The 144,179-nt window shown below is 37.3% G+C and overlaps 10 protein-coding genes and 3 long non-coding RNA genes across 17 annotated transcripts; 7 read left to right on the forward strand and 6 right to left on the reverse strand.

Moving 5' to 3' along the window:
- Positions 1-4,519: 4,519 nt before the first annotated feature.
- Positions 4,520-9,160, reverse strand: LOC119979807 (IAA-amino acid hydrolase ILR1-like 4). The gene is made up of 5 exons (XM_038822440.1): positions 8,659-9,160; positions 8,311-8,436; positions 6,588-6,902; positions 5,205-5,333; positions 4,520-5,103 (listed from the first exon to the last, which is right to left on the reverse strand). Exons 1-5 carry the CDS (start codon positions 9,025-9,027, stop codon positions 4,690-4,692), a joined length of 1,353 nt encoding a protein of 450 aa, XP_038678368.1. The 5' UTR covers positions 9,028-9,160; the 3' UTR covers positions 4,520-4,689.
- Positions 9,161-21,678: 12,518 nt separating this feature from the next.
- On the forward strand, positions 21,679-26,563 carry LOC119980607. The gene is made up of 4 exons (XR_005463920.1): positions 21,679-21,890; positions 23,316-23,399; positions 25,922-26,123; positions 26,248-26,563. It is a non-coding gene; the product is annotated as an uncharacterized LOC119980607 (long non-coding RNA).
- Positions 26,564-30,905: 4,342 nt separating this feature from the next.
- On the forward strand, positions 30,906-31,673 carry LOC120009605 (uncharacterized protein At4g02000-like). The gene has a single exon (XM_038860261.1). The coding sequence runs from the start codon at positions 30,906-30,908 to the stop codon at positions 31,671-31,673; it is 768 nt and encodes a 255-aa protein (XP_038716189.1).
- A 2,181-nt stretch (positions 31,674-33,854) lies between these two features.
- Positions 33,855-35,993, forward strand: LOC120009617. Its single transcript, XM_038860272.1, has 3 exons — positions 33,855-34,302; positions 34,402-34,905; positions 35,011-35,993. Exons 1-3 carry the CDS (start codon positions 33,855-33,857, stop codon positions 35,991-35,993), a joined length of 1,935 nt encoding a protein of 644 aa, XP_038716200.1.
- Positions 35,994-58,649: 22,656 nt separating this feature from the next.
- LOC120009627 lies at positions 58,650-64,363 on the reverse strand. Its single transcript, XM_038860283.1, has 6 exons — positions 64,218-64,363; positions 63,072-63,213; positions 62,401-62,416; positions 60,088-62,293; positions 59,796-60,009; positions 58,650-59,444 (listed from the first exon to the last, which is right to left on the reverse strand). Exons 1-6 carry the CDS (start codon positions 64,361-64,363, stop codon positions 58,650-58,652), a joined length of 3,519 nt encoding a protein of 1,172 aa, XP_038716211.1.
- Positions 64,364-90,694: 26,331 nt separating this feature from the next.
- On the forward strand, positions 90,695-94,541 carry LOC119980265. Its single transcript, XM_038822900.1, has 2 exons — positions 90,695-94,217; positions 94,302-94,541. The coding sequence occupies exon 1, from the start codon at positions 92,213-92,215 to the stop codon at positions 93,080-93,082; it is 870 nt and encodes a 289-aa protein (XP_038678828.1). The 5' UTR covers positions 90,695-92,212; the 3' UTR covers positions 93,083-94,217; positions 94,302-94,541.
- An 8,898-nt stretch (positions 94,542-103,439) lies between these two features.
- Positions 103,440-107,213, forward strand: LOC120009645. The gene is made up of 3 exons (XM_038860304.1): positions 103,440-103,863; positions 104,161-104,219; positions 104,675-107,213. The coding sequence occupies exon 3, from the start codon at positions 105,747-105,749 to the stop codon at positions 107,211-107,213; it is 1,467 nt and encodes a 488-aa protein (XP_038716232.1). The 5' UTR covers positions 103,440-103,863; positions 104,161-104,219; positions 104,675-105,746.
- Positions 104,422-105,501, forward strand: LOC120009637. The gene is made up of 2 exons (XM_038860293.1): positions 104,422-104,972; positions 105,069-105,501. Exons 1-2 carry the CDS (start codon positions 104,422-104,424, stop codon positions 105,499-105,501), a joined length of 984 nt encoding a protein of 327 aa, XP_038716221.1.
- Positions 107,214-107,336: 123 nt separating the features above from the next.
- LOC120009649 lies at positions 107,337-108,356 on the forward strand. Its single transcript, XM_038860311.1, has one exon. It carries the CDS (start codon positions 107,337-107,339, stop codon positions 108,354-108,356), a length of 1,020 nt encoding a protein of 339 aa, XP_038716239.1.
- Positions 108,357-112,807: 4,451 nt separating this feature from the next.
- Positions 112,808-120,791, reverse strand: LOC120016893 (protein ALP1-like). Of its 2 annotated transcripts, XR_005472061.1 has the most exons (4): positions 118,128-120,791; positions 114,816-117,355; positions 113,495-114,733; positions 112,808-113,246 (listed from the first exon to the last, which is right to left on the reverse strand). XR_005472061.1 is itself a non-coding variant. In XM_038869867.1 (3 exons), exons 1-2 carry the CDS (start codon positions 115,009-115,011, stop codon positions 114,267-114,269), a joined length of 663 nt encoding a protein of 220 aa, XP_038725795.1. In that variant the 5' UTR covers positions 115,012-118,119; the 3' UTR covers positions 112,808-113,246; positions 113,495-114,266. The 2 variants fall into 2 exon arrangements, 1 of the variants encoding a protein (XP_038725795.1); XM_038869867.1 differs by lacking the exon at positions 118,128-120,791 and having other exon boundaries at positions 114,816-118,119.
- Positions 120,792-124,485: 3,694 nt separating this feature from the next.
- Positions 124,486-125,667, reverse strand: LOC120009666. Its single transcript, XM_038860336.1, has one exon. The coding sequence runs from the start codon at positions 125,665-125,667 to the stop codon at positions 124,486-124,488; it is 1,182 nt and encodes a 393-aa protein (XP_038716264.1).
- A 6,337-nt stretch (positions 125,668-132,004) lies between these two features.
- On the reverse strand, positions 132,005-142,808 carry LOC120016906. Of its 4 annotated transcripts, XR_005472067.1 has the most exons (12): positions 142,317-142,806; positions 140,944-141,032; positions 140,795-140,869; positions 140,627-140,726; positions 140,040-140,124; positions 139,868-139,968; positions 139,701-139,796; positions 139,527-139,626; positions 139,186-139,291; positions 138,651-138,752; positions 138,440-138,525; positions 132,005-132,950 (listed from the first exon to the last, which is right to left on the reverse strand). It is a non-coding gene; the product is annotated as an uncharacterized LOC120016906 (long non-coding RNA). The 4 variants fall into 4 exon arrangements; XR_005472069.1 differs by lacking the exon at positions 138,651-138,752 and having other exon boundaries at positions 142,317-142,808; XR_005472066.1 differs by lacking the exon at positions 132,005-132,950 and having other exon boundaries at positions 137,488-138,525; positions 142,317-142,803.
- LOC120016918 lies at positions 135,156-136,259 on the reverse strand. Its single transcript, XR_005472070.1, has 2 exons — positions 135,744-136,259; positions 135,156-135,640 (listed from the first exon to the last, which is right to left on the reverse strand). It is a non-coding gene; the product is annotated as an uncharacterized LOC120016918 (long non-coding RNA).
- Positions 142,809-144,179: the final 1,371 nt, after the last annotated feature.

Consider the following 144,179-nt stretch of genomic DNA (forward strand, 5'->3'; position numbering starts at 1 on the left):
AAATCTGATCAGCACGTCTCCAAAAAAAAAATCTGTCTGTTGGCTATTTTAGCTCGAGCTACAGAATGTTGACTCGAGCCACAGAATGTTGACTTGAGCTAACATGCACTGATTCTACAACCTGCAAACAAAAATTGAACAAATTAAAACTAAGTATAGCACAAATAATTAATCGAATTGAATAACACGATCCCCGACAACGGCACCAAAAACTTGATAGTAATTTTCGATCGCTTAAAATAAGCAAACAAAAATCCCAAATTAAAATACTCGCAAGCCCGCAAGACCGTAGTAGAATAGGTTATGCAAGAACGAGGTCGAACCACAAGGATTGGATAAACAATACGATTAACTACTATACTAAACCTAGCAAAAGAAATAGTTATTGGGAGATGATTAATTTTAGATAGCAAGTAACGAAATTAAAACAACGAAGTAAAGAAAACACAACTTGTTGATTTTAGTTGAGAAAACAAATTTATGAAAGTACTAGGACAATGAATCCTTCTTAATAATTCTCTCTAGTTGTTGATTACCTCACCTTTAATCCACTCAATCGATGTTGTTGGCAAATCCACTAAGGCATGAATTACCTATGATATCTAGGCTAATTTCTTTATCTTAGCATGCAATTTGGTTATGGTATCTAACTCAAATATGAACATGCAGGATGTCCTTAAGTTCAAGAATCCATTAACATGCCATGTAATTATGTAAACCCTAGGAGTATGGTATCTACCCTAAGTGTCTCCAATTTCTAATCACTAGAAGCTGGTCCCAAATCCCGTATGGTATCTACGTGAATTTGCGATAGATTACTTATTTGAAAACCTAGTTGGTGATCAGTCATCTAAGCATTCAAACAGTATAACATGGTGATTAAAAATCCAACATCAAAAGATCAATCAAAGGTAAGAACAATAAACAAACTAGAGAATCATATTAAGATTTTATCACGCCCTAGCAAAAGCGTTTAGGTACACATAGTCATGAATGAAAACCATAAGAAAAGTTGGAGAACACCCTAGAAAAGTCGGCTGAATATCTAAGTGTTGAACCCCCCGAAAGTCCCTGAGAATCCTCTAAAGTCCTCCTTAAATAGCTCTCTCAAACCCTAGACTTCCTCTACAACAATTACTAAAACTCCAAGGAAATTTACCCTTGGTTTCCAAAACAATAAATCCAACAAAAAGGAAAGAGGTTGACTTCTTCTTTGATTAGGAAACTGGACAGCTGGATGTCTCGCACGTTTTTCCCATGTTTCTTCCTTCATAAAAATCTCTAAAAATATGTAAATTGAAGCTTGATGTCTTAGCTTTCCAGGGCTATCTCACACGTCTCTAGAAAAATTCTGTGGAATCTTCTAGACCCACTTCTTCGCAGATAGCGCAGTTCTGCCGAGATCATATTTCAGCTCAATTTGTCTTCAAAATCTGGGTCAATTGACTTCACCGAAAATTCTCAAAATATTCTCCAACATTCTTGAAGGTCTTAGCTTTATTCTTCAATTGACGGTTCTTCAAAATACTCAAAATCGACCGTTTTCCATCAAAAACCATCCAAGTGCTCAAGAAAACTGAAAATGAGGAAAACAAAGTAATAAGTCCTTTTTAAACCCAATCCTCTAACAAAAACCAAGTTTAGAGATTACTAAAATAAGATAATATATGAGCTTATCAATAGACTTGTATGCAGCAGACTCTTGAAAAAGTTTGACACCTCACGAAGGCCATCCTTAAAGACCCGAGTAGACTCTCTGTCTTTTTCTCGTCCTCCAAAGCTTGGATTGCCTCCTTCAGCTTGGCAATCTCTCTCTCTTCTTTGTACAAGAACAGTGAGCATGTAAAGTAGTGGCCTTGGCTTTGATCTTGGCCACCTCGGCCTCCAGCTTAGCCGTGGCAACAGCAGTAGCCTCGTCTTTCTCCAAAGCAATGGTCTCATTCTTTGCCATTGCAGCTAAATAGGTATGTGCCAAAACTAAGTAATAGCTCAGAATCTCTACTTCAGATCTGAGATACCTATCTCAGAGTCGAGAAGCCTACCTCAGCTTATCCAAGAGTAGGTAGACTCTGAAGTTTGTTAGGATTCTTAGAAGACGACTCCTAGGATTCTTAGAAGACGACTCCTAACCCGACTCGAAGAACAAAAGATGGATGTCTTCTAATTCAAATAGAAGACATGAATCCAACTCCGATATGAAACCATCCAGGTACTATATAAAGGCACCTCTAGTAAGGTAACAAAGGAATTCATAACTTTCTATACAGTTCACAGTTGCATACCCTCCTAAGCATAATGGTGTGGCAGAGCGGATGAATAAATCTCTATATGGCCTCAAGCAAGCGCCGAGATATTGGTACAAGAGATTTGATTCCTTCATTATAAGCCTTGGGTACGGCATACTCAATTCAGACCATTGTATGTATTACAAAAGGTTTGAAGGTGATAATGACTTGAATATCTTATTCTTGTACGTGGACAACAAAGATTGAATCCAAGAATTGAAGGCACAGTTAGCTAGGGAGTTTGATATGAAGGATCTGGGACCAACAAACAAGATTCTAGGGATGCAAATTCACCGAGATAGAAATAACAAGAATATTTGGCTTTCACAAAAGAACTACTTGAAGAAAATCTTGCGGCGGTTCAACATGCAAGATTGTAAGCCAATTTCTACCCCACTTATTGTTAATTTCAAGTTATCCTCATGGATGTGTCCTAGCAATGAAGTTGAGAGGAAGGAGATGTCTCGAGTATCGCATGCATCAGCAGTGGGAAGTCTTATGTTCACTATAATATGTACAAGACCAGACATTGCACAAGCAGTGGGAGCGGTTAGTCGTTTTATGCCGAATCCTGGTAAAGAGCATTGGAGTGCTATTAAGAAGATCCTAAGATATATCAAAGGAACCTCAGATGTTGCGTCATGTTATGGAGGATCAAAATTTATTGTTGGGGGCTATGTGGATTCATATTTTGCAGGTGATCTCAATAAAAGTAAATCCGCCACAGGTTATGTGTTCACACTTGTAGGAGGAGCAGTGAGATGAGTATCTAAGTTACAAAGTGTTCTAGCATTATCTATAACAGAAGCAGAATACATGACAGCTACACAAGCTTGCAAGGAAGCTATTTGGATGCAAATGATACTGGAGAAGCTCGGGAACAAACAGGAAAAGATTTCATTGTTTTGTGATAGTCAGAGCGCCTTGCATATCGCAAGGAATCCAACTTTCATTCAAGGACAAAGCACATAAGGATTCAATATCATTTTGTTTGAGAAGTGGTGGAAGATGGAAGTGTAGATATGCTTAAAATACACACAAATGAGAACCTAACAGATGTCATGACAAAGCCTATAATACTGACAAGTTTATATGGTGTGGATCCTCTTGTGGTCTAGCAAACAGTATGGAATTGTCAAGATGTGGAAGAGATTAAAGGTGTGAGTTTAAGTGGGAGAATGTGAGCTGTAAACTCACACTTGAGCGGCTACCATTGTCAAAAATGGTGGGCTTATTAATTATTGACTTGCTTTTGTCAATATTATTGACTTGCTTTTGTTACAAAATACTGCACGAAAGTTCTCCTAGTTTGAGGTTCATGAGGCGGTTATTCAATGAGAAGAAGTACAAGTGGTTTTTGCTTCTGATGTTGGTGGCTACGAAGTTAATTTTTGATGGATTGAAAACGTGGACAGCAATTACATACCTTAGCGTAATTCTAAGATTGGTAAAGACTTCATGAATTCTTGCTGCAGAAGATGACGAACAATATTTGCACCCCATTTTTTATTAAGTACACCTCATTAACCTTTTAAAAATACACTAGAGTAGAATGTATTTAGTAAAAAATTGGGTACAAATAATGTTCATCTTAAAAGATTGGTAAACCAACTTGTAGAGCCTATAAATAAGAGCTCAATGGTTTCATGAAAATGAGCCCACACACAATTGAGAGAGAACGAAGTGAGATTTCTTTGGTTGTATTCTCCTATATTTTAGAGAGAGTGTTATCATTGTATTCTTCCAAAATTAGAGAGATTGTAATTTCCATATTTTTCTCCTCGTAAAATCCTTCTACACTTGCCCGTGGACGTAACTTATATTGGATGAACCACGTAAAATACTTGTTCATTTTATCTTTCTCAATTTCGCTTTAGTTGAGAGTCTGCTTCAACCCATAATTTCCTAACATTTCAGGGCATAAGGTTATGGCAAAATGAGATGACCAGTAATTGTATAGGCTCTGACAAGTATAACAAGGATTTTCATGACAAGGGATTGGGGATCAAAAGGCCCATGTCAATCCTGTTCACTAGGATGGCTTCACTCCCCCCAAGTAAAACGTAAATTTAAATTACTTTCACCATTAGTAATAAAATATTATATGAGTTTTGATCTTCAATCCCTGATGCATCTAGCTGTATAAAGACATGGTAACACTGTATACAGTGACTTGCACAAGTTCAAAATTTCAAAATAATGCTCTTTCCATTCAACAAACAAGCAAAAGATTATTATCTAGCAAAAAACAAAACGGTGTTTTTTATTGAAACTTGAAACAAGGATTTGAAATTTGACTAACAAGTCAGTACACATCTGACAAATTGAAATCTAATCAAATTTGGTGGTGCTTATATGTGGAAATGGAGATCACACAGATTGTAAAGACATCCGACTAATCAGCTCATAATTCATCATGATCATGGTATATACCTTCCGGTGAAACAACTTTTGTTTGGTGTTCAAGAATATACCTTGCAGCTAGCGAGGCATGAAGCGCGGCACCATAAGGAAGTGCATCTTCATTAATCTCAAAGTATGGAGAGTGGACAGACTCGAGTTGTTTCTGCTTGTCATTTTGCATTCCTAGGAAGTAGAAATATCCGGGTATCACCTCTTGGTAGAATGAGAAATCCTCAGATCCCATCAATGGTGGCATTTCTTTAACTTTATCAAAGCCAAGCATGTCCCCTGCAACACTTTGGAAGTATTCATGCAAGCCTTCATGATTTATGGTTGGAGGGAATAACGGTTTTTCTTCAGTGAAAAAATTCACAGTTGCTTGGCATCTCTGCACAGCAGCTTGCCCTGTGATCACCTGCAAGTAAAACTTATCAGCTTGTATAACAGTGAAATAAAGGCCTTTAAGATGCCTAATCAAGATGCTTTGGATCAAATAAATACTTATAGCTGCAGTACCTCTTCAATGCGCCGCTTGAGCTGCATTAAGCCATCCTTTGAAAAAGCACGAAAGGTGCCACCAATTGTAACAGAATCAGGAATTACATTGAATGCTGAACCTCCTTGGAATTTTCCAATGGTCACTACCTGCAAGTGCAACATTGTATATCATGAGTGGATCTGCGATAAATTCCCAAGAAAACTTCAAAATAATTCTTGCTTTCTGTGAGGAAAGGTATCAGCAAATCATAAAATGAACTTAGATGACAGACAGCTGTAATTTACTCTTCGTCAAGTGACGGTACTGGTTAAGTGTTGTATGGTCAAACCCTATTTCCACCTTCAAGTTTAGGAATAAAACTCCCCACCCCCCCCCCCCTTCTTTTTATTGATATCCCCATACCATTTTCATCAATACCATTTCCATGGACAAGATCCTTCTATGAATTAATTAGTCTTTCCAGCAAAGAATAAAACCTGTTCCTTTATCATCCCTTCCCCATCTCCCCCCCCCCCCCAACACCCCAAAAAATCTTCTGCATATATGATACCCAAAATTTCAACAGTGAAACTATAGCCCTTGCATATATAGGGAACTAGTTGCATTACACCTTTCAGTCCTTTGTTATTGCTGAGGAAGTACCCCCAGTTACTTCTGTAGCAGATTTATCTAAAAAGCTTTAATTGTTTAGAACATAGGCGATGCCTTTTCTCTGTTGATCTGGTGCCATTGCCATTGATGAATTCAAGTGAGACAAAACACAAGAAATTCACAAAGTGCAAGTATTAAACTTCATCATAAAAAAAGAAATAGTGAAAGTTAAGAAATAACGGGGCATTTGGTTGAGTGTGAGTGTGAGACGAATGTGGGGTGTGAGTATCAGATGAGTGTGAGATGAACATTACTATGTTTGGTATGAAATGAAGAGTGAGCATGAGTGTTAGAATTTTAATTGTACAATTTCCATACTACCCAATTTTTTTGTACATAAAAATAAGAATAGATTAATTTAATGGTTGTGATTACTTCTTAATAAGGGGTATAATAGTCTTTTGAGTATCAAACTCATTCTCCCTTGTGGAAATTAACCAATCTCACCCTTTTAGTGAGCTTGGCTAATCTCCATAAGGAGGGAATGAGGGTGGGATGAGTTAGGGATTTCACCCTCCCAAACTCAATCAAACGAGGGAATGAGTGATTCTCACCCTCGACTCACCTCGCCTCATTCCCCCTCAAAATGCCAACCAAATGCCCCGTAAGAGTATACAGGATTGAAACATGATTTTTGGAAACCAGGAACATTTTAAGCAGAGATACCTCAAGAGATGGCTAAAGCATCTCCCAAATTACAAGGAGAAAAACAACGAAACAACTTAAGTAATTTTTGTATAATGATTTACCTGTGAATCCAGTGGATCTGCTTCACGTGATACAAGATGTTGCAAGCTAATGACCACATTGGATGCTGCCAATATTGGATCAATTGAATGATGTGGAAGGGCGGCATGACCTCCTTTTCCGCTTATTTCTGCTTCAAAGAAGCCACTCCCAGCCAAAAGAGGACCAGCTCTACCTGCCACTTCACCGATGGGTAACTGAGGTGCAACATGTATTCCAAAGATAGAACTAACATTCTCTAATGCTCCTGCATCAACTATTTGTTTTGCTCCAGCACCTCCTTCCTCTGCTGGTTGGAAAACAAGAATAATTGTACCCTAATAGAACATCAAATAGCATAACATCAGGCTTATTCAAAAGACAGAATCTGGAAGCTCAAAATCACATACTGTTTAACGGAGCATACTGCACATATGAAAAAATTTTATTGCCATGCATACAAAAATATTCTCTCTCGTTCGTCCTTTAAATTTTTAATGATTAAAAGGATTGACAAAGATTTTCAAACCAATTACCAGATTGCTTAGGGCTCGTATGTCTTTAGTCTATCAAGTATTCCACTAGTCGAAGTTCCTAGAATTTGGCTTTTGTCCTACTGAGTAAGAAATAATGCCACAATAAGCCTGAACTCTGAAAATTCAGCAGACAAAATCTTAATCACAAGGGACTTCAAATCAAGGAGAAGACTGCCTGGTATAGTTCAAAATTTCTTTCAAGCTCTTTGGCATATTGGACGCACTCATTCAAATATAGCTTACAGATAGAATTTTTAAGACTAGTAACTAATAACTTCTTTTTTTTCCTCCTTTTCTTTCGATTGCTAGCAACACCTAGATTTTTTACTTTGTCTATTTTACAGTTTCCCCTAGCCTGATGTAGCTTAAAGACAACCAAGTCCAAAGTACGGAGGAAAAAAAAGGTTTTCTGGAGCTTGCTACATTAATATGTTTTAGTTGTACATATTGACATTATCTTTTGTTTGAACATTATATTCTTCACATTATTAGAGGAATAACTGAAATAACTCCTCGCGTTCCACATATATGTACTAATTTCAATCACATCATTTAATTTTTCAAGGTCTCATGTCAGGAACATTCTGTTAGAATATATTATTATAATTTCGTTTTCAAGTTTATGTTGATCTTAGGTTCATATGTTGTTTCCTTATTTCTAAGTTTTCTTCATCTCTAGGTTTAACCATTTCCTTTATTCCCAATAGGATGACTCTCTTTGTACAACGCAATACATTGACTATCGAAACAATATTGTAAATCTTTTATTTTAACACATTCATCAGTCAAATTTACAGTTGATTATTCTTTTTTCAAGGGACTAAAAATATCATATGGTGTGGTGGCATAGATGACTCAGGATTATGGATATGTATTCTTTTGACACTGTAAGGGCACAAAGCAAGTTAACTGACAACACATGCATACGACTCAAATAACAACCATCCCTACATCACATAATATTTTGATTTAGCATTTGAACAGCCATTCACAATTCACATCAAGATATAAGGCAAGGAAATAATAATCCAATCCTCCAAAACCACATACATACTACATTGCTATCATCACTTCTACACATTATTTCATACTTTCATAGTGTTTCAAATCCAGATAGTGGCTTCACAAGCAAAGAACATTGTAGCAAGAGAATAGTTGTGAAGGGAATGACAAGCAAAATAATAATCACAAGAAAAAAAAGTAAAAAAACCTTCAAATCCTTGCGATGCGCCTGAAGGATCTTTGCAGCACCGAGAAGCATTGCTACATGGCCATCATGGCCGCAAGCATGCATCTGCCCAGGGATTTTACTCTTGTGCTCCCACTCCACCAATTCCTATCAATCTAAATCCCATCAGAAAATAATTATATAAAACTCAGTCCAAACAAAAGTTGCAGTAAAATACCAAAATATAGGATATAAAATCATCACGTCTGAATGATTAAGTAGAGATTTGATCGGACCACAATAAAAGGAATCCATTCAATAAACCAACTTAATTCCTCACACAAGAGTCCAAAAATGAAACAACAAATTAAGAGTAAAATTAATCCAAACCTGCATAGGAAGAGCATCCATATCAGCTCTTAGAGCAACAAAAGGCGGCTGACCAGTCCCGATGAAGCCAACAACACCAGTGACTGCAACCGGGTGTTTATAGGGAACACCTAGTTTATCTAATTCTGCTCTAATCAGTTCACTGGTCTTAAATTCCTGATAACCCAGTTCCGGATTCTCGTGTATTTTCCTTCTGATCCCAACCATCCAATCAAAAAACTCTTTCTGCTTACCAAAGCCGAGGAAATTAGCTGGGATTTCTTTGAACTCATTCGATGACAACGAAGAGCAATAGACTCGCAGAAAAGAAAGATTAAGTAACTGAACAATTAAAACCAAGAAAACCAACGTAGAAAAACTCAAAGCCATCGTTTAAACACGAGCAATTTTGAGTTTCGTCAGGAAAAATTGGGTTGCTGCAAGGAGCACACCACTACTACTTGGGTTTGCTCGTCTTGTTACGAAGAGTTGGGGGCAGATGAAAGATTCGCGTTGGGTTGTCTTCTTATGAGGAGTTCGGGGCAGATGAAAGATTCCAACGTGAGAAATGTCAAAACGATGGATCGGGTCGGGTCTGACGTCATGCCAATTCACGTGCGGAACTCCAATTCTACACGTTGCTTTGTAACTCCTCACCAATATTCCGTTGATTAGTTAATAGGGATCCCAACAAGTTATTCCAGTTGCGATACAATTTCATCTACCACGAATTCACATACATAATTGTTTGGTTCACTAATTCTGACAGGAGCGGACAGAGGAATTCTTATGTTTGGTTGAGTTTGATAAAATAAATATGTGGAAGAGTTATGGATGAAAAGTCCAGACTCGTTGTATCATAATATATATAGCAAGTGTACAACTAAATCCTCCACCTCTTTAGTGGAGTTGTTACAAGTGATAGAAGGATAATATATATAGCAAGTGTACAACTAAATCCTCCACCTCTTTAGTGGAGTTGTTACAAGTGATAGAAGGATAACAAGTATAGTTGTGTAACAAATACTAGTATAACAAGTTAAGGAAATCTATCTATTGCCAATATTATCTTTATCTCTAACATCCTCTTGCAAACTGTTGGGGAGTTCACAAATCAACAGTTTGTCCCGTAAGATAGCAAACCGAGAAGCAATATGACCTTTGGTGAAAATGTCTGCAAGTTGGTCATGTGTTGAAATATGTCGAACTAAAATATAACGATTAACTACTTTCTCCATAACAAAGTGATAATCAACCTCGATGTGCTTGGTCCTTGCATGAAACACTGGATAGAAGCCAAAGCTAAGGCACTGAGATTGTCACACCATAAAATAGGCGAAGATGATAAAGAAATTTGCAACTCATAAAACAGCATACAAAGCCAATAAAGTTTCGCAGTAGCTAATGCCATAGATCTGTATTCTGTTTCAGTACTAGACTTGGAGACCACAGATTGCTTCTTAGCAGACCAAGGAATTAAATTCTTGCCTAGGAACACACCATAACCACTTGTTGATCTACGATCATCTGGATCACCTGCCCAGTCAGAATTACAAAAGGCTTGAAGGGTTAAAGAACTAGAGTGATACATGAGACCATAATCAACTGTCTTCTTCAGATAACGCAACACCCGTTTTGCTACCGTCCAATGTACTGTAGTTGGTGAATGCAAATATTGACGTAGTTGGTTAACAGAATAAGCAATATCCGGTTGAGTCAAGGTAACATATTGTTGGCACCAAAAATATGTTGGCCCTAATGGGCTTAGAACATGTGCAAGGCCCATTGTGCTACCTATTATGATTTGGATTGTTATGGCTCATAAGCCCATATTATTGAGGAAGAGAAGCCCAATTGTAGTCACTGCCCAGATGGAGTTATGCTGGAAGTGGCCCATGTAAAGTGGAGAAGTTGTCGCAGTTACAACAAGATGGTCCAGGTGGTAGCACATGAGAGATTTAAGGGAAAACTGATATGAAAAAGGTGGTAATGACTTTAAACTAACAGAAAATGGCACAAATAAGGGAATAACTGCAGTAGGATCATGGTTTATGGAGGAGAATTTTGTGCAAGACAGGAGGTATAAAAGATGATAGATAGACAGATGGAAAAACACACAAACAATCAGTCAAACGGACAACAAAAACTCAAGCCCAAAGGCACTTTCAAGCTTCTTAGCATTCTAACATTCCAATTACTTTTCCAATCCTTGTCAATTTCGAGCAAATATTATGTTTATTCCAAATTCTCTTGTATTTATTCATTGTCAAGTTTCAATGTCAACCATCGTTGTGTAAATTGTTCTTGGTGTCTATTTATTCTTCTTCATTCCAATCTCAACAAAGCGCACTTCGGTGGAGTTGGGGAACCTAGAACTATTAAGGTCCCAAGATAGTTCGTTCAATTGCCTAGATAGAAGTCTTATTTACATTTGGTGCATTTCATTCAAATTAGTGTAGGAAACTATAAGCCTTGACACACCTGCAAATCATCATCATCACCTTGGGCCACTTTTTGGTGACAACAACTTTTTTGGCACACCTGATGGGACTGGAGAAGAAGCATATGAAAACTACCATGGCATCGCGCACTCGCTTGTCAGGAAAAGAACCAATTGTTGGGGAGAATCCGCAGGAGGAAAACCCACCGGTAGAAATGGAAGAGGTTGCCAATGATGGTAGCAATGAAGAAAAGCAAGAGCTCATTGAACGACCAGTTGGCTTATCTGATGAAGCCGTCATTTTGTTTGAACATTTGGTCAAAACCATCAAAAATCTGGAGGTACGTTCTAACCAAACAATTGAAGATGCCATGAAGCAGGTTGAGCGAAAGTTGGAGCAGAAGTTTGAAGATATGACTACCGGGGGGGGGGGGGCAATTCCCATCACAGAAAGGAACAAACTACTAGGCTGATGGTGGTTACAGCAAGTACCCTCCTCCTCCAATGCGCTCTCCATCTGGTAATGGTCAGAATTTCAGGCCTGTTGCATATGGAAATACTGCCTATGCGACCACTGAACCTGCTGGACCAGGAGGCAACATCGCTGCAAGGATGGGTGTTGTTCGTAGGGTTCAACCTATTATTCCACCACAAACACCACCTGTTGATTTGGAGACTCTTAAACAGTTAGTTCAAGATTTATATGGCCACGGCCTTAGACAGGTTGGTCGGCTAGAGTATCACAAACCCTATCCAGCTGTTGTGGATAGGAAGAATCGTTACCCAAGAGGATTTAAGGTACCTGATTTTACTTTATTCTCTGGAGAAGAAGGGTTTTCCACCGTGGAGCATATTGGTCGTTTCACTGTGCAATGTGGCAAATTGGCGAACTATGGCAACTTTGACAACCTTCGTCTCAGATTATTTCCAAACTCTTTGACAGAAGCTGCTTTTACTTGGTATTCCACATTACCAAGAAATTCCATCAACACATGGTGGGAGATGGAACGGTCATTTCATACTCAGTTCTTTAGAGCTAAACCAGAGGTGTTTGTGGCTGAGCTATCCAGATTGGTGCAAAAGGCAGGAGAAACCATCGATGCTTATATTGCTCATTTTAAAAGGCTGAGGAATAGATGTTGTATCTATCTACCTGAATCAGAATTTGTCAAAATGGCCCAGCGAGGATTGTATTTTAAATTGCGCAAAAAGTTCCAAGGTATGAAATTTTATGACTTTTATGAAATGGCAGCAAAGGTCACAAAGTATGAAGAATTGTTGAAAGAAGAAAGTAGGAGGAAGAAGTCTTCTATGGGAACTTACTACCAGAAGATGGAGATGGCTGCTACGGAGGTGACTTCAGAAAAGAAAGTGTGGGTTTGTCTCGCATTATCCAAACCGAAAGCAACTGATCCAGTAAAGAAACAACCCATGGGTGGTAATATCAATTACACTTTTGATGTGACCAAAACGGAGGAGATTTTTGATTTTTTATGGTAGGAAAAGTTTGTTACATTTCCAGCTGGACACAAAATACCATCTCAGGAGGATATGAAAAGGAAGGAGTATTGCAAATACCATGACCTATGGTCTCATACCACCAACAACTGCCGGACTCTGAAGAACATGATTCAGGAGAAAATAAACAAGGGTGTCCTGCGATTCCCTGATAAGGAGTCGATGCTGGTAGATGAAGATCCATTCCCTCTAGTGGCGACCACTATGCATGCAATTGATGTAGATCTTCGTGACTACCTGGAGCTTAAAAGGAAACTAAGGAGAAATCTCAAGTATGGGAACCAAAAGCTCATAATTCTCAAAATTCTCAAGTCCACAAGGAGAAGAAGGGATGGAAACCGCGCTATGTGCAACCACCAGCCAGCACCATTACCAACAGATGGCAGTTGGTGAAACATAAGAAGTTTTCAGCACCTCTAACCAGAACTTAGTTGAGGAGCAGAGGTAGTATGCTGCCTATATGAGGAGTTACTACAAACCTCCAGTGATTCAACGCAGAAGCTGGACATGGGTTCTCAAAGAAAAGAAGCAAGAGGATAACCATCAAGTGAAAAAGGATCAACCACTTATAAAGGAGTTCATGGTGGGAGCAATCCAGGTACCATATGAATGTTCTGCTACTACTTTAGTTTTGCCAGCTGCTTGGCAGGCTAAGAAACACATAAAAGAAAATCAAATGCCAAAGCTTGACCGACTAGGAAAAGGTGATCAACCTTTCAGTTCAGTGACGGTACAGATAGTGGATGAAGAAACCCCCAAAAGGGTTATCTTCGAGAAACCTTCAATCCAAATGTCACAGCACATCAAGTCACTGTATGTCAGAGCACAGATGAATGGCAAACCGATTGACAGAGTCTTGGTGGACAATGGATCTGCGGTCAATACCATTCCACGATCAATTCTCAGGCTACTGGGTAAGAAATAAGATGATTTAATTCCAACTGATGTGACTATGACAGACTTTACAGGTGAAGTTACTAAGGCAGTTGGTATACTGCCGGTGGAGCTGACTGTCGGGCAAAAATCTTCCATGATTGCTTTCTTTGTCATTGACAGTCAGGCCAAATATCAAGCTTTATTGGGAAGAGATTGGATTCATTCCAATTGGTGCATTCCATCCTCACTGTATCAGCTCTTGGTGTGCTGGAGAGGAAATGATGTAGAAATCATTTGGGCAGACAATCAGCCATTCAAGACTACATTAGATTAGGTGGAAGCTCGCTACTACCATGCCCAATGTGGACCAATTCAATTCACAAACAAGAAGGAAGAGATGTAGAAAATTGCAAGACAATTACTGCAACCACCGACCATTGTTCCTTATAGGCCGAGAAGATCAGAGCCAATTATTGAAGAAGTTCCATGAGGTGGTCGAAGGAAGAAGAGAAGATAGTGGCGGCTGCAATAAATAAGATTGTAGTACAAGTTTCCATTGACAGAATTGTAACAGAAGAAATTAGTGAAAAAGAAATGATAGTAGAAGATGATGGCTGTTTAGCCACTAATAAAGAAGAGGAGTTAAATTGGAATAATTTGAAGATAGCACCGACCAAATTAGATGATTTGAAGGCCGAAACCCAAGATCCTTTGGAAGAAGTGAACTTCGGAGGACAAGAAGAGTCTAAAGTCACCTATATTAGTTCTACCTTGGATCCATCTATCAACGTAAAAGTAATAGCCTTACTTCACGAATTTCGTGATTGTTTTGCTTGGGATTACCAAGAAATGCCAGGATTGAATAGAAAGGTGGTAGAACACAGACTGCCTATCAAGCCATGATACAAACCATACCAGCAACCATCTAGAAGAATGTCTTCAGAAGTGGAGTTGCGTGTCAATGAAGAAATACAGAAGTTGGTTAAGGGCGGCTTCATACGGCCAACCAGGAATGCTGAATGGTTATCCAATATTGTACTGGTAGTTAAGAAAAATGGCAAAATTCGTATCTGTGTTGATTTTCGTGATTTAAACATTGCTACACCTAAAGATGTGTATGTTATGCCAATTGCTGATACGTTGATAGATAGTGTGTCTCAAAATGAGTTGTTATCTATGATGGATGGTTATTCTGGATACAACCAGATATTTATTGCAGTAGAAGATGTTTCAAAAATGACATTTAGATGTCCAGGAGCATTAGGTACCTATGAATGGGTAATGATGCCCTTTGGCCTAAAAAATGCCGGAGCCACCTACCAACGGGCAATGAATGCTATCTTCCATGATATGATAGGTAGGAAATTAGAAGTTTATATTGATGATATCATTGTCAAGTCAGCCTAGGCCAATGACCATATGACCAACCTCAAACTTGCATTTGAAAGGATGAGGCGGTACCAACTAAAGCTCAATCCTTTGAAATGTGCATTTGGAGTTAAAGCTGGAAACTTCCTGGGATTTTTGGTCCATAAGCGAGGTATGGAGGTCAACCAAAACAAAGCTAAAGCCATATGCCAAGCTCAACCACCGAAGAACAAACAACAGCTCCAAAGCTTCCTTGGTCAGGTAAATTACCTTAGAAGATTTATTTCTAATCTTGCAGGTAAAACCAAGGTATTCTCAGAATTATTGAAGTTAAAGAAGGAGGATGCATTCAGATGGGAGCCAAAATACGAAGAGGCTTTTCAAACCATCAAGGCCTACCTAAGCAAACCTCAAGTTCTCATGCCACCTACCAGGCATATTGATGACTGCAAAATTACATTGATTTTATACCTCTCTTTCTTAACTTATTGCTTTGTTTTCAAGTTAAACTTGGGTGTTTTACGTTATTTTTGTTTGCATTTCAGTTAATCGAATCCTAGACGATGAATTATGTCAATGGCAATTTTGACAATGTTATTGGACATGTACATGCGAGTCTTGGTAATTTCAGCAAAATCTACCACTGTTCAGTCCAACCCACTTGTGAAGGTCACCATAGATATTAGAGAGGAACATCACTACGAGAGAAGAAAGCAACAAGGTTCTTAAAAGGGGAATCCTCTTCACCAAGCTTACTTTGTAAAGGGTGTTCTTTTTCTTAAGTTTTTGATGTTGTTCTTTCTTGAATTGTTGATGTTTCTATATATTATGTGTGGCTAAACTCTTTTACTAGGGATTCGATGTAGCCTAGCATGACTATTCTATGTCTTAATTAATTCGTTGCCAATTCTATGTCTTAATTTATACCTCTCTTTCTTAACTTATTACTTTGTTTTCAAGTTAAACTTGGATGTTTTACGTTATTTTTGTTTGCATTTCAGTTAATCGAATCCTAGACGATGAATTATGTCAATGGCAATTTTGACAATGTTATTGGACATGTACATGCGAGTCTTGGTAATTTCAGCAAAATCTACCACTGTTCAGTCCAGCCCACTTGTGAAGGTCACCATAAATCCTTTGAGAAGATCTGGGTTTTGTGTCATATACTGTTGAAAAGATATGGAAGTCTAGTTTCTGAAAAATTTTACAGTTTGTGATTCTGAGTTTTGTGGACAGAGTTATGACGTTTGAATACGGACTGCGCAGGCCAAAAAATCAGGAATCCGGGCTCATACTTAACAATATTGGTTTGAGACTTCTTGAAAGCCCAAGGACGTTTCCAGCCTTTGAAGGAAGCTAATAGAGCATCAATTTATGATTTGAATGAATCTTTGACTATTATGATTCAATATTTCAGCTGAAGGAAATCTTTATGCAAGAGGAAACTAAATGATTCTAATTGTACTAGGATTATCTTGTTTCCTTTCATACGGATGACTTTAACCTAACCAAGGATGATATAAAAGGGGTTGGCATATACAGCAAGAGACGGCAGACCTAAGGGAGAGACTCAAAAATCACATAAGGTGAGGATATTGGAGAGGAACATCACTACGAGAGAAGAAAGCAACAAGGTTCTTAAAAGGGGAATCCTCTTCACCAAGCTTACTTTGTAAAGGGTGTTCTTTTTCTTAAGTTTTTGATGTTGTTCTTTCTTGAATTGTTGATGTTTCTATATATTATGTGTGGCTAAACTCTTTTACTAGGGATTCGATGTAGCCTAGCATGACTATTCTATGTCTTAATTAATTCGTTGCCAATTCAAGTTTCTAGTTTTATTCATTGTGCTTCATATATCATGTGTTGATTTAATGACTGATCACCATTAGTTAGATACATGTTTGAGACAAGATTACATCACGATCAATGGGTAAACTTGATATAGCTCTTGTGAATGAATGGGATGTTGTTGAAGCATGATCCATGCATAAACACTCTTGGTTCTTGATGTTCTTCTTGCACTCAATGCATTCTTGTTTGTAATCTTGACCACAATCAATGGCTAGATAACAATTTAAGAATAGTCGATCTTGACCACAATCAATGGCGTTTCATATTTTAGATAAGAACGAACCTTAGAAACGAGAATTGAATCTTAACCAAATAAGACATAGAATAGGATTGCTATGGTGAAATCGAAGTCCTAGTTTGCATTCTCTTGATTGAAAACACCCTAAATCTTTCTAATATTCTTGCACTTTCTCGATTTTCAAATTCACACAACTTCTCTTTAATTTTCAGAAATAATTTAGTTTTATCTCGAGACATTCGAATTGAGTAGAAATTGGAATTACTTGACAAATCTCCGTGGGATCGACCTCGCTATTGTATACCTATGCTATAATTGTATTCGTGCGCTTGCGAGTTAATTAAAATTACAACACATATACCATTGAAGTTGTATATATCAGCTACTGATAATTCCATTGGGTGTCTACTAGCCCAAGATGATTATGTTGGAAGAGAAAGAGCAGTCTACTACCTGAGTAGATTGCTGACGGATACTGAAAGGCAATATTCTGTGGTGGAGAAGCTCTGCCTTGCATTATATTTTGCATGTACCAAGGTGAGGCACTACTTGCTTCAAACCAAGGTGTACTTGATCTCAAAGATGGATTTGATCAAGCACATGCTGACCAAGCCATTGCTGACAGGAAGGATAGGTCGATGGTCATTGTCTTTAACAGAATTCAACCTCAAATGGAGACCACAATAGGCAGTCAAAGGGCAAGCACTTGCAGATTTCCTTGCTGACCACCCATGTCTGGAAATTCCTGAGACCTTACAAGGCATGATAGATGCGCACACTACACCAATCTTTGAAGATAAAGGTGAATGGGTGCTAAAATTCGATGGGTCTAGCACTGAGATGGTTGCTGGAGCTGGGGTAGTCACTCAATCCCCAAGAGGTACAAAAACCACCTTAGCTTTTAATTTGGATTTTGATTGTACTAACAACCAGGCAGAATAAGAAGCACTGATCATTGGCTTGGAGATCTTGCTTGAACTAAAAGTCAAAATATTCTGGTGGTTGGAGATGCTCAATTGGTGTTAAACAACTGGTTGGAGAATACAAGTGTGCTAGTTTTACATTGGCTTCATACTACAGTACAGCCTTGCAATTGCTTGATGACTTCCAAGAGGTGGAGTTGAAGTACATTCCACAAGAACAAAATCATGAGGCTAACAGATTGGCCCAACTAGCTTCTGGTTTAATACTTCCAGAAAGTTTGATACAACAAATCATCATGGTGGAAAGACGATCTCATCCATCTATCAGAGAAAGATATCATTAACCATCTGACATATTCCAATGATCCAACAGCCAGAAAGGTCAAAGTGTTGGCACAGAGCTATGTAATGATTAAGGGTGAACTCTTCGGAAAAGGAGCTGATGGTTTGTTACTTCGTTGCCCTAGTTTTATTGAAAATATGAAAATAATGCAACAGGTACATGAAGGTTTCTATGGCGCACATCAAGCCGGTCCAAAGATGAGATGGTTGATCAGGAGACACAGCTATTATTGGCCAACCATCCTGAAAGACTGCATTAAATATGCAAAAGGCTGTCAACAATACTAGAAATTTGGCAACATTCAAAAGGCACCAGCAGCGGATATGCAACCTATCATTAAATCATGGTCATTCAGAGGGTGGGCACTTGATATGATTGGAAAAATCTTTCCAGCCTCATCTAAGGGTCATCATTTTATCCTGGTGGCTACTGACTATTTCACAAAATGGGTAGAGGCAATACACTTAAAAAAGGTTGAACAAGCAGAGGTGGTAGATTTCTTCAAAGAACACCTCATTTTCAGATTTGGCATTCCAGAAACCATCACAACTGACCAGGGGACAATGTTCACTGGAGGGGGAGGTCAAAGCATTTCTAGAAGATTATGGAGTCAAATTGCTCACATCTACTCCATACTATGCTCAGGCCAATGGACAGGCAGAGGCTTCAAATAAGGTGATAATCTCTATCTTGCAGAAAACTATCAAGGATAATCCCAGAGCATGGCACAAGGTACTACCAGAGACATTATGAGCCTACCGCATATCCAAGAGAACAAACACTACAACTAGCCCTTTTGCTCTCACTTATGGGCATGATGCAGTGCTACCTATGGAGCTGGTGGTTCCATCTTTGAGGATCATGAAGCAACATGATGTATCTGCTGAACATGTGCAAGGCCCATTGTGCTACCTATTATGATTTGGATTGTTATGGCCCATAAGCCCATATTATTGAGGAAGAGAAGCCCAATTGTAGTAACTGCCCAGATGGAGTTATGCTGGAAGTGGCCCATGTAAAGTGGAGAAGTTGTGGCAGTTACAACAAGATGGTCCAGGTGGCAGCACATGAGAAATTTAAGGGAAAACTGATATGAAGAGGTGGTATTGACTTTAAACTGACAGAAAATTGCACAAATAAGGGAATAACTGCAGTAGGATCATGGTTTATAGAGAAGAATTTCGTGCAAGACAGGAGGTATAAAAGATGGTAGACAGACAGATGGAAAAACACACAAACAATCAGTCAAACAGACAACAAAAACTCAAGCCCAAATGCACTTTCAAGCTTCTTAGCATTCTAGCATTCCAATTACTTTTCCAATCCTTGTCAATTTCGAGCAAATATTATATTCATTCCAAATTCTCTTGTATTTATTCCTTGTCAAGTTTCAATGCCAACCATCGTTGTGTAAATTGTTCTTGGTGTCTATTTATTCTTCTTCATTCCAATCTCAACAAAACGCACTTCAGTGGAGTTGGGGAACCTAGAACTATTGAGTTCCTAAGATAGTTCGTTCAATTGTCTAGAAAGAAGTCTTGTTTACATTTGGTGCATTTCATTCAAATTAGTGTAGGAAACTATAAGCTTTGGCACACCTGCAAATCATCATCACATTGGGTCACTTTTTGGTGACAACACATATTGAAGAGCACCTACTACTTGTCGATATTCACTAGGATCAGAGATAAACATCACCATCAAGGCGAGATAGTTTAGTACCAGCAACACATGGAACACGATAAGATTTGATACCTCCCATATGAACATGATCCAACAAATCAACAATGTATTTAGATTGACGTGGGTGTAAACCAAGAGAATCTCTAACTGTTTGAATGCCAAGAAAATAACCAAGATCTCCAAGGTCTTTCATAGCAAATTCTGCCTTCAATTTATCAATAATCTGCATAATTTTGCTTTGAACATTTCCTGTAATAATTATATCGTCAACATAAACCAAAATGAGAACAACAGTATCCATATCATGATAAAGGAACAATGATGAATCCACTTGAGAACATGAGAATCCAATGGTAAGTAGAGCACCGGAAAGGCGTTGGAACCATGCCCATGGTGCTTGCTTTAACCCATAATTGATTTCTTTAGTCGACACACCCAATCAGGATGTTGAGCATCAACATAACCCTTGGGTTGTTCCATATACACCTCCTCCTCTAGTAAGCCATGTAAAAAAGCATTAGATACATCAAGTTGACGTATGACCCAGTTGAAAGTAACAAAAATTGCAAGTACGAGACGTAGAGTAGCAGACTTGATAACAGGACTAAAGGTCTCATGAAAATCTACACCTTCCTCCTGGTCCAAACCCTTAGCTATTAATCGAGCTTTGTAGTGATCAATGCTATCATCATATTTTTGTTTATGTTTGAAGACCCATTTATTGCGAATCATATTTTGATTTATTGGTCGGAGACACAACTGCCATGTATCATTGCTAATAAGAGCTGAAAAGTCACTGTCCATAGCCGCAGACCACTCATGATATTTGGTTGCCTGGTGATAGGTCTTAGGTTCGGAAGGGACATGAGGAGAATAAAGGGCTCGTATGGGATGGAGAGTACTGTAATAGAGTTTGAATTGTGGAAATGAACGTGGCTTAAGGTTACTGGTTTGGGACCGTGTAACCATGTGGTAGATAGGAGAATTGGAAGTGGAGGTGGGTAGATGAACATCTAACATGGATGGTGAGGTGTCATGCAAATGCATAGGAGAAGAGGTGTCATGAATAGGAGAGTCAAAGTGGTCATGCAATGAACATTGATTATTGGGCACAAGCAAAGTGGAGTCCTCGGGTAAAGATGAGTCCAAATTGTTATGGGTAAGCAAATGGTCATGAGAGGTGTCAGGTATTAGAGACGAATCTTCGGTCACATGTAGAGTGGAGTCTACGTGTATGGAGGGGTTCAAGCTTACCTGTGTATGTGATTGATCAAAGGGAAGAAGTGGTGGTGGACTATCAGTACGTGTTGGCTCATGGAATGACCTTGAATGATGGTCAGATGGAGTTGAACCTGTACTAGTATAATGATGAGAAGGTGAATGAAGACTATAACTAGAATGATCAAGAGATGTACCTGAGGAAAGTGATAAATCGCGGATATTCTCAAGGAGTTAAAGAAATTATAGACAGAAGAAGAAGATCATAGATGAAGAAGAAGAAGAAGAAGAAGATGGAGAGAAGAAACTTTCATTAAACTTTTTATTATTGTAAAATGTCAAGTTACAGTGTTTGGCTGAGATAGCCTAGCTTTAAGCAAAGAAAGACAATTTGAATCTAACGTCTACTAACTTGAAAAGACAGGACTCTTGGTAACAGGTACAGGTGAGATTGTACCATAATAAAACAATACAACAATGACAATGGGCCAATGTTGGGCCAGTGAAAGAACCCAACTAGCAACAAAGTCAAAAGCCCAAGCTTGATAAACCCAAAGGCAAAAGCCTAAGCTTGAGAAACCCAAAGAGATAGGGCAACATTGATCGTTTCTTTCACAACATCGAACACAGGTTCTTCACATCGAATACTAGTTCTTCAGATTCTATCATCTCCCCTCAAGATGAGCATGTTCAATCTTGATTGATCATGTTCATCTTGACAAAAAGATCCTGGAGATGATGCGCTTGAACGGTTTTAGTCAAAATGTCTCCCAATTGATCATTTGTTCTGAGGTAAGACAATTTCATAAAACCTTCTTGAATCTTGTCTCGAGTAAAATGTAAATCGATCTCTATGTGCTTCATTCGCTCGTGGAAGACTGGGTTGTTAGCAATGTGAATTGCTGCCTGATTATCACAGTGTAGAGTCATTGGTAGAGAAATTGGAAACTTCAATTCTGTGAATAGGCTTTGTAACCAAATGTGTTCACTAGTAGTATTTGCAACTGCCCTGTACTCTACTTCTGCTGATGACCTAGAAACTGTATGCTGCTTCTTTGATTTCCACGAAATAAGAGATTGACCTAGCTTCACATAATAGCCAATAACTGATCTTCTTGTGTTTGTGCATGAAGCCCAGTTAGAATCACAGTAGGCTTGAACCTGCAATTTGTTAGTTGTAGGATAGAAAAGACCCTTGTTTATTGTTCCTTTAAGGTATCTAACTATCCTATGAGCTGCAATAAGATGCTGCTCAGTAGGGTTAGCCATAAATTGGCTTAGGGTATTGACAGCAAATGTGAAGTCAAGTCTTGTTATTGTCAAGTACATCAATTTTCCAATAAGCATTCTATATTGTAAAGGTTTTGTGATTAATTTCTCAGTGTTACCAACTAACTTAATAGTAGCATCAATAGGAGATGTACTGATCTTATTATTTATCAGTGTCATGTCTTTTATGATGTCCATGGTGTATTTTCTCTGACAGAGAGTTAAACCTTCATTATTTCTATTTATTTCAAGTCCTAGGAAATACTTAAGTTCTCCTAGATCCTTGATTTTGAAACAACTAGAGATGTAATCTTTTACAGTGGTGATTAACTGCATATCATGTCCACCTATGGCTATATCATCTCCACCTATGGCTATATCATCTACATAGAGAAGAAGAATGACCATTTTGGAATTTTTATGTAAGTAGAATAAAGAATAGTCAGATTTACTTTGAGTAAATCCAAACTTTAGCAGAGCCCCTTTGCATTTGGCATTCCATTGCCTAGAAGCTTGCTTTAGCCCATAAATAGATTTGTTGAGCTTGCACACTAAGTTTTTGTCATTAGTTTCAAAACCAGGAGGAGTTTTCATGTAAACTTCCTCTTCTAGGTCTCCATTCAAGAAGGCATTATGAACATCTAAGTGATGCAAATGCCATTTATGCATGCTAACTAAAGCTAAAAAATCTCTAACTGTGGTTATTTTTACAACTGGAGCAAAAGTCTCCTTATAATCAAATCCTTCATTTTGGTTAAAACCCTATGCCACTAACGTAGCTTTGTATCTCTCAAATGTACCATCAGAATTATATTTTGTTTTAAAAATCCATTTGTATCCTATTGCTTTTCTTCCCTGTGGTAGAATGGTTAAGTTCCAGGTCTTGTTGTTTTCCTGTGCTTCCATTTCTAAATTCATGGCATTTTTCCAATTGTTATTTTTTAATAGGTTCTGGATGCACAGAGATATTTGCAATAAAATGTTCATGGGATGCATGAGTATGAATGGATGCAGAATCACACACATAATCTTGTAAGTAACTAGGTGCCTTTCTTATTCTTCCTGTTCTGTGTGTGACATCCTTGTGAGCATCAGTATTATTTCTTAAATCAACTGGTTGATCTCCTGTGTGCTGCTCAGTCATAAAAGCATTCTTTTATGTGTTATATGGGAACTCATCTTCATAAAATTTAACATCCCTAAAGATAAAAATCTCTTGATTTTGAATGTCCAACAATCTATATCCTTTGGTTCCCAAAGGATATCCTTAAAAAAAACAAGGCCTAGCCTTGGGTTCAAACTTTGAACCTATTGGCTTATTATTTTTACCTATGCAGTAACAACCAAAGGTTTTAAATTGTGTATAGTCTGCTGGTTTATTATAAACCATATGATATGGTGATTTACCATTTAAAACTCTGCTAGGAAGTCTGTTTATAATGAAAATAGCTGTGTTGATGCAAAATGACCAATAAGTTTCAGGCAGTCCACTTTGTATTTTAGTTGTTCTTGCCACATTCATGATGTGTTAATGCTTCCTCTCCACTACTCCATTTTACTGTCGAGTATAAGGACAGAAAGTTTGATGATGTATCCCTTTGTCAGAAAAGAACTCTTCCATTTTAAATTCAAGTCCATTGTCTGTCCTAATGTTTTTAACTTCATTTTCAAAATGATTTTTGGCATAGTTAACAAATCTTTGAATATAATGTCTAGTTTGTGACTTGGAGTGCATAAGATACACCCAAGTCATCCTAGAATAATCATCCACTATGGTCAAGAAATATCTATGACCATCTACCGATATGGTTGAATTTGGTCCCCATATATCCATGTGAACCAATTCAAAACATTTAGATGTAGAAGTTTCACTAAGTGCAAAAGGCTTTCTATTCATCCTGCCCATCAAACATTCCTTACAATTCTCCAAAATGCCACTGAAATTGCTTTTTATAATCTTAGATACATTTTTAGAAGGATGACCTAGCCTCCTGTGCCATATTTCTACACTAACAACAGAATTAACAAAAGATTCAGTCTTCAATTCAGGTCTCTCTTCCTTGTGAAACTGATAGAGGTCTTTATGTTTCATTCCCAGCCCAATCTTCCTCATAGTTACCATGTCTTGCATGGCACATTTTCCTCTTGTAAAAATGAGAGAACAATTTCCTTGGCTAGTTAGTTTACTAACTGAAATCAGATTGTATGTGAAACTAGGGACACACAAAACATTTTTTAAGATTATTCCTTCATTCAATTTTACTTCTCCTATATGATATATAGAATGTTTTTCACCATTAGGAAGAGTAACATAAGAATTATGCACATTTTGACAAGATGCATATAGTGATGGATGATATATAACATGATCAGTAGCATCACTGTCTATGAGCCATTTATGCAAATGTTTTGTACTTTCATTTAAGATATTACCTGTTGTGGATGCCACTGATGCCACATTACCAAGCTGGAATTGTTTTCCAGAAGTGTCATCTTCTTGATTTCCTTTGTTCTGAAGCAAAGTGATGATTTGCTGATATTGTGCATTGGTTATTCATGCTCTTGTTTGATCATTAACATTTCCACTCACTTGACTGACTGCATGAGATTTTTTGGTTGAGTATTCTTGATTATTCTGTCTTTGTTTCTTGTAAGGAGGCTTAGGATACCCATGGATTCTAAAACACTTGTTAACTATATGATTTGTCAGTTTGCAATGAGTGCAGAAAAGATTCTCTCTACTGCCTTGTTGTGATCCTTGGGAACTATCATTTTCTCTCTTGTTTTGATTCTTGTAGAAAGGCTTTGAATGGTTGTTGTTTGAGTTTCCTTTGTTCATTGCCATTGCCAAGGCCTCCTATGGGACATTAACTGCACTTTCCCCCATTTTTTGTTTTCTTTCCTCTTGACTCACTATGTTGTAAGCCTTGTTCAAGTCTGGAAAAGGCTCTTTTATGAGAATTTGACTGCTCACAGAGGTGAAACAGTCCTTCAATCCCATTAAAAACTACATAACTTTCTCCTTTCCTTCTTTAGTCTAACTAGTTCCAATTCTCCACAACTGCAAGATGGCAGCTGATTATATTCTTCCATTTCATCCCAAAGTGCCTTCATTTTAGCATAATAATCTATGGCTGTGTCAGTACCTTGCTTCATGTTACTGATTTCCCTAATGATTTCAAAGACCATTTTCTCATTCATCATTGAATATCTGCCGTTAAGATCCATCTAGAGTTCTCTAGCTGTCTTCCAATTAGACACACTCTTCAATATTACAGCTGAAACTGAGTTGTTGATCCAAGTTTTAATCATACCATTAGCTTGCTTCCATAGCTAGTAATTTGGATCATTTGTCTCTGGGATTGGAAGACTTCCATCCACAAATCCAACTTTGTTCCTTGCTTCCAATGCATTGGTGAAGTGTGCACTCCACATGTGATAATTACTAGTTGTCAATTCCAATGAGATCAATTTTGTAATGGATAAGTCACTGGAAACTAAGGCATATGGATTTAGAAATAAGTTTTGGTTGGCTTGACTTATTTGAATGACAGGTTGTGTGTGATGGCATGTAGTGCAAGGAAGAAGTTGGAAATGTCGAGGGTTGAGAGTAAATGGGAAGAGGAAGAGTGGGGTTTGGTAGTAATGAAGGTTGGTTTCTATTAAAGATGGTTTGTTGGGGTGGCTGTTGAGACACCCTAGAGTTGAAAACAGCTGAGGTCGTTTGACCTTTTTGAGGAATCACTCTAGATGCAGGTAAAATTCTTGATACTGAAGGAACTTATTCTGTAGTTGAGCTAGCCATTTTTGCTTAAAGCTCCTGTACAGTTCTCATTAAAACTGCAAATTCATCTGCTGAGACACTTCTTTGTGACTGTAGGTTTGTTGATGGCATTTCACCACTTCTTTGAGGTTGTAAAGATCTTGTTGGAATATCACCAGTCAAGCTTGTTTGTCCCACACCAGGAGGAGAACCTGGCTCCGATACCATGATAAATCGCGGATATTCTCATGGAGTTAAAGAAATTATAGATAGAAGAAGAAGATCATAGATGAAGAAGAAGAAGAAGATGGAGAGAAGAAACTTGCATTAAACTTTTTATTATTGTAAAATGTCAAGTTACAATGTTTGGCTGAGATAGCCTAGCTTTAAGCAAAGAGAGACAATTTGAATCTAACGTTTACTAACTTGAAAAGATAGGACTCTTGGTAACAGGTACAAGTGAGACTGTACCATAATAAAACAATACAAGAATGACAATGGGCCAATGTTGAGCCAGTGAAAGAACCCAACTAGCAACAAAGTCAAAAGCCCAAGCTTGATAAACCCAAAGACAATAGGCCAAGCTTGAGAAACCCAAAGAGATAGGGCAACGTTGATCGTTTCTTTCACAACATCGAACACAGGTTCTTCACATCGAATACTGGTTCTTCAGATTCTATCAGAAAGTGCTGGCATGGAGATGAGTGGGACAGTGTTTGCGACAACTATGCTTGTACAAGAGTCGGTGAGAATGCACGTCTCTTTGGCAGGGAACCTATTTTCATCAAAGACAACACTTCATGAAATAAAAACTCGTTGGGACTTAGGATCATAACATCGATAGCCTTTTTGTTGAGAGCAATACCCAACAAATATGCATGGAGCACTTCGGAATGATAGTTTGTGAGGTATATATGCTCTTAATAATGGAAAGCATTGACACCCAAATTATTTTAAAATTTTATAGTCCGGTTCTTTGTGATAAAGGATATGATAAGGTGTCTTATGTTCAAGAATTGGTGTTGGCAAGCGGTTGATCAAATAAACCGAAGTTAGGAATGAGTCCACCCAACAACAAGAAGGTAGACCAGATTGTGCTAACAAAGTAAGATCAGTTTCAACAATGTGTCGGTGTTTATGCTCGTCAATTCCATTTTGTTGTGAGGTGTATGGACATGTCAACCGATGAAAAATACCATTTGCAGTAAAAAAATTCTTTAAATTTATGTGAGATGTATTCCCCTCCATTATCTCTGTTTGAAATTGTTGAATGCAACAAGAAAATTGCTTTTCAATTAACAATTTGAAATTAACAAAAATGGAGAATACATCAGATTTATTAATCATTGGAAAAAGCCAGCAAAAATGACTAAATTCATCAACAAAAATTGCATAATATTTGCACCCACTTGATGAAGGAACTGGGGAGGTCCAAACATCCGAGTAGAGTAATTTCAAATGGTCCAATCATTTTGCTAGTAGAATCAGAAAATGATAACTGCTTGCTTTTTCCAAGTTGACATGAATCACACAAATCAGAAATTTTATGAGAACCTAAAACAAGAAGTTGTTGATTGGTAAAAATACGATGAAGAATGGGCGCTGCAAGATGCCCAAGACCCGAATGCCAAATAACAAAAGTTGTTCGAACACCAAAAAAGGTAGTAAGACCCTTTATTTTATTTCTTGAAAGCTGATGAAAATTTAAAGGATAGAGACCATTCTCACTTCATCCCTGAAGAAGCACAGTTCCGTCTGCATGTCCTTCTCAATATAGCCAGAGCCAGTTAGAATAAAAAAGACATTATTATCCAAGCAAAATTTATTGATAGAAAGTAGAATGGCAGAAGCTTGTGGAAAATGAATGATGTCTTTAAGTGTCAAAGAACATGTATCAATACGTATAAGAGACGAACAAATATGAGATATGGGAAGAGCATGACCTTTACCTACACCAGACACACCATCAGTACCATTGAATGGCTATGGATTGGCAATGTTTGTGCATCTGTGGTAATGTGAGTATTGGCTCCACTATCTACAAACCATTGACTGTTCATAAATATGTCATTCACTTCAGCAGCCACGTTAGCAACTTCACTAGGCGGTCGTCTTCCTTGGTATGAAAAGTTCATCCTCTTATAGCAATCCAGAGCATTATGACCTAATCTTTTGCATATTTGACACTTCTCATGGGTATTTTCATTACATGGCACATTTGGCAATGAACTTACCTTAGAGAAAGATGTTTGAGAGGACCGATTGTTTGAGGTGGAAGTGCGTGGTTTGCGCTAACCATTCCTGTGGCTGTAGAATGCAACAGATCTAGATTCAAGAGTGAAAGGACGAGTTTGTTGTTGATCAAGAAGGAGCTCATGATTCAACAGTTCCGCTTGAAAATCCATAAAGCTCATAGTATTGTTACGCATGGCAAAAGATAGTGAAGTAACAAAAGGAGTGAAGGAAGGGTTCAAACCATTTGTGATATGCTGAATCAAATCTTCATCATTAAGGGGCTTCCCAACAACTACTAATTGATCTACAAGAAGTTTGGCCTGAGCCAAATAAGTAGTACAATTCTAGTAACCTTGTTGGATACATTGCAATTGTCGCTTGAGATGCGAAATTCGAGAACGAGATGGAGAAGCAAACTTGGCTGTTAGTGCTGCCCAAGCATCTTTGGCATTATTTAGGCCATACATGGTGGAAGCAAGAGATGAATCCAAGGAAAAATTGATCCAGGTGAGTATTAATTGATCTTTTGTCTGCCAGCTTGAAAAGGCAGGATTAACATCACCTGATGCACGAGCAACGTCATCAATGAACTTGGGAGGACAAACATCCGAGCCATCAATGATCCCCATAAGATTGTAAGTGCATAGCAATGGCAGAAATTGAGCCATCCATGCCAAATAATTTGTACCATCAAGTTTAGTTGATACCAATTGGGTAGTGTTTGGTAAAGCAAGAGTGGTAGTGGTAGCGGAAGCAATGGGAATTTCGTTGGTTTTGGAACCTGAAGAATTGGAAGCAGCCATTAGGAACAAAAAACGGCAAAGCGTTGGCTTATGAATGGCTCCGATACCAAGTTTGAAGACTCGGAATTAGACGTGTACAGATGAAATTTATTTTACTTTTAAAGTTTTTAATTTTGGTTTATTTGGTTTGATTTTGTTAATTTAGCATGATAATTTTGTTACCTTAATCTATATATATATATATATATATATATATATATATATATAAAAGTAGGATACACTTCACAACTTTTCCCTCCCAAACTTCCAAGATTTTTTGGATTTTTTTTTACTTTTATTATTTTTCATATATTTGGATTTTTATTATGTTTTAGTTGGTTCCTCATAATGATAAACATCTTTGATTTTATATCTACTTAGTATCCTAACAAGTAACAACCATTTGAAATTATCTTTATCACTATGTAAATTCTAATTTAAAATTTAATAATCTATGCATCATATCCTATACGACTTTTATTCTTCTTTTGCACGCCTCACTCTTTTCTTCTCATTTTGCACACCTATGTTCCAAGGGCGATTTATGGTCTTCCCTCTCCCATGTTTGTGAAGATAGTTTGGCATAGGCTACTTAGTTTGAGTCGGTTTCTAGGTAATTGTTTTTGTATTATTTCCATTGGTAGTTTTTGTTCCACTGTATCATTCATATTAGATCATATCTTGACGATTACGGTTGATTTTTTTAAAAAAAATTTGCGTTTTTCTTTCTTAGGAACGTCTTTTTTTGCCTGATTGCTTATTGAGTGTTTAATTTGGTAAGGAGGAATCGGATGAGTCATCCTAAAAGTCTTTTTATTGCACCGATGTATCTGAATTTGTTTCTTAAAATTTTACTGGATTAGAATGATTGAATCCATGGTTATACTTTTGAAAAAATGTTTGGTCTCTGAGGGAAATGAGCAATGGCGTCTCAAGGTGTTGTGCCACTGAAGCTCTTTCTTATGGGGATTCTTCATTATGGTAATCAAAATTTTCCATCCCATTCGTTTTCTCTATTAAATTTTTGAATTCTCTTTTTATACTTTATTCCATCTTGATTTATATGGATGGCATACGCATTTATAGAATAAATGGATTGGTGCGTCCGACCAAAACATGTCTATGGATGCTCTTATGGATGATCTTCTGCATATGTACGAACTTACTTGATGGTCCTTTTTTTTTGTCGTGTGTAGAACTATTCGTCATAAATTGGTTTAATCTGTATAAATTTTCGTTGTCTTTCTATTTATCAATTTTCTCTTTCTTGTCCATATTGGTCATTGTCGAGTTGCCATGACTCGTAGGTAGTGGCATATTGTTAGAGCCCATGAAGATTTCTGGAGGTGCTTGAACTTTAAGAACTGAGAAATGTCTATGGAACAATGTGAGTTTTATTTTATACAATCTTCCTAAGAATGCCTCCCTCTCTCTCTTATTCGTTAGTTTTTGCCTGTACTTTTTTTTTGGGGGGGTGTTAGGTTGGAACATGGGAGGTGAATTCAATTCGAATATAACCTTTATAAGTTTCATGAAATCGCCCTACTTTGTTCCTTTTCCATGTTTTAATGTTGTGTTTTCTTAACGTTGTTGCATCCTTTTTAATGTTATTATTTTCGGACGAAGTGCTCTGAGTCTCTCTCAACCTTAGGGTTTGGTGAGAGTATCGCCCCTGTGCCGTTAAGGGTTTGATAGGGAGCCAGTTCTCAGTGCCTTCCCTGGGTGGTTCTATTCTGGATCTTGGGTATTGTGGGAGGTATGGATGCGGATTTGGAGAAGAGGTGGCAACGATTGTCGCTAATGACAGAAGAAAGTGAAGCGGTGGTGGTGGCAAGGGATTCGGGAACCACTAAGGAATCAGATACTAGATTTAGTCTCTTTGGAAGGCTCTTGTCTTCTAGATCCTTCAACCAAGAGGCTTTCTTTGTTACAATGAAGAACATCTGGAAACCAATAAGGGGGATGGAGATCTCGACAGTTGGAGAAAACCTATATTTGCTTCACTTCTTTTCCAAAGAGGATTACAATAAAGTTCTGGATGGCTCCCCTTGGACATTCGATAAACACCCTTTGCTATTAAAGGAATATAATGGGAATTTACGCCCATGCGATGTGGTTTTTGAAGAGATGCCGCTATGGGTTAGATTTTGCAATCTACCATTCAAAATGATGAACGAGAAGGTCGGATTGCAGTTGGGTGCAGCAGTAGGTAGAATAGAGAAGGTGGATCTTGATCGTAATGGTTGTGGATGGGGCAAGTACCTTCGGGTCAGAATCCATATTGATATTACTAAGCCTTTGAAAAGGGTTGTCATGGTTACTGGGGAGGAAGGGGGTGCTGCTATTAGAGTAGGAGTTCAGTATGAGAGATTACCAAACTTCTGTTACATGTGTGGGAAATTGGGGCATGTTGATCATGATTGTGAGGTGGGGGAGACAGATTTTCCTGAACCCAAACCATATGGTGATTGGCTACGATCCTCCCCACCTCGGGGTCGTAGGCCAACACCATCCTCAGACCCTTAGTCCCTTTCCCGATCTTCCCAACGGGAGACCGAGTCATCCGATTCTAAGACTATTGACTTTGGGGATGCTAAGGGATCAGGAAATTGGAGAGGAGTGGAGCAATGTAAATCAACGGCATCTCCTGGCGACATGGTGGATGATGGTCATGTTCTTGGTGTGGAAAAGGCATTGTCTCATGGTGGGAGTCCAATAATTACTTGTTCAAAGGCCAGTGGTGATCAAACTAATGGCACCTTAACTAAGCCCGTAGGAGTAGCTTTAGAAGAGGAAAGAGGAGGTGGGAATCTGTCGATGGAGCCTATTCCTGAGATGACCAGTGACTGGAAAGAAGATAGGAAGATGAAAGATGCCATGATGGTGAAAACTCTGGAAGACCAGCTCCAAGAGTCGATGGAAGCTACTTCCCAAGTGGTAGGCCGTGATATTAACACTTCAGTCTACTCTTCTGGGGAAGATAAGGGGAAAAAGAAAGGGACCTGGAAGCGCTCTCTCAGGAAACATTCACAAGGCTCTGAGGTAGATATGGATGGGTTTGGCTTGACCCAAGGGATGAGGAAGATCCAGGATTGCTTAATCTTGCCTGAGTTTGAGAGGAGAGTTAAAAGTCACAAGGCAGGGGAGGAGATTGAGGAGGTGAGGGATGGACCTATCTTATTGGCGGGGGCTGGTCGTAACCAAACCCGCCGGAATCAATGAGTATCCTCTGTTTGAATTGTCGAGGTTTGGGAGGTTCCTCGGCAATTCACTCATTGAAAAACGTCTTGGTGAGTGTTAAGCCTAGTTTAGTGTTCTTGTGTGAGACAAAATTATTGTGTTCGGAGTTTGATAGAGTTCGAATTGGGTGCAATTTTTCTTCTGCCTTTCCTGTTAGCAGTGCAGGTAGAAAGGGTGGTTTGGCTCTTCTGTGGCAGCAGGATATTTCTGTCACTATAAAAAGTTTTTCTAAGTACCATATAGATGCTGTGGTGGAGAATTTTGGTGGTGTTTGTCCCTGGAGGTTTACGGGGGTGTATGGTGAATCAGTGGCTGATCTTAGGTTTAACTTTTGGAAGATTTTGCAAACTCTATCCTCTGTGATCAATTTACCCTAGTTGTGCGCGGGTGACTTCAATGAAATCCTCTTCGATTCTGAGAAAAAAGGGGGCCCTCCTAGGCAAGCTTCGCTGATGCAACAGTTTCATGATGCGCTTGAAATCTGTAGTCTGGTTTCTATGGAATCTTCAAGTCCTCCTTTCACTTGGTCCAATGGTAGAAGTGATCCGAACAATGTTAGAGTCAGGCTTGATAGGGCAGTAGCTAACTCAGAATGGAAGCATCTTTTTCCCTAATGCAATGTTCAAGTTTCCACCTTTGCCAAATCTGATCATAATCCGCTGGTAATTAGTCTGGTTCAAAGAACTAGTGTGACGGTTGGAATGAGGAAGACTAACCACCCAGATTGTAAAGAAGTCATTGAAGAGGCCTAGAGTCAGGGTAACCCACACTTACCGAGGAAGCTCCAAGATATGTGTACTCGGCTGCATGACTGGAGTAGGACTACCTTTAAACTTGGGGACCGTAAACTAGCAGATCTTCATAAAGAGCTTCTTAGAACTCAAGTTGATGTGAATCATGGAGATCTAGTTTCAAAGGAGTGAGAGCTTAAGCAAGAAATTAATAATCTCATGATGCAAGAGGAGATGAAGTGGAGGCAAAGATCCCGGTTAGACTGGCTCCATCTAGGGGATAGGAACACTTCTTACTTTCATAAAACAGCAAGTGAGCGTCACCGTCGGAATCGCATTGAGCAAATCAAAAATGTTCAAGGTGACTTGGTTAAGGAGGAGGCTGAGATTGGTAAAGTAGCGATTGGGTATTTTCAGGAATTATTCTCTTTTGTAGCCATTGCAGATCAGGGGAGTGTTGTTGAAACAGTTAGGTCACGTGTGACTGATGAAATGAATGAAACTTTGTTGCAGCCTTTCTCAGAGGCAGAGGTGGCTAAAAGCTTGTTCCAAATGCATCCTCTGAAGGCTCCTGGCCCTGACGGTCTTAACGCTTTGTTCTATCAACGCCATTGGGACATTGTTAAAGGTGAAGTCACAGAGTTCTGTTTAGATGTTCTTAATGGAGGTTGATCGCTGGAAAAGGTTAACATATTGCATTATTGCTCTTATCCCGAAGGTGCCGAATCCCATTGTTATGACAGTCTTTCGGCCTACAAGTCTGTGCAATGTTATATATAAAATAGTAGCCAAAACTATTGCCAACTGTTTACTCAATATTTTTCCGCTGATCATTTCTGAATCCCAAAGTACTTTTGTTCCTAGTCGGCTCATTTTAGATAATATTTTGGTGGCTTATGAGCTTCTGCATTCCTTAAAGAATAGATGGCAAGGTAGCCAAGCGTTTTGTGCCTTAAAACTATATATGAGTAAGGCTTATGACAGAGTTGAATGGGGGTTTATTGAAGTGATGATGGTCAAACTTGGGTTTCATCCTAACTGGGTCTCCCTTATATTGAGATGTGTTTCTTCTGTTAACTTCTCCAATCTTATTAATGGTAATTCCTATGGGAGTTTTTCTCCTGGCAGATGCCTTAGACAGGGGGATCCCCTCTCCCCTTTTTTATTCCTCTTTTGTGCTGAAGGTTGTCGGCCCTCCTTGTGGATGCAGAAAGGAGAAAGTTGTTGAATGGTGTGTTTGCTAGCCGGAATGGTCCTCGGGTGACTCACTTGTTTTTTTGCAGATGACAGCCTGCTGTTTTGCAAGGCTAATATGCAAGAGTGCGATGTCCTCCATTCCCTTTTACAAGTTTATGAGCGAGCCTCGGGACAAAAAATTAATTTTGACAAGTCGGGGGCCTTCTTTAGTGCCAACACCTGTGAATCCATTAGAAGAAGCATTTCAGCCCGACTGGGTATTAGACAAATGACAAATCCTGATCGTTATCTTGGTCTTCCAGTGATGGTTGGGAGAGAGAAGCGAAGATCTTTCTATCATCTTAAGGAAAGAGTGGTGGCGCGCATTCGGGGATGGAAGGAAAAATTTCTCTCACAGCCTGGCAAGGAAACTCTTATCAAAGTAGTGGCCCAATCAATCCCCACTTATACTATGAGCGTGTTTCGGCTTCCCAACTCTTTCTTTGAGGAACTTATGGTAGTTTTGAATAAATTTTGGTGGAGGAGCAATGGCGGAAAAGGCATTTGCTGGGCCAAATGGCGACATCTGTGTCATCCGAAGAGTAAGGGAGGTTTGGGATTTAGATCTTTGGCTTCATTTAATTTAGCGCTTCTTGCTAAGCAGGGATGGAGACTCTTGACTAACGAGAATTCATTGTGTTTCAAATTGCTTTAAGCCAAATACTTTCCCAATTGTGATTTCATGAGGGCGTCTGTGGGGAGCAATCTTTCATGGTCGTGGCGAAGTCTTTGTGAAGGGAGTGAGGTTCTGGAGAAAGGGTTAACCTGGAGGGTGGGAAATGGGCAGGATATTTCTATATGGTTTGATAAATGGATTCCTCGACCCTGGAATTTTGGGCCTATTACTCAAATCAATCCTTGTCTAGGTCACTTGGGGGTCCATCATCTTATTGACTTTAGGAAGGGCTGCTGGGATGAGCATTTTATGCGTCAAATTCTTCTCCCCGTTGATGTCAAAGCGATTCTAGAAATCCCCCTTGGTGACGTGAGAGCTAGGGACTCTAGACGTCGGTATTTTGAGCCTAAAGGGATCTACACAGTTAAAAGTGGTTATAGGGTCCTTGAGGAGTGGAACCAATTTCATAAAAATGATGCAAGCTCAAGCTCTCGTACATCCATGGGAATCTGGAATGCTATTTGGGGGGCAAGGGTTCCTCCAAAGATTAAAACCTTTATGTGGAGGTTATGTAATGACTATATACCAACTTTTGAGAACTTAAAGAGACGGGGAATTCCAGTTCAACATGAGTGCTTGTTGTGTGGCAGGGATCGGGAGTCAGCTTTTCATTTGTTCATTTTGTGTCCTTGGGTTCATCAAGCATATTTCAAAGCTGGCCTCCCTCATACTCATGAATACCATCCTAGATCTTCTGTGATGCTTTGGGTAGATGGCCTAGTCCATAATATGAACACGAAAACTTTATCTCGAATGCTTGTTTTCCTTTGGCAGCTGTGGAATGTGCGAAATAGTGTTCTTCACAGAGGTATAGTGTGTACCCATGAAGGAGTTGGAGTGCAAGTTGACCAGTTATTGCATGAATTTAAGGTTGTACAAGAGTCTGATTTTCGAGGGCCAGCTTTAGGAAGCGACAATTTCCCCCACCGCGAGTTATCAAGATCAATTATGATGCAGCGTTGAAAGATGGGAAGATTGGGTTTGGTATTATTGCTTGGGATGCAAGTTGTACCCATCTTGCCTCAAAGGTAGTCTGCAAAATGGGGCCGAAGCTCCCTTATTTTGCTGAATGTTTAGCTGCTAGGGAGGCTGCTGAATTTGCTATGAAACTTCAAATGGTGGATATTATTTTGGAGGGTGATGCTATGCTTGTGACTGCTGCTTTGAATAGTGAAGACATTGACCGTTCTGAGGCGGGGCTGTGTATTAGCAGTACTAAGGTCTTGTTATCTAGTTTCCAAAGGGTGGCCTGTTGCCATGTCAAGAGAGGGGCTAATATTGCCACAGATAGTTTAGCTAAGCATGCTATGGTTTGTGATTCTGATATGGAATGGCTTGGGAACTGTCCAGGTTTCATTTCGAGTATTGTTTCTTCGGATTGTTCTTCTTCTCTTTGTTAATGAAGTCCTTTCTTGTTAAAAAAAAATGTTATTATTTTCAGTCTCCTTTGCTACGTTTTAGAACAATATACTTGGGTTTACAAAATCAAGATGGAATAAATGCCTATATATAAGTATGGGTTTTACACATCTATTGTAAACAGGCAAAGATAAATTCTATATATAAGTATGGATTCTGGAATTATAGGCACTCTATACGATTTTATGTTTTGGGTTGAGAACTTCTTTCTGTGTCCTGGGTTTGTTCTCTTTTTTTTTTTCCATGTTCTTTATTGGATTTTTCAAGGTGGGTAGTTTTTTAATTTAAGTTTTCTAATGATCCTTTTAATTGCAGATATTTCTATGTGAGTTTATTCTAGAGAGATCTCGCACCACAGAAGGCACTGCCATTGAGGAGGATATGCAAAACATAGAATGAAGAAATCTCAAGTAGAATTACCCACTTTCCTCTTTTGTTCTCTATCAGTCCTACCAGGAATTCAAAAGCGTCCCTCTTTATCTCTTCGTGATTTATTTCCCTTCGTAATTGCATTGTAACTTCTAATTATCACAGTTAATGGCAATTGCATGTCTTGACTTATTTCCCTTCGTAGTTGCAGCTGCTACATGAAATGTTGTTGATCTAACACAGTTATCAAATTTGATATTGATCTTTAAGAGGTGAGTGAGGCAGGGGTTGGTCAGGGAACTACAATTTGGAGAATCGAGATCACTTTGTTCATCCATGAATGCACATTTGGTTCTTCATTGGGTAGAGGTGACCCTTGACTTTGAGTTTTCTTAATCGTGTTTGGCTCTCTAGAGGCAGCAAAAAGTGTGTCTCTATGGTTGCTTAGATCATGGACCATCTTATGTATTGGAATTTGTTTATTTCTTAATGGGTTCATATCTGTCTGCTTTGCTTTACATTGATACAGCCGGATATTTTTATGAGGTTATGAGGTGCTAAAAAACACAGCATTATTGAGTTTTTAAAATCATGTGGTTGATTATCTTATGTAAGTAGGCGTCCACTCACCTTACCTTTTAGATATGTTTTTCAATTTTTACTCCAATTTCTTTTTATTCATTGATTTTTCCTAACTATAGTTCATTAATAAGTGGCTTTCTCATTTTAACAAATTTATTATTTTGTTCACATATATTTTTATCGAAATATTGTGGAGGAGAATGATGAGACAATTGCAATTGTAAACAGCTAAAAAAGTTAAAAGAAAAAAAGAAGAAAAGAAAAAAAGAAGAAAAGAAGAAAAAAAAAGAAGAAGATGTAATATATAATTAGTTTATTATTGGATTTAAAAAACACAAATTTAAACCATAAATTTTAATCATGGTTTTAGAGGAAATTTCTTATGTGTAAGAGCTTTTGGTGTGTTATATTGGTTGGAATAGAATTGGATGAAATTATGGTTGGGTACATTAGTGAGCTGGTAGAGAGATGAATTGGTAATTAAGAATCTTACAGGAGCTATAACACTCTGCATTCAAAATCAAAGTACTATAGCTTATTTCGACAAATTTTTTTAGATTGTTACGAAGGTTGATTACTTGACACTCCGAAATGGGCTCATCAATTTGAGTCTTTTGTTGCAAAATTTCAGCTCAGCATAAGAAATGCTTATTAGTTTTTCTGGAAGTTATATATTTACAAGTACATTTAGCACCTGGAAACAAATTTCATTAACAAAAAAATATCAAAATATCATTAGAGGCGGGGCAGTCATGGATGTAGGGTACTACAAATATTTTCAATTATTTAAATCTTCCATACATAAATTTCAACATGCATCCTAATTGACCTATTTTTCATTGATAGTCACATCCTGTGTTGTGAACATAATGTAAATGGTAAGCCAACTTTTGTCAGAAAGATCCTCCTAGCAATTGAATATGCACTTTTTTAAGTGCAAAATGTTGGTAACTCTATCCATATATTATTGTTTTCTTTATAGGGTGGCAAGCACTATTTTGGGCTTCCATTCTCCCTGTGATTATAAGTGATCCATACTCTTTAACACGAGTTCCGAACTAACAGAAAAACATTTAGAGTCTTAGCTATTCATGTTACCTCTGTTATTGATAATCTTGGCTGGGGAATGATGGCATTCTTACTTATCATTATGTAACCATAAGGAAAAGTCATTGGTAACTCTTTTCATGTCAAATTTGTGGGATTTCCCTATTTCATAATTTGTTGTTGTTGGGTTCAAGATCTTATGCTTTGGAGATGGAGAGCTTAGAGGAGAAGGTCGTCGCTTTGAAAGTGACGGGTCTACTTCAAATATCAGTAATACAAGAAAGCTGAAAGAGATCTAGACTCATTAAGGTCTTTTGAGGAAAGAAGACGGTTCTGTGTCTTCAATTGTTGAAAGAGGCAATTGCTAACAAAAGGTTAAGCAAATGTGTTGGAATAAACGCGCATGCATATACTTAATTAATTAACAGTAGCAATAACAATAACAAATTGTATGCATATACAGTATCATATACCATAACAATAACAAATTGCATGTATAAACAGTATCATATATTGATCAAAACAGTAACACATACAAGAATAAAAACTGGAATTAAAATACCAAAATCGGAATTAGATGAGGGAGCGAGGTACGCTAACGTGAATCTCCTTAAAGTGAATTTGCTCCTGCCTAGTGGTGTCTATCAACTCCGAGCAATCACTTCCTAAGATACAATGCTCCTTTCACCACCTTGTTAGTGACACTCCAAAACAAGTAGTACAGTCGAACCAAGTAAGAATAGCACTCTCAAACTAGAATTTTGGCAGAGTTTCAACAGGGGAGAAAGAAAGGAATTTTGTGGCAACAGAGGGAAAAAGAAAATTTTATGTTTTGTAAAGAGAGTTGTAGGTCTCCTTATATAGGAGCTGAAGCAACCACTTGCCCAGAAAAATTAGAGAGTGGTTGCTGATTTTTTGGGCGCAATCACAATCACTTTCACTTGACTAGGAACTGCGCACTGATATGGTGGGCATGATCCTTGACCCAGTTGTAGCCCATGATTTCGGCCCTAACTTGAGACTAAGTCTCCTGTCCAAATGCAATGTACCTGGATGTTGGGCTTTCTCTTCTATGGGCTTGGGCTTGTAACAAAGTGCAAAATTGGACTGGGCCTAATCACAAGCCCACCACGCGTGACCAAACCGAGTCGAGCCGGACGGACGGCAGCGGCGGCGCGAGCGTGCGTGTGTTTAATCAAAGCCCATAATGTGGAGCCTCTCACTCCTATAAAAGCTTGAGTGCCCTTGGGCCCAAAGTCTTACTTCAACACTTGAGCTTATAAACTACACATCCACATGGTATTTTTCCAATGTGGGATTTTCATACACACACTTATTGCACTATCTTCACCATGCTCATCATGGTCACTTTGGAGTCTTTTTACATTCAATCAATAAATGATTTGGTCACACTAATTGCTCCAATTTATTGTCCTTATAACAAGGATCAATTGCCCATAAATTTCATTCAATAATTATTATTGAGATTTCAATTAATAATGGTCAAACTATAGTTGACCAACATTTTCCAATAATCCCCCCCATTGAATGTGAACAGAAGACTATACTGACACAGGAATACATCTGAGAGTGCAGTAGAATCAATACTGCATCGAGATAGGTAGCTTTTGGCTTTGAACCTTCCCTAGTAAAAATCCATCGGACTTACTTAACTAGTCAGTGGACTGACGCCTTGAACTGCCAGTTGTTTGTGTAAGCCTAGTCAACAGACTTCACACAGCACTGATTCAATTCATAATTGGTTCTCGGTTGTGTTCATTATTTCGGCCATGAACTTCTTGGGTTCAGTGAGTGCTTTAGAAAGTATTCCCTTAAAATACTTTCATAGAGCTGGCCATACTCTTCACTCACATAGGTGATTTCCTATCAGGAGTATCCTCTAATACTCCACTTGTTTATCACAAGATATATGAATCATTAAAAGCATAGCTTAACCTTATACACATATTCTGGCAGCACTTTGTGCATCTTAGGAATGGGTTGGAGTAAAACTCCGTACTGCTCACACTTAAGTTACACTCAACTTGTGTTGTCCTATTGAACCTAGTCCCTGGGATCTCCAATTGCACAGCTTTCAAGCCCATCCTCCTCGAAGCGCAGTCTACTTGCTCTCTACTCAACCCCTTAGTAAACGGATCCGCTAAATTGTCTTTAGACTTCACAAAGTCTATGGAAATTATTCCATTTGAGAGCAACTGCCTAACAGTATTATGTCTAAGACGAATATGTCTAGACTTACCGCTATATATCATATTCTGTGCCCTTGCAATTGCAGCTTGATTATCACAGTGAATGCAAATTGCAGGCATGGGTTTCAGCCATACTGGAATATCCTCTAAAAAGTGACAAAGCCACTCTGCTTCTTCACCAGCTTTATCCAAAGTGATGAACTCCGATTCCATCATTGATCGTGCTATGCACGTCTGTTTTGAGGATTTCCAAGATACCGTCGCACCCCCTAGGGTGAATACATAGCCGCTAGTTGATTTTGACTCCTTGGAATCTGAAATCCAATTAGCATCACTATACCCTTCTAGAACAGCCGGGTATTTACCATAATGCAAAGCATTCTCCTTGGTTTTGTTCAAATATCCTAATACTCTTAATAGAGCTTTCCAATGCTCATGTCCAGGATTGCTTGTGTATTTGCTTAGTTTACTGACAGAGTACGCAATGTCTGGCCTCGTGCAGTTCATAATATACATGAGACTACCTATAACCTGAGAGTATTCTAATTGTTCAATACTGTTACCAGTATTTTTATGTAAGACTAGATGAGGGAGAAGGATTATTAGCATCCTTGATGCCATGTCCTTTAAACCTTTCAATCACTTTCTCAATATAATGTGATTGAGATAATACTAGGCTTTCCGAATTTCTGGAAATTTTAATGCCTAGTATCACATCAGCTTCACCCAAGTCTTTCATATCAAAATTCTTTGATAGCATTTTCTTGGTACTATTGATTATCTCAATGTTACGTCCAAGAATTAGCATATCATCGACGTATAGACAAACGATTACACATTCGTTGTTAACGACTTTGGTGTAAACATATTTGTCACACTCATTGATTTGGAATCCGTTCCGAATCATCACTTGGTCAAATTTCTCATGCTATTGTTTAGGAGCTTGTTTAAGTCCATATAATGACTTGACTAGCCTACACATTTTGTGTTCTTGTCCTTTGACCTTAAACCCTTCAGGTTGTTCCATATAGATCTCCTCATCGAGTTCACCATTCAAGAATGCAGTTTTTACATCCATTTGATGTATCTGTAATTCATATAGCGAGGCTATGGCAATTAGCATCCGAATGGATGTAATTCTCGTGACCGGTGAATAAGTATCAAAGTAGTCTAGACCCTCTTTTTGTCTAAACCCCTTGGCTACAAGCCTTGCTTTATACTTATCTATGGAACCATCAGCTTTATGCTTCTTTTTGAAAATCCATTTACACCCAATTAGTTTATTCCCTGGAGGGAGATCACCCAATTCTCAAGTATGATTACTTAGAATGGATTCTATTTCGCTGTTTACAGCTTCTTTCCAGAATGAAGCGTCTAGAGTTGACATCGCCTCATTGAATGTCTGGGCTCACTATCTATCATATATGTTAGATAGTCTGAACCAAAGGATTTGGAGTTTTTTGATCTCTTGCTCCTTTTTGGTTCTATTTCATCAGCTTCTTGATTCTCATTCTCAGAATTCGATTCTCTAACCCTTTTCTGAGAGGTTTCTGTATTTTTATAAGGAAATGTTTCCTCAAAAAATTCAGCATCTCTTGTTTCCATGATTGTATTAACATGGATGTCATCAATTTCATATTTGTGTACCAAAAATCTGAATGCACTACTATTTTGTGCATAGCCTATAAATATGCAATCAACTATCTTAGGTCCAAGTTTAACCTGCTTTGGTGGAGGTACTGCCACCTTAGCAAGACACCCCCACACTTTCAAGTATTTGAAAGAAGGTGTTCTTCCTTTCCACATTTCATATGGAATAAGAATATAATTAGCAGTTAAAACTGCTTCCCCCCACAAGTTTTGAGGTAAACCAGAACTTATTAACATGGCATTAACCATCTCATTTAATGTTCTATTTTTTCTTTCAGCAATCCCATTTTGCTGAGGAGTGTATGGTGCAGTAGTTTGATGGATTATTCCAAAATTTGCACATAACTTATCAAATGAGGCAGATTCATATTCTCCACCTCTATCGGACCTAAGAGATTTGATCTTTTTATCAAGTTGAGTTTCTACCTCATTTTTATACTTGATAAAAGTGTCCAAAGCTTCATTTTTGCTAGCTAATAAATAGACATAGCAAAACCGAGTACAATCATCTATGAAAGTGATGAAGTATTTCTTTCCACCTCTACCTTGAATAAATTTCAAATCACATAAATCACTATGGATTAATGCTATAGGCTCAATGCTTCTTTCAATATTGAAAAGGGTTTCTTGGCAAACTTTTCTTCAACACAAGTTTCACATTTGTGATTGACATCCAAATTGAATTTGGGAATTAAACCTAAGTTTGCCAATTTCCACATTGTACCATAGTTTACATGTCCTAATCTATCATGCCATAGAAAAGGAGACACAACCATGCAAGCTGAAGGCTATTCTTTATTAATAATAGTCTTTGGGTACAAGAATTTAGACTTTTCATCTATTATAGCATAGTTGGCTTTAAAAAGCTCATCAGCTATTCTTGTCCTTGTTAGGACGCTTCCTGCAATCTTTGGTCCTATGTCCAGGTTTGTCGCAGACAAAGCAGGTGCCCTGGAACTTGTTGGTTTGCTCTTTAGGCTTCCCTTTGGTCTGGTGCTCCCTTTTTTCTCTTCCAATGCTTGGGCTTGGAAGCTTCCACCATGTGGGCCTTAGGATTTCTTGGAAGAGCTACCTTCTTCCTGTTGTCCTCAATTCTCAGGCGGATTGTCAAGTCCTCCATGTTCATCTCCTTGCGTTTGTGCTTCAAGTAATTGTTGAAATCAGCCCAGCTAGGGAGGTAGCTTATCAATGACTGCCGCCACTTGGAATGGCTCACATATAGACATTCCCTCAGCCAGTATCTCATGTACAATGATGTGGAATTCTTCAACTTGGGTGATGACAGACTTGCCATCCACCATGTTGAAGTCAAGATATTTGTCCACCACAAATTTCTTGGTACCAGCATCCTCAGTTTTGTACTTCTTTTCAAGAGAGTCCCAAAGCACTTTGACTGAAGAGATGTTGGAGTAAACATTGTACAGGTCATCAATTAATCCATTAAGGATATAGTTCCTGCACAGATATTCATTATCCTTCCAAAACTGGACTGCTGCTATAGTCATTCTGTCTTTCTCTCCTGGTGACAGAATTGGACACACCTCCTGGAGGTACTTGGCAAGATTCAATGTGGTCAAATAAAACCGCATCTTTTGTTGCAATCGCTTAAAGTCCTTGCCGATAAATTTTTTCGACTTTTTAGCAGGAACCATTACACAGCCAACTAGAGGAGTCACGGTCCTCTCATAAGCATAAGCTAGAGCAACAGGCTCAACAGGAGCAGTCTTAGGCTCGCCTTCGTTAGGAGCAGTCATACCTCCAATAGGAGCAGTCAAACCACCTGAGTTGTTCAAACCACTAGGCCTTTTTTCGTCACCTCCAGGAAGGACGGTGGATTTCTCTGTGTTTTGATTTTGAGCCTTTTTTTTTGTACACAAATCAAAGCGTAGTATAAGTAACACAAATAAATCAAAGATATAATAGCACAGAATCAACACAGAAATTAAAAGTCACAAAACGCTTTGTCGGCTTTCTAAATTAGAGACTAACAACTTTAGCAACCAGATCATTCCCAGGTAAGAGGGGGCCTTCCGTATAATACGACGCATAATTAAATAACCTCTTTCCTAGACAGAACTTTCTAGACATTGTTTAATCATTGTAAATCGCTAAAAAAGATTACCAAAATATTTATCAAAGAAATTTCAAATTTTCAAAACCGGTTACCCAAATTATATTACAGCACGCAAGTTCAATATATATGTAAAAAATAGTGAACAAGAATTGATCAATAATAACAATTAATGCACCGAATCAACAACTGTAGTTTGATAAAGCAACAATATTCATGTACGTACATGTATTGATAATGCAATCATATCAAAAGTACATAATACTTATATAGAAATTTATTGATTCAGTAGTTGATACTTCTATATTAGACAAATGCTCATGCAAGTAATTTCAAATAGCAGTTGATATCCACGTACAGGTAATGATAGACAGATGCAAAGTTCACTCAATATGCACGTACAAGTAATGAGCATGCAGTCAATATGCATGTACACTTAACAAACTTTTAAGCATATAGATAGAATTCAATAGCTAAGAATACAACATGCAAATTATTCCAATTGAAAAAAATCCAGCATGCGCAATTATTGTAGGTTTAAGAAACAAAATTCACTTTAAGATTGTTGGAATAAACGCACATGCATATACTTAATTAATTAACAGTAGCAATAACAATAACAAATTGTATGCATATACAATATCATATATTGATCAAAACAGTATCATATACCATAACAATAACAAATTACATGCATAAACAATATCATATATTGATCAAAACAGTATCACATGCAAGAATAAAAACTGGAATTAAAATACCAAAACCGGAATTAGATGAGGGAGCGAGGTACGCTAACGCGAATCTCCTTAAAGTGAATTTGCTCCTGCCTAGTGGTGTCTTGCAACTCCGAGCAATCACCTCCCGAGATACAACGCTCCTTTCACCACCTTGTTAGTGACACTCCAAAACAGGTAGTACAGTCAAACCAAGTAAGAATAGCACTCTCAAACTAGAATTTTGGTAGAGTTTCAACAGGGGAGAAAGAAAGGAATTTCGTGGCAATAGAGGGAAAAAGAGAATTTCGTGTTTTGTAAAGGGAGCTGCAGGTCTCCTTATATAGGAGCTGAAGCAACCAGTTGCCCAGAAAAATCAGAGAGTGGTTGCTGATTTTCTGGACACAATCACAATCACAATCACTTGACCAGGAACTACCCACTGATATGGTGGGCATTAGGGGTGTTCATCGGGTTTCAAAACCCGGACCGACCTGGTGACCCGGACCGACCCGGGGTTTATCGGGCAAGCCCGAAACACATTTTATCGGTCCGGGCCAAACCCGACCCGAAGAACTCATAATAGGACCGGGTTCCGGGTCATTTTTTTGGTAAATTTCGGGCTATCGGGTCACCCGATAACCCGATTAAAAAATATTAAATTATTAGAGATAGAGTTACATGCTTGTTGCTTTGTGATTTGTGCTTTTAAAGAATATCTTTTTGTTCCTCTATCTGATTTGTCCGATGTGGGATACATGCACTAACAGTGCAGCCTTCCTTAGCACTATGCAGCCTTAGCCTAATTTTGATTTTATATATTACTAAATGCTAATATTAATTTACTTTTACAATTACCCCCATTTAGTCATTTACACCTTTACAGCCTAGGTCACTACCACTGCAACAACGGCGCCGACAACGAAGATTATCCATTTAGTCACTACTATTGCAACCCACCGACGCCGACGTCGTCTTTGCCGTTGCTTCGGTCTCAAAGATTTTTTGAATCTTTAGGATCGTTGGGATTTGGCATTCGAGTCCCAATGATGATATCCAGAAGTAACAACTGAGGACGAAGTAGAAGATTAAGGTTATGGGATGTCATGACTGAAGTCTGAAACCCAGGAATGGAGAAACAGCTAAAGCAGAAACTGGGTTTTCTGGTCTTGGATTTGGCACTGTTAATGATATCGGGTCACCCGAAACCCGGTCTGATAAACCCGGTAACCCGATGACCCGAAACCCGATAACCCGATAATTTTTAACAGGGTTATCGGACCGGGTCTTCACTTCTAAAAAAATATCGGGTCGGGTCAGACCCGGTCCGATAACCCGGAACCCGACCCGATATTCACCCCTAGTGGGCATGATCCTTGACCCAGTTGCAGCCCATGATTTCGGGCCTAACTTGAGACTAAGTCTCCTGTCCAAATGCAATGTACCTAGATGTTGGGCTTTCTCTTCTATGGGCTTGGGCTTGTAACAAAGTGCAAAATTGGACTAGGCCTAATCAAAGCCCATAATGTGGAGCCTCTCACTCCTACAAAAGCTTGGGTGCCCTTGGGAGCTTGGGTGCCCTTGGGCTCAAAGTCTTACTTCAACACTTGAGCTTATAAACTACACATCCACATGGTATTTTTCCAATGTGGGATTTTCATACACACACTTATTGCACACTTATTGCACTATCTTCACCATGCTCACCATGGTCACTTTGAAGTCTTTTTACATTCAACCAATAAATGATTTTGTCACACTAATTGCTCCAATTTATTATCTTTATAACAAGGATCAATTGTCCATAAATTTCATTCAATAATTATTATAAATTTCAATTAATAATGGTCAAACTATAGTTGAAAGAGGCAATTGCTAACAAAAGGTTAAGCAAATGCACTACTGCAAAATCAATAGTCCTTATCACAAAAGTCGTGAATGGGTGTCAATCATAGGATAAGATGAGAATGCACTATTGACATAGAGACATTCAAGTTTTATCATTGTCTTTATTCACATGTGTTGGGGTTACAAATTATTATTAACTTTTTGATCCAATGCAATTTCTACTTAAATATGAACCGATAAATATTCATACATCTTTCCATCCAATGTATTTTGCATTAGAAAAAAAATTTCATATAACAAAAACTTTCAGAATAATGCAACTCATGTGTTTAACTTCTATACATGTATGTGGTTTATGGTATAATGAAATTTTGAATTATCGAAATAAGAAAATACTTTGTAAGCTTTATCGGGATTATCTGCTAGAATGAGATATGTAGCTTTGCATGGTATTCTGTACCAATTACTTGATGGAAAGGTGATGTTGATACTGATTAAATTGGTATTGTATAATATTCTAAAGCAAACAGAATACCACACTTTTTCGAAATCTGCTTTATGTGTTGATTCTTTTGTGATCAAGCATTTTAGTGAAATAATAAAAATAATTATTATATTCATGCATTGCACGAGTCCAAACACTAGTAAGACTATTAAATTGTACATTTTTTCGTTATATAAAGATTTTAAAGGCTATCATGATCATCACTAAAATAAATGTGATCATTGATGAAGATTTCCATTTCAAAGAAAATAAACAAATTTGGAAAAAATATGAATTTAATGTGAAAATTCAAGAGAATTTAAGAGAAAATTTAAGAGAATTTCTATCACGCACGTCACCAAAAATATTACAACAATACTCGTGTTAACATCCTAATTTTTTTGTCAATTTAATGTGATTAATTCTGTTACCTTTTAAAAACTATTAAAGTGTTTGTTTATAAACAAAAAAACGTTATGCAACTATTTCTCTTTATTGAATATTTAATTTCACATAAATATTTCGTGGTTGAACAAATTATACTAGCTGAATTACTTGCTTTTCCCATGAATAAATGCTGCATTTCTTTTTCTTTTATAATCACACCAAACTGAGACTAGGTTAAGCTCTATGTCTTTGGCCGGCTCTCTCTGCCCCACAATCTGCTAAGATCTTAAGCTCCATTATCGACGACTCTCCGGAAATCTCTTTTGGGATTCTATGATCAGGTACACGTGGTTATCACTACTAACCCATAACCTCAATTTAATTGTGCATGGAATTGTATACTCCAATACCTAAGTTAAGGCTCCGGATGTCCTGCTAGGTGTACTTATAACATAGTTAAGCAATAACTGGTGATCGGTCTCCGATAAAAGACTGGTAGAGGATCATGGTAGGACTAAAGAAAAGTTTTAATATCGAGATTTGAGATACTCGTAATTGGTTTAAATGCATTTATTTTATTGAAATAATTACATTGGGTTTGAGCATACCTTGATGACATATTATATCATTTGTTGGCAGGCATCATTTGTGGATCATCGTATCCGGTTTATCTTTGTCGTTTTTGAATTCTACTTTAGTTCCCTTTCCGACATAGGTCGTTAGCTTTCTATAACCTACTGGGCCACTTTTTGGCACTTTTCATGTTAGGGATTGGTTCGACAGGTTGGTACCATTGCTACGTAATGTTGCGCCACATCCGTCGTTCAATCCCGAAATATTTTTGTCATTTCCTCCGTCCTCTTTCCATGTGAAAATTGGGCGTGACAAGACAGGAGCCAAATCATAAACAGGAAAAACAAATTGTGTCGTTTAGGCAACAATATTAAACAAAAAAGAAAGATGGGCTTGGATGCCCATAATAAACAATAGGGGAGCTTTAGTCACACCCCGATTTTTACTAAATACACCCCTTGTTAATAGTAACCCATAAAAACTCTAAACTTTTATAAATACACCCAAACTACATAAATCTAAGACATTTTACAAACACACCCTGTAATCAGATCTGCCATTGCGGGCCATATTATCATATATTGGGGCCATTCTCGAGTTGAAGCTTGTTAGAAACGTGAAATTTCAACTCGTAGTTATCCCAGAGTCGGTATCTGAGACCAAAATCATCCAAAAATGGCTTGTTTGGGATCAAACTTAGGTCATCAATTTTCGACAGCGTCTTCATCGGAAAATGGGTGGAATGGAAGTGTCTTGCCACGAGGAGTCCAAAGGTGGTGTCGGTTTCCTCCAACAGTGGCCAGATTGTCCGGATCGGACGACTTTTCTTGTGGTGGCCATAGACTTTCGAATATGATGTCGGCGATTACGGTGGATGAAACTCATCGGGCTTGGTCGGGTTTAGTTCGTGGTGGCTTGGGCTTCAATTTGGTGGTAGTGGTTACCGAATTGGTGTTTGGACGGCGACGACACCATGGTTGGCTGTGGGTGCTCGTGAGGAAGAAGAAAGAGATAGTGAGGGGTGGGGTGTAAAGAGCATGTCTTCAAAAAAGACAAAGTCAAAGCAAAGTCAACAAAGTCGGGTTACACTTAATAAAAACTGGGGTGTGACTAAAGCTCCCCTAAACAATATGATAAAGAACTAAATAAACCCAATAATGAAACAATAAGACTTGAAGCCCATGAGCCCAAATAACTAGGGCTGCACCAATTGCTTAAAGAAAAACAAACTCTAGAGACTTCGAGATATCAAAGATGGAGACCAAAACCATCTCAATGTCTAACAGCCCCTAAGTTGAGAATGTTCTACTTAATTGATCATGTTGAACTTGTTGGAGATGGCTTAAAGACGATAATCTGGAACACCGTTCATCAGAATATCTCCGAGCCGCGCATCTATCTTGAGGTATGTTAACCTTAATAATCCTTCTTAAATCTTGTTGCGAGTGAAATGTAAGTCCAGTTCAATGTGCTTAGTCCTCTCATGGAAGAATGGGTTATTGGCGGTGTGAATCGCTATTTGATTGTCGCTGTGAAGAGTCATGTGATAAGTCTGAACCTGCATTTTGTTAGTGCTAGCATATAAAAGGCCTTTATTCATAGTTTCTTTGGACAATAGGTTTTGTCATGAATTGACTTAAGCTATTCATTGCATATGTAATGTATGGCCTTGTTAAGGTCAAGTACATCAGTTTTCCTATAATCCTCCTATAATGTAAAGGTTCCTCTAATAACTCACCATAATTTTCAATAAGTTTAACATTCACATCAGTGGGAGATGGCTAATTTTAACATTAAATAAATTTGTGTCGTTTATTAAATCCATTGTATATTTTCTTTGACAAACAATCAAATCATTTTTGCTTATGTTAATTTCAAATCCTAGAAAGTATCTAAGTTCTCCTAGGTCTTTGATCTTAAAACAATTTGTATGTATTTCCAAACAGTCTTTATGAATTCTATATTATTTCCTCCTAGGGCCATGTAATCCACATAAAGTAATAACATGATGAACTTAGAGTCCTTGTGATAGAAAAATAATGAATAGTCAGGCTTACTTTGAATAAAATCAAAGTTTAATAAAGCGCTTTTGCACTTCTCATTCCATTGTATTGAAGCTTGCTTCAATCCATAAATAAATTTGTTTAACTTACATACTAATTTGTTATTTTCTTTCTCAAAACCTTATGGAATTTTTATATATACCTCTTCTTCTGGATCTCCATTTAGAAAAGCATTGTGAACATCCAAATGATGGATATACCAGCTGTGCATGCTGGCCAATGCCAAGAAAATCCTCACAGTGGTTATTTTAACCACTGGAGCAAAGTCTCCTTATAATTCACCCTTCAGCTTGATTAAAACCCTGTGTAACTAACCTAGCTTTGTCTCTTTCAACTATACCATCTAAATTATATTATATTTTTAAAAAATATATTTACATCTTATGGCTTTTCTTCTCTCTGGTAAACTAGTTAGAGTCCAAGTATCATTATTTTTTAGAGTTTGCATCTCTAAATTCATAGCATCATTCCAATATTTATCTTTCAAAGCTTCTGTGTAATTTCCAGGCTCATTGTGAACATATATATAGCAGCAGAAAAATGTTGATAAGGTGTATGAAAAATGCTTTGTGATGCAAAATGTTGAGCAGATGATATGTCACACACATAATCATGGAAATGTAGATTTCATGATTTTGAATGTCTATTAGTCTATATCCTTTTTTTTCCAAGAGAATATCCAAGGAAAAAACTAGGTCTGGTTTTGGGTTCAAATTTTAAACCCTGTGATTTGTTATTTTTTGCTAAACAGTAGCAACCAAAGGTTTTAAAACTTGAGTAGTCTACTTGTTTTCCATGGAGTATTTCATATGGGCATTTGTTGTCCAACACCCTATTAGGCAATCTATTTATAAGAAAAACACTAATTTGAATGCAAAATGACCATAAGTTTTCTAGAACACTACTTTGTATCATGAGAGTCCTAGCTACAATCAAGATATGCTAATGTTTCCTTTCCACCACTTCATTTTGTTATGGAGTGTATGGACAAGAGGTTTGATGTTGAATTCCTTTTGTTAAGAAGAATTCATACATTTTAAACTCTAGCCCATTGTCTGATCTAATTATTTTTACCCTTTTATCAAACTGATTTTTAACAAAGTTCACAAATCCTTGAATATAAGACCTGGTTTGACCTTTTGAGTGCATAAGATACACCAAAGTCATCCTGAAAAGTCATCAACTACAATTAGGAAATATTTATGTCCATCAATTGATGTCATAGAGTTGGGTCCCCAAATATCCATGTGCACTAATTCAAAATACTCATTGGTTGTGGTTTCACTAATTCCAAAATATTTTCTTTTCAATTTTCCCATTGAACATTCCTTACATTGATCCAAAACACTACTGAAACGATTATGAATCAGTATGGATACATTCTTGGAAGGGTGCCCAAGCCTTCTATGCCAAACCTTATGGCTAATTACAGAGTTAACAAAATAGGAATTCTTCAAGCTTTCACTTCATTCTTTATGAAATAGATATAAGTTTTTATGCACCTTCCCCAAGCCAATCTCCTCATAATTACCATGTCCTACATGTCACATCTTTCTTTTGTAAATATAATTGAGTATCATATTAAAAGAAAAAGTAGGAACACATAATACCTTTTGATTAATTTTACTTCTCCTATGTGATATATTTTATGTTTTTCATCATTTGGTAAAGTCACATATGCTTCATGCACAGTATGACATGATGTAAATAATGAGGAATGATATATGACATTATCAGTGAGTCCACCGTCAATGAGCCACTTATGCAAGTATTTTGAACAATTATTTAAATTGTTACATGTGGCTGAATGATGTAGGAGCAATTGATGAAGTAGATGATGCGGTGTTATACTATTTGGAAAAGCTTGATCGTGTGAAGACTCACGGGCAAGACAAGTTTTAGCTATTGAAGTGGTGTTTTAGTTTAGCATATTATGTTTGTTGTTTTATTTTATTAGCTTGGATATTTTAGTCTTCAAAAATGTTAGGGATCTCAATAAAAGGGATCCCAGTTATTCCAGTATTGAATCTTGTCCATTGATTGATGTAAGTGTAGGGGCCCACAAAACTTGGTGATTAAATGAGAGAGTGACACATCCTTTATTAGGATAACTAGGATAACAATTCGCGAAGGTTTTACGATCAGTTTTTGATATTGAATTAATAATAGCTGCATATAGCGTTGCTGAGTTTTCCCACATCTTTACTTGTTGAGAAAGTTAAGCTAGTGGAAGAGTTGGTTGTCTTTGTGTATCTGGATTTCTACGTCTTGAATCTTGCACTACATCAGTTGGTATCTGATATGGATTTAATTGCAAGCGCACAAATCGCACAAGTAATATAAAGATGAGTAAATTATCGTTTCCACTAGGGATGTGTTGGCAAAAGAAATCAATGTCAAACAAGCTACAATTATGTAAATTGGAGAAAATGATTAGCGATTGGTTTTTGATTTTTACTAAACTAATTAAAAAGAACAAAAACAAATCAAACACAAATATGAAATCAAGGATGGAAAGCACTAGGGTACTTAACTTCACCTCACCTATCCAATTCAATTCCCTTGATTCCTTAATCCCTAATTCATCTCTCAATAATGACAATCGATTTCCCAACCTATTCAATGTTCTATTCCTAGATACATCAAACGTATTTTCAATATAAATCCCTGTTATTCCTAACAATCGGATTAATATATCAAAAATCCATTACGAACTATAGAAATCATTTAGCGATTGCATAAGTCACAAACCTATATTCCTATGGTTCATGCATCCTATGTCATCTATGGCTTGAGGCAAACCCTAGATATCTCCTTCCGGTCTCAATCTAGGCAGCAAATCAATTGAATGATGGCCAAACACTCAAAAGCATTAATCACACCCATAGACAATCAAGAGAGAAAGAGAAATCAAGAAATAAGGAAATCAAGTTTATTGAATCTTCAAGGTTTGGTTACATTAAGACCCTAGTAGGAAATCTAGCCACTCATGGAAGCAAAATACATCATTAAACAAAGGAAATCAACCATAGAAACTAGGATAGAAAAGGAGAGAGGAAACCCCCTTGTAGATCCTCTTCTTCTCCAAGCTCCAAGGTGGCCTCCAAGCTCTCCAATGGAGGTAGCACGAAATCCAGCTCCCCAGCCTCCAAGCTCTCCCCCAAAACCCTATCTTATGCCCTTTTATACTTCTTCAAACTCTTATGTCGTTTCCAAAACAAGTTGGGGTCGTTTTGGCTTAGAAACACGTGAATTCGGGTCTTTTCCGCGAAACTGCGCAGTGCTGTGAATAGTACTCCGATCGATCGGGAATAGTCCGATCGATCGGAAATACAATCTGTCTCGATGATATTTTTAGGTGTTTTGGCAGGTCCGATCGATCGGGAATATGGCCGATCGATCGGAAATTAGTCCTGAGATCCAAGTCTTCATTTTACACTCTTTTCCTCCCTTTCTTGCCTTGACACCTACAATATGCAAATATAGTTTTCTTAGGCAATATTAACTCTTAATCAACTCAAAATGCAATGAACTTATGTGTAAAGGATGCACAAATGTATGTATATATTTGACACATCAGTATCGGAGCACCATGATTCGAGAAAAAGGTCGTGGTGGTAGGAGAGTAGCGTTGGAGGAGATTTATGAATGTGATGAAATGGCACAAGAGGAACAACTGAATTTACGGTTACGACGGATGGAGGAAAATTGGTTTTTGCTTGATGAACGACTAGATGTCATAACCGATCAGTTGGCAGCACTTTCAATGGCCCAAAACCAAGCTGGACCACAAAATACTGGTATTGGTGTTCACGATGGTGACCACGGGGATGATTACAGTGAAGGAGAAACGCTGGCGAACCCGTTTGTGGAGGGCAATGACAGACATGGTTGCTAAATTCAACGTGAACATGACGAGTTGTTGGATTGGATTGTCATGGTAGAAGAAATTTTGGACTTCAAAGAAGTTTGGAAGGATTGTCGGGTTCCTTTGGTAGCGGCACGGTTTAGAGGACGTGCAGCTGCATGGTGGCAACAATTGAAACAGCGTAGGACGCATCAGGGCAAAGCAAAGATTACTAATTGGCGCAAGCTAATTAAAAACATGAAAAATACCTTTTTACCGTACAACTATGAATATACCAACAGCTCTAAAATCTCCGCCAATGATCTCACACTATTGATGAATATACCACAGAATTTTATCGCTTGACCACGCACGTCGATATCCATGAATTCGAAGATTTATTGGTGTCTCGATACATCAGGGGAATGTGGCAACAGTTTCAGGTTTCGCTATATTTTTTGGACATTATGACCATGTTAGAAGCACACCAGAAAGCCTTGCACCTAGAAAAAGCCATGTCTCGCCGCACCTGGGTTATGGATATCAGCGTTAACAATAAGAGCATTACCTCTAGTAGTACAATGCCCTCACGCAAGAACAATTCACAACCTATGTCGAGCAAAGGCTCGTCGAGTGTTCTGCAAAAAAAGGGAGCAGTTTCTCAAATTTGATGTTTCAAGTGTGGAGAGCAACGTCACCGCGTGGCTGATTTTCGGAAGGGAGATAAATTTGGTAACGGGTTGTTTGTCGAATATGAGGAAACCATGACAGATCAGGAATTTCATTGTGATGAAGACCCAATTTATGATGTTGAAGCACCATATGATAAGGAACATGTCTGTGGAGACGAAGGACTTATAATGATGTTGTGGAGGTTGTTTCTCTCACCCCGAGATGAAAGTAGGGACTACTGGTTATGCAGCAATATTTTCAATCCACGTGCACCATTCAAGGCAAGGTATGTCAGCTTATTATTGACTTGGGAAGCTTCGAGAATGTAGTTACAGATGAGGTAATCAACTAACTAGGATTGGCGATAGAAAAACACCCAACGCCATACAAGCTATCATGGCTTAAAAAGGGTATCGAAGTGACTGTTTCTAAATGTTGCCTGGTTCCATTTTCAATGGGCTCGCAGTATCTGGATAAGATTTGGTGTGATGTAGTAGTCATGGATGCGTGTCATCTCCTTTTGGGCCAACCTTGGCAATACGATCGCAACGTTTCCCATGATGGAAGATTGAATACACATAGCTTTCACTACAACAAAAAACCTCATTGGCAACAATAATATTCGTTGTTTATAATCCTGATTTTCGTTGCCAATAAATCGAAGGCGTCAAAAAATTTGCGTTGCCACATTTGTTGTTTATGCCGCGTGTTCTTTGCTCGTTGGCAACGAAAAGTTGAGTCGTTATCCACCACGGATATTAACAACGAAGTGGTAGTTGTTGCCAGTACAAGCATTGGCAACGATAATTATTTTGTTGCCTTTATATGCATTAACAACGAGTAATTAGTCGTTGCCTATATAAGTATTGACAACGACAATTGTCTCATTGCCTATACATGCATTGACAACTAAAATTGAGTCGTTGTCCGTAGAAGTATTGACAACGAAATATAAATCATTGCCATATATGTATTTCCAATTAAATATTTTGTTCTCAATAATATTTTGTTAACCACAATTTTTTTGTTGTTAATACTTATTTTAATTTTTTTAAAAATTTAACTCTTTAAAATTTTATATAATATATTATAATATTTTTAAACTGCAAAAGATAGTAAACCTCAAACAATCATCAAATAACGTTCACATACGAGTACATTTGAAAGTTTACTCCATAACAAGAAGAAGTGTATCACCATTACTTAATTAAAAAGTTCTACCACACTTCAATCTGAGTACATGCTTAATCTCAAAAATCTGCTCCAAAGTTATCACCTCCACAAAATAGTCCAAAATAGTTAAGGCACTCCACTAATCCTTGTACCTGCATAATAAAAGATCTCCAATGCTTAGAACTTACATCCATAAAAGGGCAAATCACATAGAAAAGAACCAGTCTTCACTAAGATTAAAAAATGCAGCCAAAGTAATAAATTGGGGACATGTTAAAACCATGTCAATTATATACACGATCTGAAAAGCTTGTAGAAATGTCATCTCTCTAAGTATAGACTATATGGAGTATAACAATTTCTTGATGCTTAGGGCCTAATGAACTTTCAATCATCTTCTGTTTCAAAAGAGCTTCCACCTTACTTATTATCTTCACATTCTTTGAAATCATAAAATCATCACCGACAACGAGAAAAAAGGAGGAATTCGATAATTAAATCCTCAATATTGAGAAAGATTTACCTCTAATCTGAATGAGAATGTCCGGGAGAAGAATAATCTGGAATTCCAAGCTTCTTCATCATAATATTGACTTGGTTTTGAAGGGCGCTTTGGTTCTTAAGCATTTCATCCATCTTTTGATGATGGTCTGCCTCCATTTCATCCATCCTCTTTTGCATCTTTTCATTCCTCTCCTCTGCAATTCTTACCTTCTCCTCTTCCCTTCGTAGTAGCTCATCCCATTGATCTCGTGAACGACCACCATTCTTTGGCCTTGGTAATTGTTGTGTTCCATGTCCCAACCCACTTATGTAATGCATATTCCGTCCAAGAACTTGGTCAGCAGCTTCATCATAGGTTAAAGGTTGGCTTTGCAACTCCTCATCCAGTCCCGAATCATCAAGTGATGGAGTTGTAAGCCGTATCATTTCTTCCTACAATTTAACCCATGTGTCAAAAATAGTTCACAAAAACAAAAGTATGTAATATAACTTCATAAGAGTATAATTACATATCTCTCCTTGGCTTTCGGATGAACCCATTCTTTAGTAGAAGGGTGAATACGTGTCTCCTTATAAAACTCTACCCTATTAGGTTTCTCTCCTGTTTCAGGATTTCTCTGCATAAATTCAAAGGCCAAAAGAACAATAATTAACAACCATTGTAAATTTTAAAATTGAAATCACATATAACTTTGAAATTCATGCATCTCACCAACTTGTACATCTTCACAGTAAACGAAGTGGGTCCCATTCCATGAGGAATTTCTGAGCAACTCTTATTTTTCTTGTTAACTTCACTTCTAGCCTATTATATTTGGTAAATAGAAAACTTATCCATCATGCAAAATTAGAGAACAAAGCATAATCAGCAAAAAATTAATTTTAAAAAGTGTTGGCTCTTTACCATGAACTTCTCTTCTGAAAAGCGCTTACAAACCACCTGCCAATCTTCTTTACTAATGCCCCGATAAGGTTTGTCAAGAATCTCATCATATGAATGCAGCTCTAAGAGTGACTTATAGTGCTCACTCATTTCACACCTCCAACGGCGAAAAGAGTCGCTAAACATTTGATCTACTCCAATGTCCACTTCTACACGGCTGAAATCCAGAACAAATTTATCCTACAATTCCAAAACAATTTATAAAAAAATTCCTCCACATACAAAGTATGTATAAAATCATCAATGGTATATAAAATTTTCAATTATCATACCAATAATCTCTTACGGAACTGGCTTTTCTTTTCAGGGGAAACTTTAGCCCATGTCGAACATGTTGGAGAGCAAAATGATTTCAAAATTATGCCCATCTCTCTCGCGAAAGGAATAGACCACTCAATATCTGAAGGCCTGTACATTCCTTCCTCCCATAGAAGAAATACTCTTTGCCCATTTTTTGTAACCAATTCTAGCTTCCCATTCTTTGCTGGTCCTCGTCTTGTTCGTGTAGCAGAAATAGAGGCAGATTCTATGAACACAATTAAAGTGAAATACATGTGACATTTATGGTTAAAGGAAAAAATTTATAATGATAAATACAAGACAAAGAAAATCATATATTTACCAACACTAGCTGGACTTGGTACATTAGTTGGTGGAGGACTAAAACCAGGAGGAATTGAGCTATTAGAAGTGTGTGGAAGAATAGTTGAAGCTCTAGTGCGAACATTAGTGTTAGAATGTGATGTTGAGGAAGGCACTGATGCTTGTGCGCTACCAGGAAAAGAGGCATCAGCTATAGAAGCGTGAGACGAATTGTTGGTGTCTTCATAGCTCCTCCGCAATCTCTTTTTATTTCCAGGTGCCATGTCAAAACCTAAAATAATAATAAAGAAAAGTATTAGTAAAAGAATATTGTGCATGTGGTGAAAAGGCCATCATATAAATAAAAAAAGCAAAGGAATTACCATTTAAGTATATGAAATTAAAACCTGTGGACATTCAATACTTTCAATCAGGAAATTATATATGTTGTACCTGTGTCAAGTTATTTTGCAGCAATCTTAATCATCATCTGTCTCATCATTTGACTCAAACAATTCAAGTGAATGTCTACTCCCTTCATCAGACTCTTCTTCATCCACATTGCCTACATCTATCGACATTTCTCCTTTATTAAAAACTGCCTCAAATTCTGTGGGATCGATATCATCAGCTTGTACATCTTCTCGTTGTAAGCTCTCAAAAATGACATTCAGTTGCATGGAATTACCCATAACATTTGACTGTTCACCTTGATAAGCTTCTTTTCCCAATGACAAATCACTATCATCCTCAACATTTGTCATAGCATTTGCTCCTTCACTTGATATCTCTTTGACATCATAAACATTTCTATGGTGGGCTTTTTGAACTACACGCCATGGATCTCGATATTTTGTGTCATTCAAATAGAACACTTGTTGTACTTGAGATGCTAGTACATAAGGATCCTCATTATACCATGTCCGAGATACATTAACACTTGTAAAATTATTGTCTTTGCGAAGTCCCATATTTTTCCTTCCCAAGTGCCACCACGTACACTTAAACAAATAGACCTTCCTATTTCCAATATATGTCAAACATATAATATCATTTAAAACTCCATAAAACTCAATTTCCTCATCACCATGGTCCCCTATAATGACAACACCACTATTTTGAGTTCTAAGATTCCTCTCCCTATCACTTGTGTGGAACCTCATCCCATTAACAATGCATCCAGTATAGCGTGTCACTCTCATATCAGGAAAACGAGATATAGCATATATATCTTCACTAGCTTCTGGCGCATTTTGGGAAAACATCAAATCTACCTGTTCCAATTTTTAAATTAGTATGTTTTGTGCGCTTGCATGTATAAAATTGTAAGAGCATAATAATATAAATATAATAGTGCTTACATGTTTTTCCAACCATATGGGGAATTGGTGCTGATGCCGACGGTCTACATTAACTTGACTTTCTCTTTCAATTATATCAAAGTGCTCACTAATTGACAAAAATAATCATTCAGTTGTAGCACTAAGTAGTTGTTGAATAGTGTAAATAAACTAATTATATACAAACCAACCTTTTATATGGATGTATTTCATCACAATTATTGAACACGGTGAAATGAGCCTTCCTCCAATCCTCGAATGACAATGTATCAAATTTTCCACAACCCAAAGGCCAACATTTTGATGAAATATTGATACACCGTCAAAAACTTCATTGTCGCCTCCATCGTTATTTCGGTCTTGCCGATTGAATTTTGTCTCAACTCCATTAAGGTACATTGAGCAAAATGTCAAGCATTCATTATTAATATACGCTTCCGCAATAGAACCTTCCGGTCGTGCTTTGTTCCTAACATAACACTTAAGGGTTCGTAGAAACCTAAGAATTTAAGCTACATGTTAAGGAATTTCTAAAAGATATAAACTATTTAAAAGTTGAGAAATATACACATTTTACCTCTCAATTGGATACATCCACCTATATTGTACGGGGCCTGCAAGTTTGGCTTCTCCTGGCAAATGAATTGCTAAATGTTCCATGATATCAAAGAATGAAGGAGGAAATATGGTCTCGAACTTACATAGCAGGACAACAATATCATGTTCCAAAGATTCTAAAACTTCCAACTTTAGGGTCCTACAACAAAGCTCTTGGAAGAATCGTCCCAATTGAATAATGGATTCAGACACATCCTTTCTCAAGAAACCCCGTATTCCCACAGGCAAAATCCGCTGTAAAAAGACATGAGAATCGTGACTTTTCATCCCCATGAACGTACATTCATTGTCCTTCACACATCTTGCAATGTTTGAAGCATAACCATCAGGAAGTTTTACTGCTCGAATAAAGTCACAAAATAAATGCACCTCCTTTCGAGATAAGGTGAAACATGCTACAGGCATTGTTTGTCTTGCTCCCTCATGACGTGGATGCAATTCATGTCGAATTCCAATTTTTTGCAAATCTAAGCGTGCACTAATATTATCTTTTGTCTTCCCCTTAACATTCATAATTGTCCACAATAAACTGTCACATATATTCTTCTCAATATGCATTACGTCCAAATTGTGGCGCAAAAGTAAAGTTCTCCAATAGGGCAACTCATAAAATATGCTTTTCTTTGTCCAATTTAATTGTTCTGGTGGTCTATTTTTTTTCAACCTGGACTTTCCTGTAATGGGATCTTTCCCGAACGCCATATTGCCTATACATCTCATTTGTTGTAGCAATTCATCACCAGACAAATTCTTTGGCTTTGAATTATTATCTATCTTATTGTCAAACATCCGTTTATTCTTCCTAAACGAGTGTGATGGAGGAAGGAAACGACGATGGTGCATGTAACATTGCTTTCTCCCAAAAGTAAGTCTATCAGACATTGTTTCCTTGTTACACTTTGGACAAGCCATTTTCCCTTTCGTACTCCAACCAGACAGATTTCCATATGCCGGAAAATCATTTATAGTCCATAAAATTGCAGCATGCATATTAAAAGTCTCTCCTTTTGATGCATCATACGTTGGCACTCCATTACTCCACAAATCTTTACATTCTTCTATTAAAGGTCTTAAGAATACATCAATATCATTGCCAGGTGATCTTGGTCCAGGAATCAATAAAGACATCATAAAATATGGCTCCTTCATACACATCCAAGGTGGTAAGTTGTAAGGCATCAAAACGACTGGCCATATGCTGTATGCATTGCTTATATTTCCAAATGGGTTAAATCCATCACTAGCAAGACCTAGACGTACATTGCGAGGTTCCTTAGCAAACCAAGAATGCTTATTATCAAAATCTTTCCACACTTCAGAGTCCACAGGATGGCGTAGCACGCCCTCTTCTGGTACACGCACATCTTTATGCCATCTCATATGCATTGCAGTCTTTCTACACATAAAAAGTCGTTGCAACCTTGGTATCAATGGAAAATATAATACCACCTTTTTAGGCACCTTATTATGCCTTTTGCCATATCTTTCCACCCATCTAGAATCTCCACAAGTTGGGCACTCTTGTTTATCCTCATTTTCTTTCCAAAATAAAACACAGTCATTTTTGCATGCATGAATGCGTTGATAGCTCAGCCCCAAGTTACGCATTATAGTCTTTGCCTCATAATAATCCTTTGGTAGTGTCTCTCCTTTCGGTAAAGCCCTTTTAAATAGCTGAAGGTACATGTCAAATCCTTTATTGGAGAGCCCTGTTAAGTTTTTTATATGGAGCATATTTATCAAGAATGACAGCATAGAGAATGTATCACAACCTGGGTAAAGAGGAAGTTGTGAATCCCTCAAAGTTTGAGTAAATATATCATCTACTTGCTCTTCATTATAACTTGATGGCTCCCCTGTCATATCATTCATGAAATTCCCTCCATTTAAATCTTCATACATCTCATCCATCTCATCACTAGATTCCTCTTCAACACCTTCATTTATTATTTCATCCATTGCAGTATTTCTATCCTCATCATGAGGATCAACTCTAAATCTTTCATTTGCCTCACCATGCAACTCCCATATCGTATATCTCTTATCCATCCCTTTCATAAATAAGTGTCTTCTCACTACTTCAAGAGGGAAGAATAAACGATTGACACAGGAGCGACAAGGGCAACGAATTCTATTAGATCCATCAACTACTTGCATTGCAAAATCTAAAAAAAGTAGTCACGCCTTTTACGTAATCATCACAAAATCTATCATTCAACTGGATCCATGCTTTACCCATCTACTCTTGTAAGTACATGCATCAATCAAATACCAAAATAAATCTCATACTATAATAGTAAAAAGGCACTTAAAAATAATTAAGAAGATTCCAAAATTATATAAAACAGAGACTATAATAAAGCGGTGCCATCACCACCAAGATTTTAGAAACTAAGAATTAAATGGATCATAGTACTCGTTTGTTGCCCCTTCGGCCATTGAAACATAAGCCATACAACAATCAAAATTTTCAACTGCTAAAAGTTGGAGGAAATTTTTTTATATAAAAAAGTATGATAAGGGTCCTCAGCATTAAAAAAGAAAACTAATTGAACCTTGTAAGTCAAGAACATTTAGGAGAATTACAATGCCCTTGAAGGCATTACGTTATAAACAAATTACAATGGCCTTGAAGAAACTAAATGCAATTCGACGTCATATTAGAACATAAATCCATAACAGTTCCATCTATAAATCAATGTGGTCTTGGACTATCAATAATGATTTTTCTTTAGAGTTCGGCTATTTGATCGATCCACTGACTTCTTGAAAGCTATGAAACAAGGAGTGAAGAATCGCTAAGGCCAATAATTCCCTAGTCTCTTCTATAGCCTATTGATATTCTAGCTGGAATATTCTTTGTATTATATACGCATATAGGAATCAGAGGTAAAATCGTCTAAGTCTAGTTGACAATCATTCCTTTAGTTCCATATGACTTACCCAAAAATCTATTAAACCCAAAATATGGTTGGCATAATCAGACAGATGAGAATAGAAACGAAAAGCGATCAAAAGAAAAATCCACGGTAAAATTAAACCGCAACAATACACACCCAAAACCACCAACACAAAACAAGGTAGCCTAAAAGAAAGAAATCATGGAAAACAGAGAAAAAGGGAACGAACTAAAGGAGAATTGGGTCTCAGTTACCTCGTTCAATTAGTGCTAGAAGGGAGGAGGCGAGCAGAGAACCAAATAGCATACACTCTCGTTCAATTAGTGCTAGAAGGGAGGAGGCAAGCAGAGAACCAAATAGCATACACTCACCGCAAACACGGGTGAGAAGGAGAGCCGAAGAACCACTGAGAGGGAAGCTGCTCAACAACGCGCGCCAATGGAAAAGAATAAAGCCCTCTTAATTTTAAGAAGGGTTTTTTTAAGACCCCGCTTGAAAAAAAAGACTTTTTAATAGAATCACATTATTATTAAAAAAAGGTTTTTTATGTAATGAGATATTTTTTTCTTTTTCTTTTTTTGAAAGGAATATATATTTAACCATGAAAGAAAGTCACGAGAATATATATTTAACCATGAAAGAAAGTCCGTGACGTAGAATGTGCCTTGGAAGAATTCCTTAAGAAGTTGGAACGTGTTCGGAAGAAGCCAAATTTGAATAGGAATTGAAGTTGCTGTTTTTGAATTAAAAGTTCCAGTTTTTCAACTTTGACCGTCCGTAACTTTTGATCCGCTCTTGTATTTCATTATTATAATATATTTTCGAGGACTGATTTTGAAGACTTAAAAGTCAACTTGGGGCTGGCCCCATTTGAGATTCGGAAGGAAATCAAAAAGGCGTCGTTTTATAGTTCAACGGAGTTAATTAAATTCCTGCACGTTTTAATTAATTGTGTTTCCAATTCTAGTTTAATTAAAAGTCTGATTAGGGTTTGATTGTTATTTTCTAGACTATAAATAGTCTCATAAACGTTTTTAAGTCATTATTATGTATATTACTAATAAAATTCTTGAGATTGATTCTCTCAATGGTGGATTCCAGATTTCTTGATTTCGTTGTGAATAAATTCGAGTGTTACTAGCTTTCGCACTGCGTCAATCCGGTTCGATGAGCTTAGAGGCCCACGAACGAAAAGAAACAAGATGTATTTTCAGCTACAATGATTAGAGCCATATGAATTGTTAAGCAAGAGGAGGCAACTCGGACCGCAGTGGCCTTAAAATTGCTAATCACAACTAAATGCGCACCACCTGGCTCTTCAATCCCAATCGGCATCCTCTTCTTCTTATCCCTTCGTGTGAGAACTTAATTATAAGTCGATCATCATCGAATTTGGTCAGCTAGTTGTCCTCTATGCAGTGCAGGATCTGATTCAACTATGCATGTACCAATTACAATGGCAACAAGTTCATTGGTTCGTTGCCTATAATTTAACTTTGGCAACAACTTTTTTGTTACTAATAAGCATTTACAACAAACAATTTTTCTCAATGGCAATAAAAATAAAATATTGTTGTAACTATTTATTATCTATTAGCAATAATTTTCTCTCATTGCCAAAAAGATAGATTATGGGTAACAATAATCAACAATTTGTTATGAATAGTTATCGTGTACTGGCAACACTTTTATTTCGTTGCCAATAGGTTTAATCATTGGTAACAAACATAGAAATTTGTTGTCAATAGTTATGTTGTATTGGAAACAATTATATTTCGTTGCCAATAATTGTAATCATTGGCAACAAAACAATATTCTACGTTTTTATTATTTGGGACCCAGTTTTTATTATTTTGGCGCCAAGCATTCGCGGGTGTGGCGCCACTTTCAATTGCAATGAAACTTGAAGTTTGTTGGCAATATAAAAACCAATAGCAACAACTTGTTTTGTTTGTTGCCTATGACATTGTATTGGCAACAAAAACCTTCTCGTTGCCTATAGTTACGTTGCCAATAACCATTTTTCTTGTAGTGTTTATATTTAACAACATGAAGATCATCTTAGACTCAGTCCAAACCATCTGTTGAGACAGGGGTGGTTTTCATGCATTCAATCGTTCAGAAAGGGTGGTTTTCATAGTTGTGGGTAAGGAAAGTTCAGAAGGAAGACCCATACAGCCAGATGTGCAAATTTTAATTTCTGAATTTTTTGATGTCTTTCCGGAAGACCTACCACGTGGATTACCGCCATTACGTCACCTAAAACACTAGATTGATCTAGTTTCGGGAGCTAGTTTACCTAATCGCCCCACTATCGTATGAGTCTAAGGGAGCATGAGGAATTACGATGGCAGGTTGAGGATTTATTGCCAAATGACACATCCGAGAGAGCCTTAGTCCTTGTGTTGTGCCAGCGTTGCTTACACCGAAGAAAGATGGTTCTTGGCGTATATGTGTCGATAGTTGGGCTATTAATAAGATTACTGTACGGTACAAATTCCCTATTCCGTGTTTAGATGATTTGCTTGATCAATTGAGTGGTGTCGTAGTGTTTTTCAATTGGATTTGAAAAGTGGTTATCACCAGATTTGAGTCCGTCCAGGTGATGAGTGGAAAATGGCATTCAAAATGAGGGAAGGGTTGTATGAGTGGCTAGTGATGCCTTTCGACCTGTCAAACACTCCTAGTACATTCATGCTTGTTATGAACCAGATTTTTCGCCTATTCATTGGGAATTCTAGTCGTATATTTTGATGACAACTTGGTCTATAGTACCTCGGCTGAATCTCACTTATGCCATCTCCGAGAGGTCCTTGAGGTCCTACGGGAAGAAGGTTTATTTGCTACACTACACAAGTGCACCTTCTTGTCCGAATCAGTACTGTTTCTGGGTTATATTGTCTCGAAGTATGGCCTTTCAGTTGATGACTCCAAGGTTACAACGATGCGTCAATAGCCTACTCCTACTACGATCCAGGAGGTCCGCAGTTTCTATGGCTTGGTATCTTTCTATTGATGGTTCATTCGTGACTTTGGTACCATCACCGCACCACTTACTGATTCCATACGTGCTGGGAACTGGCTTTTGTTTGGGTGAAAGAATTACTAACATCCGCCCTGATCTTGGTCTTACCTGATTTTTTCGTACCTTTTGAATTGCATTGTGATGCCTCTAAAGTCAACATCGGAGCCGTGTTGAGCCAACAAGGTAAGCCTGTGGCATATTTTAGTGAAAAATTAGCGGGTTCTAAACTCAACTACAGTACCTACGATTTGGAATTTTGAATTTTATGCATTGGTTCGAGCCTTGAAACACTGGAGTTCATATCTTGCATATAATGAGTTTATTTTGTTTTCGGATCATGAGGCATTGAAGCACTTGCATAGCCAGGACAAGTTATCATCTAGGCATGCACGTTGGTCAGCATTCACACAACAGTTCTCTTTTGTCATTAAACACAAATCGGGTAACTTAAATAGAGTAGCGCATGCCCTTAGTCGCAGGTCTTCTTTGATTGCCACCATGCAAAATCACGTACTAGGCTATGAATGGTTGAAAGAGGCCCTGCCATTAGATCCTTTTTCTGGTCCTATCTTGGCCGACTTGCATACTACTCCATACTATGATTATGTGTTGTGTCGCAACCGGGGTCACGACGCGGACCGGCGTTTGAGGATGAAAAATATTTAGAGTCACCACCAATTGATTTAAGGTGCAATTGGACACCGAAAAGACCTGCGAACCAGAGAAAAGGGTACGGGGATCGATTGAGTGTGGGGAAGGTGTTAGGCACCCCACAACTCCCGTTTGAAAACGGTTACCCGGATTAATCTAATGGCTATCTTATGGAAACTTGCTCTTTGCAAGGTGTAATTGTTAAAGTTTGAATTATTACTTTCAACACACTTATCAACTTATGATAGTGTTTGAAAAAGAAAGCTTGGAATATTACTATCAATTTATGATAGTTTTTATTTGAAAATAGGTTTAAAATAACACTATCCACTTATGATAGTTTTGGGAAAAGATTTGTAAGAATACTATCAACTTATGATAGCATTAAAAAAAATTGTAATATTACTATCAACTTATGATAGTTTTTTTTTATTTGGAGACACACTACCAACTTTTGATAGATTTAATTTTAAAACACCAACTTATGGTGTTAACGATAAAATGTCCTACCAACTTTTGGTAGGTTTAATTTTGAACACCAACTTATGGTGTTAATGATAAAATGTCCTACCAACTTTTGGTAGGTTTAATTTTGAACACCAACTTATGGTGTTAATGATAAAATGTCCTACCAACTTTTGGTAGGTTTAATTTTAGATACCAACTTGTGGTTTATTTAATAAAATGCCCTACCAACTTTTAGTAGGTTTAATTTTAAATACCAACTTATGGCATAAATGATAAAATGACCTACCAACTTTTGATAGGTTTAATTTTAAATACCAACTTATGGCATAAATGATAAAATGACATACCAACTTTTGGTAGGTTTAATTTTAAATACCAACTTATGGTATAAATGATTATTTGGAAAAATGTCATCTATCAATTTAACCTATTATTGCCAACTTATGGCAAATTCATAAATGAAATCAAATAAGGTTCATAATTCAAATAAAGGAAATCAACTTATGATTTCTTTAATTGAAATGACCTATATTCAATTTTAAGCCTATATATTCATAATCCACACTTGTACAAATAATCCAAATAATAAATGTCGAAATTATACAAATCGACATGAATAAGATAAATTACACAATAAGGGGGGCCAAATATACACAAATTGCAATAAACCAAACAAAATCTTGAAATTGCTCAAGCCTCCATCAACTCGTCCAAATAATATCCAAGCCCGAGCCTCGTCCAACAAAACAAACATAAAGAGAGGGAAAAATAGAATACTCAAATGTAAATCAAGATTTAAATCGAATCAAGACCACATTATGAGATTCACACGTATCCAAACCAAGAAAATCAAATCCAAATATGGTCTCTCCCGCTTTTTCCAACAAGAAATAGAAGAAAAAAAAATGCAAAGAGAAAGGGCTCAACATATTAGTATCGAAAACACTCCCAAGCATCACATATGTCCAAGGTGAATGCAAGAAACACCATGTCTATTCTTAGTCCACATCCGAGGATGCTAAAAATGAATCAAACATTGAAATCAAGTGTAAATAGAGCAATACTTGAGTGAAAGATATGAGGGGTATGAAGCTTCTACCAAAAAATCCAAAGAATCGGTTTTCCCCTTCTCTCCTTCTCTCCTTCTCTTCTTCTCTTCTTCCTCTCCCCTCTCTTCCTCTCTTCCTCTCTTCTTTTTTTGTTTTTCTTCACCAAAAGCCAAAGCCTCTCCTTTTTTTCTTCCTCTCTCTCACGCCTCCTCTCTTCCTCTCTTTTTCTTTTTTTTTTCGTTTTGTTTCCTCTCTCTCCCCTCTTCTTATTCTTTTTCTTTCTCTTTTCCTTCCCCTTTTCACTTCCTTTTTTTTTTACACTACTTTCGGCCACTTTATCTTTTCCTTCCCCTTTTCACTTCCCTTTTTCACTTCCTTTTTTTTACCCTACTTTCGGCCACTTTATCTTTTCCTTCTTTTTTCACTTCCCTTTTTTTTTACCCCACTTTCGGCCACTTTATCTTTTCCTTCTTTTTTATATATTTTTTTTATATATATATATTTTTTTTATATTTTTTATATGATATATATATATATTTAATATATTTGTTTTTATTATTATTATTTTTGTATTTTGTATTTTTTGGGCCGGACGAAAACCGGGTACTACAGCTGCCCCCTTTTGTATGTCTTTTATGAAATAAAAGGCAAACAAAGGCGTAGTCAACCGCGTTTCGTACGGGCCTGAAATGCGCGGGATCATTGTGGCCATTCCCGGCTTGGCCAAAAAGTTTGTGCAAGAAAATAAAGGGGCACGGGATCACAAGGCCATTCCCGGCTTGGCCAATGTTGGTGCAAGAAAATAAGGGGCACGGGATCACAAGGCCATTCCCGGCTTGGCCAATGTTCGTGCAAGAAAATAAAGGGGCACGGGATCACTGTGGCCATTCCCGGCTTGGCCAATGTTCGTGCAAGAAAATAAAGGGCACGGGATCACAAGGCCATTCCCGGCTTGGCCAACTGTTTGTGCAGAAAAATAAAGGGGCACGGGATCACAAGGCCATTCCCGGCTTGGCCAAAAAGTTTGTGCAAGAAAATAAAGGGGCACGGGATCACAAGGCCATTCCCGGCTTGGCCAACTGTTTGTGCAAGAAAATAAAGGGCACGGGATCACAAGGCCATTCCCGGCTTGGCCAACTGTTTGTGCAGAAAAATAAAGGGGCACGGGATCACAAGGCCATTCCCGGCTTGGCCAACTGTTTGTGCAAGAAAATAAAGGGGGCACGGGATCACAAGGCCATTCCCGGCTTGGCCAATGTTTGTGCAAGAAAATAAAGGGGGCACGGGATCACAAGGCCATTCCCGGTTTGGCCAACTGTTTTTTTTTTTTTAATCTTTGACTTTTTTTTTTTTTTTTTTTGGTGAAAAGGTGCTCGGGATCACTGTAGCCATCCCCGGCTTGGCTGAAAATTTTTGATTTTTGATTTTTTTTTTATTGTGAAAAAGGTGCTCGGGATCATTGTAGCCATTCCTGACTTGGCTGGAAAAGATTTTTTGATTTGATTTTTTTTTTATTTTTTTTTTATTTTTTGAGAAATAGGTGCTCGGGATCATTGTAGCCATTCCCGACTTGGCTGGAAAAGATTTTTTTTGATTTTTTGAAATTTTTGTTTTATTGAGAAAAAGGTGCTCGGGATCACTGTAGCCATTCCCGGCTTGGCTGAAAATTTTTTATTTATGCAGTGATGATGCATGCACTGACCTATTTTGCTCAATTATGAATGTCTCATGAATGAATGGATGCATGTTTTCTCATGGTTTTGCCATCCTCCAACAAGCGCACAATTACGAATTGCTAAACCAAATTTGTTTCTCTGTCAGGGTTGACTTTCTGACTCACTGAGCTTTCAATGTATCTTCTCTAATCTGATTAGTGAAGGCCTTTTTCCGTTCTGGATCCCAGCTCTTGAGCTTTCTCTTTTCCTTTTCCAATGTGCATTCCCATAATCAATTCATTTTCCCTGAAATTTGCATGTTCGTACGCATCTGAATTCAAAGCTACCCATTTATCTGAATTTCCTTATTCAAATCTTTTTTTTTTTTTTTTTTTTTTTTTTTGCACGGCTTAGGAATGTGAGCTTCTCTTTCCTGCTAACACCTGCTTCAGCTTCAGGCTTTTCACTCAGATCCTTTCCAGCTTAGGATGCCAAAATCCATCAACTTCCTATCAAAAGTATTGTCCTGATGCACTCATTATATTTCCTGTCAAAACTTTGTCAGTGATAAATTCAAAAGTACAGCCATGCTTGTCAATTATTGAAAGCAAATGATAATAATTTTTGGAGTATGAAATGAGAATTGAATTGGGATGTGGAAAAGGAGACAACAAGCAACAAAATTGAAGAAATGAATTTCCTCACAATTTGTATTGAAAAGGATAGGTGGTAATAAAATATTTTAGAATGAAATATGTACAAGAAAGCAGAGAAATCAAAGGCAGAAAGGACAAACCGAGCTTCTTCAAGATGAAATATGTGATAATTCAAAGATTGTACCAAAATTGCCCCAATTTTGGTGTGCACCCAATTAACAATAATCAAATCTGACTTGTATGAGCCTATCTCTGAACCTTCCATTTCTGCCAACAAAATTCTTCTTCTATGTAACAGACTAACACCTTAGCAAGGTAAAATATCTGATGGTATCAAGAGCACCCCAAAATCTGCCCCAGTTTTGGGTACATGTCCAATTAACTGATCTCCAACCCTTCAATTACGAAATTAATTTTGCACTCCCACCTATGTCAATGTGAGACAAGTTAACAGCCAACTCAGGCACCACTCATCAATTCAACAAACTCGTAATCCAACCATCCTTCTTCAAACAATCTGAAATTTGAACTTGCAGCCCAAATTGAAACGCCTGTGAGGTTTTTTTCACTTTAGCAGAATTTTTTTTTTTTTTTTTGCCCCTATTTTTGCCTAGAGCGCCCTTGCGGGTTTTCACTCTAGCGGGTTTTTTTTTTTTTTTTTTTTTTTGGCTACCAATAAAACTTAACAACTTCCTTGAAATTGTCCCGAATGCGCATTTTGAGGGGTTCAACTTCAACTAGTGTCTTCTCAACCTTTTGAACAAACTTTTCCAAGTTAATCATGTGATCTTCATCCTCACTTGGCTTGGCAATTATGTTATCCCCATGCACTTCAATCTCTTTATGCATCATATCATGAAACAGAATGACCTTGGTTTGCTGACAAGTATCTCCCGCATTTTTAGACCAAATGGCATGACTTCATAGCAAAAGGTACCACATAAAGTAATGACAGTAATTTCCTCTTTATCTTCTAGTGCCATCGTGATCTGATTACAATCATCCTTTTTCAGTACCGGTGCAATATTTCTATATCATTCGGGGTATTTTACTACAGCAAGACATCCGACATCAAATTGCTTCTTTATTTCATCTCTAATCTTCCAAGTTTGCACCAATTCAAATTTCCAACCCCAAATTAACAACCTCATCCATTTGAATTATCTTTTCTTTTTGATTAAACTTGTTTCAACATTTCTGACTATATCTCAGATTCATCCTCAATGTTCAAGTCAAACTCGACATTGTTAATGGGTGCCCCAAAATCTGGTTCATTCGGTTCATCTTTCCATTATCATCAATTTCAATCCTGTCAAAATGGAATTTGCAAGATTTGGAATTTGCAAGTGATGGACAAATAAAGGCAAATAAATGTGGGATGATGAATGTAACAAAGGCATCAAAAACACGGGAATTGGGCAAATAAATGTAGGAATGATGAGTGTAACAGAGCATCAAAAACATGAGAACTGGAAGCATTGAACATGCAAAAGCTGTACTAGAGAAATTTATCAAAGTAAAGTAAAGACATGCTCATTATTAAAACCCAATCAATGGCCGTGAGCCGGACCACAGATGGTAGTGCAGATGGATTTTACTCTTGAAGGCTGCTGACAGAATCTGGCAATTCCAAATTGGTCCAGTTACTGAGTTTAAAACATAACTCCCCAAAATTTCTAGTGTTTGGACTTCCGTACCATATCCATGACTACGGCCAACATGTGCTCCAGCCTTTGCTGTCCCTCTTCTAGTGTTTGTAGCCCCATCTCTAGCTGGGCTATCGCTGCACGCATGCAATCTGATTGTGGAGATGCTGCAACTGCTGATGAGGAATCACTAGGTGGTGATGCTGAGTGACCTTCTTGGGTCTGCTTCTTTCCAGCTGAAGTTGTTTTCAAATGGCTGATGCTCTGACGCCATGTCCTTCTTTCCAGCATGGTGATTTGATATCCCAAAGAGGCTCGAGGCCGAGGAGGTCGAATGCTTTTGAACAAAAGCAACCTTGTGATAAGCCGTGGGAAAAATAACTTCCCCACCTTTGTTGGCTTCTTCTCGACAAAATCCTTGGCTTTGAAGATCGTGGCCAGATAGATCTTCCCAATATCAAACCACTGCCCTTTATACATAGTAATAATCATACTGTTGGATAGGAATTTTATTCTAGGGTATAAAGAACATTGTCTATTCCATCTGCAACAGATCCAAGTTGTACTGTGATCTCAGTGATTGCTTCGTGTAATTTATCTGGGTCATGAGTACTTGCTTGTCTGCCCCATGACATATATCGAACACCTTGTATGGCATGCTTTGAAACCATAAGTTGCCTTTTGTAGTCTTGAACTTTGTCGGTTGCTTTTTTAAGTCTCATTTTGGTTTCCCTCAAAGCTTCTTGTAGAGATTCGATGGTTTTCTGGGGATCGTCCTCGTATACGTCTTCCCTTATAGGGGAGAGGTTGAATCTGGGATCATTTTCACCTTCCTCTTCTTTAGAAGTAGAACCTTCATCAGTTCTAGACCTTTTTGCAAGTGGAGAGTTAGGAGTATCCATCCTTGAAGATTTCTTGAGGAAGATGAACAAAGTGTTGGACCAAGACTTAGCGTCTAGGTCAACATTGTGTTTTTGATGATTGTGTATGATTGTGAAGATGGAGACGGAGATGAAGATGGCTCAGAGAGAAAACACGCTTTTGCCAGAAATGATTGAGATGGAGATGAAGACGAAGATGGCTCTGCATATGCGAAGACATTCGCGGTGCCTGTCACATCAGTACTTACTTTACTGTCACCTTCCAATGTTATTTTCCCCGCTTGAGGACAACTCTTTTTTTCTTCCTGCTTCTCTTTTCAACCAGATAATAATAAAAAAACAAAACTGTCACACTCAACTGTTCATTTCCCCGCTTGAGGACGACTCTTTTCTCTTTTTTTTTTTTTTTTTTTTTCAACTTAAATAAAAATAAAACAGAATAATAATAATAAAAAAAAAATTTCACACTCCCCAAGAAATTACGAATATTTGCACAGTGAGGCAGGGGACATAACAGACGATCAGGATTTAATCCAAGCAGGACCTTTTAAGCTGTCTGATAAGAGATTCCAACGGTGGTGGAGAACATGGCTCTGATGGTGATGGTGGTAATAAACATAGATCACAAGTCTCCGGAAGCTTTCTCTTGTTGTTGATGCATCTCTCTTTGTTTCCGTCTCTGGTCATGTAACCTTTCAAGCGCTTCACATCGGACAACTTCATTGACTTTACAATAAAATCCTCTACTCCTTCTTCCAAGCATCTGTCGATTCGAGTCACTACGTTCTCAGATGACCTGATTACCACCGGAATCTCTCTCAAGGCAGACGATTCCTTGATTTTCTTTAGCAACTCATCTCCTGTCATTCCAGGCATACAGTAATTGGTGATAATTAGATCCACTTTCAAACTATCAAACCCAACAGGACAATTATTCTCCTCGTCTAATCCCAGAAACTGAAGTATTCTTATTCCACTGTCCACTGCAGTTACTTTACAGGAAGTAATCTTGAGCAACCTTTCAATGACTGGTCTATTAACAAGGTTGTCATCGACAGCCAAAACGTAAACCTCCTCAGAATCAGACATAGAATGATCCATTCCCACTTGATCAACAAGAAAATTAAGAGTCAATTTCCTCACAAACTGCCCCATTATATTTTTTTTGTTGTTCATTTTCATTGTTTTAGCAATTCACAACTGTAATCTTATACTATAAGGATGGCAAAGACATGAGTGAATTGGTGTTTTTTTTTTTTTTTTTTTTTCATGCATGACTATGAACTTATTTAGTTTGACAAAATGCAATGACTGTGCCTACGTGAATGCATGAGAGAAGAAACCAATAATGGAAATTACAATTAAAAATGTGTAAGACAAAACATCGACGACAAATGAGTAAATCACACAAAAATAGAATATGCCATTACACTGGGTAACCTAAATTTCTGGAGGTTTTGGGCATGGATCTAGGGCTTTATAAAGTGCTTGGGTAAGTTTATCTAACTATTCTGCGAGGTCCCAGATCATGTTGCTTTTAAAATCCCAACTATTGGGACAAAAGCTCCTCCCTTAACTTTTAAGAGAAGTCGATCCGGTGAGGATATCTTCCACTACCCATGCGGAGACGGAATCTCACGAGAATAGTGGTCAACCCTCTCTAATACTAAAGGTAGAGCCCAGCTGGTAGGCTACAGTGAGTGTAAATGTATGAGATGACAAATACTTTACCACAACAAAATAAATCAACATCTCTGACATATAAAGGAAACAAACAATTAATCATACAAGAAGAAGTAACCGTAGCCAATCAATTTAATCATATGGGCTTGACCCTCTTAGGTTTAAAAAACCTGGTGTCCCCAGCAGAGTCGCCAGTTGTCGCAACCGGGGTCACGACGCGGACCGGCGTTTGAGGATGAAAAATGTTTAGAGTCGCCACCAATTGATTTAAGGTGCAATTGGACACCGAAAAGACCTGCGAACCAGAGAAAAGGGTACGGGGATCGATTGAGTGTGGGGAAGGTGTTAGGCACCCCACAACTCCCGTTTGAAAACGGTTACCCGGATTAATCTAATGGCTATCTTATGGAAACTTGCTCTTTGCAAGGTTAATTGTTAAAGTTTGAATTATTACTTTCAACACACTTATCAACTTATGATAGTGTTTGAAAAAGAAAGCTTGGAATATTACTATCAATTTATGATAGTTTTTATTTGAAAATAGGTTTAAAATAACACTATCCACTTATGATAGTTTTGGGAAAAGATTTGTAAGAATACTATCAACTTATGATAGCATTAAAAAAAATTGTAATATTACTATCAACTTATGATAGTTTTTTTTTATTTGGAGACACACTACCAACTTTTGATAGATTTAATTTTAAAACACCAACTTATGGTGTTAACGATAAAATGTCCTACCAACTTTTGGTAGGTTTAATTTTGAACACCAACTTATGGTGTTAATGATAAAATGTCCTACCAACTTTTGGTAGGTTTAATTTTAGATACCAACTTGTGGTTTATTTAATAAAATGCCCTACCAACTTTTAGTAGGTTTAATTTTAAATAGCAACTTATGGCATAAATGATAAAATGACCTACCAACTTTTGGTAGGTTTAATTTTAAATACCAACTTATGGCATAAATGATAAAATGACATACCAACTTTTGGTAGGTTTAATTTTAAATACCAACTTATGGTATAAATGATTATTTGGAAAAGTGTCATCTATCAATTTAACCTATTATTGCCAACTTATGGCAAATTCATAAATGAAATCAAATAAGGTTCATAATTCAAATAAAGGAAATCAACTTATGATTTCTTTAATTGAAATGACCTATATTCAATTTTAAGCCTATATATTCATAATCCACACTTGTACAAATAATCCAAATAATAAATGTCGAAATTATACAAATCGACATGAATAAGATAAATTACACAATAAGGGGGGCCAAATATACACAAATTGCAATAAACCAAACAAAATCTTGAAATTGCTCAAGCCTCCATCAACTCGTCCAAATAATATCCAAGCCCGAGCCTCGTCCAACAAAACAAACATAAAGAGAGGGAAAAATAGAATACTCAAATGTAAATCAAGATTTAAATCGAATCAAGACCACATTATGAGATTCACACGTATCCAAACCAAGAAAATCAAATCCAAATATGGTCTCTCCCGCTTTTTCCAACAAGAAATAGAAGAAAAAAAAATGCAAAGAGAAAGGGCTGAACATATTAGTATCGAAAACACTCCCAAGCATCACATATGTCCAAGGTGAATGCAAGAAACACCATGTCTATTCTTAGTCAACATCCGAGGATGCTAAAAATGAATCAAACATTGAAATCAAGTGTAAATAGAGCAATACTTGAGTGAAAGATATGAGGGGTATGAAGCTTCTACCAAAAAATCCAAAGAATCGGTTTTCCCCTTCTCTCCTTCTCTCCTTCTCTTCTTCTCTTCTTCCTCTCCCCTCTCTTTCTCTCTTCCTCTCTTCTTTTTTTGTTTTTCTTCACCAAAAGCCAAAGCCTCTCCTTTTTTTCTTCCTCTCTCTCACGCCTCCTCTCTTCCTCTCTTTTTCTTTTTTTTTCGTTTTGTTTCCTCTCTCTCCCCTCTTCTTATTCTTTTTCTTTCTCTTTTCCTTCCCCTTTTCACTTCCTTTTTTTTTTACACTACTTTCGGCCACTTTATCTTTTCCTTCCCCTTTTCACTTCCCTTTTTTTTTACCCTACTTTCGGCCACTTTATCTTTTCCTTCTTTTTTTCACTTCCTTTTTTTTTTACCCTACTTTCGGCCACTTTATCTTTTCCTTCTTTTTTCACTTCCCTTTTTTTTTACCCTACTTTCGGCCACTTTATCTTTTCCTTCTTTTTTATATTTTTTTTTATATTTTTTATATGATATATATATATATTTAATATATTTGTTTTTATTATTATTATTTTTGTATTTTGTATTTTTTGGGCCGGACGAAAACCGGGTACTACATGTTGCATGATGGGTACTTATTCAAAGGTAATTGTATACCCGAGGGGAACCTGTTGTTGAAGATCATACAGGAATTGCACTGCGAGGGGCATGTTGGTCGAGATAAAGTGTTGCGGCTTATTGAGGATCGTTACTTATGGCCGACCTTGCGTAAGGAGACAACCCGCTTTGTTAAAAGTTGTCAGATTTGTCAACTATCCAAAGGCAGTGCTACTAATGCTGGTCTTTATTTGTTGTTGCCCATTTCGGATGGATCGTGGTCTTGTGTCAGCATGGATTTTGTATTGGACCTCCCCCGTACACAGCGTAGTCATGATTCCATCTTTGTTGTGGCTGATCGTTTCTCGAAGATGATTCATTTTATTATGTGTCATAAAACCTCAGACGCCGTTCATGTGGCTCAGCTTTATTTTCGTGAGGTTTATCGTTGTCATGGTTTGCCTCTGCTTATTGTCTTTGATCGTGATACTTGTTTCTTGAGTTATTTTTGGTGATGTTTGTGGAGTCTGTCTCATACCAAACTGGATTTCAGTAGTGCATATCATCCGTAGACAGATGGTCAGACGAAGGTCGTTAATCGATCTTTGGGTTCCTTACTTCTTTGTTTAGTGGATGATCACTTAAAATCTTTGGGTTCCTTACTTCTTCGTTATCGGGGCGAATTTGCTTTTAACCGGTCCATTAATCGTAGCATAGGGTTTAGTCATTTTCAGGTTATTTATGGTTATAATCCTCACGTTCCGGTGGATTTGGCTCCTATTCCGGACCTTTCCTGAAAAGTGTTAAGGCTGAAGATTGATGAAGACTATATGCACCCCAAATTTTATTAAATACACCTCAATCTTAAAACACCCCAGTTAAAAACATAACATTATTGAATATACCTCATTTTCAATTTTTCTAAAAATTGAATCTACACCCCCTTTCCCAAACCCTAAATCTACAACTCTGCCTCATCTTTTCTTGTTCCATTTGGGTTCCTCTCTTCTTGCTCCGATCTTTGCTCTTCCTCCTCTTCTTCTTCATGCTTTTTGTAACTAACCTCTTCCTTCATACTTTTGAGCACACTGATGGAGCCCAACTCTTGTCGGTTCACTCGGTTGGTGCTTCATTGAACTTGTCGGGTGGTACAAAGTTTTGAGTAGTTCTAGTGGTACCTGAAGATGAAGAATCAACTACTTAGACTCTGCATTCACTAAAACAGGAAGGGAAGTCTCTCATTTGGACCAATCAAGGGGAAAAAAACTCAAATCTCCTTGGTTGATGACCCTCTACATGTTAAAAGCATCAAAAGCAACACGAAACCCATATTCAAAAGATAGACTCCACCTCAAATCAAGCACACCCACCATTAGAGAATGGGAAACTTTGCTTGATGTCTTGATGGAGTCAAAATCGTGCTTCTGCTTTTGATGGTTGGCATTCTCTACCGTCTGATCTAGGGTTTTTAGGGTTTTTTGTGAGATTTTAAGGTGCACTTAGCAAAACGTGGAGTGCAAATAGTGCTCATCCTGAAGATTTTATGTCCAAACTTCGCCTTGTGTATGATGCTACTGTGTAGAATTTATAGGCCTCTATCTCCAAGTATAAACAATCTGTGGATAAAAGGCGTCGGCACGTTGATTTTGCTGTTGGTGATCTCGTCTATGCTATTTTGACCAAAGATCGTTTTTCTTCTGGCTAGTATTCTAAATTAGCAGCTCGTAAGATTGGTCCTGTGGAAGTCATTGTCAAGATAAATTCTAATGCTTATCAGTTGAAGTTGCCTGCCACTGTTCAGACCCATGACGTGTTTAATGTCAAGCATTTGGTGCCCTTCGTTGATCATCCATCCTTTTCTTCCCCTTTAACGTCAAGCTCACCGTCTCTTCAATCCGGAGAGGATGATGTAGGAACAATTGATGATGTAGATGATGCGGCGTTATGCTATTTGGAAAAGCTTGATTGTGTGAAGACTAACGTACGAGACAAGTTTTAGCAATTAAACTAGTGTTTTAGTTTAGCATATTATGTTTGTTGCTTTATTTTATTAGCTTGGATATTTTAGTCTTTTGTTTGGTTTTAGGCTTCTTACATGAGGCTTATATAAACACTTCATGAAGGTTTTACAATCAGTTTTTGATATTGAATTAATAATAGCATTGCTGAGTTTTCCCACATCTTTACTTGTTGAGCAAGTTAAGCTAGTGGAAGAGTTGGTTCTATCTTTGTGTGTCTGGATTTATGTGTATTGAATCTCGCGCTGCATCACTGAAGCCATTGAAACTACATTGCCACATGGAATTGTTTCTCTGTGCCATCTTCCTTATTTTTCACTTTGTTCTTTAAGAAAGCTAGGAGTTGCTGGGATTATGCATTGGTCAAAACTATTCCAATTTGCTGTTTTGAATTCCTACTAACTTGATTGACTGACTGTGATTTATTGACTGGATTCCCTTGATTGTTCTGCTTTTGCCTTTTGAAGGGTTGTTTTGGAAAATCATGTATCATGTAGCATCTTTCCACAGTATGGGTTTTCATCTTGTAGTGAGTACAAAATATATTTTCTTTGCCATTATGTTGATTTCTTGCACTACTGTCAATATCCTTTTATTTTGATGATTCTTGTTGAAAGACTTGACCCATAATTGTTTGGTGAGTAGTTTGACGACATTGCCTCCTAAGAGATAATATAAGCATTTTCTTATATTTACTTCTTTTTTTCCTCTTGATTGACTATGTTGTAAGCCTTGTTCACATCTGGAATTGAGTTCGTCATGAGTAGTTGGCTGCTAATGTGACTATAACAATCATTCAAGCCTATCAAAAATTGCATGAGTCTCTCTTTATTCCGGTTGTCCAAAAACAACTTGTGAGCATTGCAAGACTTACACATAGGAATCTCTTTATATTCCTACAGTTCATCCCATAGTGCTTTGCACTTTATGTAATAATTTGTCAATGAGAGATTTGTTTGCTTGATAGTAGAGAGCTCTTTATAGATTTCAAAAATTCTTGCTTCGTTTAGGATTGAATATGTTTCTTTCAAATCCAACCATGTTTCACTTGCTGATTTCCAAGATGAAATGCTTCCAAGTATTTGTGTAGATAATGAATTAGTTATCCATGTCTTCAACTGACTGTTGGCTTACAACTATAGTGGATACTGAGGGTATTGAGTATCTGAAATTGATATTGTTCCATCTATAAACCGTTGCTTGTTTCTTGCTCCCAAGGCATTCATAAAATTACATGCTATGCATGGGGAAAAGTCCAAGAGGAGGACAAAGGTCCGTTCACTGGGGGTTGAGGCCAATAAGGTGGAACACACTTATAAGGCCTATAAGAGAAAGCAAGCTGAAAAAGTTTCTTCCCATGGTCTTAAAGGTGGTGGTATTAGTGGCTACAAGAAGTTCAAAAGGAGTCTCTTTGTATGTAATAAACTGGGACACCGAGCCAAGGATTGTTGTCATCTATAAAAGAAGAATGTATCCCAACGTTGTTGAGAATATTGGTGAAGAAGCTGTAAAGCTTACCGTAGTTGTGCCAGAAGCAAACATGGTGTACAACTCAAAAGACCAATGAAGCAAGTACTTTTGTTTACTTTCAATTGAGTATGATAATCTATGGCATGGTAGATTACGTCACATAAATTATAAAATGTTGAAAAGAATTAACAATTTGTATCTACTCCCGAAATTTCAAAAGTGTGAAATTTGTGTAGAGTCCAAATTGATTAAGGCACCTTTCAAGTCAATAGAAATTAGTAGTGAAACTCTAGATTTAATTCACACAAATCTATGCGATTTAAATTTGTGCAAACTAGAGGTGGCAACAAGTATTTATTACTCTTATTGATGAATGCTATATTGATAAGTTCATAGTTACCTAAGAATCTGTCGGCGAAGGAAATTTTATTAGTTAATTGTATTTTGAATAAAATACCTCACAAGAAATTAAATAAGACACCACATGAGTTATGGAATGATTGTATACCTTCCTACAAATATATGAAAATATAGGGGTGTCTCCTCCGCCTAAAAAGGTCAAAATATGACCTAAGACTATTGACTGTATATTCATTGGATATGCAAATAACAGTTAGACAACTACTCTCTAATGGGTCTATCTCTATTGATTATGTAAAGTCAAAAGGATAACGATGCGGATCCGCTTACTAAAGGCTTACCAAGAGAGCAAGTTGAGAAATCATCGAGGGAAATGAAATATAAGTCTAATGTTTAAGAGTTATCATGATGGCAATTCAACCTAGTTGACTGAAGATCTCAAGATCTAGGTTCAAAGGAACAATTGAATCGTGTGTTGACTCAGTAAAAGCACTAAAGAGTTCAATACTCTTACCCTCTCCTGCTGCAGTGAGAAAACGAAAAGAAAACTCTCCCTCTCCTACAGTGACAACCACCCACTGCCAAATTGATTTTCACTATTCGACATCATTGGAGCCGGTGAATATCCCAAACGGATTGCCTGGTCGCCAAAAAACATACCCAACCAAGACTGATTGCTGTCAGCCATCAGGGATGCCAGAATCCTTTCCAAAGTCAGGGTGGAGCCGCACATTTGAATGCCTGATTTGACTTATTCTAGACATTTTTGGGGATGTCGTTGGTACCATGTACTTACCATAGCAATATGCTTCTACCCTAGCCAGACACTGTTCCCAACGGTCATCGGAAAGCCACGACCCGTTTTGATGACCTAAATACCCAACTGGGTAGATCCGGTATACCTCTTATTTTATTTAATTAAATTTAATTCTTAAAGAACTTATTTAAATTAAATAACATGCGGTGATTTGAATGACCATATGATAATGGGTCTAATAATTGGACATTATGAGCAGCAAAGGTATGGGCCAAGTGGCCAACTATTGACACCAAATAGACCTGGACCATGATATATGTTGAATTAGTTCATTTACTTTTATTAAAAGTTTGATCAACACAACAAAAAGAAAAGCAAAAGGGTGGCCTAAAAAGTTGGCCCAATTTGACTAATTTATTTATTTTGACCAGGTTTTACTTTGACAAATTTGATCAAATAAATAAATGGGTCTATAACCCAGTTGCCAAGTTTCGTGGGCCAGTACAAGCCGAATAAATAATTAAATTTATTGGAGAAATGATTTTGGATACTCTAGTAATTTATTTTAGACGATTTAATAACCCGTCATATGCCGATATATATATTTAAGGAAACTGAGGAGACGCAATAATTGCAATAGACGCATAGAGTTGTTGGCAATGCTATCGAGGTAAGGGTTCTGTCATTTCTCTTCCGATACCCGACCTTTGATTTTATTATAAATATGGAATATTACTTCCCTCATTATTTTGGTTGCTCGCTAAATTCGTTAATGTCTTTTATATTAGGAATTATTTGCATTATGTTGCCTCTGGCTGTATTCATTTAAAACTTGGTTGTTGTGTTGTGAGTTTTGAATCCTTTCATGGCATGTAGAGGTTCTTCATTTATTGGCCTCTCATCCCCGATACATCGTGTTCAAAAAATTCTGTGATTTCCTTGCATGTTAAGTACCACTTCTTTGATTTGATTAGGACTCTTTGTAGAGTTTTACATTATATTTTAGAAGATAAATTTTTTCTAAACTAGTTTAGAAATTGGTTTCGAGTGCATGAGATTATTGAAAATACATGCATCATGATATGGATGATTGTGTGTTGGATGGAATGGATTGTAACTGGAGTTGTATTGGTGGATGTGATAGTTTTATTATGGTTGGTTGGTTTTGTGCGATGGTTGTGCTCGAGACACGCCATTAGGAGACGTGATCACTGTCTGGGATTTATTCCACTTTCTGTTATTTGAGCACCAAAGCCTTCGATGAGGACTCCGGATTGTCATGTGCTACCTTGGTAGTTGTGGATGGATTTGAGCGCCATAGCCTCTGATGAGGAATCCGAACTGCTATCTGTTGTTGATCATTTGTGGATGTTTTGTCGTGTTATGCTCATAGGTTGGATGTGTGTCTTGCATATATATATTTGCATGTTTATTGATGGAGTGCGCGATGCGAACTAAGGGAAATTCACGATTATAATACAGCTTCTACTATATTCAATCCACCTAGAACTGAATGAAAGTAGGGTTAGAGAATAATCTCTAGTTTTTTCTTAAGTATAATCTCTAGTTTTTTCCTAACTCAATCAAAGCTGCTCTCTAATGAGAGTTTACAATCTTAAATAGTAGACGACAAACAAGACCCTAAGGAAACCCTAATTAATTAAAAAGAAAATTACAATAAAATAAAATAAAATAAAATAAAAGAAATTGCAAAAATCATTGGCATTCCTCGAGGAAACGTTGTGACCTTCCTCGAGGAGGGCAATCTACCTTTGCTTAATCTTCCTCAAGCTCTCGCGCTGCATTAGCCTCCCCTTGTTGGACATCTGCCTTTGTCTCTGACTAATGCCTCCTTGAAACCTCAACTTCAATTATCAAAGAGATTGAAAAATTCTTTACATATTGAAACCAGTATAGAATAACAAAATCAACAGGTACCATAATATGGTCGAGATTCGCTCCTTGAATAATTTGAAACTTATCCTCCATCGTTTTTCAATGATATCTTCTTGCAATAATTGATCTTCTTCATCGGGATACTCATCAAAGAAGGGCTGCAAAAATTTCTCATCTTGTTCATCCTTGAACTTTATGAAGGGCTTGTTTAAACTTGCAACTTCTTGTTCGTCTTTATCAAAGATCGGTGTAGATGGTGTATCTAACCTTTCCTCGATTATGAAATAACTGTCATAGATAGGTAATCCTGCCTTCCACTGCCTTGGATCAAGATCCTGACATAACCCCTTCCCATTACGTTCTCGACGCTAAAAGGATTGTCGAAGTTATCATCAGACTCAACCTCATATGCCTCCTGCAAATTCGATGGCAGGTTTAGTTGGAACAACAACACATCAAGCCATTGCGCTATCAGATCCATCTGTCTCAAAAATGTTTCCATCTTTCGTTCAATGACCCGATCGATTTGTTGATCACGATGTGAACTAAGGGAAATTCACGATTGTAATACAGCTTCTACTAGATTTAATCCACCAAGAATTGAATGAAAGTAGGGTTAGAGAATAATCTCTGATTTTCTTAATTCAATCAAAGTTACTCTCTAATGAGAGTCTACAATCTTAAATAGTAGACGACAAACAAAACACCAAGGAAACCCTAATTAATTAAAAAGGAAATTCTAAAAAAATAAAAAAATAAAATAAAATAAATTGCAAAAATAATGGCAGTCTGCCTTTGTCTAATCTTCGTCAAGCTCTCGCGTTGCATCATTTATATATATGCATATTGGGTTGTGATTGTGGCATGATCATGTTCATATTGTTCCTACCTATTCTTGCATCACTCTTGAGTTGATTGCCATTTCTATACACTTGTTCTACCTTTGTGTCTATCATTTACGATGATTGTTGTGGTTGATCCACTCGGATATCCGTTTCATGGATAACCAAATTCTTATCGGGTATTAAACCCCTACTGGGCTATTTAGCTCAACCTTTATTATGTGTTTCCCTTTCAGATGAATCCATAGATGGCGGTCAGCATCCCGAGGCGTGAGCGGTTCCCCCGTAGATACAGTTGTGGTTATGGGTAGTGCAGGGTTTGATTTATAAAGACTTCCGCTTTGTTTATTTGTAAAGATGTATTTAATGTCTTAAATATTTTTTAGAGGTGTAGGATTTTATTTGGATTTAAATAAATAAATTTTGGAGGATTTTGCATGGTTAGATAGGTTTGAGGATATTTTGGTAATTCAGTAGATCCCCTCCGAGACGAGTCATTACAATCACCTCCAGTCCCCACTCGTACATAACACAATATTTTCATTAGTGTTAGGTAGCCTATATAATGGTAGCTCATTGGAACCCAAGTCTCTTAAACGAAATTTTAAAACGTTTTGACTCTCAAAATACATGTTAGATTTTTAAAAAAAATTACATATTTGGAATCAGCGCATAAAGCTCTTCCTAACAAGATCAATTGTCGGTGAGTTTTATCTGGTAGATCTTAATTCCATTGTTTTTTTCAACGGAAATGAAATTTAAAAACAATAGATTCAGAACTAAAACAATGAATTTTAGACTCTGCTTTAAAAAAAAATGAAATTTATATTAAAACAATAAATTTTGGACAATGAATTATGGGATAAAAGAGTGGAATAAAGTTATTCCATTGATTAAATCAATTGAATAAACCTGTTGGGCTCCCACAACCTACCAAACTGATGGGTTACATGCCATTTTCGATATTTTTGTGTTAAAACATAAAAAGGTATTCCAAACTTTTTTTATAAACAATTAGTCAACCGATTAAATAATTATAAAATTCTAAACAACCGGAACGTACAATTCTAAACAATTCTAACACTTATATTAAATTAATAAAAGTTTAAGGCCTAAATATTAAATAATATAAATAAAATAATAAATGAAAAACAAAGAAAAAATTAGATAATCGGAACTTACAATTATGCGGTGGCGAAGAGTGAATGTGGTGGCGAAGAGGGAAGGGAGTGACGATGTTCTGTTGACCTTTGTAGCACATGTGGAGGAGTGGAGGAGAGAGTGGCGGCTGCGAGTCGTGTTTTTGTTTTTACGCTAATGACACTGTGAGTTGTCTTGCGTCATTAAATACTGTTAGATAAATTTTAGGAAAACACTTAAGTGTTTTTCAAGTGTTTTCTATTTTCATTTTCTAGAAAACAGAAAATACTTTAGAAAACATGTTTGGTCACCTGTTTTAGAAAACATAGAAATAGAAAATGACTGTAAAATAGAAAACAATAAAAAGTCGTTTTCTAAAATAGAAAACACGAAATTCTATCTGTTCTGTCTTCGTCTTCGTCTTCGTATTCGGTATTCTCCTCATCTAATCTCGCCATCTTCCCCTTTCACTCTCTTCCACCTCAAGATTTCAATCGACTCGAAATTTTAGATCCAGCTCTCCCTGACAGTTGATTTGCATATCTACGAGCACATGCCAGATTCTTCTCTGAGAGATTTCATGGAGTGAAATTTCTCTATTTTCGTGAGTTGTTCGCCTTAGATGATTTAACTGGGTTCAAGTGTGTTGTTGATGAGAAGGGTCACGATGTCAATGAGACTATTTTTTGGTATGGGAGGAGAAACGGGTCGAAGGCAGTAGTTTAGAGGAGAGGACACCACTCAGATGTCAATAAGACTGGTCATTTGAATTGTTTCGGGAACAAATGTTATAAAAGAAAGTCTCCATCCTGGTTCTCAATTTTTTTTCTTGTAAGTTGTCTCTTGGTTGGTTTGGCTTTGTGTTGTAACCTCTGTGGTGCTTTCATTGATCAATTGAGAGGTATCAATGTTGTTAACAGAGTTGCACTCAAAGTGTTTGTTGAAATGCCCCATCTGTTGTTTGTATCAATTATTTTGGTTAAGAGTTTTTTAAATGGAATAACAAAAAAAGAATATGAAATCGATGCGAAGGGTATCTCTGATCAAAGAAGATGGTTTGAGCATTTACAGCTTATTAGGGCTGGTGTTCATGTATGAAAGAAAACTGCAAAAATTAAAGCAGCAGATATTCAAAATACAATAGGGAGCCCAAGAGAGGAGTAGACAGACACCATACGATTAATGGGTTATTGGGCAGATTTTTAATGGACTCCATTACTATTTTCCCTAGGAAGATTTTGAAGCTGGGCAGTTTGGTGATCATCGGCAAGGGTGGGTTTCTTCGTTTTCAAAGTATAGTCTCACCCTTTCTTAACCTTTTTACAATGCTACTTCAAACTATTTGTTCTTGTTGCAAATAAATTGAGAGCTGAGATGCATATGCCACAATGGAAAACAGAAAATAATTTTTCAATTCAAACCAAACATGTTTTCTGGTTTTAGAAAATAGAAATAGAAAATAGGGATGGAAAATAAAAATAGAAAATAGAAAACAAACCAAACACACTCTTAATGCCCCTAGAATTTGTGTCCATACGTATCCATAGTCCAAGTGTTAAGCCAGGTCAGCTATCCAACTAGATATTTTGGGGAAAAAAATAAGGTAAATGAAAGTAAATCAATATTCCCGCTTCTCTCTCCTGTTACTTTTTCATCCCCCACTTCTCTCTCTTGATTTCATCTTGTCTTTTCCTTATTCTCTCTCCAACATCATCTGATATCTCTACAACATAGCCCTGCACAATCTCTCTCCTGCTTTTCTTCACACTTATCTTCATCTCTTGCTTTTCTTCAAGAGACATATAATAATGTAATAGACATATTATTAGAAGTATAATAAAGAGTGTAATTAATACTAATATAGTGTAATAGACATTATTAGAAGTGTAATAAAATAACCTCAGTGTTAGCACTAAATTGGTTTTTTTAAATGTCTTACACGTTAATAATACTATAATATATTAATTTTCCTTTTATATAAATGGGTCCATGTTAATTTTATATATTAGTATTAACTAAATGGTGGCACGATTGACAGATTTTCTTTTAATTAAGTGGACCCACATTAATTTTTTTCAAAATAAAAAAAAGGTCAAACGCTTGAAAAGAAGCTCCTATCGAGAGCTTCTTTGTAGGCAGCGAAACTGCTGTAAACGCCTTGCTGTTTGACAAGGCAGTGGATGTCAGTAGACTTTATAGCGGTATCCGTGACCCACATGCCTTGCCAAACAGGTGGCAAATGATATTGTGGGAAGATATTTTGAGCGGATAATACAAGGGGATTTAAAATGTGTGAGGGAGGCTAAATAGGAAGGAAAAAAAAACTTTTTTTTAAGCATCCATCCATCCATCCATGCTATCCATCCATCCATCCATGTCCATGCTATTATATAAAGTTCATGGAAAGGCAGGCCTCTCCTGGCGAGTCAGGCCTCCTTATCGTAATCGCGCATCTGGTCTTCTGTCCTTTATGTTTTATTTGTTTTTCTTTGTACGAACAGATGGGCGAGCAAAACGACGCCGTTTTGCGTCCTCCGTTTTGTCGTTTATGTGTATCTCTCCAACGCTTGTGCTTCTGCGTCTATAGTGTGCGTGGGATTACGGTGCATGAACCTTGCACGTCTTGCCTCTGTCCATTGCAGGTATTTTGTCTTCTTCGTTATTCAGCTTCGTGCCTACGCCTTTCCTCTTTTGTTTGTTTTCCGTGTGAGGTTTTCCTGGTCTGCGAGTTCATGTATTTGTCGTCTCAATTTAGCGACTAATCATCTCCGTTTCCTCGGTCTCAGATTGGTTGGTTTTTTCTTCACTGATTGTCTCTCTTATTTTGGGTTTTTCCCCCTTCCGCAGTTGTCGCATTACTTCATCTTGGTTTGGGTTATCTGATTTGAATGTGAAAATTACAATTGTAGGGTTTGTGCAAGGTTGTCGGAGTTATTTACGGCAAGCTTCGTTGGTTATTTCTTCATCGATTATGTTTGTCTTACTGTGGGTTTGTTTGAAATATATGTTCATTTGGGTTTGGTGATCTCCATTTGAAATTTACATCTATAGAGTTTGTCGGATATTGTCGAAAGCGTATGCCATCTACGTTTGACGAAAGTGGTGGTAAGTTGATTTCCGTTGGGGGTGATGGTCTTGCTTTGTTTTGGACTCATGTTCTGCTTTGGGTTCTTCCTAGATCCTTCTGATTATGATGATTATTATAATTATATTCCTTCAAATTTGTGTCAAAGTATGTTTGATTTGTGTTGTTTGGTTAGTGCGTACATAGGAACTTATGTTATCCTTTTGTCTGTTAATTATAATCCTCTTTTACCATTCTATTGGATTGGAAAATAAATTCCCCTTTCGTCCCTTGCACAGCTGTTCATCAACACAGGGGAGTCATTTCGCAACTGAATTTGTGCATCTTCAATTGTGAGGTACATGTGCTCTCTTATTGATCTTTGTGCATAAGTTTTTCCATCTCTACTATTACAATTATATCCATGTTATTGTTTATAGTGTTTCTAATTACTGCTAAGTATTTTCATTTATCAAAACGTATTATTTATGTATTCCTTATTGTTGAGGAATTTCTTTTATTACATATTTGCATGCATATATAATTATAGGATGGAGTTTGGAGAATCGAGTAGGGATAATAGAAAAAAGCGTAAATGTAAAATGTTTGTTGGATGAGCGAAGGAGGAACAGAGCATCAACATCTACTGCAACGCCTGCTACAAAACACAATGATGCTTCCAGTAATTCGTCACTTCATGAGTCGTTGTGTCATTCCTTTGTGCATGCCAGTGAATTAGTTTTGGTTCCGCTCAATTTTGGTCATCCATTGTGAACTTGCCAATTTTGTGGTGCCATTTTTTGGTTTGCAGAGCGACTAAAATCTACTCCAGCAAGAACTCCTATGTCTTCACTTTGCTGTCAACAAGGGCGTATTAAACTTCCTCAACTAAAGGGGACCCTCCAGCTTTTTTGAAGCAACTTATGGATTATGAAGGAGGAGCATGTTCAAGATTATTTCGTGACAACCTTCGAACATACAACTCTATGTTTGCATTAATCTCTATCGGTGGCAAAATCAACAATGAGATCAACAAGGGACATGGCCCTTATGTCTTTAAAATTAATGGGCAGAATCATCACTTGATAGGATCACTGCTTCCTGTCAAAGGCCAGAACCCACAATTTGCACAGTTATATATTTATGACACAGATAATGAGACTTCTAATAGAATGGCTGCTTTTTCAAGATCTGGTGTAAATTCTGAAGTACAGGAGGAGGTTGTGTCTCAATTAATTAATATTTTCAACGATGTAAATGATCTGGTTAAAGTTTTTCGTATGGCAAGAGACAGATTGAAAGCTGGTGATGAACGCCCTGTTTCATTGTTGTTGTCTGCCCGGCGACGAGGTGAGAGTTCACAATATAATGCTCCAGCTTATCCAAAAATGGCAGGTTTGGTGGTTGGAGATATCGGCTATATAGATGAGGGCCGTGACATTATTGTTGAATATCAAGGACAATGATTAAAATGTATCAGTGACTTGCATCCTTCTTTCATGGCCATGCAATATCCAATTTATTTCCATTTGGCGAGGATGGTTATAGGCTTAACATTCCTTATGAAGATAAAAGTCCAGCATGTAAGATGAAGCGCGACAACGTGACAAGACGTGAATATTATGCGTTTATGATACAATAAAGAAATTGTGGTGGAGGTTTGTTAGTTAGAGGAGGTAAATTATTTCAACAATATATCGTTGATGCTTATACATGTATTGAAGACAAGAGACTGCGATATATTCGTTTCAAACATCAACAAGAGCATTATTGATGTGAGATGTACAAGGCATTCAAGATGCATTCCTAGAAGGTGATGGAAAGGTCAATTCAGTTGGGAAGCGTGTCATTTTGCCATCCAGTTTCACTGGTAGTCCTCGATACATGATCCAGAACTACCATGATGCAATGCTCATATGTAGATCGAGAGGAAATCCAGATTTATTTATAACGTTCACGTGTAATGTTCGTTGGGTGGAAATACAAAATGCATTGACTCTTATTCCAAGCCAGAAACCAGAGGATAGACCATACATCATCTCTAGAGTTCTCCATATGAAACTTGAAGAATTTATCACTGACATGTAGAAGGGGTCTAGAGTTCTCCATATGAAACTTGAAGAATTTATGACTGACATGTAGAAGGGGTCTTATTTTGGAAATGTCGTCGGTGCTATTTTCACAATTGAATTCCAGAAAAGAGGCCTGTCTCATGTACACATTATCATCTGGTTGAATCAGGCTGACAAACACCCAACTCCAAATGACATTGATAAGATAATTTCTGTAGAAATTTCAAATAAAGAACAGACCCAAAACTTCACAGAATTGTCTCTAGATTTATGATTCATCGACCTTGTGGCATTGCCAATCCTAGAGCTCCTTGCATGAAGATGGGAAGATATGTGAAGTATTTCCCCAAAAAATTCAAGCAAGAAACAACTATAGGAGAATATGGATTTGCTGTGTATCGAAGAAGAGATGGCAGTGAAGTAGTTGTAAAATCTGGTGTCAGCATGGATAATAGATCTATTGTCCCTTACAATAAACAACTACTTCTCAAATACGATGCGCATATAAATGTCGAATGGTCCAATCGATCGAGGTCGATCAAATATTTATTTAAATATGTCAACAAAGGCATGGATCGTACAAGAGCATTGTTACAAGGTAAAAAAGACACATCTGGTGACAATTCAGTAGAGTAGAGGATGATCAGATTTTTGATGAAATAAAGACCTATATTGATTGTAGGTATTTGACAACATATGAATCAGTGTGGAGCATTTTTGAATTTCATATACACCACAAATAACCAGCTGTGCAAAACTTAACAATCCACTTGCCTCTAATGAATAGTATCATTTTCAATGGAGAAATGGATGTCAGCAGAGTCTTGCAATAACCTAGGATAGAGAAAACTATGTTGACATAATGGATGTTCACTAACAGCAATAATGAAGATGCACGGGGGCTTTCATATGCTGAGTTTCCCACTTTATGGAGGTGGGACTCGACAAACAAAATCTGGTTTCGAAGGAAAAGAGGGACTTGTATTGGCAGGATTACATTTATTCATCCATCTACTGGTGAACTTTATTAGCTCAGGATGCTGCTCTCTTATAGTAAAGGTGTTGAAAACTTCATTCAAGTTAGGACGGTTAATGGAATTGTGTATGAAACTTTCAAAGAAGCATGTAATGCAATGGGTTTAATTGGAAATGATAAGGAATGGCATCAGGCAATTGAAGAAGCTGCAGTATGGGCAACCCTTCAAGAGCTGAGATATCTATTTGTGACCATGATACTGTACTGTGAAGTCGAGGATGGAAAAAAATTATTTCATGACAATTTAGGATACTTGAAAGAAGATATTTCTTACAAAGTTGCAAAGCAAGTTGGGATACCAGAGGCCAACATAGCAGCTGCAGAAATCAAGAATCAAGTGTTAATTGAATTAGACTCACTGTTGAGAAGAAATGGTTCATCACTAAGCGATCATAATCTTTCGCACCCAACAAATCTGCATATCATGGATTTGGGAAACACTATGTTAATAGAAGAATTATCACACAATTTGTACAACCTCCAATGTGAAAGCAAGCGTCTGCTCTAGCAAATGAATTATGGTAAAAAAATAGTATATCACGCAGGTTTAGAAGTTGTGTACAAAGGAAATGAAGGTTTCTTCTTTGTTCATGGTCATGGTGGATCCGAAAAAACATTCCTCTACAACGCAATTATTAGCAGTTTACGTTCAGAGGGGAAGATAGTGCTCGCAGTGGCATCTTCTGGGATTGAGTCACTACTATTGCCTGGCGGCAGAACAGTGCACTCAAGGTTCAAGATTCCAATTGATGTCCATTCAGAGTCGAGCTGTCACATTAACAAAGGCAGTCAACTAGCGAAACTTATAAAGAAGGCATGTGTTATAGTTTGGGACAAGGCACCCATGACCCATCGACATTGTTTCGAAGCTCTCGATAGATCTATGAGAGATATATTGACAACCGATGAGGAACCAATAGAAGAAAAAAATTTTGGGGGCAAAATAGTTTTGCTTGGTGGGGATTTTAGACAAATTCTCCCTGTCATTGTAAAGGGATCAAGATATGACACAGTAAAGTCCTGTATAACACAATCACATTTGTGGCCACATTGCAACGTCTATGTTTTAAAAGACAATATGCTCCTCTCTGATAGTGGATTGAACCCTGAGCAGAGATCAGAACTAAAGAAATTTAGTGACTGGCTTTTAGACATTGGGGAAGGTAGGGCAGAAGCAATAAAGATGGATGACAATGAAGACATTGCCAATTGGATAAAGATACCTCAGACCTTATTGTTGAAGTCAGAAAAGGGTGAAATAGAAGATATGATTACAAAAATATATGACGACTTACAATCTTTATACACTGATTCGACTCTATCTACAAAATGGGTGGCGCATCGGATGGCGATGACCTACTATACCCACCATAATTTTTGAATTCACTGAAATTCAATGGCATTCCCAACCATGAACTGCAGCTAAAAGTGAACACTCCTGTTCTGCTTTTAAGGAATATCAATCAAAGCAATGGATTGTGTAATGGAACGAGGCTCATGATTACAAAATTAGGAGAAAAGGTTATTCAAGGTACTGTAATAACAGGCAACCATTCAGGAGAGAAAATTTGTGTCCCAAGGATAATAATGTCAGCCACTGAAAAGAAATGGCCCTTCACAATCAGGCGTAGGCAATTCTTGGTCAGATTATGTTACGCTATGACTATAAACAAAAGCCAAGGACAAACATTGAAAAAAGTTGGCTTATATCTTCCGAGACCTGTATTTTCACATGGACAATTATATGTTGCAGCCTCAAGGGTCACGACATACAAAGGACTTAAAGTTTTAATAGCACCAGAGGAAAACAAAAATTAGGAATACACCAAAAACATTGTCTACAATGAAATTTTTGAAGCTTTGCACCAAGGTCTATTTGTTTATCACCTCATTTTCTAAGAAATGTGGCAGATTATAATTAATTGCTTATATATTTCCTATAACAAATAAAATATTGGTTTTTTTCTAAATTTCAGGAGAAGAAGAATAGCCTATGGATCACACACTATTAAATGATTTGGAGGCAGGGCAGAGTGGATATAAGATAATCACTAGAGTTGCTAGAATGTGGGACTCTACAAATCCAACTATGCAAGATCAACTCATTAGTGTGGATTTCCTATTACTCGATAAACAGGTTAATTGTTCTATGAAATTCAGAACTTAATTCACAAGAAATCAATCAAACTATAAATTATGTTTCTTCTATTTCATCTGCTAATTATATTATCCTTCAATCTTTTAGGGCACCACTATGCAAGGATCAATAAGAAAAGAGGATGCACCCCGGGTGAAGGAATTATTGGTTGAGGGAAGGTCTACAAAATATCAAACTTCCTTGTTGTCAAAGCAAGAAAAAGTTACAGAGTATGTCAGCATGAGAACATGATTCTGGTTGGAACGTGGACTATTATCAAAGAAATTCCAATCACAGCTCACACTACCAATCAACAGTTTCAATGTTCGCGACGAGCAAAGCCTGGAATCAAGATTTTATAATGACTCTGACTTAAGTGGTATATGACTGAAGTACTATAACATCATTACTTATCCAATCATTACAAAAATGCTTATATAGCGTTATTTCGATGATTGTGCAGATATTATTGGGACTTTAACTTCTGTTGGAAGACTAACAAAGACTTTGGTCAATGGGAGGATGGTTGCAAAGAAAAATATGATGATCAAAATCGCAGAGTGAGCACTGAATTATATGTACAATTCGTATTAAAATTTTAAAATGGGCTGAAAATTAATAACAAAACTATTGCTCCCTAACGACAGGAATAAAAATATACCTGTCACTCTATAGGCCAAAATTGCAGAAGCATTCGATAAGAATATGGTTTTACACAATAACAAAAATGAAGTACATGTTGCAATTTTGTCTTCAATGACTGTGCGATCTTTCAGAGGTTATTTCGCAACCATATTTGCTCACTTCAGTAAAATTAAACTCATTTATCCAATAACACATGCACATGATTTTACAAATATTCATTGCTGCAGGTGATTTGACATTGTCCAGCACATCAGCGACTAAGATATACCTCAATCTTGATATAGAAGATGTCTACATTTTTCGTGCAAAGTAAAATATTAAAAAATATGTATTGCACCAAAAAACAATACATCCAAAATGTTCAATTACAAATTGCATCCTTACTTACTGACATTTAATCATTCTTCATATAGTGTGTCATCTTTAAATGCCTGCACATACTTGGATAAGACTGACAAATCATGGAGTTCAGAAAAGAATATTGCACAAAATAATGTGACAACAATAGCTGAATTGTTGTCCCTGGATCGCGACGCTGATATGGTAATAAATACATAGACTTGTAGAACAAGATGACTACAATTTCTAACACTTTGATAAAATATTTACTATATTAAAATATATGAGTAGGGAAAGAGATTCAATTGCATTGCAAAAATAGTGGATATAGATGCATCCACCGGCTGGTGGTACAATGCACTGAATTATATGTACATTGTCTGATTTACCAGCCTCCAATAGAACAATTGTCCCACCAATGATGAAAGATCTATATGGGAAAATATACAATTTCACTGTCTCCATCAACAACAGAAGCAACAACAATAACCTCTTCACATTTAGCGTCTCCCAAGCAACTGAAGAACAACAAAAATTCCAAGCGGAAGGCACATGGGACAAGGAGAACCTCCAACAAACTTCGATACAATCCCCACAAACTGGTGAAGATGATGACAACGAAGACCAATAGCTCACCAACGATTTCACAGGAAAAGCCAACCGCAAGAGAGACAGATTAATATACTCCAATTTTATTTTATATAGACAACTAAATTAGTAATATATTAATAATGTCACGTATAATTGCAAAACTTATTCTCAAAAGATTATACACATGATTTATTATACATAATACATGTTATCTTACCTAACATTTCTCCCAAAACGAATATAAAGTTTTGTATTACCAATTTCTGCATAATGAATGAATACATGCTTTTCTCCTAAAAACCTCAAATCCATATCTCCCTTCCACTTAAAAACTTATATTCTACATACCCAATTAGGAGTCAATGAGTTCAACATTTGTCCATGTCATTTTTTTATATCTACTTACAAAATTATACCCTCATTGTTTAATATTCCTGGGTTAGCAACTACTTCTCAAATAATGTAACATTTATTACCTCATGTGGATAGAATGTTTTCGTCAATTTATTTCTCTGTCTCTAATTTTTTCCTGCAACATTTTGTACTACACAGGGAGTTAATGGCAACAAAAGACAAAGAATCGAAGGAAAAACATCTACACAAGAAATCTGCAATTTCAAAGGGCAAGACAAAGATTTGATAAAGTCCAAACAATTCGTCTGCCACACCAAACTTTTGTCCTTAATATGTGCATATTTTGTGTACATAAATGTGCAGGAAACTACCTATGAAAATGTTCTATGTTGTTCAAGGAAGACTTTAGAACTCCTCTGACTAACAATGCTCTGAAAAACATTAAAATATCATATTTTGAGGACATGGATCATAACAATGGATGATATTGATCCTTTTGTTAGCAACATACTAAAATATTGTATCAAAATTTCTTCTTATATAAATAGTGTATCAAAAAGGAGTAAATACTTTTTATTCCAATAATTGACACAGGTTTCAACATATGAAGACTTGAAATTTAGATTTTTGGTGAGTTGGACGAAGATAATAGTGTGGCACAAATGTTTAGTGCTTCTTTGCTATTTCTTAGGAGTTATTCCAATAATTGACATTGATTTCAACATCTAAATGTTTCAAATTTACATTCTTTGTGAGTTTCAGAAAGATGATAGTGTCGCACAAATGTTTAGTGCTTCTTTCCTATCTCTTATGACTTACTATTTTTCCCCTTACCCAATTACTCTATCTACTGTGCTATTTTGTCAGTGAGTAAGGCCCCCTTACCTAATTACTCTATCTACTATGCTATTTTGTCAGTGAATAAGCCTTACTTTCCATTACACGCACACTCATTACTGTCAACATTGACAGAATAAAAAACTTATTTAAGTTAGTTCCCCAGAACAATATCTGCTTCAAACATTCTTGAAGCTTAAAATTCTCTGTATCATATCCTTTTTTTTTAGGTTTGTCAGCACAATTGACTAATTTATCTCTCTTTCTTTAAACTCATATTTTTCCTCTATAATTCCATAAGACCAATCCAAAATCCAATGAATGTTATATGCCTTTTGAAAAGCTGGTAGTGTTTGGTTACAATTATGGTGGTAGCATAAAGTTGTTGAAATTGTAGTGACAAATTACTTAAAAGAGTATTATATATTTAAGTTCTCAGATAAGTAAACAAATATTATACGAAAAAATAAATAATTTACTAAATTAATAAATAATTAAAACGGCCCAATTAACCGCAATTTCAAAATGGTTACAAAATTTTCATAAAATTTTCCCTTAAATCCTACCACCTAAATGGTTGTTTCGCAAACATGTAGCATTTATATTACCAGGCAGCCTAAATGCTACGAAAAAATGCTTGCCAAACACACCTATATACATATCTACTAAAATCCTATATTTATATAATAGTATCAATGGATTCCATCAAAGGCCCCTTTTTGACCAAACCACATTCTAAATATAACAATTCAATCCCAACTATGAAAAAACCATTCAATGAATGTTATAATTTTTGGTACTAGACATCTAGAGAGCCAAATCAACAATTAATGCAAGATACATCATCATGATGACACATAGAAGATAAAACCCACTAGAAGACAACAACCTATGAAACCATCTTGCATATTCTAGTAAAAAAACCAAGGGCCAATATTAAACGTGAAACACAAAACAAAACCCTCATAAAATCTATGTAAGCCATAAAGAATAACCCTCTTCACATACAACTCCAACGTCTATCAACGCAAGTTCTCTAAGGATGGGATAGAAAATCTTCTACCGATCACTCAATCAAAGTATACAACTTCACTGTCTCCCAACTTCTACATCGTTCAATTGGAGTCAATATACAGAAGAGGAGTCATTCTCAACCTAATACACATCTATCTGGTGAGTATAACGAATATACAACCAACAAAACTTTCCCCTATGTCATCATATCTCTCAATAGACACCCACAGAAGAATAAATATCCTCACCTTCATTCGACTATGTTCTTAAATAATCTCCATAATGAACTCAACACATGCTTAATTAAACGTTTTCATAATGCACATCCCTTTGCTAATTTCTTCATCATACAATTGTAGGTGAAAAGAAGCAATGTTTGCATCAACAATAGCACAGAAATTAAAGAGAAGTAGATTATCTGGAAACAAACTTCAACAAGCAATCAGAGATCTACAATGGCTGACCATACAAGTAGAAGCTGCTGCAAGTGATGACACAAACTTATTGGACAAAGAAATGGAACTCATGATTGAAACTGTTGAACAACTATTAAAGGAGAAAGAAGGTCTGAAAAAAGAATTGGAACATGAATTAAACGACTCAAATGCAACTTCAGATGTGGATCTTTCTTACACAATTAATGGCCAATCAGAAGATGAGGAACAGAGACAGACAAACAAACTGATGAAACAGATTATCCAGAACCATGCAAAAGTTCTAATATCTACAAAAAAAGAAGGAGATTAAAGGTTCTTCCTCCAAGATATTAAACAGTTATACCAGAAAGCAGAGCAATTGAACAGAACAATCACCAAAAACAAGGGAATAGGGACAAGCATCGAGAAGGATATAGACATACGAAAGAGGACAGTAGCAAACATGGAATGGTGTAGACTTTAACTGCAAACACTAACTCTGAATGCACTGACACAGCTGAAGAACAAAATTGAAGATGAAGAAGATCAACATGACACCAAAGAAAGCTCAGTAGAAGAAGACAATTTCAAGGAAGAAGAAAATAACACAAATATGACAAACTTTGTGCCCACAAGGAATAATGGAGGATTCTACATCACTTTGATTTATGATATCCTAGATATAAGGAAAGTTTTGAACTACCACGCAGGAGAAAGCGATGGAGAAAATGTCCCAATAGAAGAGATTGCTATACCAAGTCTGAAAAAGAGTAAAAGAGATTCAGCCCACTGAATCCATGAGAAAAAACTTCTCTAGTCTGAACAAAAAATCAAAAGGTAACATGCTTCTACAACATTGTCAAACAAGCAGAAATAGCTGCTCCTTTTGTGTCTTCCAGATGTCTATGACTGTATATAACTTGTGCAATGTAAATACGCAACATCAATAAGTTGCTGTACTTTTACAGTTGTATAATAGTATGGATGGATGTAAACTTTTGTAAAATAGAGGCACACATTGGGACAACACAGCCCACACATCCGTACTACTGCATAACTCACATGTTTAAATCATAAACAACAAATTCAATTCTCAAATATCCTCAATAGGCAATACTGTGACTACCAATTACATAATCACACATGAAAAATATAAACAAAGTCACTGCAATTAACAAAACATATATATTTAACTCTTCCTTCTTAAGCAGTACAAATTTATCAAAAACCATATTCCCATCATCGGTTTCGTAAATAAAAAAAGAAAGCAACATTAACAGTGCTACAAATAACACTAAATAGTTCAATCTGGGAGTTAACTATCCATCCACACAAATATTACATGTTTAAACAACTCTAACAGATATCTGAGCACAACAAGACACAACTTCACTCCAAATATATACAGACATCAACAAAAACACGACCAAACTCTAACTTTGCAAATCAATTAGTGATTCCAAGACATTTCTCCATCACTTTCGTCTTCACTGTTTTCGGTAATACAAAATTGACACGTCTAAAACATGAAACAAAAATAGTTATAAATAAATACTACAAAAAAATAACACACAAGTACTTATAAGATACAGAGTTATATATACCTCATACAACCCAGTGTGAAGAATCTTAAATCCAACACTATCAATTTCATGTGGACGATAGTCAAATTTAAAATGCGACGTACCACTGTGGCAAGCCAATCGAAGAGAGAATCTCATAGGAACACTGGCAAAGTCACCATGTCTCAAATAACCACCACTGGACCTATCATGACAACCCTTACATACAAATTACACAATAATATATCAATCCAAAAATCTTAAGCAAAAAATAGCATACAAAGGACCAAACATGAAAAGCTAAGAAAATATACCTTTGATATTCCCAAAATACCCCAACTAATGGGAGAAGGCCACGTAGCAGAATAAGTTCCGATGAGGACAATACGGGTGACGTACCGAAGGGTACACTTCGGTTCTCGACCGAAGGGTATACCTCTGCACTATCAAATTGAAGACCGAACTTCGATAACCGTACTACAGAAGCATGTACGCACGAAGTTCAATTGATGAAGAGTCCTCATAGGATGCCAATTCTAGATAGAGTCTAGATAGAATTTACCATCCGAGAAACCCTCTGGAAAACCAATGAGAGGGAGTCCGACTCCTACTACAACTCAAACACTTCAAACTCATATAAAAGGGGAACCTCTGCCCTCAGGTAAGCAATCTAACTCCTGCACTCTAAAATACTTACTGAGCAAGAGGCAACGCTCGAAGCAACGAGCCATCCTCCCAAGTTTAGTACGGTACTGACTTGAGCGTCGGAGAGGTCCCCCCGAGTACACCCTCGGGGCCCTACCGAAGCTTACGTTCGCTTCTTGTGCAGGAAGGAAGGAAGAGATCACGTACCAGCAAAGGAGAAATTAGTTATTCCAGCTCAGTCTGACTTGGCTGATTTGTCTGATAGGGTAGACCTGTTTTAGACATCATCAACCTTCCAACTAAATCCACCATCATCGTCAACATTAGACACAGACAGATCAACAAAAGGGTGACAAACATACAAATTCCCACTGCCATTTCTTGCACCTATCAAGGCCATCTCCTTAAAACACTGCTCATGGGTGACTTCCAATAGACCATTGCTCGAAGAAGATACATCACTCAAAAATTTGATAACCACATTATGAACGTCACTGCAACAATAATGCCTTAAAACACGAAAACATCGTTCTTTTGACCATGTGTCAACCTGAGCATTTAAGAGAATCGTCACCGTACCACAGCCATATTCACTATCTTTTTTGATAGAACAACCACCATGATGCACAACAAACTTATAACAGACTATAACATTCATACTGCACCTAGAAACCACCATCAATACAAACTCCATTAAACAATTGGCAACACATGCGAACTTCTTTTTCTTTTAGAAATTAGGTAGGACCAACATTTTTGAGTATATATATATATATATATATATATATTTAAAATCATTAGAAATTAATACCGAGTGATTTAGGGGTGTACGAGTGGTTTTAAAACTGAAATTTGTGACTATAGGTGTAATTGTCCTGACAGCTTTTTAAAGCTGTCCGGACAGCCATAGAAGAAACTGAGATAGAGGTGGTTTCTAAGCAGAAGTGTCCGGACGGCCATCTAGGGTGTCCGGACACCTCCCTAAAATTAGCACGCGTGAATTGTTTTAAAAACACTCATTTCACGATTTCTCTTCAAATAACAAACCAAAACAAACCCTAAACCCCATTTTCTCTCAAATTTCCTCCCTTTCATCAATCTAAGATCATCAATCAAGGTAAGATTGTCTTCTTTCAAGTTGTTTCAAGTTGGATTCATGACTTCTCTCTCTAGCTTAGCTTACATATTCTTAAATTCCTCTCTTTGTTCTAATATTTCAAGGTTTGAACCCAACTCAAATCCATGAGTTCCTACATCTTTTGAGGCCTAAAGGAAGCTTGAATCCCTTCCTTCTACTTGTTTCTACAACCTTGGTAAGTTTCTTAAACCTAAAAGCTAGTATTTAGAGATTGGGTGATTTGGGATTCTAGGGTTTTATGGGTTTTGTAGATTTGGGGGAAAATCTTTAAATTAGATTAAATTAGTGATTTAATAGGCTGATTTAGACTTGTTTATGGTTGTATTGCTAGATATGTGAAGTTCAAGAACTTGGAAAGTTTTGGGTAAGAGAAGGTATGGGTTCTTGATTTATTGGATTAATTTGTGTTAGATATGTGAAATTGAAGTTTTTTGTATATTGATTGGAGGATGGGCTTACCGAATAATATGTTGGTTGAGGCCGGGAAAATTCAAGGTTGAGTATTGGTTTACATAGCTAATTTTTGGAGTGCGAGGTAGGGAAATTTCACGCTTTGCTATTCTCTTTGAATATGTCTTCCTATTGAGAACATTTATCCTTCCCCATTGTTCATTATGATGCGTTCTCGCCTTAATTGCACCTAAGGGAGAGCAACCATACTTTGTGTTTTCCTCATTGTATGATTTGAGTTATATTGCATACCCTACTTGTTCAATCTTTCATTGAGCATGAGTTATTCTGGAACATGCATCATGTAGTATATATATAAATGTAGGTTGTATGTATACCCTATTGCATAACCATGTTGGACATGCATTGTAATTGCATAGTAGATGTCGGGTATGGACCCGTATATCTCCTAGTTGTGTGTTGATGTGAAATGTGGAATGTCGTTGGGCCGTTCAGGGTTCCTATGAGTATAGGAACGCCGATGGGCAGAGTCAGAATTCCATATGGGCTCGTGTTTTGTGTGTGGAGAAATTATGTGTGATTGTTAGGTGGCCTGAGGCCCTGCTTAGATGTGAAGTTGATTGATGATATGATATGTTAGGTGGCCGGAGGCCCTACCTATGTTGTGAATATATTTGTGATATGGCTGCGTGTTTACTCCAGGTTGACATCCTCCATATTAAGGGGAGGTGCTGTCGAAATTTTCAGTGGTGTGATGATTAAATTAATTATGATTTGATTTAGACGGTATCAAAAGTAACGCATTCCGAGTCGGGGCGTTACAACACAAATTTACTTACAAAAAATATGAGAACCACAAAACCTTCTCATGCAATACTGAAACACAGTTTATTGCACAATATAAACAACAAAAAATTTTAACAACACCTATGAATAAATATACGAAACAATTAAATTAACCACCAATAACAATGGAACAACAACCTCACTTTACTAAAAACCCCTATCAATCCATTCTTCATCTCTAATCTAAACTTTGTCTTTAACTCACAGATAATATAAGCTTTCCAAATTCATTCCGATCCTTTCCACATTTCAATCCATTAGATATATATAGCACGTAGGGATTTCATAACCGAATCAACTAACCATCTCTCCTAAACAATCTACGAAACAAACACAAAATAATCGCACCTCATCAACGCTGAAAACAAAAACAAACATGCCCAATTGTGACAACAAACAACAAACGTGGACAGATGACGAAAAATGGACTCCAACACAACACAACAACAGCACGAAAATTTTAAAAAAAAAAACACAATGCTTCTAATGCATTGTGACTTGATTACTTTATTCCAGCATGTATATATATGCCAGTAAAAACTTCTTCTTTGCTTGTTTATCTTCCGTTGTATTTGTACTTCTTCAAACAATGCTTCTAATGCATCAAATGTTCATCTTCAACTTTCACTGGCCTACTACACTGCTACTATTTATAATTGTAGAGAAGGCATAAAGTCTCCTGGCGAGTCATTGGGCTTTGCCGTACTCGCATGTGAGGGGCTTTTTTTGGATTGGTTTTGTGTATTTTTTTGCCCTTTTTTTATTTTATTTTTCTTTCGAATAGGTGGGGGAGTAAAACAGCGCCGTTTTGCGCTGACTTTTTTGTCGTTTCTGCTCTTGGCTCTGACGCGCGCGTCTTTGTGTTTATTCGGTGCATGCGATGAGGCTGCATGAACCTCACACGTCTTACCTCTATCCATTACAGCTATTTTGTCCTCTTTCCTTATTCAGCTTCCGAATTACACCGTTTTGCTGTGTTTGTTGTCTCAGCTGTCAGGTTTCTTTGAGCTGCGAGGTTCATGTATGTATCCTATCCATTCAGTCACCGATCATCTGCGTTTCGTCTCTGCTACCTTGGTTGGTTATTTATTCATCGATTATCTCTTTTATTTTTGGTCTGTTGGAGATCTTGGTCTGGGTTAGCTCATCTTGGTTTTGAATTTGCATTTGCAAACTTCGTAGAAGCTACTGGAGAGTGCTTAGCAGGTTTCTGTGACGGAGCTGCTGGTAAATTAATTTCCCTTTGTCCTATTAGTCTTGCTTTCGCCTCATGTTCTCCTTTGGGTTGTTCGTAGCTGTTTCTAATCGTCATAATAGTCAGGTTTCTATGAATGGGTGTTCGTTTGTGTTGTTTAGTTCGGCTGTAAAAGCAAGGTTATGTTATCCTTCTCTCAATTATAGGAAAATTATGGGACTCCAGCCATTCAATAATTTAATTGTTTATGAACCTCATTCTTTATGTGTTCATAGTTTTACGATTTTGTGCCAATCTATAGTCATGGTTAATTTTTGTGGCTTGCACAGGTGTTTATCAAGACAAGAAACTCATTCTACAATTAAGTTTGGGCATCTTTATTTCTCAGGTACATTTCTAAGCATCTGATCTCCTAACAATGTTTGTAGGTAACTCATTTCATCTGTGCTGCATTGATTGTGTCACTGTTATTGTTAGCAGACTTTGCATTTATGGCCACGGTATTCCATTTATCAGCTTATATCATTGCTGTGTTCCATATGGTTGAATAATTGTTTATTCTTGCATATTTACATGCATATAATAATAGGATGGAATATGGAGAATCGAGTAGGGATAATAGAAAGAGGAGAAAATGTTTATTGGACGAACAAAAGAGAGACAGAGGATTAATTTTGAGTCCAACACTTGCTACGAACCAACATCATTCTGCCACTAATACTTTAGTTCATCAATTGTTGTCTTTTTCCTCTTTGCCTACAACCGAACTGAATTCGGTTCCACTGAATTTCGGTCATCCATCATGTACCTGTGAATATTGTGGTGCTATTTTTTGGTTTGCAGAGCGACTGAAATCAGCTCCAGCCAGAGCTCCTGTGTATTCACTCTGCTGTAGACAGGGGCGTATTAAACTTGCACAACTAAGAGAACCTCCAACACTTCTTAGGCAACTAATGGACTATTTAGGAGGGAGATGTTTAAGATTATTTCGTAAGAATCTTCAAACATACAACTCCATGTTTGCATTGACCTCTATCGGTGGGAAAATCGACAATGATATCAACAAGGGACAGGGACCATATATTTTTAAACTTAATGGCCAAAATCATCACTTGATAGGATCACTTCTTCCTGTCAATGGGTAGAACCCACAATTTGCTCAGCTATATATCCACGACACAGAAAATGAGACTTCTAATAGAATAGCTGCTCTTTCAAGATCTAGTGTTAATTCTAGAGTGGAAAAGGAGATTGTGTCTCAATTAATACATATTTTTGACGATTTCAATCATTTGGTTAAAGCTTTTCGTATGGCAAGAGACAAATTCAAAGCTGGTGATGAACGTCATATTTCATTGTTGTTGTCCGCTAGGCGACAGATCGACAGCTCACAATATGATGCTCCAGCTTATCCAGAGATGGCAAGTTTGGTTGTTGGGGATATTGGGTACACAGATGAGGGCCGTGACATTATTGTTGAATACCAAGGACAGCAATTAAAGCGTATTAGTGACTTGCATCCTTCTTTCATGGCCATGCAATATCCAATTTTATTCCCATATGGCGAGGATTGTTATAGGCTTAACATTCCTTACGAAGATAAAAGTCAAGTACCTAAGTTGAAGCGCGGGAACATTACAAGGCGTGAGTATTATGCATACATGATATAATAAAGACATTGTGGTGGAGGTGGTTTAATTAAAGAGGCAAATTATTTCAACAATATATCGTTGATGCTTTTACCTGTATAGAAGACAAGAGGCTGTGATACATTCGTTTCAAATATCAGCAAGAACATTACAAGTGTGAGATATACAAGGGGATTTAGGATGCATTCCTAGAAGCTGATGGAAAGGCCAGTTCAATTGGGAAACGTGTCATTTTGCCATCCAGTTTCACTGGTAGTCCTCGGTACATGATCCAAAACTACCATGATGCAATGGCAATATGTAGGTCAAGAGGAAATCCATATTTATTTATAACATTCACTTGTAACGTACGTTGGGTGGAAATACAAAATGCATTGAGTCTTATTCCAGGGCAGAAACCAGAGGATAGACCATACATTATTTCTAGAGTTTTCCATATGAAACTCGATGAATTTATGAGTGACATCAAGAAGGGCTCCTATTTTGAAAATATCGTAGGTGCTATTTACACTGTTGAATTCCAGAAAAGGGGGCTACCTCATGTGCACATTATCATCTGGTTGAATCAAGTTGACAAATATCCAACTCCGAATGACATTGATAGGATCATATCTACAGAAATCCCAAAAAAGGAGATGGAACCAGAACTTCACAAAATTGTCTCTAAATTTATGATTCATGGACCTTGTGGCATTGCCAACCCTAGAGCTCCTTGCATGAAGATGGGAAGATGTGTGAAGCATTTTCCCAAGAAGTTTCAACAGGAAACAACTATAGGCGAAGATGGATTTGCTGTGTATAGAAGAAGAGACGATGAGGATATAATTGTTAAATCTGGCGTCGAGATGGATAATAGATTTATTGTCCCATACAATAAACAACTTCTTCTCAAATATGACGCGCACATAAATGTCGAATGGTGCAATCGATCTTGGTCAATAAAATATTTATTTAAGTACGTGAACAAGGGCCCGGATCGTACAAGGGCTTTCTTACAAACTGAGAAGGAGGCACCTGGTCAGAATTCAGCAGCAGGTGATCCAATTTTTGATAAAATAAAGACCTCTATTGATTGTAGGTACTTAACAGCCTATGAATTAGCCTGGAGAATTTTTGAATTTCATATCCACCATAAGTATCCAGCTGTGCTAAACTTAACGATCCACTTGCCTCTAATGAACAATATTGTTTTCAATGGAGACATAGATGTCAACAGAGTCTTGCAGCAACCTGGCATAGAGAAAACTATGCTAACAGAATGGATGTTTACTAACACCAATTTTGAAGATGCACGGGGGCTTTCATATGCTGAGTTTCGAACTCTATGGAGGTGGGATACTACGAACAAGATCTGGTTTCATAGAAAAAGAGGGAGTTGTATAGGCAGAATTACATATGTTCATCCATCTGCAGGTGAACTTTATTATCTCAGGATGCTGCTCTCCCATAGTGAAGGGGCAGAAAATTTCGTTCACATAAGGACAATTAACCAAATTGTGTATGACACTTTCAAAGAGGCATGCAATGCAACGGGTTTGATTGGAGACGATCGAGAATGGCACGAAGCAATCGAAGAAGTTGTAGCATGGGCCACTTCACAAGAGCTGAGATATCTGTTTGTCACCAGCATACTATATTGTGAAGTCATAGATGCCAATAAATTGCTTGAGAGAAATTTAAGATACTTGCAAGAAGATATTTGTTACAAGCTTAAAAACCAACATGAGATATGAGAAGGGAACATACCAAGTGAAGAAATTAAGAATCAAACATTAATTGAATTAGAGTCACTTCTCCGGAAAAATGGCACATCACTAAGCCAGCACAAACTTCCGCACTCGACGAATCTGCAAATGATGGATTTGGGAAACACTATGTTAAGAGAAGAGTTATCACACAATATATACGAACTACAATGTCAAACCAAATGTTTGGTACAGCAAATGAATTATGATAAAAAATTGGTATATGAGGCTGTTTTAGAAGCTATGTACAAAAGAAGTGGTGGTTTCTTCTTTGTTTATGGTCACGGTGGAATTGGGAAAACTTTCCTTTACAATGCAATTATTGGCAGTTTACGTTCAGAGGGCAAGATAGTACTTGCAGTTGCATCTTCTGGTATTGCGTCACTACTATTGCCTGGAGGAAGGACAGCACATTCAAGTTTCAAAATCTCAATTAATATCCATTCAGAGTCAAGCTGTCACATTAAAAAAGGCACACAAGTGGCAAAACTTATAAAAAAGACATGTATTATAGTATGGGACGAGGCACCAATGACACATCGCCACTGTTTTGAAGCTCTGGATAGGTCTATGAGAGATATGTTGACAACTGATGAAGAACCAGCAGAGGACAAAATTTTTGGGGGCAAAATAGTTCTCCTTGGTGGGGATTTTAGGCAAATCCTTCCTGTCATTGTAAAGGGCTCAAGATACGACACAGTAAAGTCCTGTATAACACAATCTCATTTATGGCCTCATCGCAAGATCTATGTTTTAAAACAGAATATGCGCCTCTCCGATATTGGATTGAACAATCAACAAAGATCAGAATTAAAGAAATTTAGTGACTGGCTTTTAGACATTAGGGAAGGTAGAGAAGCAACAATCAAGATCAATGAAGACGAAGAAGTTCCCAGTTGGATAAAGATACCTGAAAGTTTATTGCTCAAATCTGAAAAGGGTGAAATAGAAGATATGATCAGAGAAATATATGAGCACTTACCATCTTTGTACAGTGATCCCAATTACTTAAAAGAAAGAGCAATAATCACAGCAACAAATGAAGCTGTTGACATCATAAATTCACATGTCCTCAAATTAATACCAATTGAACATAAAACATACTTAAGTTTCTACTCAATCTACAAATAGGTGGCGCATCAGATGACGATGAACTACTCTACCCAACATAATTTCTGAATTCACTGACATTCAATGGTGTTCCCAATCATGAATTTCAATTGAAAGTCAACACACCTGTTATGCTATTAAGAAACATCAACCAGAGCAATGGATTGTGCAATGGAACCAGGCTCGTGGTTACCAAGTTAGGTGAAAAGGTTATTCAAGGTACTGTCATAACAGGCAACCATATAGGAGAAAAAATATATGCTCCATGGATAATAATGTCTGCAACTGAAAAGAAGAGGCCATTCACAATTAGGCGTAGACAATTCCCTGTCAGATTATGTTACGGAATGACTATAAACAAAAATCAAGGTCAAACGCTGAAGAAAGTTGGCTTATATCTTCCGAGACCAGTATTTTCACATGGACAATTATATGTTGCAGCCTCAAGGGTGACGACGTATGAAGGACTTAAAATTTTGATAGCATCAAAGGACGACAACAATTTTATGTATACCAAAAACATTATGTACAATGAAAATTTTCAAGCTTTGCACCGAGGTCTATACATTTCTCATATCATTTTATAAGACAAATATTAGATTATAACTGATTGTTGGAATTATTTCTCGTTACAAATAACAAATTGTTTGTTTTCCAATTCCAGGAGAAGAACTATAGACCATGGATGACACACCATTGAATGCTTTGGAGGCAGGGCATCGTGGATATAAAATAATTACCGGGCTTGCTAGAATGTAGGACTCTACTAATCCAACTATGCAAGATCTACTCATCAGTGTGGATTTTCTATTAGTTGATCAACATGTTAGTTCTTCAATGAATTCCCAACCTTAATTGATAAAAAATATATAAAAACATCAATTACATATGTTCAATCTTCTCTGGAAATAATATTGTTCTTCAATCATTTAGGGAACCACTATGCAAGGATCAATAAGAAAGAGGATGTAGCCCGATGAAGGAATTACTGGTTGAAGGAAGGGTGCACAAAATATCAAACTTCATTGTTGTCACTGCAAGAAAGAGTTACAGAGTATGTCAGCACGAGAACATGATTCTGGTTGGAACATGGATGATCATTAAAGAAATTCCTGAATCAGAGTCCACATTACCAATGAACAAATTTGATTTTGTGAACCAAAAAAGGCTGGAATCAAGATTATATAATGACTCTGACTTAACTGGTATATCACAAAAACTATTATCAGCATATAATTTATCCAATGATATGAAATATTAGACTGATATCATGTTATTTCTATAATCATGCAGATATTATTGGGACCTTAACATCTGTTGGGAGACTCACATAGACTTTTGTTAATGGGAGAATGGTTGGCAAAAAGAATAGGATCATCAAAATACCAGGGTAAGTACTAAAATATTTCTACAGTTCTTATGCATTCCTCAAATTAGATAGAAGAATAACAACAAAATTAATTCTCCCTACCAACAGGAATATAAATATACATGTCACTTTATGGGCCAAAATCGCAGAAGCATTCGATGAGAATATGGCGTCAAACAATGACAAAAAGGAAGTCCATGTTGTGGTTTTGTCTTCAATGACTGTCCGATCTTTTAGAGGTGATTCACAACCATATTGGCTTATTTTATTAACACTATGTTCATTTATCCATTAACAGAATATTCATCATTCTGAACCTCTTTTAAAAATGAAGGTGATTTGACATTGTCAAGCACATCAGCGATTAAAATATACCTCAATCTTGATATAGAGGATGTCCATAATTTCCGTGCAAGATAAAATATTTATAAATATATATTACACTGTAGACAATAGGTTGAAAATGTTCTATTAGAGTTTTCATTTTCAATTAGTGACATTGAATTGTTTTACATATAGAGTCTACTCTTCAAATGAATGCACATATTTAGATTAGGCTGATGAATCATGGATAGCAAAAAAAAGTCTTGCACAAAATAATGTGAACAATAGCAGAACTGTTGTCCCTAGATCGTGATGCTGATATGGTAATGTATACATTTGCCTTGAAAAGTTTATCACTAACATTTTCACAATTTAATAAAATTTGTGCTATATTAAAATATATGAGTAGGGGAAGAGATTCAATTGTGTTGGAAAGATAGTTGATATAGATGCATCAACCGGTTGGTGGTACAATGCATGCACAAAGTGTAAAGTTGGAGTTACTAACTATCAAGGAGTGTTATCCTGTAGAAAGTGTGGGCCAATTGGACAACTACCAATGCCATGGTAATACTTGAATTAAACAAATATTGATTCTAGTAAAATATTATGTGTTATTAATATTTATTTTGTGACAAATATTTCTCTGAAACCAGGTGCAAGGTAAATATACAAGTCACAGACACAACTGCCAGCGCAACATTTCTTATCTTTGGGAAGATTGCTGAAAAAATGCTCAAAATTCCAACAGCCACATTGTCTGATTTACCAGGTTCTAATAGAACAATTGTCCCGCCAATCATGAAGGAAATATGTGGAAAGATATACAATTTCATTGTCTCTATCAACAACAGAAACAATGACGGTAAGCTCTTGACATTTAGTGTCTCCCGAGCTAATGAAGAACGACAATATTTGGAAGTCAATGAGACAAAAGACAATGATAATGTCAAACAAACTATAACTCAATCCCCACAAACTGATGAAGATAGTGATAAAAAAGAGTAGCACCTCAGCAATGATTCCACTAGAGAAGCCAATCGCAAAAGAAACAGGTAAATATACTCTAAATTTACTTTATAAACACCACAAAACTACAAACTCAACTTGCAAAATTTAATCTCTTGCTACCATAGATACAGTTTATTATCCATATTACCTACTACGTTGCTTAGGCATTCTTCCATACCAAATACAAACTTCACTATACTCACAATCACAATATGCGTAACATCTAAAGCTTTTGACTATTTTGAAGGACTCAAAGAGTTCCATTGTGCCAAAGGAAACTAACAATTGGTACTCTATGGGAATTTCTAAACTATTTAATCATGTTCACAAATATCTTTGGATCAGATTGAGTGGGGAAACAATTGATTCGAAATTATTTGATTATGGATCATTAATTAGGTTTCTTTTTTTCCTGAATTTAGTTGCTTTTGAATATCAATACCTTAATTTGCATCTTCAATTCACTTCCTTTCGGCTATCATTTCATGACTTCCATCTGTCTCCATTCCTTTTAAATAACCATAACCAAAACATCTTCAAAGAACATGGAAATAATCAATAATCTATTTCTCTCTGAGTTTTACTTTTTCCTTTCTAAAACAGTTGTGGTTTTTCTATTATGTATGCAGATAGGTCTACAATAATTGGGTAAGTATGTTAAAAGACGATCATGATGTTAGTAGAACACGAATCAATAATCACTCATCTTCATTTCTTGAATTTCTATATTGCTCTGACAATACCAATATATATGCAATTATTTCGTCTTATAATATTGATTAGCAAACAATGGTAAATTGTTTTCATAATACAATCCTCTCTGTCATTATTTTCTGCATTGTTTTGTACCATATAGGGATAGGGAGTTCATGCAAACAGAAGACAAGGATTCCGAAGATAAAGATCTGCAACTTTAAAGGGCAAGGGGAAAATTTGATGGACTCCTAAGAGATGGTATAAGTTCAGTGCACTTTTATCGTTAATATGTGGACATTTTGTGTATATACTTGTATAGGAAGCTACCTATGAAGATGTTCTAAGCTATTGGAACAGAACTTGGGATCTCCTCTTAGTAAGAATGCTCCGAAAAAGACTTTGTAAAATATAAATTTATCGGAGCATGAATAGTAAGACTAGTGGTGTGTTTGGTATGGGGGTAAGAATTTAGGGGTATAATTTGTTACCCATGTAAATGTTACAAGGGTAATAATAATTATGGAGAATAATTGTTACCTTTATTTGGTAAAGAATGGTAAAATTTACCCAAGTATTCATTACTTTTGTTTGTTATGGCTATACATTACTGGTGTAATACCATTACCCTTGTTTATTATTATTGTAATGAACCAAACTAGAAAAAAGTGAGATTATGTTATTTTTTTTTATTGTTACGACTATCATGTACCAAAATTTAAAATTATAGATACATACGCATATATATACACACAGAGAGGCAAACACACACACACACACACACACACACATATATATATATTCAAATCCATGACAAAGACGTAACACAAGTTTTTTCCAATATCCAAATTCATCATTGGTAATTATCCAATATCTAAATTCAAGCATATAAAACATAGCGCATAAGTTTTTTCCAATATCCAAATTCAAGCAAACCAAGCATAGCACATAAGTTTTTTCAAACATCCAAATTTAAGCAAATTAAATGTAGTACATAAGTTTTTTCCTCCAGGGAATCACTAAATCAAACTGAACACCATCTTCACATAAAGGGTTTTCTCCTCCACAGAATCCATAGCATAGAAGTTTTCAATATCTTCAAGAGTCATCTTCTTCATTGCTTACACCAATTGCAATGTCTGTAGACCTGGTAATTGTCCAATATCATATTTCAATTGTGTCCTATCTACAGGTTTTGAACCAGTAGTAATGGCAGCTAGTATTTGAGAGAGTTGTTCATTCCCAATAGCAAAGGCCGCCTCCACCTTGCTAGAAAGTTCAACTTGTGAACTTTCTATCTCTTCTAACTTTTTCTTATAAGCTGGTTTTCTTGTTGAACTAGAAGTTGCAGTGGTTGCAGGAACTTCTTCATTGGGTGTAGCAATAGATTGAGAAACACTATCAGCAGCAGTGGCTGCATTAGTCCCTATAACCCTATCTTTGGCAAAAATCTCCTCAAACTTATCATACAATGGCCATGATTTCATATACAACCCCTTCGCAAAAGAATGACTCTACAAAGAACAAAAATCAGCATTATTCTAAACAATTCCCCACATAATTACAAAAAAAAAACATTGCTAAACAAATTAATCGTGTGTGTAATCAAGAATACTATTATCAAACCACTATAACCAAGCCTTTTCAAACAACTATAAATAATTATAACCAAAGAATAGAAGTGTACTCAATTATCAAATAATGAACTTCAAACAAAGACCAAAATTATAGAACTCAAGATAAAAATTAATAAAGGAAGTACCTTGACCCATTCATCAAAAACAGTCTTATCACCGGTCACCATCTTCCTTTCATCATCCCACCCAAAGCCACTTCCCTTTTCTTTGATTTCATATATAGCAGTAAATTGTCTTTTTAAGTAGCCTGGTCTAAAATCAATGTTCTTCTCTGTAACATCGACGCCAAGAATTTTCTTCCTCATCTCCTATAGGAAGTAAGCTACATACCCATTCTTGAACCCGCCTTCCCCTTTGAACTTGTTTTCTCGATGCATGGTGATCAATGAATTAGTCAAACATTGATCCTCTTCTGAATTCCATCTTTTCTTTGATCCTTTATCTACACTCTCGGTGACCATGCTTTGAAGAATTGTAGTTATTAGATCTGTCAAACTCCTGGTGTTTGAATTTAAGAAAAACAAGCCAAAAAGCATAACAGTAAAATCATCATGTGTACTTAAAAAAATGGGCTGAATAACAGTAAAATCGATAAACAAATAAACAATAAAGACAAATAAAAAAAAGGCCAACATTATAAACAATAAAGACAACCAGAAAAATGCCAACATTGTAAGCAGCACAAGTGGCATACCACATGTAAATCTGTTCATTCGACCCTTCCTGTACACTTTTCAAATCATTTCATCACTAGATCAACATGATTGTCTTATAATTCAATACAAATAAAGTACTCCTAACACGATGAAACAAACTTGAAGACTTAAAATTTAGTACAAATAAGGTAGTTCTAACACATTTTAAAGCAAATTAAAAGTCAAATTCAGTTGAAGAGTTCTAAGTTTGCACTCTATTAGCTCTCCAAGTATTGAACATCTCATTTGCAAGTTGATCCCTCCAAGCAGTCCACTCATTTGAAGGCTCAACAATTCCTATGTGTTCTCCATGCTCATAATCATTTAGAAAAGTTTGCCCAAATTCTGTATCAAGCTGAGCTTCAATCGGATCAAACCTCATCTCTATACGAATCAGGTTGTGGAGCAAACAACAAGCAGAAATTATGTATGCGTGTGTGCTTATCCCATAGAAGCAAGTGTTACGCAGTATTTTCCACCGCATTTTTAGCAATCCAATCCACCTTTCAATTATATTCCTTGCTGCAGAGTGTTTCATATTAAAGAATTCTTCTTTTGTCACTGGTTGACGTCCTTCCCTCCACTCATTTAGATGATACCTTTGTCCTCTGTAAGGTGCCAAGAATCCATTACCGTTGGTATAACCAGCATCGACTAGGTAATAATACCCTATACATGATATACAAATATTTCAGTAACACAATATCATAACATTAGCAGTTTAGTATATTTTAGGAATGTAAGATCTTACCATTTGGAATATTTAGGGCATTACGCCTACTAATAGCATCCCTTAAGATCCTACTATCAGCAGCAGACCCTTCCCAGCCTGGCAAAGCATAGACAAATTGCATATCCCTTGTACAAACTAATAGCACATTGGTTGCTAGTTCATCTTTTCTTGTTCGATATTTTGTTTTTGCACCTTTTGGAAGTCTCAACTTCATATATGTGCCATCTAAAGCTCCCAAGCAATTCTATTCAATCTATTGTCTGTGCAATTTTCAGGAACAGGGTCCGGAGTCTTTAGTAACACTTCATGCAGACGTAACACGCCTTGTAATACCTTATGAAACAACCTACTTATTGTCTCTTGAAAACGATGCCTCGTATTCTTAATCATCCTATTCCTTGTATCATGTCCCAAAATGTTCAAGAAAAGTGCAACCATCTCTTCAACTAACATGTTTTTGGTATCTTTAAGTCCTACCATGGTTCTCAACATTCCACACAATATGTAAAAAGTTCGCTTGTCCATTCTAATTTGTTCAACGGCAGCAACATCGTCTTTAAGAAGATCGTTGATGTTTTTCATTCCTTTGTCAAATGGCCTTTTGACAAAGGGTTTAGTGAGTATAAAGTATTTCTTCCTTTCTTGTATGAAGTACATGGATGAATAGTAGTACACCATCATCAAAGTTCGAAGTCTAACCCACAATGCTAGTGCAAGTAAACCTTTTTGCCTCATTGTCAAAGGGAGACGAGCCATATCATGCCCAAACTAGAAAAACTAGAAAAAGAAACACAATCCCTGTAAAATAACCCAAACAGATTCAGACCATTTACCACTCATATCACTTATTACAAACAAAACAACACAAGGAATTAAAGAAAAGACAATATAGTCTAATTGTATATTGTGACACTGCACAACATTATGTGACATACATCAAACTTGTAGTGTCGGGTCATGGCAAGAGCAGGCTGAGGAAGGAGACATAATGTGACAAATGAGAAGAGAATAAGTTCCATAAATGCTAGTGATTGGAAATGCGAAGCACCCATTTTTTTTTATTTTTTTTTTGGTCTGTCTTCTTTATGCTTTCAGAGAAGACCAAGAGATATTGCAAGCAAAAATGGGTGAAGCTTAGAGTACTTTCTAATGCTCCTAAGGCTGTGTTCCTAAGAGGTTGTGACTCAAGTGGTATATATAAGCAAAGGTTGGTTGATTAGGTGAATTTCAAAACTGGGTTTCAGCAGTCATTTTTTAATAGGAGCAGTTATTAGAACAACTTTAGAGTGGTGTCAAAGACATTTTCCTTTGACCTCCTTTTTTCTCAAGTCAAGACACTCAATTTCAAATTCACCAAACAATCAATCACTTGTCTGTTGACATAAATTTTCATATGGTTCTTAAATCATTGACATCCTGATCGTGATTAGAACCAACTAACAGAAAACAAAACTCAAGTAATTATCATCCATGGTGGTACATTAAGTCTTCCTGAATGTAATTTTTCAGAATAGTTAACTTGAGATTATCGACCAAAATCAAAGTTAAAAAACAAACCTGATAAGCATTTTAAAAAGTTTTCTGTGTTTCATAGTCTATCAAGAAGCCTTTTTAGAGTTAGATGATGTGTAGTGTCATGGGTGAGAGAGAGTCTCTCTTCATTTTCATGAAGAACAGGTCATATATGAATACTCAAGGAAACCTCAATTGACGCAATTTTTCTCAAGCAAACAAGCTGCTGACCAACAAAAGCTTTCTTACAAAGGAAAATACTGAATTGAGCTGTTTTCACATAACAAAATATCCATATTCAACACAGAATGCCTTCTTTGTTTTTCAACAAGCATTTACACGGCAAAGAAAAATGAAAAGTTTTCATCCTTTCAAAGGCACATTGAAGCATCAATGACATATCTTCTTAATAAGACAGGACAATCAAAATTCAATGTTCCTCTTACATTTAATCATCTCCCTCTGCTACCCCATTGGCCATTAGAGAACAACTAAATACAGTCTAGCAAATTGAGTACTTAGAGAACAAGGAATATATACAACATAAAAAAGACACCTCCCTACCGTTGAGGAGACCATATCCAGATGAAAATTCTGGCAAGGGGACGCTTAATCAGACGACAGGAGCAGAAAAAGTGTCTCAAAAAACAAAAGATTACTCAGAAACAGTAAATCTAACATCAAAGGAAACATTTTTCAGCAGCCATACAACAGTCAGCAAGGCAGAATGATTAGGATACACGTACCTAAAGTAGGATTCAACATCACAGTAAAAAATCCTGATTTTTGAGAAGTTAAAACCTCCAAATTTCAAGGGTAACTAATGAAATTTTCATTGAAGTTAAATCACAATAAGATCTACAATCAATCAAGTATCCAAACTCCATAGTTACATGTCCTATAAAGGGATTCAAATACCCGAGAACAATGAATCTGTAGGGTTATCCCTTATATTTCTTGTTATAAGTAAATGCAATAAAGCTATCAAATATAGTTCCATCCTCATCCTCATATTTATCATTCAGTTTGCAACTGGGCATCCATATCTGCTCAAGATCAGAGATTCGGAATCACAATTTAGTGGGTTTTGATTGGCTTCACAAGACTTTCAGAACCACCTTGTATCTTTCCATAAGGGAAGCTAAATTAGTCTCTCAAGAGGACAACAGGGTCAGAGACTAGTGAAGTCAGTAATCCAACCCAGTTTATGAAAGGTGTTCCATGCACAAAATCACTTTCCATATACTCATTCCACATTGAATTTTGCTTAACCAAAAGATAATACGGTATAGATAAACGTAATCCTTGCATTGCATTTGCAAAAGAATAGTCAAAGGTTCCAGTTCCCTAATAATTTAAACAATGCTTAACAATAGGGCATAAAACCACCCAAAAAAAATGCTCCCAGAATTGCTGTTTACCCATGGTGTTCCTATTTCTATACAGAATTCTATGAGGGACTTCTATGCTGAGGATTCATCGGTATCATCTTAGGATAGAGGTGCCAATTTCAATTGCATTTACTTATAACAAGAAATATAAGGGATATAAAAACACCTATTTATATCCCCATAAGAACAATCCAGATGTTTTCTTGCTGTCCTTTAATTTAAAACAAATCCTACAGCCGTGAATCATTTAAAATTCTTCGTAAAAATCTTCAACCATGAAAACAAACAAACAAGACAAAGAAAAACCTAAATCGAAATTAAGATCAAACACTAATTTCTTGATTGCAGAATTTCAGAGGGAAGCGAAATTGACAAACAAAAACAAGCAATCGAAAATCAATTAGGAAAAGGAGAATTTACGACTCACCGATTTGTAATCTGATCTGACGAAAGAGAGGTGCGATTGGTATGGAAAGAGGGTGCTTGTAATGAGGGAGACAAGCGCAGATCCTCGATCGAGCTTCTAGGTTGCAACGAGAGAGACGAACGCAAATCGTCGAGAGAGACGAGTGCAGATCGAGAGAGATGAGCGCTGCAACGAACGCAGGATTCCTTCGTGAGGAGTTTTTTTTCGGGATAATAGGTTGGAGTAAAACCCTATTACTTTTTATTACCCAGGTCCCCCATCAGTAAACTTTATGTATAAAAAATAAGCTCAATTACTGAAAATTTATTACAGGAGTAAAAATTATACTGACATAACAAACACAAGTAAACTTAAAATTTAATTACCCTTGTAACCATTACACCCTATTACCCTTGTACCAAACGCACCCTAGATGTTATCAATGCTTTTCTTATGAAGATACTAAGATATTGTAAGATAATATCTACTTATATAAATAATATACGGAGACAAGTCTTTAAATGACTACATTTTCTTTAATTCCAATGGTTAACACAGCTTAAAACGACTCACGCTCTAGAAATTAGATTATGTGTGTTTGCCAGGAAAATGATGTTCAACTACAGGATTAGCTTTGTACTATACTTTATGACTTAAATTATTTGGCATTAGTCAATTAATCTCTTTGTTCTGCTATATTTACCTCTTTTTATTAAATTTTCAGACAATTCTTCTCGACAACCATATTGAATTCATGCAGAGTATAAGAGTGTAAAATTCCGATATGGTTAAATGATTGTCGTCGTATAGTTGCCACAAACAAATATGAGCAACAACATATGCAATGGGATAATTAAATTATCTGTTTTTGTTGTCTTCGATTTGATGTGTTTGTTCCCCATGCTTCTAAACTTGCTTATAAAACACGTATACCAAATAATCCACTAACAGCCAAAATGCATCTTTACATCATTTAGGACAAGTTAATGGTTACCAAAAAACAAAGAGGACCACAGCTAAAAAACCAAACGACGAACTAAATATAACAATGAAGACCCAACTAAGAAAGAACCATTCATTGAATCTGACAATATTGACTACTAGACATCTAGAGAGCCAAATCAACAATTAATACAACATGCATCATGACAGTGCAAGATACAAGATAAGGGTCACTAGAAGACAAAAACATAAAAAACCATCTTGCACATGCCAAAAAAATGAAGGGCCAAGATTAAAAGTTGAAAGAACAAAAATTAGACGCTCATAAAATCTGTGTACTCATAAAGTAGACCTCTCTTCACCAAATATCTCATGGACACCATAGAAGTTCAATGTCTCATAACGTAGTCTTCTAAGAATGAGGTAGAAAGTCTTCAACCAATTGCTCAATCAGAGTATACAAACTCACTTTCTATCAACTTTCACGCCGTTGATCTACTGCAATAATACAGAAGACAACACCTTCTCATTCACATCTATCTGGTAAGTAAAAAACATTTAGAACCAACAAATGTTGAGTCACCTATTTTACCTGCCGTTTATATCAAAAAAACAGTTCAGTCAGTTGCACTCAACTTTGTTCTAATGTTATATTATGGATGTTTTCAAACTATTCTTAACTACACGCTTTTTTAGTGCACAACCACATAATAAATTCCTCCCCGTACAATTTAAGGTAAGAAGAAGAAATGTTTTCATCAACAATAGCACGAAAATTAAACACCACAAACTTATCTGGAAACAAACTTCAGAAGGCAATAAGGGACCTACAATGGCTTACTATGCAACTAGAAGCTGCTGCAACTGATGACAGTACCTTGATGGAGAAAGAATTTGAATTGATCATTGAAACTGCAGAACAGGTATTGAAGGAGAAAGAATCTCTCAAAAAGAAATTGGAAGTTGAATTAGCGGATTCAAATGCATCATCACATGTGGATATTTCCTATAGAATCAACAGCCAATCACAAAATGAGCGAGAGAGACAAACAAACTGATGAAACAGATTATCCTCAACCATGCAAGACTTCTAATATCTACGAAAGGAGATAAAAGGGTCTTCCTTAAAGATATTAAACAGTTGTACCAACAAGCAGAGAAATGTTTCAACCTAATCACGCATCAATCAAAAGGGCCAGTCTAGGACACTAATACAGATAAGAGCATGCTGAGGAATATTGACACAGTAAACAGGACAACAGAAAACATGGAATGGTGTAGACTTCAATTGGAAACACCAACTCTCAATGTTGTGACTCATCTGAAGAACAAACTTCAACACTCTCAAGATCAAGAAAATCAAGCAAACACACAACAAAACTCAGCAGAAGAGAAAAATTTGCAGGAAGAAGAAAATAACACAAGTGGTGGAGATTTTGTGCCCACAATACACAATGGAATATCCTATATCCCCTTAATCTCTGATATTCTACATATCAGGAAACTTCTGAACTTCCACGCAGGACACAACGACCCAGAAAATATGGGAACGGAGGAAGCCAGTAACTCAAATCCAAAAAAAAGGAAAAGTGGTACAGGCTACTGATGTAATATTTCTCACAAGTGCACAAGAGTTTACGAATAGTACAATGTATGCAAGTACGAGGTCGATCCCAGGAGACTAGTTAATCTAATTAATGTACCTAACTTGATGAATGATTGAGATTTTGGGAAAAAGGAAGAATGATTGATTTAAATAAAATAAAATAAAAACAAAGAAATAAAATTCAAATTTAGTATCCAATAAGAGAAGAACACTAAGGCAATGATTTCACCTAGTAATCCTATCACAAGCATTCAATTAACAAACACATAATTATTGTTCTGATTCAATGGTTGATTCTTTCTAAAATACGTTGGTTCGTTCGTTCACGGTGCCAACAAATATCATTAACTATAGGTTAATCCTGTTCAGTTCGCAGTTTTTAACCCAAGGCTAACAACTCATTACTATCTAAAGAACTATAACAACCAATCAATCCCCTAAACCTTGTTCATGGCAGTCGACAATTGATTTCCTTAATTCCGGTTCCACTAAGACACGTGAATTCGGTTCGTTCCTTAGTCCTAGCTAGATAAATCTAATTGAGCATTCAATTGGTGATCAATCAACCAAACAAACAATATATTATAAGCATAGAAATTAAAGACAAGAATTATGAACCAAAATTATGTATTCAATTAATTGAAGTATTTGCAATAATCATGCTAGGCTACATCAAGCCCTAACAAAGGAGTTTAGCTACTCATGTTTGTCAATTTGTAGAACTCAGATGTTTCTTGTATAAGCAATCAGAGAGCACTTTTCAAGTTAACGTGACTAGGAAAAACCAGAGCAAGCAAGACTCCTTTTACTTTGTATTGCAACAACATATATAAAGTCTTACAGCAACCCTTTTCCAAGTAAAGGATAAGCTTCCTTACATGGGAAAATAGGACTGTCCACATCCACACAAACATACAACATAAAGAAACATTACTAAATATAGCATGGTCAACTTTCAACAATAATGTTGACCCTAACAGCATAAACAAAAAGAGAACCATATTACATGTTAGTAAAACCTTACTTCACTAACACTCCTCCTTAAGGTTTTGCTTGACAAGCCCTAACCTTGTCCTTAGTATTTCAAACTTGAACTTGGGCAGAGCTTTGGTAAAGATATCAGCAAGCTGATCTTCAGACCTGCAAAACACAAGCTTCACCTCACCATCCTTCTCTGCTTCTCCTATTGCATGAAACTTCACCTTCATGTGCTTTGTTCTTCCATGTTGTACTGGATTTTCAGCAATAGCTATAGCTGATTTACTGTCACAATACAGCTCAGTAGCATTACCCAATACAAACCCCAAATCATCCAGCACTTTCCTAAGCCAGATTGCTTGATTAGTAGCTCCAGCAGCAGCCACATATTCTGCTTCAGCTGTTGACTGAGCTACAACTTCCTGTTTTCTTGAACTCCATGAGAAAGCACTTGAGCCAAGAGTGAAAACAAACCCTGAGGTACTCTTACAATCATCAACACTCCCAGCCCAGTCACTGTCAGTATACCCTACTAGAGTCCTCCCTTCATTCTTCTCAAACCACAAGCCAAAGTCAAGAGTGCCCTTTAAATACCTAAGTACTCTTTTAGCAGCACCATGATGATTAAGACTAGGGGCCTTTATAAATCTGGAGAGTAAACTTGCAGGGTACATCAAGTCGGGTCTAGTGGCAGTCAAATATAAAAGACTCCCCACCAGACTTCTATAAGATGATGCATCTGCAGCCTGAGCACCATCTTCCAAAGAAAGCTTAGCATTCATCACCAGAGGTGTAGCAACCTCTTTACAACCAGCCATGCCAAACTTCTTCAACATGTCTAGTGCATACTTTCTTGGAGATAGAAAGATGCCACCATTAGTTTGAGAGATCTCCATACCTAGGAAATATGACATTTCTCCTAAGTCAGACATTTCAAATTCCACTTTCATCTCATCCTTGAAGGATTGAACAACAGCAAGACAACTGCCTATAATAAAGAAATCATCCACATATAAAGAGATCACCAACCATTGCTCACCATTCTTGATATACAGTGCAGGCTCATTCACACTCCTCTTGAAACCATGAACCAGCAAGTATTTGTCAATTCTACTGTACCAGGCTCTAGGAGCCTATTTTAACCCATAAAGAGCCTTGTATAGCTTATAAACCATGTCGTCCTTCCCTAGAACAATAAACCCCTGAGGTTGTTCAACAAAAATCTCTTCTTCCAACACTCCATTCAAAAAGGCTGACTTAATGTCCAAATGAAATATCTTCCAACCCTTCTAAGCTGCCAAGGCAATCAATAACTTGATAGTATCATGCCTTGCCACAGGAGAGAAGGTGTCCCCATAGTCAATACCTGGAAGTTGAGCATAACCTTTAACAACAAGCCTTGCTTTATGCTTGTTCACAGACCCATCAGGATTTAATTTGGTCTTATAGACCCACTTTACTCCAATCACATTCTGATTTGGAGGCTTTGAGGTAAGTTGCCAAGTAGAATTTTTATTAATCATCTCAATCTCATCATGCATAGCCAACTGCCATTCTTCATGCTTGCAAGCTTCCTCAAAACAAGAAGGTTCTGCCACCATCACATTACAACTTTCATAGATGTCTGATAAGGTCCTGGTCTTTCCAACAGAAGACTCATCAGTTGTGTCAGAGACTGATTTGTCTTGGTTCTCACCAGAAACATGTTCTGAATTCACTGAGACTTGTTTGAGCTGAGAAGACCCCACAACTCTTTCACAATCCCAGTCCTAGTATGTATCTTCATCAACAATGAGATCCCTACTGACCACAATCTTCTTAGTTTGCAAATTGTACACCCTATATCCCTTGGCTTAACTTGAATAGCCTATAAAAATGCCCTTTTCAGCTTTCTCATCCAATTTGGTTCTCTTCACAGATGGCACATGAGTATAACACAGAACCAAAAACTTTCAAATGTTTTGCAGATGGTTTGGAACCAAACCAAGCTTCAATTGGTGTTTTACCTTCAACAGACTTGGATGGTAGTCTATTAAGAAGATATACAGATGTATATACTGCCTCAGCCCAGAATATTTTAGGCAGCATCTTCTCCATAATCATGCATCTAGCCATCTCCATGACAGTTCTATTTTTTCTCTCAGAGACCCCATTCTGCTCTGGAGTGTAGCTCACAGTGAACTGATGAGCTATTCCTGCATCATCACAAAACTCCTGAAAGTTTGTAGAAGAATATTCTTTCCCATTGTCAGATCTCAGAGTCTTGATCTTCAGCCCACACTGATTCTCCACAAGTGCTTTAAACTTCTTGAAGACACTGAAAACTTGAGACTTACTGCTCAAGAAATACACCCAGCACATCCTTGTGAAGTCATCAATGAACAATATGAAATATCTATTTTGACTGAAAGAATCAACACTCATAGGACCACACACATCTGTGTGTATCAGTTCCAGCTTTTCAGTGGCTCTCCATGCTGAGTTGGCTGGAAAAGACTTCCTATGTAACTTGCCAAGTTGACAAGCTTCACACACCCCATTTGCATCACTAATATCTGCCAAGTCCCTCACTAGGCCCTTCTCCATAGCTGACTTCAAAGCAGTACAATTAAAATGTCCATACCTCTTGTGCCACAACCAAGTATCTTCAACCTTTGCAACACAAGTGGTTTGCATTGCAGGTGAGCATTGTAGGGAAAAACTATTCCCAATCATAGGAAGCTTAGCTACCTCAACATTTTCAGGATTATAAATAGTGCAACTTAAGTCCTTAAAGGACACAGTATACCTCTTCTTAATCATTTGAGGCATACTCAGTAAATTGTTGAGTAAGCTAGGAATATACAAAACATCTCATATAAACTTTGTACCTCTTTTAGTGCTAACAGCAACTGTCCCCTTTCCCTCAACTACTACAACATCACCATTGCCCATCTTCACCTTGGTCTTCACAGACTTATCTAGAGAAGTAAACAAATCAATGTCCTTGGCCATGTGACTTGTACAACCACTGTCAATTATCCATGAGTTTGATGTGGATAATTGTGTTGTATGTTGGGCCATGAACAAATGATCCTTGCCTTGTTGCTTATGATCATCAGAAAAATTTGCTTGCTGCTGAGATTGCTGCCCAGAAGACTGCTGCTTCTGTTTACAATTTTTCTCAATATGACCATTTTTCTTACAAAACCAACACTGAACTGGAGACCTGCCCTTGTATCTGTAGTCCTTCTCCAGATGATTGGTCCTACTACAAGTTCCACAAGGAGGATAGTTACCCTTTTTCTGAGTTTGATCACCAGAATTCTCACTCTTGCCTTTCCCTGATTTGTCCTGATTGTATTTCTTGTTATCTTTGAAGGATGAACCTTGTTTCCCCCCTTTATGCCTAGTATGAAATGCTCCTTCAGTCACTTCATCATTCCTCAATGAAGCCCTCTGTTCTTGAGCTTGCAGCTTACTGCATAACTCAGACACAGTAAGCTTGGTGAGATCACATGACTCCTCAATGGCAGAGACTTTTGCTTCAAATTTCTCTGGCAGACTGATCAACATCTTCTCTACTACCTTCTGGTCAGTAATATCCTCCCCATACAAACGCATTTGATTCACCAGATTACTCAACTTATCAGAATACTCCTTTACAGACTCACTCTCCCTCATTCTCTGCAGTTCAAACTCTCTTTTGAGCGTGAGAAGTTTGACAGACCTTACTCTTTCATTGCCCTTAAACTCCTCCTTCAATTGTTCCCAGGCTTGCTTGGCTGTCTTGAGGCCAACAATCCTCGAGAAAATTTCCTCCGTGACCGCAGCATGAATGTAAGACAGTGCTTTAAAATTTCGTGTCTGTGAGTCCTTCTGTGCCTTAATCTGGGCCACGGTGGCATCATCAGCAAGTTCAACTAGCTCATAACCCTTTTCAACAGAGTTCCATAGATCATGAGCATTGAGAAGTGCCTCCAGTCGTACGGCCCAGAAATCATACCCTTCTCCCTTGAAAACTGGTGGAGCTGGTAGGCTAGAGTTGCTCGACATCTCCGATCTTCGTCACAGGTCCAGTAAGAACTGAAACGCTTCGATACCACTGTCAATTTGTAGAACTCAGATGCTTCTTGTATAAGCAATCAGAGAGCACTTTTCAAGTAAACGTGACTAGGAAAAACCAGAGCAAGCAAGACTCCTTTTACTTTGTATTGCAACAACATATATAAAGTCTTACAGCAACCCTTTTCCAAGTAAAGGATAAGCTTCCTTACATGGGAAAATGGGACTGTCCACATCCACACAAACATACAACATAAGGAAACATTACTAAATATAGCATGGTCAACTTTCAACAATAATGTTGACCCTAACAGCATAAACAAAAAGAGAATCATATTACATGTTAGTAAAACTTTACTTCACTAACAATGTTATAAGAACACGAGGAAACTAAATATGAGAACGCCATGAACCAAGAACAAGAGAAAAGTCAGAGACAAAAAAAGAACAAAAGCTAGAGAATGTGGCTCTCCAATTCGTGTCCCTTCTACTGCCGTGTCTCCCATTTAATAATAGCTCAATGCTTCCTTCAATTAATGTCAAAATTCAATTCCAATTCCTTGTATTACTCGGTCTCTTTGTTTCTTGCCAAAGTATTTCCTTCAAGAGTCCTTCACACCAAAGCTTCCTTCTCTCACGTTTCTTTTCTTCTTATTGTCAAGAGCTGGCCCCACTTCTTTCACTCTTCAAAATCATCTTCCCAGATTCACTTCCCTCGATTAATTAAATTGCACGAGAAGTCTCCTTGAGTTGAACTTTCTTTTTTCAATGCAAAGACAAACCTTGTTTTACATGCACTCTCCTAATGCCAATCGGCTTCCTTTCCATGTACTGATTTCCAATTGAAAGTCAATACCAAAACCTTGTTTCAGTATCACGTGCAACTCAAATCTCTTGCTTCTAGTGCACTGCCACTTGCTTTGTCTCAACTCTCAAGGTTTTTATTTCATTTAATAGCCAAAAGTCCAAAACCTATTTTGTCATACGTTCTAATGCAAGAGCCGGAAGTCTTCTTTCCCATATTCATATTGGATTCATATTATGTCGAGTGAAATTGGTCAAAACATTTCTTATTCTAAAACATATTTCACAAGGCCTTTTATAAAGGCCATCACACAAGCATTGCTACAACCAGAGTTACAACCATAGGTAAGGTTAACGTCAGGTCAACTTAACACCGACACTTACCACCAGGATTAACCAGGGAGACAACTAACCCTAGTTACTTTACATGATTGTACTTTATTTGTTGTCATACATCATACACAAGGCTTATCACACACACCTTATCTTACATTATGCACAAGGGGACAAGAGTGGCACACTTTAAGGAAAGCGCTTTAAGGAAAGTGCCTTTATGGAGGCCATCTTTGTTCTCTCCTGGTCTTCCAATCTGAGCCCGCATCAAAAGTCTCAATCCAGTCAAACAGATAGGATTCAATTTCATCCGTGAATTCACCAGCATAAGCTTGTCGCCAAACAGCTTCGGGAATCTGTGAAGGGCGATAGCCATTGAATTCACACATTCTTGGTTTGAAGGCATTCATATAATTGTGATCTCGCAACCGTGAACATCAGGGGTGACATCTGCCACATCTGGACTTGTGACATCAACAGGCCAGGTGTCATAGTCCAAAACATAGTAAACAGGATGATATTGTGCAAGAAATCTAATGGAATGAGGGACCTGTTCCAAAGCAAGAGGTTGATAAAAAATCATTCTAAGAAACCCATGCTGGTATTGTTTAAGAAAATCATCCCATTGCTGTGGGGTCATGAACCAGTAAAGGAAGATGGAGAGGTTTGTCAGTCTAGGAGGAAAATATGGATAATGGGTACGACAAAGGTTAAGATAAACCTTAAGAGTGTGAGGTGACAGCTGGAAAGCTATATGATATAGCTGGAGCATATAATGAAGAGAAATCATCATTGGGGTGGGGAAATAATAGTAGTCTTTAAACCGAAAGAGGTTAAGAAATGGAAACTGGGGATGATGAAGAGAACCAAAAATAGTATAGTCATGCTTTAAGGTAGAAACCTTCAAAAAGGATTAGTATAGACTGAAAGCACGGTGTGTCATGGTCCTGGAAAAAATATCTTGTAGCAACTCAAAGGACAATTCAGTCAAGACTTCCTTAGTAATCATACCAAGGAGAGGGAGGATGATCATGGAAGTTCGGAGATTGGGGTTTCTGGAAAAAATATCTGCCAAAATATTAGACTTGCCTTTGATATGAGAAACATCAAAGGTGAATTGAGAAAACCAGGCATTCCATTGCAACAATTGAGAATTGGGGAGAGCCTTGCTTTTGAATTTGAGCATATTGGGGAAGGAGGACATATCTATCTCGACCAGGAAATGATAACCCAAAAGATGAAATTGAAACTTTTCAATTCCCCTTCCGACTGCCAATATTTCCTTAAAAGTAGAATGATAGTGCATCTTAGCAGGTTTGAAAGCACCGGATTTGTATCCACACAATATTCTGCGCTGATCATGTTCTTCGAAAAGAATGGCGGCCCAGTATTCATCACAGGCATCAGTCTGCAAAATCCGTTTCCCTGTGGTAAGAATTTGGAGAGCATGAAGATTGAGCCTGGGATTGAATAGCTTGTATGGCAATAGTATGTTGTGATTGCCACGGAGGAGCATTCTTTTTTAACAAAGGATGGAGAACCTGGTGATACTGAGCAACCCTGGGAAGGAAATCAGACATGTAATTTACAAGGCCGAGAAACTGCTGTAACTCAACCTTAGATAAAGAACCAGCAGAAAATTTTAGCAGCTGAGACGCTAAATGTGGTTGCAATTCATATGAGCCTCGTGTAAACCGTAACCCAAGGAAATCACAAGATTCTTGTGCAAGCATCATCTTTTTCTCGGAGAGCATAACACCATGGCTATTGACAATGTTAAAGAATTGTCGAAGAAGCGTTGAATGTTCAGCTTGGCCTGTGGAAAATAGCAAAATGTCATCAATATAAATTAAAGCAGAGTCTGCCAAGGGGGCAAAGATTGTGGTCATCGTCTTCTAAAAGACTGAAGGAGTATTTTTAAGACCAAAAGGGAGGACAGTCCATTGGAAGTGTTTGTCTGGGATGCAAAAAGCTGTCTTGGGTCTTTCTGAAGGGATAAGACCAAGCTACCAAAAGCCAGCTTTGACGTCAAATTTGAAGAATAAATTAGCATGATCAATGCGAGAGAACCAGAGCTGCTTGTTAGGGAGAGGGAATTTATCATCAGCAAGGAAATGATTCAATGGCTGGTAATTAATCACCAATCTCATCTTGCTACGGATCTGTTCTGAGCGTTTGTTGACATAAAATGCTTCACACGCCCAAGGGGAGGCTGTAGGTTCAATAAGTCCTTCAAATTGTAACTACTCTAGTTCTTGAAGGGCCAAGGCATAATGTTCCGGAGACATTCCACGATGACTGGCCTTGGTAGGGTTGACATCTTCATTCTTCTTCAAGGGGAGAGAAATGAAGTAGTCCGGATTTTTCCAGAGAGGAAAAGGATGTTTTTGAGCAAATTCTGTATGACTTGTAGCACAAGCCATTTGGACTAACTAGTCTCGGAGAGGATGAAATATCTGACTGAGATAAAGATTATGGAGTTCAGTCCAAGGGAGGAAGAAAGATTTATGATGGAAACCATCAGGCTTCCATCGAGTCTTTTGGAGAACAGTATGAAGAATATCAATTCCAAGAAGACAATCTTTTCCAGGTAGAGTGGATCCCAGAAACTAATGTTTCAATGTGAGAGTAGGGAAAATCTGTAGATAGACAGGCTTACTGATCAAATCAATTGTAAACCTCTCATTGTTGGCGGCTTTAAAAACCTGAGAGTGAGGCTACCAATATGCAGGAGGGAGCAGCGATGGATTGAGAATAGAAACTACGGCACCAGTATCCAGAAAAGCAATAACCGGAATTGGCCGAGCATAACTTTCAGGGATCAACTGCATCTGAGCATATGGTAAGGTGGTTCAGAGTGAATGCATCAACGAGAGCATAAAGACGTCAAAGTTCGAAGAACATGAGTCATCAACATAGTCAGAACTATCATCATACTTCAATGCTAGTTGAGCATCATCCGGTTCATCAGTGACGGAAAACTGGGACTCGACGTCTAGATCATCATCAAAATCGGGACGAGCAGAGATCTGTTGTATCAAGTGTGTGCGGCAGTCCTTCTGTGGACAATTTTTAGCAAAATGTCCTTGCTTTTTGCAAACATAACACCGACCATTCTTTGTATACGGTTTCCCTTTAGATCGTTTCCGAAGAAACTTCCATCGCTTAGTGCCAAAAGGGCGCTGAAACTTCTTAGAGGATCGAAACGTGGAGCGTTCTTTCTTCCAAGTTTTCCAAGGTCGCTTAGGAAGTCCACAATGACAATCCACTTTACCACATTTGATTTTCAAGTCAGGGCGATCGCAAGACTGACGAAGCATAACTTTTGTCTTTTTAAGTTGTTTTAGAAAGTATTGCTGATTGCATAGTCTGTATGGCGCCAAAGCTCACCAAGGGAAAGCTGAGCCAACATAGATCGCTTAGTATCCAAAAGTTTGGTGACTTCATTACCAAGAGGATCAGGCAAGGAGTTGAGGAAAGCTTGCTTCAAATAGGTGTCATCAACTCCTTGAAGAATGTAGAAACACTTAGACATACGGTCCTAGTGCCTTTCAAGGTCTGAACATTGAAAAGAACAGCACTTGAGCTTAAAGAATTCTTCTCTAGCCTGTTCAACATGATGAACAAAACTTCCTATGAATTCATTATAGATTTCCGCCATAAATTGATCAACAGTTGCATTCCGCGCTTGTTGATGACGATAAGGGCCTAAAGAGTTCCACCATTCATGAATCCTTTCAGTGAAACATGTAGTAGCCCAATTTATAACATTACCAGGAGTCTCATGAGGGGCTTGTAACTGAGCAACACACCAAGCATATAATTCATCAATCTGTTCTTTCCACTTGGTAGGAGAGGTATATCATCCAAAGTAAACGGATGCGTAGAAACAGGTGGTGGGGGAGGAATAGTAGGATTTGTGGTTGGTTGTGGATCATCCTCATCTGGCTCAGACATATAAGGAGGAGAATCAGGAGGTTGGGGTGGAACTGGAGGGTTATCCAACGTAGAGGGATCCTCAGGCTTAACCATGGAAACCTCAGGAGAAGGTAGGAGCAACGAATCCAAAAATCCAGAAATTGTATTAGTTGGTGGGGAAGGGTTAGAATATTGATAAATCTAGCAGTATCATCAATACTCTTTCCTTTACTATCTGACTGAGAGGGGAGAGGAGGTGTTTTTGGCTTAGACACAGAACGGGATGGAAACAAGTAAGCTGAACTGTCAAATGGGAGTTTATCTGTGGAGGAGAAATGGAGTGGTTGAGTATGGTAATTAGGAGGGCTAAAAGCCATAGTTGGAATAGAGTAATGAGGTTCACTGAGCAGGCATGACTGAGCTTGAGCCTCCAAATTGTGTAATTGAGCTTCAAGAAATCTCCTCCTTTTCTTTGTCCGAAAGAGCAAGAGATGGTCTCATAAGACCATGAGTTGCAAGATACATCAACTCATGATGTAACAAATCAATCTTTTTCCGAAGTTGTTAAATCAACAAAGCTTGTTTCTGGACTGCCTGGGAATGATGCTCTTGAGAGGCAGCAATTTTTAACAGAAGCTTATTCTGAGCGACTGCATTATCTGACTGCCAATTTAATGTGGCTTCAGCAGCTGACAATGGTTGTTTTAAAGAACCATCTGGTTTCGTCGTCATATCTTCTTGAATCTTTCAGGAGTGTTTGATCCAATCTGTAGGAGTCGTACAAGATTCCAAAGATGGAAATTGATGATCAAAAGGCGAACTTCCTGGTTTGAACATCAAGCAGGACAGGGGCTTTGTACCAGTAGTGACCGACTTCTTCTTAGGATAGATGACATAGTAGTCAAACTTTCCCGAAGGTTCCCCTAAGAGATCAACTTTTGGGTCACCCGAGTTGTAACGGTCCTGAAGCCGTTGTTGACTAGTTTGCTTGCGACGGTGCAGTTTTTGAGTAGAACAAAAATCATCTTCGTCGAAAGCAAAAAGACAGGAGTCACAAGTGCAATCAAGATCCCAATAACAATGGTCAGTTGTAGGATCCTTGAAAGCATATACATGATGTCGATGTCCATCAAAGACCACAATAGGAATATCCTTTTCGATAACATTGATCTGGGTGGGGAAATAGGAGCAGCTGAAGTCTCTTCAGACGGAAAAGTAATTTCCACCGTGCCATCCTTTTTCCAAACATATTTGGGATCAGTGGATATGATAGAAGTGTCCTGTTTATGGGAGTTTTCATACTTAGTGATCCATGATTTAGGAAGAAGTTTATAAAGCTCATCTTTACTCAACTGTTTTGGGATGACAGTATTGTTAGGGGCTCCTGAAGAAGAGTCCACTGTGATAAGAAGAGCATCTTCTGTGGATGATGGGGTTTGTAGATCAAAAGCATGATTTTGAACATGATAAACCATCTGATAATGGAGAGTGCCAACAAAAGTAGTTGACAGCTATGGGGCTCCAGAGATCTGTACTTGAACTTTAAGAGCATTCAGCAATTCTGGATCTCGAAGAGGCATGTTGTAGTTTGGGAGTAAGGTCACAAAGATAGTTCCAGCATTGAGCGTGGTTTGAACAGTGGCTATACAAGCATGCTGGTATTCTTTGAACCGAGCATCTAACAAAGCAATCCGAGATACCACCGGCAAGCCTTTTCGTCCATGAAAAGTGAGAGCTAAGCGAACAGCACCAAAATGGATATGGGTATATCCTTGAGCCATCCATTGTCGTGGGAAATCTTCTGGAAGAGCGAGTTTAAACAACTGTTCTACTCGAGAGGCAGGAATATGACATTGATCAAACCGAGAGGCTTGGACATATTCTTTAATATGTTTTGAAGAAGTGGAGCCAAAGAGCTGTTTAACAGATTTGGAAAAAGTCTGAGATGGCTTAGCAAAAATGGTATATTGATTGACAACAGGAAACTAAGTGTCCAGAATTTTTGTGTCATCAGGAGTATAGGTTCTCATAAAGCGTGTCCCCTTTGAAAGAACAACACTTGAGCTTAAAGAATTCTTCTCTGGCCTATTCAACATGATGAACAAAACTTCCTGTGAATTCATTATAGACTTCCACCATAAATTGATGACATCATCTATCCCAAAGCAAGTATTGAACTTGGGTCTAAAGAGTCTTTCAGCACTTTCCTCATAAATATTCTGAAAATCAAAATAATGAGAAGTTATGTAGAATCAATGCTTAGTTCAACTAAAATAGACAAAAACAAGTGTAAAGTGAGGTATAAAAATATGTAAAATATCATGCTATCAGCCATTGAAGACAGAAGAAAATGCCATTTCAGCTGTGAATATTTGAGTGAAGCACAAGAAGCTACTCCTTTTGTATCTTGAAGATGTCTATAGCTGTATATAACTTCAAAGGCAGTACAAAAACCAAACAATGACAACGAAAAAGACCAACAGCACAATCAAAGAGCAGCTACACCTCAAATATTCACATGTAAATATGCAACATCAAACTCTTGTTGTACTTTTATCCGTGTAGGACCTATGTAAAACTTTGTGAAATAGAGCACAACTTTGAAAGCCAAAAAACAGACACAATGATGCCAAATCAAAGTCTTCGCGCGACTGCACATGCAAAATCGAAAATCAAATTTGTTGCGCACACATATTCTCGCCCCCGCCGCAACTCGCGGACCAACTCCTAGTAGTCTCATGATTTGTGCTTACGAGTGGCCATGTTCAATGAACCTAGAGTGTGTCCAAGGTACATTGTAATTTTAATCACACAAACAAGAGTTTTTTGTTACTTTCTAACACTGTTTTTGTAACATATTATAAACAAGAACGAAAATCAATGTCATCTATCTAAGTGAATGATTGCACTTGGAGGTTATATAGGACAACATACATAGGAGCAAACTATATGACTCGGGGGTTACTTGGATTGGAAAAATGAAAATTAAAGTGTAGTTAAAGGAGAGAGGGATATGTGAAGAAAAAGTTATGAGAGGGGATTATCTTGACTCATCGTTACTTGCATAGAAGGTAGAGTGGATGAGAAGTAATGAGATGTAAGAAATGTGAGTTACAAAAATACAAATTCAAATAAGTGAAAAACTTATAAACTTTTCTCTCGACTCGCAAACCCTCCAAATTGAGGGGTTATAAAATGTTCTATTGAAGAGTTAAGTAAAGGGAAATTTCCCCCTCCTTTACCTCACTTAACTCCCTTGTACAATTCAAACGAGGTGAAGTTGTCCATTCCTCCTGAACTCTCTTCACTTTTAACTCTCCAAAATATCAAGCTAATCAAGCCCTGAATAGCGTCAGAGTAGATTCCCATTACAAATACCGATTCTTCTAGAAAGGTTGAAAGCCTGAAATGGTCAAATAAAGATAACCATATCATATCCGTGACTTTCTCGTTCATATCGTGAAAACAAAAACAAAAACAAAAACACCAAACCTATCGTCAGGGCTGGCGTAAGTTTGTAGGCCACTGTGAAAAAAGTTGTATGGTCCCTCTATAATTAGAGCCAAATCGCCCTCTACTTTACATCTCAGACGATCGCTTCTCTCTCTAGTAATCTCTTCCCAGCACCAGTGACCAGACCACCCACTACCGACAATGGCTACTGCGTAATGATCAATTTCTCTGAGTACTTGGGGTTTTCAAGTTACTTGTTGTTCATTCGGTTTTGTTCTGTTTTTATAATTTACAGAGATGTGAGCAAGGTTCTTCCTAAACCTTTGGATTCGTCTTCGCCACAGCCTCCCCTCCTTGATGGAACAACAAGGTAGGGTTCCACTCTCCTACGCTCTCTACTTTTCTGTTGTCCCTTGTATCTTGTTCTTAACACACTCTGTTTGATTTTGCTTCTTTATTGGTGTTGCAAAGATTGTATACCAATTACTCGTGCCCGTATGCACAGCGAGTTTGGATAATTAGAGACTACACAGTTGGTTTTCTAGCCTTGATTCTCTTTATTGTATATGTCCTTTTAAGACCCATCAACCTGAATTATGTGTAATTGTTTAAATATTTTGTATATTGCGGAAGTGATTTGAACAAGAGAAAGAACTAAATTAGAAAGTAGAAGACAGAGTAGAAAGGGAGTTCTTTCATTCAAGTTCATTCAAGAGATTTATATATATATATATATATATATATATATATAAGTAGATGTGCAACGGCTAGTTCACAGTGGGAGACAAAAAACAACAGGTGGAAACGGCCATTTTGTGTTTATGTGTATTTGTGTCGGGCGTGCTACTATCTCGAGCTTTGTAACTCATATTTTAACACTCCTCCTCAAGTTGGTGTAACCAACTTGAGTTTGATACAAGAAACATGATCCAAGTTAAGAAGAGAAGAGGAAAGAAGAATGAGACCCTCTATGGGATTCCGGTTCTCTATGGATACATCGGATTACCTGTGAGGTTTTAATTTCAACTAAACCGTCTCACTTAACTGTACTTGGGTTTAGTTGGATTGTAATACTTGGACCTTAATTTCGGGGTACTTTCTCACACGCACAACACAAATTCAAATTGCCACACATGAAAAAGGGCCACATGAAACCCAAATTTCAAGGAGATAAAAAAAACGTGACCACCTTTGTCTTCTTCCACACACCTCCCATTATCTCTTTTTTTTTTTTTAATAATTATTACAAAACCCATTTCTTCTCTCCATCTTCTTCTTCTTCATCTATGATCTTCTTCTTCTATCCCTAATTTCTTTAACTCCTTGAGAATATTCGTGAATCATCATGGTATCAGAGCCAGGTTCTCTTCCTGGTGTGGGACAAACGAGCCTGACTGGTGATATTCCAGCAGAATGTCTCCAAACAGAAAGAAGTGGTGAAATGCCATCAACAAACCTGCAGTCACAAAGAAGTGTCTCAGCAGAAATTGTGCAGGAGCTTTCAGCAAAAATGGCCAACTCTACTACAGAATATGTTCCTCCAGTATCAGGAATTTTACCTGGATCTGGAGTGATTCCTCAGATGGGTCAAACAACCTCAGCCGTTTTCAACTCTAGGGTGTCTCAACAGACACCTTAGCAAACCATCTTGAATAGAAACCAACCTCCATTGCTGCCAAACCCCACTCTTCCTCTTCCCATTTATTCTCAACCCTCGACATTTCCAACTTCTTCCTTGCACCACATGCATCACACACAACCCGCTCATTTCTCAAATGAGTCGAGCCAACTAAAACTTATTTCTAAATTCATATGCCTTAGTTTCGAGTGACTTATACATTACAAAATTGATCTCATTAGAATGGACAACTAGTAATTATCACATGTGGAGTGCACACTTCACCAATGCATTGGAAGCAAGGAACAAAGTTGGATTTGTGGATCGAAGTCTTCCAATCCCAGAGACAAATGATCCAAATTACCAACTATGGAAGCAAGCTAATGGTATGATTAAAACTTGGATCAACAACTCAGTTTCAACTGCAATATTGAAGAGTGTGTCTAATTGGAAGACAGCTAGATATTCAGTGATGAATGAGACAAGGGTCTTTGAAATCATTAGGGAAATCAGCAACATGAAGCAAGGTGCAGACACAATCACATATTATTATGCTAAAATGAAGGCACTTTGGGATGAAATGGAAGCATATAATTGACTGCCATCTTGCAGTTGTGGAGGATTGGAACCAGTTAGACTGTTTCAGCTCTGTGAGCAGTCAAATTCTCATAAAAGAGCCTTTTCCAGACTTGAACAAGGCTTACAACATAGTGAGTCAAGAGGAAAGAAAACAGAAAATGGGGGAAAGTGCAGTTAATGTCCCACAGGAGGCCCTTGGCAATGGCAATGAACAAAGGAAACTCAAACAACAACCATTCAAAGCCTTTCTAAAAGAATCAAAACAAGAGAGAAAATGATAGTTCCCAAATATCACAGCAAGGCAGTAAAGAGAATCTTTTCTGCACTCACTGCAAACTGACAAATCATACAGTTGACAAGTGTTTTAGAATCAGTGGGTATCCTAAGCCTCCTTAGAAGAAACAAAGACAGAACAATCAAGGATACTCAACCAACAAATCTCATTCAGTCAGTCAAGTGAGTGGAAATGTTAATGATCAAACAGGAGCAGGAATAACCAATGCACAATATCAACATATCATCACTTTACTTCAGAACAAAGGGAATCAAGAAGATGACACTTCTGGAAAGCAATTCTAGATTGGTAATGTGGCATCAATAACATCCACAACTTGTAATATCTTAAATAAAAGTACAAAACATTTGCATAAATGGCTCATAGACAGTAATGCATCTTGTCAAAATGTGCATAATTCTTATGTTACTCTTCCTAATGGTGAAAAACATTCTATATCTCATATAGGAGAGGTAAAATTGAATGAAGGAATAATCTTAAAAAATGTTTTGTGTGTCCCTAGTTTCACATACAATCTGATTTCAGTTAGTAAAATTGAATGAAGGAAACTGTTCTCTCATTTTTACAAGCATGGTTGCAAAAATCGCTAGTCGACTACTAGGCGGTTCGCAGGGACTATGGATTAATTGGATTAATCGGGGACTAGTCAATGTCATTTGCAGTAGGGTATTTGTCATATGGATGCAGCCAGACGATGTCATGGACATTAGGCAATCCCCTTTTTTGGAACTCAAAAAGTGTAAATAGCAGCAACGACGTTTCCGAAATAGTGTCCCTTCTTTATGTCGGTCATAAACTCATCAAGCTTCAAATACCCAGGAGACTATATCAGGCATGACTTCTATTTTCTATCCAGGTATAAGATTCAATGCATTCTGTATCTCAACCCATTGCACGTTACACGTAAAAGTGATGAATAAATCAGGGTTTCCCATAACAGCCTTAAAATGGCAAAAAATTCTTAAAAGGGCATACCATGAGGCCAAAAAAAATTAAGAAAATCAAATAAAGGAATGAAGATAACCAACAGCGAAAGAAAGAGAGATAGAGACTCAGCCAGCGGCACCCAAAAATACTGGGAAAGGGACACACCAACTTTTACTTACCATCACAGAATGGGCAACGAACTAACAATCGTTTAATTTAGAAATTTATCACCCAAAATTTGTAAAAATGTAAACGAAAATTGAAGTAAATAAGTGTAATGAAGCTGCGAAACATATTTACATAACCGAACTCAAAACATGTACTGCAAATAATAAGAAAGACTCTAAATAAATTAGTATGACCATGTCGTCTCAAATATGTAAACAGAATCAGTACAGACACAAACAGAACAATATAGCAAGTAAACTGCAGCAGCTAATCCAAATCCTAGAAGTGTAGTGGACAGAAGAAACAGCAATTAGTAAAGACATGTGAAAGTAAAGAAGTTGGACATCTAAAAATATATATGGACATAAAAATTCACAAAGGAAATGGAAGGCAAATTAGAGAGCAATGACAATCGAAAAAATCAACAGACACCAAGAGAAGATTAGCAAACAGTGAAAGTGAAACATCCAGGAAAAAAAATCGACATTAAAAATCACGAAGGCAAATTAGAGATCAACAACAACCAAAAATCAACACAAACCAAGAGGAGCTTCAAAGGCCAGGCAATCGATAGGGGAGTTCCAAAATGAGTAACCGAACCAAAACAACAGCGATGCGATGAAGAGTCGAGCTTCACCGAAACAACAGTGACGAAACATATAACTTACCATAGCCGAGAACCAAGGTAAGAGTGGACTTAATTTTGAGCTGGGCACAGTAACGAAAACAGGGAACTGAGCAAGCGCAGATGAACCTGAGAGCATGAATCAAAGCAATGAAGACATTAGCGGCAACGAAATGAGTAACCAAACCGAAACAACAATGCATTCAAGAGTCCAGCTTCACCCGGCACAACAGCAACGAAATCAAGAGACGAACCTTAGCTAAGAACAAAGGTGACGATCTATAATCGAAGAAGACGGAAGTGATCAGAATCCAGGCCAACCAAAACGAAGACGGAGAGGCCGCCATTCCTTCCAACTTTAGAAGGATAGTGCCAAGTTGGTCAAATAAACAAAGTATGAATTTCAAGTGCTCAATGCAAGGAAGCAATTGGCAATATGTACGATTTAAATAATTAAGTCATGTTCTATACTATGGAGTTCAAAAATTTGAACAAGCATTGGATTCTTGCTAAATGGGGAGTTATGCAAATACTCGTGCATAAATTCTCTCAATTGAAAATAAACCAAGTTGAAATTTTCTAAAGAATGAATTTCCAAATTGTAATTCTAACCAAGGCTGGTATGAGGCAGTTTTATTCTTTAATCTATCAAGGGCCAAAAAAAAACAAAAAACATAAGAAGTGGATCATAGATGCATGTGCACAAACTAAAAACATAAGAAGTGGATCATAAAGAAGGTGAAAGAAAGTTGCTAACATAGCATATGATGCAAGATTTGGAGAACCAACCTCTTGCAGCATCAAATCCCCAATTGTGATCATCTTGCTCCAATAGTTTTCCCAGAACCAGAGTGCCATCAAAACCAGCATTCAAAGCTATTGTTAATGTAGGTGCCTAAGACGAAAGGTTAACATCACAATTAAAATTTCATATACACACTTGAGAAAATGCAAACAAAAATTTTAAGTTTTTGTTTCATAGACACCCCTTTTCTGGAGTTCATTTTCAGTTTGAAGGCTTGTCAGAATCTTTGAGGCATATAATAGAGCAACACCACCACCTATGAAACATATTATGTTGTAATTGCGAGTGCTTAGACAAAACCTCCAAATGATAAACATCACTTTACCCGCTACAATTCCTTCTTCCACGGATGCTCTAGTAGCATTTAGAGCATCAGTTACTCTCTCTTTCCTTTCTCCAACCTCTGCCTCACTAGCACCTCCAACCTGTTAGAAAATATAAAGCTCCAAAAGACATGAAAATAAAATACAAAAAGAAATACTAAGGGTCAAAATTAAACCTTAAAGACAGCGGGACAACCAGAAAGCTTTGAAAGCCTTTCATGAGATTTGTGCTTGTAAAACACGGCTGTACTCTTCTCAATCGATATCCTCAGCTGTACCATAATACAAGAGTCATCATAAACTGTAACAAATGAGTCATGAAATTGTCTCTTCTCTAAATTACCTTGGTTCAGAAGGTGCATCTGGTTCAAAAAGCTTTGAAAGCCTTTCATGAGATTTGTGCTTGTAAAACACAGCTGTACTCTTCTCAATCGATATCCTCAGCTGTACCATAATACAAGAGTCATCATAAACTGTAACAAATGAGTCATGGAATTGTCTCTTCTCTAAATTACCTTGGTTCGATGATTCATGTAACAGTATCTGAAGAAAAAGATGCAGGAAGATTTCTTCTAAATAAACCAACTAGCATTTCTGTATCTGGGTTGAAAAAAAAAGGTAAAAAACCAACCAGCATTCAATACACAGAATTCAAGTTTAAAGAGCAGCAGTATGCCTTCCACATATGAATAAGAGATCCAACAGTCCAATTCATGCCATGCCAGATTTTTCAAACTATTCCATGGTGAACACTTTTATTTTGCCCAAAAGGGACAAAAGTATTTCCAAATAAAATAACCTTGTCTCCAGTTTGTGTTCTCTTTAGTTGACACAGTTACCTTAACCTAAAAAATATATTGTGGACTTCTTCTGGGTCATAAGAACACAATAACTCATCAAGTCATTTTGTATTACAAAAGATCATTGAACTTTCTCATAAGGTTTGAAAGAAATAGGTATCATGGTAATTGCAAAGTGGACATTTTTCTAAATTTTAGTTTAAGACATTAATGTTTTTAAACTACATACAGAAAAGCAATTGGCGAATAGACCAAGGGATAACATTCCATAGAAAAGGTTAAAAAAGGAACAACCTAAATACCTAATAGTTATTCTGTATAGCTGCTCACATCTTTCTTCAATTAACTGTTTGTCCCCACCACCATGTAGAATAATTGTATGATCCAGCGAGACAGTGACCTCTGCAGTAATGTCATCAAGAGCCCTGGCCTGAAGTCATGTAAACCGCAGAGTGTTTACAAATACATACCTTTTTGGCAGTACCAAACGTTTCATCTTGGACTTTGACTTTGTCAAGAGTTACACCACGCTCTTCAAAGATGACCTATAAAACAATTATTAATGATTCTATCACACAACATATAATGAAGCCAAGCAGAATCCTGACAACTTTGTTACCTCTCCTCCAGTCAAAATGGCAAGATTGGCAAGATCTCTAAATCTGCTCTTCTGTTATCCCCAAAACCAGGAACTTTGACAGCACAAACCTGAAGACATGAAACCTTACTAGTTCAGTAATCAAACCATACAACATATGATCAATGTTAACCTACATCGCTAAACAAAGCATGAAATCTGTACCATCAAATAACACAGCACTCCGGCCACTCAATGTAAATCAAGGATACAACACCCAACACGTAAATGAGGTTATGTGCTTTGTCATATATTCTAACAAATAAAATATTCAGCACATGTAATCGATTATTGTTCATTCGTAGTCAAAATCTAAAATGGTTAAATTGTGTTGATATTTGAAATCTTCTTGTCATGGATAAGGATCAGAGGATTTTGTAGCTCCTGCCAACATCCAAATCACGGAAATATATTTCAAAGTTATAATTTCTTCAAACTTCAAAGGTCATCAAATCCATCAAATTTTTTAAAAATAATAATCAAGTCTATATGGAATCATAATTTGTTGCCTCTAACTAAATGTTTACATATGCCAGGATAACTCATCAGAACAAAACCACAATAATTTGTTGCATCTAACAATGAAGCAAGGCATCATAAAGACAAACTCGCAGAGAGATTTCTGAGCATAGTGCATTAGTAGAAGTTTATTCGATAACAGAACTTTGCAGCAAGTACAAATGCTTCTGCTTCCCCAGGAACATCAGGGATTTCAATGACAGAAATATCAGCATCACTAGGTTCCAGTACAAATTTCTTTATATATCAATTCGAAATTAAAACCATATTTGTCTCACATTGAATGTTGCTGTGATTTGCCTGAACATGGAAAAAATAACAGAGGTGTGTGTGCTAGTTTGTCATGGAAATTTTAAACTGAGAGAGACAATGAAAAACTTGGCATCAAATCTTAACATTTGAAGTTAAATGGAAACCTCACTCAACCACAAAATACATGAGCATTTTTTTCAGACAAAGCAACAATGGTTAGTGATAGAATGAGAAAGTGCAGAGGTGAAAAGAAGGAAGTCCAAGTCATGCTTTATTAATTGGAATCATAACGAGTCAAATGATGCCACGGTGAGCATAACATTCCCTTCTATAGCAGAATGAAGTTACATAAAAGTGACTAGTGAAATATTGCAAAGCTTCAAGCAAGGTACCAGTATAACCTCCATTTAATAGCAGCTGAAATATAATAATCTTCCATTTTATTTTGCCAATTCCATTGTATTTTAGGGACCAAATCAGATCAGAAGAAATCATACATTTACTGCAACATTTCAAAACCATTCTCAAACTGGCAGTAGATATAAATTTAGTCATTCAATCTGTGTAATCAAAGAAAGCAATACCTGTAATATAATAGTTGAACTTGGAAGCAGTAGACTTGAAATGGAAAAAGTCGTCAACCCAACCCTTTCGATCAGTGATTCTGGTACACCTTGAGTAGAACATCATGAGGCTGGGTGAAGGACATTACTGGCATGATGATGCTGGAATCGTAACCATATGGAATAAGCGAAGGCGAGTACCCTAAACCCAAAAGTACCATGACCCACCAATCGGAAAACGGAGACAACGGGGAGAAGGAGAGATCGAACATTCACCCTAACACTTCGGAGACAACGTAGTCGCGGAAGCAAGAAGGAGAGGCTGGGAGAGACGACGCTGATGAACGTACACCTACCCGTTTTGTCTCTGAAACAAAAACGGCGTGGTTTTGGTAACTGGGTTATTTTGTGGGTCGACGAAAACGGCGTCGTTTTGATGAACGGGTCGAGACGCGTGTCCGGATCCAGTTTCATGGGTCAAAACTTCGTAAGGGCATAACTTTCTGCTCGGTTGTCGGATCGACCTGATTTTTTTTTTAAAATGCTCATTGGACCATTTTCTATGTGGTGGCCAGGTTCCATGGAGCCTGCACCAAAATTTGATCCCCAAAAGAATTCATTTAGTCCTCCGAAATGGACTTCTTAGTATTTAGGGCATTTTTGCCATTTACTCATGTATTTATCAATGAACTAATCGATCATAAAATTATTGTGGTACGGTTGGCACGTCTCCCATTTTGGAGTCCTTGCTTAATGTGTTTTGTGTTTACCCGGGTTCAAGTCTTGCTAATGTATGGTTTTAAGATTTTATTTTCAATTTTTTTAAGATGGTCCTATTTTAACCCATGTAAGATAGTGAGTAGGGCTCCATTTTTGGGGCCCGACCCGAAGCCCTACATTTTATGCCAATTTTAGTCCGGCCCGAGACCTCCCCAAACCCAATATGATTTATTTTTATATATATATAATTAGTATATATTTACATATATAATATATAATATATGTGTGTATATATATATATATTATTGTAATGTATGTGTATATATATACATAATACGTATATATTTCACCATTTGTAAAATATTGTTCAATTATATAAAAATTAAAGTACAATTATGACATTAATCAAATGTAAAAAATATGTATTTTTTTAAAGTACAATTATGACATCATCAAGGCTCGAGGCCCGGGCACCCCAGCGCTCGCAGTAGGAGACATCAATTTCTCAAAAAACGTAGTCCCGCTCATTTCTCACCCCGTCAGCGCGCGCGGCCCCATAGCGCGCGCGGGGGTCTGAATGTTAACCTCAGTACCCCCTATATATATGCCTTAAGTCCGTTTCTCAAACTGGCAGTAGGAGACATCAATTTCTCAAAAAACGTAGTCCCGCTCATTTCTCACCCCGTCAGCGCGCGCGGCCCCATAGCGCGCGCGGGGGTCTGAAGGTTAACCTCAGTACCCCCTATATATATGCCTTAAGTCCGTTTCTCAAACTGGCAGTAGGAGACATCAATTTCTCAAAAAACGTAGTCCCGCTCATTTCTCACCCCGTCAGCGCGAGCGCGGCCACCTAGCGCGCGCGGGGGTCTGAAGGTTAACCTCAGTACCCCCTATATATATGCCTTAAGTCCGTTTCTCAAACTGGCAGTAGGAGACATCAATTTCTCAAAAAACGTAGTCCCGCTCATTTCTCACCCCGTCAGCGCGCGCGGCCCCATAGCGCGCGCGGGGGTCTGAAGGTTAACCTCAGTACCCCCTATATATATGCCTTAAGTCCGTTTCTCAAACTGGCAGTAGGAGACATCAATTTCTCAAAAAACGTAGTCCCGCTCATTTCTCACCCCGTCAGCGCGAGCGCGGCCACCTAGCGCGCGCGGGGGTCTG

This window comes from Tripterygium wilfordii, chromosome 2 (assembly GCF_013401445.1).
Source record: "Tripterygium wilfordii isolate XIE 37 chromosome 2, ASM1340144v1, whole genome shotgun sequence".
NCBI lineage: Eukaryota > Viridiplantae > Streptophyta > Magnoliopsida > Celastrales > Celastraceae > Tripterygium > Tripterygium wilfordii.

What these genes read in the sequence shown, in the direction of transcription:
- LOC119979807 (XM_038822440.1), bottom strand. Translation starts at nt 9,027, where the DNA reads ATGGCTTTGAGTTTTTCTACGTTGGTTTTCTTGGTTTTAATTGTTCAG. An exon ending in TGGATGCTCTTCCTATGCAG is followed by an intron (nt 8,437 to 8,658) that starts GTTTGGATTAAT and finishes TTAGATTGATAG; the next exon opens with GAATTGGTGGAGTGGGAGCA. An exon ending in CAGATCCACTGGATTCACAG is followed by an intron (nt 5,334 to 6,587) that starts GTAAATCATTAT and finishes TTGCACTTGCAG; the next exon opens with GTAGTGACCATTGGAAAATT.
- LOC120009605 (XM_038860261.1), top strand. Translation starts at nt 30,906, where the DNA reads ATGGATGCGGATTTGGAGAAGAGGTGGCAACGATTGTCGCTAATGACA.
- LOC120009617 (XM_038860272.1), top strand. Translation starts at nt 33,855, where the DNA reads ATGACAGTCTTTCGGCCTACAAGTCTGTGCAATGTTATATATAAAATA. An exon ending in ATTCCTCTTTTGTGCTGAAG is followed by an intron (nt 34,303 to 34,401) that starts GTTGTCGGCCCT and finishes GTTTTTTTGCAG; the next exon opens with ATGACAGCCTGCTGTTTTGC. An exon ending in TCATCCGAAGAGTAAGGGAG is followed by an intron (nt 34,906 to 35,010) that starts GTTTGGGATTTA and finishes AATTGCTTTAAG; the next exon opens with CCAAATACTTTCCCAATTGT.
- LOC120009627 (XM_038860283.1), bottom strand. Translation starts at nt 64,363, where the DNA reads ATGCCGATTGGGATTGAAGAGCCAGGTGGTGCGCATTTAGTTGTGATT. An exon ending in AATACATCTTGTTTCTTTTC is followed by an intron (nt 63,214 to 64,217) that starts GTTCGTGGGCCT and finishes TCTTTCTTTTAG; the next exon opens with GCTACCTTGTTTTGTGTTGG. An exon ending in ATCAAAATGTTGGCCTTTGG is followed by an intron (nt 59,445 to 59,795) that starts GTTGTGGAAAAT and finishes AAATTGGAACAG; the next exon opens with GTAGATTTGATGTTTTCCCA.
- LOC119980265 (XM_038822900.1), top strand. Translation starts at nt 92,213, where the DNA reads ATGAATTATGGTAAAAAAATAGTATATCACGCAGGTTTAGAAGTTGTG.
- LOC120009637 (XM_038860293.1), top strand. Translation starts at nt 104,422, where the DNA reads ATGGAATATGGAGAATCGAGTAGGGATAATAGAAAGAGGAGAAAATGT. An exon ending in TCACTTCTTCCTGTCAATGG is followed by an intron (nt 104,973 to 105,068) that starts GTAGAACCCACA and finishes TGTTAATTCTAG; the next exon opens with AGTGGAAAAGGAGATTGTGT.
- LOC120009645 (XM_038860304.1), top strand. Translation starts at nt 105,747, where the DNA reads ATGATCCAAAACTACCATGATGCAATGGCAATATGTAGGTCAAGAGGA.
- LOC120009649 (XM_038860311.1), top strand. Translation starts at nt 107,337, where the DNA reads ATGGATTTGGGAAACACTATGTTAAGAGAAGAGTTATCACACAATATA.
- LOC120016893 (XM_038869867.1), bottom strand. Translation starts at nt 115,011, where the DNA reads ATGAAGTTGAGACTTCCAAAAGGTGCAAAAACAAAATATCGAACAAGA. An exon ending in TGCCCTAAATATTCCAAATG is followed by an intron (nt 114,734 to 114,815) that starts GTAAGATCTTAC and finishes TATCATGTATAG; the next exon opens with GGTATTATTACCTAGTCGAT.
- LOC120009666 (XM_038860336.1), bottom strand. Translation starts at nt 125,667, where the DNA reads ATGTCGAGCAACTCTAGCCTACCAGCTCCACCAGTTTTCAAGGGAGAA.